General features: G+C 39.9%; 1 protein-coding gene across 10 annotated transcripts; it reads right to left on the bottom strand.

The window, feature by feature from the left end:
• Positions 1 to 33,805: 33,805 nt before the first annotated feature.
• On the bottom strand, positions 33,806 to 130,512 carry NIN (ninein). 10 transcript variants are annotated; one of them, XM_045567430.1, is made up of 32 exons: positions 130,474 to 130,511; positions 129,987 to 130,039; positions 121,492 to 121,692; positions 109,727 to 109,808; positions 99,928 to 100,017; positions 98,223 to 98,392; positions 85,813 to 85,852; positions 84,299 to 84,489; positions 80,073 to 80,219; positions 79,407 to 79,574; positions 78,754 to 78,890; positions 78,256 to 78,396; positions 77,798 to 77,972; positions 75,101 to 75,211; positions 74,642 to 74,731; positions 71,849 to 71,987; positions 69,866 to 69,987; positions 68,253 to 68,758; positions 65,182 to 67,326; positions 63,802 to 63,927; positions 63,624 to 63,693; positions 61,253 to 61,468; positions 58,478 to 58,591; positions 54,957 to 55,079; positions 53,824 to 53,937; positions 52,915 to 53,061; positions 51,220 to 51,399; positions 50,036 to 50,182; positions 47,722 to 47,823; positions 42,549 to 42,749; positions 39,126 to 39,239; positions 33,806 to 36,296 (listed from the first exon to the last, which is right to left on the bottom strand). In XM_045567430.1, the coding sequence occupies exons 3-32, from the start codon at positions 121,669 to 121,671 to the stop codon at positions 36,087 to 36,089; spliced, it is 6,498 nt and encodes a 2,165-aa protein (XP_045423386.1). In that variant the 5' UTR covers positions 121,672 to 121,692; positions 129,987 to 130,039; positions 130,474 to 130,511; the 3' UTR covers positions 33,806 to 36,086. The 10 variants fall into 10 exon arrangements, with proteins under 10 accessions (XP_045423386.1, XP_045423399.1, XP_045423436.1 ...); XM_045567443.1 differs by lacking the exon at positions 99,928 to 100,017 and having other exon boundaries at positions 130,474 to 130,510; XM_045567480.1 differs by lacking the exon at positions 65,182 to 67,326 and having other exon boundaries at positions 130,474 to 130,493.
• Positions 130,513 to 131,534: the final 1,022 nt, after the last annotated feature.

Here is a 131,534-nt window from a genome sequence, read left to right as displayed (position 1 = left end):
CATCATTCTACTCTCCGTCTCCACGAGATCAATTGTTTTTAACATTTAGCTCCCACAAAAAATCGTTTTTATTCAAAAACTATTAAAGAAAAAATTAAAATACCAGGATTATACAAAATCATCCTGAGCATAAAAATAAAATTTCATGCCAGATTTTTACTTTCAAAGACAGTCCAAGGTCCTTATTCTAACTTCCTCTTGCTAGAGGCATATAAAATTTAAAAGGGTGAACTATTCAGTAAAGGCTTGTCCAAGAAAGAACCAAAATTGAAATAAGCCCTATACATGGAGGATGTGTTAGGAACCACGCCACACAGCAGGAGGTGAGTGGCAGAAAGCAAGCAAAGCTTCATCTATATTTACAGCCGCTTCCCATCACTGGCATCACTGCGTAAGCTCTCCCTCCTGTCAGATCAGTGGTGGCGTTAGAGTCTCACACAAGTGAAAAAACCTACTGTAAACTGTGCATACGAGGGATCTGGGTTGTGCGCTCCTTATAAGCATCTAATGCCTGATGATCTGAGATGGAGCTGAGGTGGTGATTCTAGCACTGGGGAGTGGCTGCAAACACAGATTATCATTAGCAGAGAAGTTGACTGCACAATAAACGTAATGTGCTAGAATCATCCCCAATCCATCCCCCTCTCCTCCTCTCTCCCATCCGTGGAAAATGGTCTTCTGTAAAACTGGTCAGTGGTGCCAAAAAGTTTGGGGACCACTGCTTTAGACCTTTATGCCATTTTCTTGGTTTGCTGGCTCTCCGAATATAAGTGACTTTCCTTGCTCCAACACCTTGTCTCTATTGGCTGTCCTGCAGCAAGTGGTACAAGCTTGGACTCAGTTACAAAACTCTTGACAGGTAGCCAAAATGAGTTTTTTTGTTCTTGGCAACCCTGGTCTTTGACTTCAGTTGTCTGATGCTTCTGGGTCTTTCTGTATCTTGGCTTCTCTGGCCCCAGAAACTTTTATCTTCTTTCCAAACTTGGGCCTTATCTTCAGCCATCTTCAACTTTATTTTTAACTATTCTTTGCAATTATCAATTTTTACTTAGCGTTGTGATATTGTGAAATATGTATTTGGTCTTTATATCTGTTACAGCTCCTAAAACCCTTGGAATCTCCAGAAGAATGCCTTTTGTATACTAATGAGATGACTGGTGGCTGGAGGCCTCTAAGTAGCTTCAGGATAGGGGGTCACCAGACTACGGGAGGCATGATTAGAGGGGTGGAGCTGACCCCACCGAACAAGCTCCTGGGAGGGGAAAGGAGCTGAAGTTTAAGTTGATCATCAGTGGACAATGATGTTATCAATCCTGGCTCTGTAATGAAGCTTTCATAAAAACCCATGAGGACTGGGTTGGGAGAGTTTCCAGATAGCTGAATACGAGGAGGCTCCTGGAGAGTGGCCCCTTCTCTCGTACCTTACCCTATGCATCTTTTCCATCTGGCTGTTCATCTGTATCCTTTATTATCCTTTATTAATAAACTGGTAAATGTTAGTAAAGTGTTTTCCCGAGTTCTATATGCTGCTCTACCAAGTTTATCAAAGCCAAGGAGGAAGTTGTGGGTACCCTGATTTAGAGCTGGTCAGTCAGAAACACAGGTCACAACCTGGGGCTTGCAACTGGCACCTGAAGGTGGTGGTAGTGGGGGGCAGTAATTCTTGTGGGACTGAGCCCTCAACCTGTGGGATCCTACCCGGTGGGTAGTGTCAGAATTGAATTGGAGGACACCTAGCTTGTGTCTGCTGTAGAACTGATTGCTTGGTGTGTGGGGAAATACCCCCACACTTCAGGTGTCAGAAGTATTGTGTTGGTCCGGTGCAATGGCTCATACCTGTAATCCTAGCACTTTGGGAGGCCAAGGCAGGAGGATCACTTGAGGCCAGGAGTTTGACCAGCCTCAAGTGAGACCTCATCTCTATAAAAAATTTAAAAAAATAGCCGGGCATGGTGGCTTACACTTGTACTTTGGAGGCTGAGGCAGGAGGATTGCTTGACCTCAGGAGTTTGAGATCCTAGTGAGCTACGATGATGCCACTGCACTCTAGTCTGGGCAACAGAGTGAGACCCTGTCTCAAAGAAAAAAAAAGGTATTGTGTTAAGTGGTGTGTGGAAGTAGGAAAAAGCACTTTTTTCACTATATTTAACATAGATATTTTTTGCAAACTCTATAAAAATGTACCCAGGGCTCTCATTATAGATGTCTACTGTGGAAACACCTGCATGCCTTCCATACAACGTGGGAGCCAAACTATATCAAAAGCCTTAAGTGAGACACACTACTTTTTTCATGGGTTGTGGCCACTCCATGCTGATGCAGAGGCTCCCTGCATCTCCAAGAATCCCAAATGGAAAAAGAATCAAAATAGTCCTGTGTCTTCAACAGCTGTTGAGGATTTCACTGGCCTTTTTTTTTTTTTTTAAGAGATGAGGTCTTGCTCTGTTGCCCAGGCTGGCCTCAAACTCCTGGTCTCAAGTGATCCTCCCACTTCAGCATCCCCAGCATCTGGGACTACAGGTGCATGCTACTGTGTCTGGCTTTAACTAGCCTTTTAGCACATCCATCTCTTACTTTAGCCTGCCACCTACTCTGTTTTCTCAGGGTCTTTTTCCTCCCTGCCAAGAATGCTCTACTTCCACTTCATGTCTAGTGAGAACTTCCTCTCTATCATCTCCCCCCATCTTGTGGACTGCTTTGTTGGAGGGTCTACCGACCTTTCTCTGGGCAATAAGTTCAACAATAATAAGTTGCAAGGCAAACACGATTTATGAGGAAGGAGGGAGTGAAAAATACATCTGTCTGAAATATTTTCAAGAAAGAAGTTTAAGTAGAATTTCTTCAGTAGAGCCAGAATGCAAAGGATTAAGGAAAAAAATGGGAAGTGCCATTCCATGTGGAGACTGGCCACATAAATATATCCATTCTCCCTCCTGGAACCCCACTTAATTGACAATGAAAGAATATAGAGGGAATAAACTCATTAAGAGACATTAAGATAGGCAATCAGTAGGCATGACATTAATAAATGTCTAGAAAATGAAGGGTGATGGGGTGAGGTGAGGTGGGGAGAAAGTAAAGGGACAATGAAGCAGGGCAGAGGAAGCCACAGCCTGAAATACTTGTGAATGTGGTCAAAGGCCTCAGAGAGTCTTGGGACCCACATGTACCTGGTTTAATTAAGGAAGATGGGCATTAATTGAAAGTCAAACCTCAACATCCTAATGCACAGAATTTCAGGCAGCTGGGCATCTAGTCCCTATAAAAGGGATCTTCATCTTGTTTTTTTGAGAAATCCAGTGGCCCTATAGCAAAGGTCTTGGCATTGTGACATTTGTACATCCTGTAACAAAACAACCAACCCATCTCAGAGAGCAGTCTTCCTGGCAATAGGCCCTGATCCCTCAGATAGCATTCTCAAATGTTTATTTTTTTAACGTGTCATTCTTAAATATAAATATGCAACCAAGGATCACTAGAAATTTTAGGAAAATTTGCAACATGAGTGATAGTAAGATAAACAAACAGAAAAATAGACCCAAAAGAAAACAGATAATTCAGAGTATAGATGAGTACTTTAAGCAATAATGCTTGTTACCATCAACAGAGATTTAAGAGAAGATATTTCATCCATAAAACAACAGCAGGAAGCTATGAAAAAGAAACAATCAGAAAACCATAAAGGGCTCTTGGAAATGAACGATAGGGGTTGCCAAAATAAAATATTCAGAATAAAGTTATGAAGATAAAGTTAAGCAAATCTCCCAGAAATACAGAACAAAAAGATGGAGATGGGAAATACGAGGAAAAAGATAAGAGAAATAGGCTTTATACAAGAGGCCCAATATTCTGAAAAGGTGAGTTCCAGAAAGAGATAACAGAGAAAATGGAGAGGACATCATCAAAAATGAATACAAGACTTTTTTCCAGAGATGAAGGAAAGGAATTTCCCAATTGAAAGGGTATCCCAAGTGCCTCTCAAAGTTGATGAAAAAAGATCCATGTCTCAATATGTCATTGTGAAATTTCAGAACATCAAGGATAAAGGGAAGATCCTAAAAGGTTCCAGTGAAAACAAAGGTCAATTATAAAGGAATGAGATTAGTGTCAGATTTTCATCAGCAAAAGTTTTGCTATAAGACTATGGAACAATGCCTTCAAATAAATGAGGGAAAATCAGTTTCAATTTACAATTTTATATCCATCCAAAATGTCAATCAAAATCCAAATGTTAATCAAAAGCAAGGAGAGAATGGAGACATTTTCTGGCATAAAGGGACTCAGAAAATGCACTTTTCATATGTCCTATCCTAGTAAATTACCAGAAGATAAATTCTAACAATAAAAGAAAAAACTCTCTCACACACAAAGAACAAAACAAAAACTGAGAAATAGGGATTCAAGAAATAGAGAATTAACTCAGGAAAGTAATGTATTTAAGTTCCAGTGTTATGACTGTGCAGCAAAACTGGAACCCAATCAATCTAGAATGAAGCTGGACTTCAGAGGACTCTAGGTGGAGGTACCTGGGAAAAAATGGATTTAATAAATCTGTACAATTTGGAACACATTAAGAAGGTAATAAATGCAGAATATTAAAGGAAAAAAGAAAGGCAACAAAACACAAAAACTTGGAGGGAATACATTTTGGGCCTTTCTAAAATGACCTACTCAAGGGTGCAATCCAACAAACCAAGAGATTAGTCAAAATTTAAAGCTAAAGATAGAAGTAGTTGAGAACAGACAGGTAGTAGGCATTGAATATATTTAAATGTAGAAAAGCCTAAACAATAGTGGAAAATAGGGTTTAATTTTAAGTAGCCATATTGTGTCCTGTATTTTCCTACGTCAATGCATCTTTAAAATTTTTACTGTAAAGAGCTTAGTATCTTTAAAAACTTAAAACAAAATTATGCCTTTAGTCAAGACAGGTCTGAACAGGACACTAAATATCAAGATCCTGTGCCTTTGGCTGGTGAAGCTGTTTACCTCTCTTCCTAACTGGGATTGAGGATCTAGAAATAACAATGTAGACAAAGAGCAGATTCATTGGCGTGAGGAAATGGGACGGTATGAACAGGAGGTTGTGGTCAGAGGGGAATTTCAGAATTTTAAATGGTAAGTTATCAGGTGTGACCAAATTAGCCAGTAGTTGCAATAGAGGTGGAAGTAATGAAATCGAGAAAGTTAAGGAATGTGAAGGTAGCATGTTAGAAGACATGGAATATGGTAAAAAACAAACCGTGAGCCATTGAAACAGGATGAAGGGAACGTCCTGGAAAATAGCAGGGAAGGAAGAGGAAAGAACAGTATAAATAAAAGGCTTGAAAATAGATTTCTTCCTTATGATTCATATTTTACTCAGAGGCCTCTGAATTCCTAGAACTTCTGAGAATTCCAAATCACTTAGTAGTAACATTCAAATATGTATTTCACTCATGTGTTTTACTATTAAATTCACAAGGCTATTATAGGCCTAAATGCCTCTAGACAAATTGACGTTCAGAGCTTCCGCAACAGTCTCCCGTGAATTTTAAGCATGTATAGACACAGGCCTGATTATCTCAGTCATGATTAGTTAGTAGAACTGTGAATGATCAGAAGTTAAGGATCTTGAGATGGAGATAATTAGCTTGAATTACCCAGGTGGGCTCAGTGTAATCACAAGCGTCCTTGTAAAAGGGAGTCAGGCTCGTGGTAGGCGTGATTGATGGAAGCAAGGGGTTAAAATGACGTGAGGAAGGAGCCATCAGGCAAAGAATGCAGGCAGCTTCCAGAAACTGAGAAAGTCAAAGAAACAGATTCTCCCCTTGGAGCTTCCAGAAGAAACCAGTGCTTCCAACGCCCAGACTAGTTAAGACTGATTTTGGACTTCTTACCTCCAGAACTGTAAGATAATGAATTTGTATTGTTTTATGCTACTAAGCATTAGGTTCGTTCCAGGTGGGAACCCAAAAAGTATGTATAGGACTGAATGCGGTTAATGGAAAACTTAGGCTTGTAAAACAATAGCTGCAGGAGTCTGGAGAGTCCCCGAAGGATGTTGTAAATCTAAAAGACAGCTGTAATCAGCATTCCTACCCCCACTGTTAAGGACGAAGCTACCCACCTCCCTTATCTCTACAGAATGAGACTGACCCAGGGGCCCCAGAAATTAGTTGTTTAAAAAAATTTATTGCAGCAGTTGTTCTGGCCCAGGTATTCACTCCCCCCACTGGAGAAACCCTCTATAAAACCCAAGGTTTTCCCCTCCCTCAACGTGGACACTTTTTGGCCTCCACCCATCTGCACCCAGATGCTCAAAATAAACAGCATTTTGCTACACATGAGGCTTTGTGTGCCCCTTTCTCTCCACTCTGGACCTAACACTAAGTTTGTGCTAATTTGTTGCAGTAGCAATAAGAAACTAATACAAAGAGTTTACAAATAGCTTTAAGGTTTTGATTGCCAAATTTTCCATCAGCAGTATGTGAGAATGTTTCTCTCTTTTAAAATTTTTAATTGACACATAATAATTGTACATATTACACGGTACAGAATGATGTGTTTTGATGTATATATACAATGTATAATGATTATATCAGAGTAACTAGCATATCCATCATCTTAAACAGTTATCACTTGTGTTTGGAACATTTAAAATCCTCTCCTCTAGCTTTTTGAAACTACACAATGTTATTAACTATAAAATGAAAATACATTATGAATAAATTATTAACTTCATTATTAACTACAATAAATTAGTCACCCTACAGTGCTATAGAACACTAGAACTTATTCCCCCTATTTAGCTGTGACTTTGTATTCAATAACCAACCTCTCCCTATCCTCCTCTATTCTCTGCCTTTCTCAGCCTCTAGTACCCACTATTACACTCTCTACTTCCATGATGTGAACCTTTTTAGCTTCCACAGATGAGTGAGAACATGTGGTATTTATCTTTCTGTGCTTGACTTATTTCACTTAATGTCCTCACTAAGCTCATACGTGTTGCCACTAATGACAAGACTATTGTCTTTTATGCTGAGTAGTATTCCATTGTATGTATCTATACACCACATTTTCTTTACCCAGTCACCTGTTGATGGACATTTAGGTTAATTCCATATCTTGGCTATTGTGTTTATTGGCTACTGTAATAAACATGGGGGTGCAGATATCTCTTTGACATACTGATTTCCTTCTCTTTGGAAATCTACCCAATATTGGGATTTCTGGATCACACGGTAGTTCTATTTTTAGTTTTTTGATGAAACTTGAGATTGTTTCCCATAATGGTTGTACTAAATACATTGCCACCAGCAGTGTGTAGAGGTCCCTTCTCTCCACATCCTCACCAGCATTTGTTATTTTTTGCCTTTTTGATAAAAGCCATTCTAAGTGGGCTGAGATATCTCATTGTGGTTTTAATTTGCATTTCCCTTATGACTAAGAGTATCTGTCTTTAATCATTTTTATGTACATGTCCTTTCTCATATAAATAGCCTATAAATTTTTCTGGGGTATGAAACATGCCCAATACTTCTTTTTCATCTCATACACGTAGCCTGAACTTGAGAGATTCACAAAAGTATATATTAATAATGTTGGTAAGTTTCAACAGAGAAAGAAGGCACTGGGGAAAAAAAATTGGATCTGAGCTTTAAGAAAAGAATTGCGTAAGTTCTACCTTAAGTATTATATCATGTGTTTTTGGAGTTCAAAAAGAAAATAAGGCCGGGTGCGGTGGCTCACGCCTGTAATCCTAGCACTCTGGGAGGCCGAAGCGGGTGGATCGCTCAAGGTCAGGAGTTCGAGACCAGCCTGAGCAAGAGTGAGACCCTGTCTCTACTAAAAAAAAAAAAAAAATAGAAAGAAATTATCTGGCCAACTAAAAATATGTATAGAAAAAAATTAGCTGGGCATGGTGGCGCATGCCTGTAGTCCCAGCTACTCGGGAGGCTGAGGCAGTAGGATCGCTTAAGCCCAGGAGTTTGAGGTTGCTGTGAGCTAGGCTGACGCCACGGCACTCACTCTAGCCCAGGCAACAAAGCGAGACACTGTCTCAAAAAAAAATAAAAAATAAAAAAAATAAGCTTAGCAGATTTACTATGCCATTTTGTTACCAAAATGAGAGAAACAATCTGAAAAAAAAGGAGAGACATAGAAATATCATACAGAGTAATATGTAGAAATCTGAATGTAGATAATTATTAATCTCCTATAATTGTACATTCTTCCTCTACCTATGTTCTAACATAAGTTTCTCTCTATCAAATTTCCCCCTTTTGTTTCTTAATGGTTTTATTGAGATACAATATACAATAAAACATGTTTAAAGTATACAATGTGGTAAATTTTGACATTTATATATAACCTGTGGTGGCTCGTGCTTATAATCCCAGCACTTTGGTATTACATAGTGAGGCTCTGTCTCTACAAAAACTTTTTAAAAAATTAGCTGGATGTGGTAGCTTAAGCCTGTAATCCCAGCTACTGGGGAAGCTAAGGCGGGAGGATCCCTTGAGCCCAGGAGTTCCAGGCTGGGCCTATCCTTATATAAATAAATAAATATGTGAGAAACCTCCCCCGCTTCCTTGTTCCTCTTTGTATTCCTCCATTCCTCCTTGCCACAGCCCCCACTCCTGTCTGGTTTATGTCGCTATGAATCAGTTTGCAGGTGCTTGGAGTTTATATACAGTAAATCAAATTATACAATATGTACTTTTTAATTCTCTGGTATCTTTCACTCAGAATAATTTTGAGATTCATCCATGTTTTTGTGTGTAGCATAGCTCATTCCTTTTCATTGGAATAGTAGTTCATTGTATGAATATACCACAACTTACCCATTTACCAATTGACATTTATGTTGTTTTGGGCCATTATAAATTAAGCTGCTATGCACATTCATGTACACATCTTTATATGGAAAGGTGTTTTTTTATTTCTCTTGGTTAAATAACTAGAAATTAGGTTAAATATCTAAAAATTGCTGAATTGTTTCCCAAAGTGGTTGTACCATTTTGCAGTCTCACCATCAGTGTCTGGGAGAGCTCCAGTTACTCTGTCTTTGCCCACGCTTGTTTGGGTCAGTCATTTTTTGTTAGCCATTTCTCTAATAACTAATGATGCTAAGTTTTTTTTTAAATGTGCTATTTGCCATCATTCTTAAAGTTTATTTGGTGCCTGTTCAAATCTTAGCCCATTTTTGTTGAGTTTATTTATTATTGAGTATTAAAAATTCATTATACTTGGCAAAAGTTCATCATACCCTATTCTTTTAATATATAGAGAGTCTGTAGTCTTGTTACCTCTCTCATTGCTGATACTAATAATTTGTCTTTTTGTTCTTCTGATCAGTCTGATTAGACGCTTATTAATGCTATTGATCTTGAAGAAAGAGCTTTTGGTTTCACTGAGGTTTTTTTTTTTTTCCCTTCATATTTTTCTGTTTTCTATTTCAACGATTTCTGCTCTGTTCTTTAGGTCTTTATTTTTTTCTGTTTGCTCTTTTTCTAGTTTCTTTTTTAATTGATACATCATAATTGTACATGTTTATGGGGTACATGTGATACTTTGTCACATACATAGAATGTGTAATGATCAAGTCAGGGTATTTGGGGTACCCATCACCTTGAGTATCTTTTCTATGTGTTGGAAACATTTCAAGACCTCTTTGGTTGTTAACTATAGTCACCCTACTCTATCCAACAGTGGAATTTACTCCTATCTAACTGTATGTTTGACATTTGAGTGCAGGTGTCTTTTTGATAAAATGACTTCTTTTTCCTTTGGGAAGATCCCCAGTAGTGGGATTGCTGGATCAAATGGTAGGTCTGCTTTTAGTTCTTTGTGGACTCTCAATACTATTTTCCATATAGGTTGTACTAATATACATTCCCACCAACAGTGTATAAGCATTCCCATTTCACTGCATCCATGCCAACATCTATGTTTTCTGACTTTAATAATGGCAATTCTGACAGGGGTAAGGTAGTATCTCTTTGTAGTTTTAATTTGCCTTTCCCTGATTAGTGATGTTGAGCTTTTTTTTTGCCCCCCATGTTTGGCCATTTGTTTCTCTTCTTTTGAAAAATGTCTGTTTGTGTCTTGCCCACTTTTTAATGGAGTTGTTTATTTTCTTGATGATTTGATTTCCTTGTATATTCTGGGTAGTAGTTCTTTGGATGTATAGTTTGTGAATATTTTCTTCCATTTTGTAGGTTGTCTATTTACTCTGATTATTTCCTTTGTGAAGAAGCTTTTTAATAATCAAGTCCCATTTATTTTTGTTGTTGCTATATTTGCATTTGGGGTCTTAGTCATAAATTCTTTGCCTGGGCCGAAATCTAGGAGAGTTTTACCTACCTTCTAGAATTTTATGGTTTCATGCCTTACATTTAAGTCTTTTATCCATCTTGAATTAATTTTTGTATGGCAAAAGATATGTGTCCTGTTTCATTCTTCATGTGGTTATCCAGTTTTCCCAGCACCATTCATGGAATAGGGCTTCCTTTTTCCAGGGTATGTTGTTGTCTGCTTTGTTGAAGATCAGTTGGTTGTAGGTAAATGGTTTTATATCTGAATTCTGTACCATTGGTCTATATCTCTACTTTTATGCCAGTACCATACTGTGTTGGTTATTATAGCCTTGTAGTATAATTTGAATTCTGGTAAGGTGATGCCTCCAGATTTGTTCTTTTTGCTTAAGATTGCTTTAGCTATTTTGGCTCCTTTTTGGTTCCAAATGGAGCATAAAATTTTTTCCAGATCTGTATAATATGACATTGGTATTTTGATGGGGATTGCATTGACTCTGTAAATCACTTTGGGCAGTATGGACGTTTTAACAGAGTTGACTCTACCAATCCATGAGCATGAGATATTTTTCCATTTGTTTGTGTCATCTGCAGTTTCTTTCTTCAGTGTTTTGCAGTTCTCCTTGTACAGATCTTTCACCTCCTTGGTTAAGTATATTCTTAAGTATTTTATGTTCTTTGTTGCTATTGTGATTGATACTGAGTCCTTGATTTGATTCTCAGCTTAACTGTTATGAGTATATACAAATGCTATTGATTTGTGTACACTGATTTTTGTAACCTGATATTTTGCTGAATTTATCAATTCATGGAGTATTTGGGATTGTCTGGATACAAGATCATATTGTCAGTGAAAAGCAATGGTTTGGCCTCCTCTTTCATGATTTGGATACCCTTTATTTCTTTTTCTTGCCTGATTGTTCTGACTAGGACTTCCAGTACTAAGTTGAATAGAAGTGGTGACAGTGGGCACCCTTGTCTTGTCCCAGATCTTAGGAGGAATGCTTTTAACTTTTCTTTAGTATGATGTTGGCTGTGCATTTGTCATATATGGCTTTTATTATTTTGAGGTATTTTCCTTCCATGCCTAGTTTGTTGAGGTTTTTTTTTTTTTTTTCAATGAAAGCATGCTGGATTTTATTGAACATTCTTTCTGCATCTATTGAGATGCTCATATGGCCTTTTGTTTTTGCTTTTGTTTATGTGGTGAATCACGTTTATTGATTTGCATATGTTCAACCATCCTTGCATCCCTGGGATGAAATCCACTTGATCATGGTGAATTATCTTTTTGATATGTTGTTGAATTCAGTTTACTAGTATTTTGTTGAGGATGTTTGTATCTATGTTCATAAGGGATATTTGTCTGTAGTTTTTTTATTGTGTCCCTGGCTCTGATATCAAGTTGATACTGGCTTCATAGAATGAGTTTGGGAGGATCCCCTCCTTCTTGATGTTATGGAATAATTTCTGCAGCATAGGTACCAGTTCTCTGTAGGTCTGGTAGAATTCGACTGTGAATCTGTCTGGTCTGGGGCTTTGTTTTTTTTTGTTGTTGTTGGGAAGTTTTTTTTTTATTACTGCTTCAATCTCACTAATTATTATTGGTCTGTTCCGGGTTTCTATTTCTTCTTGATTGAGTCTTGGGAGATTGTGAATTTCCAGAAATTTATCCATTTCCTCTACATTTGCTAGTTTATGTGAGTAGGGAATTTCATAGCACTCATGGATGATATTTTGTATTTCTGTAGTACCAGTTGTAATATCTCCTTTTCCATTTCTGTTGAGCTTATGTGAATGCTTTCTCTATTTCTGGTTCATCTGGCTAGTCGATTTTTGTTTCTTTGCAAAGAACCAATTTTTTTGTTTCATTGATCCTTTGTATTGTGTTTTTAGTTTCCATTTCATTTAGTTCTACTCTGAGCTTTATTTCCTTTCTTATGCTGGCTTTGGGTTTGGTTTTCTGTTGTTCCTTGAGCTGTGACATTAGGTCGTTAATTTGTGATCTTTCTATGTTTTTGATGTAGGCATTTGAGGCTATGAATTTTCTCCTTATTAAGACTTTTTTCTGTATCCCATAGATTTTGATAGCTTGTGTCCCCTTTGTCATTCAGTTTGAGGAATCTTTTGATTTCCATCTTAATTTCATTATTGTCCCAAGGATTTTTCAGGACCAGGTTGTTTAATTTACATGACTTTGTGTAGCTTTGAGTGTTTCTCTTGAAATTGATTTCTAGTTATTCCACTGTGGTCTGATGATTTCAATTTTTTTTTCCTTTGCTAAGACTTCTTTTGTGGCCTAAGATTTGACCAATCTTGGAAAATGTCCCATGTGCTAATGAGAAGAATGTATAATCAGTAGTTTGGGGATAGAATGTTCTGTAAATGTTTGTAAGATCCGTTTGTTCTAATCTAAGAGTTCTGTTTAAGGCCAGTAATTCTATATTTATTTTCTGCTTCACCAGTTTGTCCCGCTCTGGCAGTGGGGTGAAGTTACCAGCAGTTATGATGCTACTGTTTATCTCTTTGCTTAAATCTAGTAGAATTTGCTTTATGAACATGAGAGTTCCTGTGTTCAGTGCATATATATATTTAGTATTATTTTGTCTTATTTTTGAATTGTTGCCTTTACCATTATTTCATTATAGAATGAAAATCTTTGTCTCTTTTTTACCATGGTTGATTTAAAGTCTATTTTATCTGAGAATGGCTACACCTTCTCCCTTTTGGTTCTCATTTGCATGGAATATTTTTTCCATCCCTTCACCTCGAGTCTTTGTGAGTCCTTGTGGGTTAGAATTTCCTGGAGACAATAGATACTTGGGTTGTTTTTTCATCCACTCAGCCAGTCTCTTTTAAGTGGGGTATTCAGACTGTTCATGTTGAGTGTTAGTGTTGATATGTGGGTTGCTGTTCTGTTCATCCTGTTGGGTGATACCTTATTTTGTTTTTCCTCTTGTGCTATTGTTTTATAAGAGCTGTGTGCTTTAACTTTTGGGTGTTTTTAAAATACTGATGGGTATCTATTGTGCTGTTCTATGTATAATGTAGTTCTGAGTATTTCCTGTAGGGCAGGTCTAGTAGTGACAAATTCCCTAAGTGTTTGCTTGTCTGGAAAAGTCTTTATTTCTCCATCATTTATGAAACTTAGTTTTGTAGGATACAAAATTCTTGGATGGCAGTTCTTTTTAAGAAGAGTAAAAATGGAGCCCCAATCCCTTCTGCCTTGTAAGGTCTCATGCTGGGAAGTCTGCTTGTAAGCTCAATGGGTTTTCCTCTGTAGGTTAGTTGTTGCTTTCATCTTGCTGCTTAAAGAATTTTCTCCTTCATTTTGACTTTGGCCAAATTGTTGACTAAGTGTCTTGGAGATGTCCTATTTGCTATGAATCTTTTCAGCGTTTGACCATCTTATATCTGGATATCTGAACTTCTGGTGATACCAGGGACGTTTTCCTCAATTATTCCTTCCAGTAGATTTTTCATGCTTTATGCTTTTTCTTTTCACTCAGAGATTCCTGTAATTTGTATGTTAGTTCACTCACATAGTCCCATATTTCTGAGTGAGTGATCATTCTTCTTTATTCATTTTTTGGCGTATTTGACTGGGTTAGTTCAAGAGCCTTGTCTTTAAGCTCTGAGATTATTTCTTCTGCTTTGTTTAGCCTGTTGTTGAAGCTTTCTGCTGTATTTTGAAATTCCCTAAGTGACTCTTTCATTAAGTTCTATTATGTCCCTTCTTATGTTGTCTAGCTCTTCAGTGACTTTTTCATTTTCTTCATTGATTTCTTGAAATATTTTTTGCTTCTCTTTGTTGGTTTTCAACTTTCTCTTTAATTCTCTTTTCCTTATTTGCCATCCATATTCTGAATTCTATTTGACATTTTGACAATTTCATTTGGTTGGGGTTCATTGCAGCAGATCCGTTGTGATCCCTTGGTGATGTCTAATTGGTTTGCTTTTTAATGTTGCCAGAGTTCTTCTGCTGGGGTTTGATCATTTGAATCCTCTTCTCTCAGCTAAGGGCTGATATATTGGCAGTGCACCTGTTCTCCTTTGCTGGAAACTCTCTTTAGAAGAAGGAAAGGTCCCTAGATGGTGCTTTTGTGTCCTACTCTGGAAGATTGACCAGGCAGGGGAGGGGCAGGTGCACAGAAAGCCTTTAATGAAACTGTTCTGTTTTGTCTCATTTCCCTGTGATTGTCACAGTTCAAGCTGGTGCTGGATGATCTTTGGAGGGGTGGGTTGTTCCCCAGGCTGCTGTCGGAAGCGTGAGTTGGGGGTTGGGTGAGACCCTCTCCACAGAGGCTGGTGTTGTGTGGGATTATTCTGGTTGGGTCTCCCCACAGAAGTGACAGGGGCAGCTGGGTGAAGCTATCTAAGCAGTGGTTGTGGGTATCTGGACTGTGGGCGTTTGGTTGAACTAGGTCCAGGTGCAATGGCAGCTGAAGGCTGGCGAGTCCCTGGAGGAGTGTTAGATTTTTGGGGTAGCTCCTGCCAGGTAGCCAATGGGAGCCTTGGGGGTGGGACTGTGAGGCTTGATGTCAACAGGCAGCCTTGGAGCTGGAGCCAGGTGGCAGAGTTGGAGCCTCGGGGGTAGAGCCTCAGGCCCAGTGGCTGTGGTGGAGACTTGGGCCTCTTCTAGACTTTTTACAGTTTCAGGTCTTATGTTTAAGTCTTTAATCCATCTTGAGTTAATTTTTGTGTATGATGAGAGATAAGGACCTAGTTTCATTTTTCTACATGAGGCTATCCAATTTTTCCCAGCACCATTGATTGAATCAGGTGTCGTTTCCCCAATGTATGCTTTTGTCTGCTTTGTGAAAGATCCACCGGTTGTAGGTATTTGGCTTTATTTATGGGTTCTCTATTCTGTTCTATTGATCTATGTGTCTACTTTTATACCAGAACTATGCTGTTTTGGTTAGTATTGCCTTGTAATATAATTTGAAGTTGGGTAATGTGATGCCTCTCGGAGTTGTTCTTTTTGCTTAGGATTGCTTTGGCTATTTGGGCTCTTTTTTGTTTCCATATGAATTTTAGGATTATTTTTTCTATTTCTGTGGGAAAATGATGTTGGTATTTTGATGGGAATTGCATTGAATCTGTAGATTACTTTTGGCAGTATGGACATTTTAACAATATTCTTCTAATCCATGAAGATGGGATGATTTTCCATTTGTTTGTCATCTATGATGAAATCTTTCTATTTTGATGTATGCATTGATTGCTATTAATATAAACTTCCCTCTTAGTACTGCTTTTGCTATACTTGATAGGTTTTGGTATGCTGTGTTTCAATTTTCATTTGTTTCAAATTAAAAGAAAATTTCCTCAATTTCTTCCTTGACTCAGTTGTCATTCGAGAGCATGTTTAATTTCTGTGTATTTGAACAGCTTCTGAAGTTTGTCTTTATCAATTTCTTTTATTCCATTGTGGTCTAAAATAATTGATGTCATTTCCTTTTTTTGTTTTATTTTTTGTCAAGACTTATTTTGTGTCCTACCATATGGTCTATCCTAAGCATGTTCCGTGTGCTGAGGAGAAGAATGTGTATTCTGTAGCTGTTTGATGAAATGTTCTGTACTGCCTGTTAGGTCCATTTGGTCTGAAGTGCAGTATAAATCCAATGCTTCTCTGTTAATTTTCTGTCTAGATGACCTGTCTAATGCTGATAGTAGAGTATTGAAGTCTCAAACTATTTTATTGGAGTCTATCTCTTCCTTTATATCTAATGATATTTGTATTAAATATTGCATGTTCAAGTGTTGCATATATGTTTAGAATTGTTATATTTTCTTTCTGAATTGATCCTTTTATTATACAATGACCTTATTTGTCTTTTTTACTGTTTTTGACTTAAAGTCTGTTTTATAAGTATAGCTACTCCTGCACAATTTCTTTTCTGTTTGCATGGAATATCTTTTCCCATCCCTTTACTTGCTGTCTCTGTGTGTCTTTACAAGTGAGATGAGTTTCTTTTATGTAGCATATGGTTAAGTCATTTTTTAAAAACTCCATTCAGTTCATATTTTTTAAGAAGAAGGTTTGATCTGTTTACATTTAAGGTTGTAATTGATGTGAGGGCTTATTCCTATCATTATATTAATTTCTGTTGTTTTATATATTCTTTGTTCCTTTTTTTCTCTATTTATCATTGTGGTTTGATTTTCTGTAGTGATAACATTTGAATACTTACTCTTCCTTATTTGTGTGTTTGCTCAAACAGTGGGTTTTATACTTTTATGTGTTTTCATGATGGATATCATCCTTCTGCTTCTAGCTATAGGACACCTTTAAGAATTTCTTGTAGGGCCAGTCTAGTGGTGATGAATTCTGTCAGCTTTTGCTTGTTTGGGAAAGACTTTATTTCCCTTTCATTTATGAAGGATAACTTTACTGGTTATAGTATACTTTGCTGGCAGTTTCTTTTCTTTCAGCACTTTTGAATATCTTATCTCATTCTCCTCTGGCTTGTAAGGTTTCTTCTGAGAAATCTGCTGTTAGTCTGGGGATTTCCTTATAAGTTGACCAGACACTTTTCTCTTCCTGTATTTATTTATTTATTGATTGATTGAGATGGGGTCTCACTATGTTGTCTAGGCTGATGTTGACCTGCTGGCCTCAAGTGATCCTCCTGTCTCAGCCTCCCAGGTAGCTGTGTGCTACTGTGCCTGGCTCTCTTGCTGCTTTTAGAATTCTTTGACTTCTGACAGTTTGACTATCATGTGCCATGGAGGAACCCTTTTGAATTGTATCTATTTTGGGATCTGTGAGCTTCCTGTATGTGGATGTCTAAATCTCTCACTAGACTTGGAAAGTTTTTAGCTATTATCTTATTAAATAGATTTTCTATCCTTTTTATTTTCTCTTTGCCTTCTGGGACCCCCAAAAATTCAAATATTTGGTCACTTTATGGTGTTTCATGTGTACATAGGCTTTTTCATTCTTTTTGTCTGGCTGGGTTAATTCAAAAGACCTCTCTTCACTTTCTGAAATTGTTTCTTCTGTTTGATCTAATCTATTGTTGAAGTTTTCAAATGTATTTTTAATTTCATTCAATAAATTTTTCTGTTTCAGAATTTGTATTTATCTTTGGTAAATTTCTCATTTATGTCGTGAATTACTTTTCTGATGTCACTATATTTACCTGTGTTCTCCTATATCTCATTGAACTTCTTTAATATCATTATTTTGAATTTTTTTGAGAAAAGATCTTGCCCTGTTGCCTGGGCTAGAGTACAGTAACATCATCATAGCTCCCTGGAACCTCAAACTCCTGGGCTCAAGTGATCCTTCTGCCTCAGTCTCCCATATAGGTGGGGTTACAGGTATGTGCCACTGTGCCCAGCCAGCTTTTTTTTTTTTTTTGGTAGAGATGGTTTTGCTATGTTGCCCAGGCTGGTCTTGAATTCCTGCTCTCAAGTGATCCTCCCACTTTGGCCTCCCAAAGTGCTAGGATTATAGGTGTGAGCCACCATGTCCAGCCTATTTTGCATTCTTGATCTAGGATTTCATAAATTTCTTTTTTGATTGGAATCTGTTGCTGGAGACTTATTGTGTTCCTTTGGAGGTGTCATATTTCCCTTTTCATGTTTTTTGTGTCCTTACATTGTTGCACATATGGTGTAATAGTTGCTTCTTCCAATTTTTTGAATTTGCTTTTGTAGGGGAGGGCTCTTTCCTGAAGATGTATGTATAATGTTGGTTGGGTAGGGCACTTGGCTTTGATTCTGGGTGTGTGCAGTAGTATAGTTTCCATATGATTTCCTTGGCTATAAACAGCATTAGTGTCTGTGATTTCTTCAATGACTTGGGGTGCAGTTGTTAGTGGATGCTGTGGTTAAGTTTTGCTGGGAATAGGGATACCAGATGGGCTAGTCCTTGGGCCCAGTGGTGGCAGTACTTTCTAGATGTCATTCAAGTATCTTCTTCTCTTCTTTATGACGAAAACTCTGCTGTCATCTTGTTTCTCTGTAGATAATGTGTCTTTTTCTCCAGCTGCTGAAAAATGAGTGGGATTTATATTTTTAACCATGGTTTAAGATATCACAAAAAATCCATTTTTTGGTGGAAAATGGACCAAATAAAACCAGGATGACAAAAATTGGATTTGTAGGCTAACTATATGTAATATATAGAAATGATGCTCAAAATATTGGTTCCAGGACCACTTTGAACTCTTATGATTAGAGGACTTCAAAGAGATTTTTGTTTATGTGGATTACATCTATAAATATTTACTATACGTAGATTAGAATTTGAAACCAAGAACTTTTAAAGTATTTATTTTAAAATACCAATAATATTATTACTATTTTATGAAAAAATTCATATTTTATAAAACAAAATAGTAAGAAGGGCTATAAAAATCTCTTCAATGTCTGACTTAATAGAGAATAGCTAGATTATTCTATCATCATCTGTGTTCACTCTGTTATGTATTGTTTTGGTTGAAGCCTATGAAGAAAACCTGGCCTCACATAAACAGATAAGTACTGTAGTTGGAAAAGGGAGGAGTATTTTAGTATTTTTTTATATGGATATTCTTCATTGATACTAAACCAAATCCAACAAGTGTTAGTTTCTTAAAGGTAGGTTGAAATGTGGAATCTGAAATAATACCAATGAACTTTTTTGTACTCTTATATATTAGTATCTGTTGGTCTATCTTGGACTGTGAATGGATCTTCCATCCATAAATAATTTTTAGCATAATGCATTGGTCATTCAGAAAATACTGGGTACTGGATTATACAGATTTTCTAGTTGTTGATTATATACCATTATGCAATATTTTAAAATCACATTCATAAATATAATCACTTATTTAACCCCCAAAGTCTTTAAATATTGGGCAGCTGTCAAGTCACAGTGGCAGACACAGGTTTTCAAAACTCTAACTTTTTCTTGAAAGCTTTCATTTGGTCATTGATAACAAATATAGGCAGTTCTTGAAATTACAGGCTCACTTCATTTTCAAGAAAATGTCCAGATGTTAAAGTCTGAATAACTACATTTTGTCCATCATTCTTTCCAGTAAAAATTTTGTTCTATGAAGAAAGCAGCTAGTTTAGCACAGCCAAATTATATAAGTGCTTTTCCTTGAGGGAGCCATCATATTTTGGTAAGGAGCAAAAGTGGTTTATATGTACTTTCTATTTCATTGCATGGAATATTAAGATATGTATGGAAGGGTTAAGAGTGTATAACAATTTTTACTGCTTCATTAAGCATCAAGGAAATTCTTAAGTGAATACCCACCATTCCCCCCCACTGCCATTGAGATTGTGTAGTCGAGAAAAATACAATGACTATTAGTATAATTTGGTGCTATTGTTTTGATTCATACTAAGATAGCACCAGTTTTACCCACCATTACTTTTATGTAATAAATGCAAATGTGAACATAGTGAAAAAGGCAAATAACACATTCTAATGAAATTATATTATTTAACCTCATAGACGCACTGAAATGGGTCTTGGTGACTCTTAGGTTCCATGAACTATACTTTGAGAAATGCTAATATAGATGTACATTTATTGAGCCAGGTATTTTACTTTCCGTGGTGTATTTCTCAATTTGACCTCACGAGTCCCATAAGATTAGCATTCTTTTTCTTGCTTTATAAATGTAGTTAAATCAAGATCAGAGAGATTTATATTAACTTTTTCAAGTCTGTATAGCTAGTAGATGGTACAGCCATAATTTAAACTCGATCTTTTCTTTCTCCTAGAATTTTCTGACTTTACACTCTTAACCACTATGCTATGACTAATTTTACCTGTAAATCCTTTCATACTGAAAAACTGAATGTCTGACAAGTTCCTGACTTGGTCCTTACTGTGGTGAAGCTTTCTGTTCACTTTTTGGTGCTTTTATTCTGGTCACTGTTCCTCTCTCCAATGTGCCTTTACTTTATGCTCCTGATCAGTTTCAATCAAATTTATAGTAGACTTCTGTTATTTTGCCAGCTAGCATGAATTTGTCTGATAAATATATCCTAATATTATGGGAACCACCCACTCTGGTGAAGCTATCTTCTTCCAGTTTGTCTCTCCCATAGCACTGAGAAGTTATCGAAACAAGGACTTTGTCTTGTTCATTTGTGTATTTCCAACTTCTAGTATTGTATATTGTACATAATACAAGATGACCAAATAATGTTATTGATCATTATATCCTCTTTGAACCTTTATGTCTTCATATAATAAAAATATATAAATATTTGTGCCACAACATTCTCTGAAAATTTTAATGACCCTGATAATGCTTGGTCTATGTTAGATGATCAAAATAAATGTTCACCAAGTGTTAAAGTGTTTCTCTCATTGATAATTTTATCTCCCAGATGGCAGAAGCAACAAACAGGGGAATTGTTACTCTGTATTTAATTCTAACAAAGAGGAAATATTGAAAAAAGAGAGTGTGGGGAAACTTGGGAAACTAACCCAAGTCAGAGTTCTAATAGGGAGAGAAAAAATGGATATGGTCAAATGGATTACCAAGACTATAAGAAATATCTCACGAAATTCAAGGAAAAGTCATGATTATATGGCATGAGACCTTAGAGGGAAAGATTAGTGATATGGTTTTGATGTTTGTCCTCTCCAAATCTCATGTTGAAATTTGATCCCCGATGTTGGAGGTGGGGCCTAGCGGAAGGTGTTTAGGTCATGAGGGCAGATCCCTTATGAATGGCTTGGTGCTCTCCCCACGGTAATGAGTAAGTTCTCACTCTATTAGTTTATGTGTGAGCTGTTTGTTTAAAAAAGCACGGCCCCTCCCCATTCTCTCTGGCTCCTTCTCTTGCCATGTGACATGCCTGCTCTGTCTTTGCCTTCTGCCTTGATTGGAAGCTCCCTGAAACCCTCACAAGAAGCGGACACTGGCACCATGCTTGTACAGCCTGCAGAACAGAGAACCAAATAAACCTCTTTTCTTTATAAATTACCCAGCCTCAGGTATTCCTTTACAGCAATGCAAAAGGGACTAACAATGAGTCATAAGGAATCACATACTCTCAATCTGAAAGTATAAATGCAAATGCTCTCAAAACAAGTAAGAGAAGAATTATTTAAATCCTGTGTGGTCAGGCAGAGAGCTCTCCACTGAGCTTAGATATGAAAATAACTTGTACAAAAGATGAAAATATAGGAATATAACCAAGGAAGAACATACAAATGTGGCACAAGCCTGAAACAATAGTGCCAAGAAGAATACCAAAAATTAGCTCAGTCTTGCAAAAATACTAGGGACAACCAAAGGACTACTTAAAAATTTATGATCTCACAAATAGGCCACTTGAAGTAGAGAAATAGATCTACTGTAAATGGTGATATCATATTTACAGAGGAGAAAAAACTTCTTTATTCCTATTTTAATATTTTGCTGTCATCTTTGCCAAGAAAAGTCTTTGTACTGGGTGGGGAGGGGGAGTAGAATTATGTGGTATCCTAAAATAAATGAAGGCATTCTAATAGATGTTCCTTTCCTGTCCAAGACAAAATAAATTTCATGGCCATAGAATTTGTGAATGAAATTATTTAACTTCTGCTAAGGACTTTTGAAGAATCATGGAGAAAATGAGAGTACTGTTGGGAACGGTGGACAAAGGATAGCTAGTAATGTAAGAATAATTGCAAGAAAACATCTCTGAGAAGGGACAAGATTTAGTTCACAAAGGTGTTGGCCTAGGGAGCAAGGACAGTTCATTCATTATAAATTATTGTTGGTGATACATATCATTATAGATATTGATGTTGATAAGGGTGAGCAGAGTTGGTGGTAGTTAAATGAGGTAGTTCTCTTTAGGATTCCATCTAATTCCTCAGAGAATTAAGTTATTGAGAGTAAAGGAGATAAATAGAAGTATTGGGGATTTGAATAGAGAAAAAATGAGATCATTGTCTTAGATAATGAGAAATCAAATTTTTTAAAGAAATGTAATGGAATTGTTAAGCAAAGTTGAAAGCCCACTTAATATCAGTATTTATAAACTTAAAATGAGACCAGTCAGAGCAAATGATTGTTTTTCTTTAGCCAGTTGTACTGGCCTAATTGCAGAATAGGCAGAGGGTGGGTTTAACCAGGGCTGGGATTGTCCTAGGTGAATATAATGAAGGTAGATGGGGCAAGCAAACCAATGGTGTTTTCAAGGACGTTGTTACAGTGATAGATCATGAAGCATAAGCTATGTAAAGAGAGTAAAGAGATATGAGGACACGAGGAAGTTGTTAGGATTAGTGACAGACAGTGAAAAAGTGGTAGGACCAACGGATGGAAGAAGGGAACTTCAGAAGTGGAGAAGAGGAAAGATAGGAGACGCCCAAAGGCTTGGATGCTTGAAATAAAGACTTGGTGAAATTACTGATGACAAGATGGGATGGAAGAAAAGATGAGGCCATATGATTTGAATATATGAAATATGGGATATTGAAAGCACTGAGAATGGTGATTGAAGTAATAGTGAGGAGATGGCCAGGAAGTAGGCAGATTACTGCAACAAGGGGAGTGGTGGTTAGTCTGTTTTAATCAGCCTCCTGCTTGAGATTGGTCTCATGGACAATTAGTAGCGGTGAGACTGAGGTCTGTGGTGTCACAGCCAGGAGAGGCGTGGCCTAAGCAAAACACACAGAGCATTTTTTTTTTTTTTTTTTAAGACAGAGTCTTGCTCTGTTGTCCAGGCTAGAGTGCCGTGGCATCAGCCTAGCTCACAACAACTTCAAACTCCTGGGCTCAAGGGATCCTCATGCTTCAGCCTCCCATGTAGCTGGGACTACAGGTAGGTGCCACCATGCCTGGCTAATTTTTTCTATTTTTAGTAGAGACAGGGTCTCACTCTTGCTCAGGCTGGTCTCGAACTCCTGAGCTCAAGCCATCCTCCCGCCTCAGCCATCCAGAGTGCTAGGATTTCAGGCATGAGCCACCATGGCCCATACCGAACATTCTTGGCTGATTTACAGATTTCAGGGGACAATTTCTCAGCCAATGAAGTAGTCATCCTGGGGGGTAGGATGGGAAAGATATGTTGATCTAGGAAAAGGGAGCAGAATGAAAATGCACTAGTTATTTTTGAAAGACTTTGTACTCTTAGAAAGTCTGAAGAAGATTAATCTTTTCAAAGGAAATCTTCAAAAATGCCCTGTTAACGTAGTCTAGCACGTGTCTGGGGTGCATCTTGGTTACAGGTCCCATGTGAATGACTGTTGCCAAGTAGGTGAGGACATCTGTAGAAAATGGCCTGCTGCCTGTGTCCTCATTATACTGCTCCTTGTAGGCAAAAACCTCATGGCTTCTCTTCTAACCACCCTATTTTCAGACATCTATGGCAATTCTTAGGAGCAATAATGGCAGAAGGTCATCTCTCCAATGTCACACCTCTGCTTATCCAGTCTTCGTTGTTCAGTGACAGTAAAACAGTCTTACCTTAGGGTCAAAGTGTAGCAAATTTAGTACTACTTGAAAAGTGGAATCTGAGGGCTGTCACATTGGATGTCAATGTGGAAATAAAACTGCTGCATTGAAATAGGTTTCGACACTGCAAGCCACTGCCTCTCTCCCTCTCAAGATTCTACCACTTTTTTCTTCTACGAGGTGCACGTATCACTTTTAAATACAAAAAGTTGCCCTGTTCTCTCAGGAAACCAACCATAGAACTAAACTCTTTCTTGGTCTTCCCAGTTTTTTCCAGAGTTGCACCCATCTTGCATCTTCTCTAGGTTCAAGTTGGAAGATTAAGAGCACTCCATCCTTCCCCAATATCCAGGTTGAGTTAGTTTACCCAACCAACCAATGGACTAGGACCCTGAGCCTTAGTTTCAATTAGGGTTAGGTTCAGCTGCATATAACAAGAAAATCCAAAGTAACAGTGGCTTAAACAACTAAACATTTATTTCTTTCATGTAAACAAGTCCAGAAGTTAACTCAGGCCTCATGTGATAGCTACATGAACTTGTCAAAGATACAGGCTCTTTCCAGCTTTCTACTCTTGTCATCTGTGGGATAAGGCCCTTGCCCTCATGGTCCAAGTTAGCTCTAGATCTCCAATAATTTTCTTCACTCCAGGCAGAAAGAACAAAGTAGCTCAAACCTAGTCTCATGGCCACATCTAGCTGCAAAAAAGGCTAGAGAATGTAGTCTTATAGCTGGGTAATAATATGCATGCTTAAATTTCAGCTTGCTTATTTTAAGGAAGAAGGGGAGAATGGTTAATGGAGGCAACTACTTATCTTATTAATACCTTTCTCTGCCTACTCAATACACAGATACAACATAGCAAAAGACACCAATGCCCTTTGAGAAGTCGAACATAGTTTAGTATGGCTAAATTATTGTGGGAAGGGGATGGTGGTGAGCAGGAGTGGGGGGCTTAGGTTCTGAGCATAAAGGACCCATAAGCCACGGTAAAGAGTGAAGACTTGAGCTTGAGGATACCAGGGATGGAGGATTGGGGAGATATTAGTCAAAGGATACAATATTTCAGTTAGAAGGAATAAATTTGAGAGATTTATTGTATAACATGGTGACTATAGTTAGTCTCTGAGTATTCTTAAAAATTCAAGAATTTAAAAGTTTGTGTTCCTTCCACAAAAAGTGATGAATATGGGAAGTAATGCATAGGTTAACTAGCTCAATTTAGCTATTTCATAATACGTATGTATTTCAGAACATCATGTTGTATACAATAAATATGCATAATTTTTATCTGTCAACTAAAAGAATGGAGACATGACCTTGAAGATATGGGGAGCCACTGAAAGTTTTTGAACAGGAGTGTGACACACAGTTTTGTTTCAGAATCATTTTCGGAGAACAGGTTGGAGTGGGGCAACTTCAAGAAGTTCATGGTAGGCCGGGCGCGGTGGCTCTCGCCTGTAATCCTAGCACTCTGGGAGGCTCACTCGAGGTCAGGAGTTCGAGACCAGCCTGAGCAAGAGCGAGAACCCCGTCTCTACTAAAAAATACAAAGAAATGATCTGGACAGCTAAACATACATAGAAAAAATTAGCCGGGCATGGTGGCGGATGCCTGTAGTCCCAGCTACTTGGGAGGCTGAAGCAGAAGGATTGCTTGAGTTCAGGAGTTTGAGGTTGCTGTGAGCAAGGCTGACGCCATGGCACTCTAGCCTGGGCAACAGAGCGAGACACTGTCTTAAAAAATAAAAAAATAGAAGAAGAAGAAGAAGTTCATGGTGACCTCAGCAAGTGCAGATTTGGTGAAAGGATGGGGACAAGGAGTCAGACAGGAAGCTACTCCTCATCTCATGATCTTTTTCCTCTACCCATTTTAACCACCACTTTGTGGACAGAAATCCTTATTTTAAACATATTACTACTTGACCATCATATTTTTTTCTTTCCAGCTAACCTACTTTACTCCCAAATGCTGACCCTACTACTTTTCAGGATACATCAACACCTGTCCACACCCAACTCATGTTCTCATTGCCTTCTTTACCAAGCTCAGAGTCTAGGCTCCTTCCCTAAACCTCTACCCTGACATACCTTCAATTCTCTTGCCATTTGCCGCCTTTATCCTGAATGTTGTATCTGTTATTCCCCTTGTCCACAGGCATCCTCTCACAGCATTTAAAGTCACGTCTCTGCTATCCTAAAAACAACAGTCTTCTCTCTCGGCCATATTCCCCCCTCCCTCCCACTCTACTCACCCTCTCCTCTCCTCCTTTTCACAGCCCAGCTTCTCAAAAGAACTATTGACATTTGCTGCTACAACTCTTTAACTGGACTCTTGTCATTTATGTGGGAGTTGAAATCACCAAGAATAGTGACAGATAACTGTTAAAGGTAATGATCCAGGTGTTAAACTCTTCAATAAATGGCGGTAAATGGGGACAGTAGCCAAAGGGTCAGTAGACGGGACTCTTGTACAATCTTAAAGAGGAGAAGGACTGTCCAAGCATGACCAATATTGGACAGTTCACTGATACCAGAGTGAGGAGCTTGAAGCTAGATTTCTAGTGATTAAGAAAAATGTGACATTTCTTACATACAAGAGTTGTGAAGCAAACCATATATGTATGTATATATGTGTATACTGTCATTTACATAAAATTGTGTGAATGTGTACATGTACCCATATGTAAGATTAAAATTATGTCTGGAAGAGAGTTTACCAAAATGTTAATAGTGATTAACACTGGGTGATAGGATTTTGGGTAATCTTTACTTTCTTTTCAGAAATAAGCTTGACTATTCTTTTAAAATATGTATCATCTTTGAATTCAAGAAGATGCAAAGTTATTTTTCTTTTGGGAGGAAATTTTAATGGATTGTTCTGAAATAGCCCTGGTTCCTATCTTGTATCCATTTTAAACTGCATGTTTAGTAAACAGGAGCATAGAAATAGAATGATGGGAAGTGACTTAGTCTTGTATCATGGGATCATTAGTTTCAAGCAGGTTGGTGAAAATTTCTTGCAGGAAGACATTTAAATCATCTCCAGGCACAAACTCGGTGGCAGAAGTCCACCCTACTGTAAGCAATCAGAATGTGAGCTTGCGTTTAAGTTTTTACTTTCACCAGAAAACTAAGAATATTGTAATTTGTTGAAAAGCAAACATTAAACAACTATACATTTGTCAGATAACTTAAACTTCTCCACCAAAAAATATCCACTAGAATTTTGTACTTCTCTACAGAAAAATTGACGTTTAACTTGTTACATTATCTGTACGAGCCATTTATTTGAGTCAATGTCATGAGCTTGTATTGCTTATTGTCAGTTATTAGATTGTGATTTATGAGCTGGAAAGGGAAATGTACTTTTTTTTTTTTTAAACAGTCTCACTCTGTTGCCTGGGCTAGAGTGAGTGCCGTGGCATCAGCCCAGCTCACAGCAACCTCAAACTCCTGGGCTTAAGCGATCCTACTGCCTCAGCCTCCCAAGTAGCTGGGACTACAGGCATGCGCCACCATGCCTGGCTAATTTTTTCTATCTATATTTATTTTTTAGATGTCCAGGTAATTTTTTTTATTTCTATTTTTAGTAGAGACGGGGGTCTCGCTCAGGCTGGTCTCAAACTCCTGACCTCAAGCGATCCACCCGCCTCAGCCTCCCAGAGGGCTAGGATTACAGGCGTGAGCCACCGCGCCTGGCAGGAAATGTACTCTTTAACTGCTGGAATATAGCACTTGGTTTTGATCATGCTAAAAGATGATTTTTTTCTTCAATTTAGAAAATTTCCTCAATTCTTTGCTAAAATATTTTAAAAACTTTGATCTTTTAATAAAGAATAGACTGAGAATAACATCATTTATTCATATACATAAAACAAATAGCATACATATTCGTCTATGAGTGCAATTGTAGAATGACAAACTCAAAATGGAAATGTACAGTCTTCCATCCATATAACAAATATTAATTGAACACAAATTTTATTTCGGGCATTGATTTGGGAACTGGGAATAATACCGTTGTGAATAAGACACCAGTGCTTGTCCTGAAGGATCTTAGAGTCTAATGGAGATCATTCAAGTCAGTAGGCAGTTCTGTACACAGCATGGTATCCGCTTCAACTGGCAACGCACAGTGTGCGTGCTCACGTGAGCACAAAGGCAGGGCTCTACAGCAGACTTCGAGGGTAAGGGAAGATATCTTGAGGAAGCTCAATATAATTTCTTTGATTTATGTACGTCCTTAAGACAAAATTGAAACCTCCTTTATATTGTTTTAAAAAGACCTTTAACTCTTGCCTTCACTGGCAATATTGTGAATAAGCTACTACTGGATTATACTGCTTGAGTAGGCTATGGTGGGTGGCATTTATTATACCCATTGTGACTTGGTTACCCTGATGAAGCTTTATATCTGGAGAATATTTGTAATCAAGACAAAGGGCTTAGCAGGGAGAGCAAGGACAGAAGGAATAGCATAAGAAATTGTACTAAAACAAGTGACATTTGTTGGTAGATGGCATTGAAAATGGTGCTTATTTTTGAATAGGCATTACACTTTTGTGAAAATGTGAGGAAAATGTCTTGGAAAATCCCACCTTTAAAGACATTTTAATCCACTGCCTACACACCTTTAGAGGTTTAAGCCCAGATCTCCCTCACTAACTGCTCTAACCCCTTACCTGTGAGGGTCCTCTCTCCTGCACCGTGGCCTCCTGCAGCCTGTACCCTGAAACCCTGACCCTCGCTGGTCAAGCTGACTGGGTTAGGGAAAGACCCTGCCCAGTCAGATTCTTTTAGAATTTGGAAATGGGGCTTGTGAATAATTGTTGTACTGAATACAACACTTGAACAGGACAGTGATAAAAAGCACGAAAAAATCAAGCAAAATCGCCTAAGAAACAGGTGCAGAGAGACAAGTGGAAACAGTTGATCGTGGAGGTGTAGGGATAGAGAGATGGAGAGAGCACCAAAAGTCCTAGTTTTAATTTCTTGTGAAGTCTATCTGTATTTCCTGCCCTTTGGTTCCATGGAATAAATATATCTTACAGTAAATTCCCTTTTATTTAAACTAGCCAGGGCAGATTTCTGCTTCTTTCAGCCACATTCTTCATAAGGGTAGTAGGAGAGTAAAAAAAAAAAAAAATTGCAGACATGAATAAAGTGTGTTTTTTTATCTCAGGAAATATAATACTTGTATGTTATCACATGTACTAGAAACATCCTGAGCCCTCAGTGAACCTTTGTGTTGCTTTGTCTGTCATCTTTGCATGTGTGATTCACTTCTTCAATAGCCCCCTTACCTCATGGACCCCTCAATTCTTCCTTTTGCCTTTTATGTCTCCCGCCAACTCATGTCAATCTCTCCATGTTTTCACAATTTGCATATCCCCAGGGAAATGTGAAAGTCTAACTGTGCTGAATTTTTCATAATAAACCACAGGCATGTGGATAGGCTGCCACGAATGTTTCTAGTCAGTTTTCTCTACCATGGGAATGCTACCCTCTCTTCAGAGTGGCTATGAGAATCAGGAAGGTCAAAGTGCTCAGCACCACACACTAAATTTTTATCTATGACATTTTAAATATTTTATTTGAAAATAATTTCAAACTTATAGAAAGGTTGCAAGAATAATACAATTAATTCTTGCATACCCTTTACTTAGATTGACCTATTTTTTTAAACTTTGTTCCATTGCTTTATTCCACAACCCCCCACCCCCCGTATCTGGGTAATTTTGTTGTTTCTGACTCATTTGAGAATAATTTGCACACATCATGGTCTTTTACTTCTAAATATTTCAGGGTATATTTCCTTAGAATATACTTTGCCATAAACACAGTAGTTACCGACTTCAGTAAATTTAACCTTGATACAATACTGTTCTCTAATCTACCATCCACTTTCCAGTTTTTTCAATTAACCCAATAATGTCCTTTATAGCATAATTTCTGCTATATAGAATCCAGCCTAAGATTAGGTATTGCATTTACTTTTTACACCTACTTAGTCTCCTTAATTTAGAACATTTCTGCAGCCTTGTAAAAACTTTTTATGACATTGACACCTTTGAATAGTTCTTTTTATTGTTCATAGCATTTTAATACTAGATAACCCCTTAGTGCCTGGCCCAGGTGTTTATTATTGCTTGAGAGCTTGAAGACTGATGCGACAGGAAAGAAAAATGATGGGTAAATGCTCATCTGGGCTGTGAGGACTGTTAAGAGTTAGCGACATCGCCTTAAATAGTGGAGCATATCCCATTTCTCAGAATTAAATATAATATTTATTTTACTTTGTTGCCTACTCTTTAATTTACAGTATTTCACAGATTCACTTTTATAGTTTTCTGTAGAGTTTTTAAAAAATTTTTTAAAGATGTCCATTTATCAAAACTAGCCATGTCTCCTGATTTGCAAATGAGGCAAGTAAACAATGAATAAAAAGCACTTTTGTGACTTGTGACATGTTTTATCTGGATGAAATTTAATTTCCCAATCAATGGATTATAGCTACTTTCCATAATTTAGTTTTTTGTTTTTTTTTTTGAGACAGAGTCTAGCTCTGTTGCCCAGACTAGAGTGCCGTGGCATCAGCCCTAGCTCACAGCAACCTCAAACTCCTGGGTTCAAGCAATCCTTCTGCCTCAGCCTCCCGAGTAGCTGGGACTACAGGCATGTGCCACTATGCCCGGCTAATTTTTTCTATATAGATTTTTAGCTGTCCAAATCATTTTTCTATTTTTAGTAGAGATGGGGTCTCACTCTTGCTCAGGCTGGTAATTTAGAATTCTTATGGCCAAAATATAACCATTGGAAAATGGACATCAGGTATGTATTATATTAGAAAAATATTACTTTTCATATGTAGAATGAATAAAAGACTACAAAACAAATAGGTTACACTACTCTGAATGAAGTGAAGAATTACATTGAGTGCTAGATTAAGGACCATGCCTATTTGACACTAAATTTTCGTTATCTCAGTGCTCATAGCACTGAGTCCATTGACAAAACTTGATTGCCTTCTGTATGGATGTTTTTTTCCTAATAATTTTTTGTGCATAAATCTTACCACTCTACTCCAATCAGATGACAGAATGTTTTATCAGTATTTTTCTTTAGAGTGTACAAGGTAGCTATTCAATCAACACGGATTAACGTTGTTCTAACAGAAACAGGTATTGATACAAGTATTGCAACTATTGACACAGGCAAACCTGGTCCTCAATCCTGAGTCCTCTACTTAGCTGTCAGTGTGGTCTTGAGTAAGTCACAACTTTGCTAAACTTCAGTTTTCTCATCTGTAAAATGAGGATGTAGTTCCTGCCTTGGAAAGGCAGTGTGAAGTTGGTATAAAAGCTTTGAAAATAAATAAAACAGGGTTTGTGAGATGGATCTAGTTTGGCCAACATTTCCAATTCTACATTTCAGTATTCAACATATTAACATGTTTTTAGTTAACTTTTTGTGTCTCTAATTGTATATATCATCATTCATGAGCTGCTCAATTAAAGTCTGAGCCACCCATAAAGATGGCAAAGTGAAATACAGCCTAAAATCCCAAGTAGGGTCTTGCCTGAGGTTAAATCAGAATTCTACAGATAAATAAATCATGCACTGCCCCAGTGTACAGAGTCCCCAGACTGGCTGGTGTGTAAGCCATAGACTCACTCTTTCACAGGAATGAAGTCTCAGTGCTCTAAATCACATACAATCACTTGGATCTTCTTAAAACAGCGGGCCCAACCTTTTTGACATCAGGCCAAGTCAGGTGTTGGATTCTTATGAGGAATGCGCAACCTCAAGCCCTCGAGTGGTTTACACGCCTGTGAGGGTCTGATGCTGTTGCTGATCTGACGGCGGGGAGGCGGGGGGTGGGGGGGCTCAGTGGGGCTCAGGTGGTGATTTAAGTGATGGGGAGTGGCTGTGGGTGCAGGTGGGGCCCGCTGTTCACCTCCTGCTGTGTGGCCCCGTTCCTGGCAGGCACTGCTGGTGCCAGTCCGTGGCCTGCAGGTTGGGGACCACAGTTTTAAAATAAAAATTCTGATTTAGTAAGTCTGACGTGGGGACTGAGATTCTGCATTTGTAGAAAATGTTCAGTGCAATATTTTGATCCTTTCATTCTAAAGACCAATGGTAAACACACTGAAACTTTATAAAAGTTCAGGTTACACAGAAAACAGAAGGCATGTTTGCAAAATTATTTATTTACATTTTAAGCTTACATTAAAATCTTTCTAGAATAGCATGGCTAAGATGAAATATACAAAACCAATATAAACACATACACATTATTCTTTATTTGAACAGAAACCTAGCGATGGCTTTAGATAAACTCAAATTTTCCTTTACAAAACCAATATTCCCTTAAATCATGCCATGATATCATCTCCTCAATTAATTTATTTTAGAGACAGGGTCTTGCTCTGTCATAGCTCACTACAGCCTCCAACTCCTGGGCTCAAGTGGTCCTCATGCCTCAGCCTCTGGAGCAGCTAGGACTACAGGCACTTGACATCAAGCCTGGCTAAGTTTCTTTTTATTATTTTTTGTAGAGATAGGGTCTTGCTCTGTTGCCCAGGCTGGTCTGGAACTCCTGGCCTCAAGTAATCCTTGTGCCTTGGCCTCTCAAAGTGCTGGGATTACAGGAGTGAGCCACCACACTCAGCCCCCAATAAAAATTTAACTTGTATGATTCAAAAAAGCTGAGAAACAAAAAAGTTAACTTTGATTTGTTAAATAGCTAGCCATATGCCATAAAACCAAAACTGTTTTACAGTGCTGAGATGTTCAAATAGGTCCAAACATGATATAATGAATAAGTTTTAAATATAAGTGCTTTGGTTTTTAGGCTTTGAATTGGTTTTGGCATTACTTGGATAATTATATAATTCCAATGAGTCGTTACAGGTAATCCACTCAAAACACGTTTGTCTTAATACTATCACAAAGCACTTAGCCTTGCCTCGATTGGAAATACCTTTAAGATGCTGACAATAGCAGCACATTTTTCCTTCACTCGGCAAAAAAGAAATCACATAAATAACAAAATAAAAAATTCATTTCCCACATTAAAAAAAAATAGTCTGCCATAAAGCCTTATTCTTAAGAAAAAAGTTTCTCATAATACCTGCGCTGGGATCTGGTGCATTATTGAAATCTTTAGACCTCTAAGCTCTCTTCCCATGCCTTGAAAGCCTACGACTTCATGATGCATTTATGTAAAAAATGTGGGAGGTTAAATATATAAGCAATACATTGAAGTTTCTGGGAAGGATTCACATTTAAAACAGATTTGTTTTTAAAGATCTAATTGGCTTTTGGGGGGTGGTTCATGAACTAAAACAGTTTTTAAAATCTGGATTTAGTAAGAATTTTAGAAAAATAAATACTGTCATCGATTCTATCCCTTCCCTTCTGCTCTCCCTTCACAAATCTGAGCTTATTAGTTCAGGCTTCTAAAAAGCAGAAAAAAAGCAATAGGATAATGTGAGTTTTACTATCCATATTTTCCTTTTCTTTGTGTAATATATTATCACAAAGGCAAACTTGACTTCCTTTCCTTGAAATGAAGAGCCTGCCTTCTAGACTATATTAAATGTTCTTAAATCAAAAGAAAGTATAAAAATCAGTGCAATTAATAAACAAGCAGCCTAAATGCCTATAAAATTCATAACTTGCGTTTTGAAGAGTGCTATTATAAAGTCTGAAAGCAAAATCCAAACATATAATTATAACGGTTTACATTTAATCTTTTAAAGGTCTTTTAAAAGCTGTAAGATATATTATAAATTGCCAGTTAAATTCCCGCTCTAAACTGTTTTCTCAAAAATAACAATTCCTCATATTGATCTTTTTCCCAATTTCATAAGTGGGGTAAATAAGAAATAAGCACCTAGATGTGGTCAACACATTAACTGCCCTATGAGTTCTTAACTATTTTTCAAGTTTTTATACTATTTTTTTTTAAATGATGCATGTTTTAGGATCGTTTTGCTTTCAAAGTTTTTATTCTATTTTTGTAATAAAATACCATGGCTCCAAGGAAAAATTTTCTTTCTTTCTTTTTTTTTTTTTTTTTTTGTGGCAGTCAGTGTGTTAAATTAGTTTTCATTTGAGCAGTGTTTTTTTGTTTTTGTTGTTTGTTTGTTTTGGGAAAAGGGATTCTAAATATAGTCTAAAACTTTCCAGAAAGTCATATTGTACAGCATTTTATATACACATAAATACCAATTTACAGGAAATAAACAAATTAAGCTACGTTTTTCATAATGTAAAAAATAAAAATACAAAATACAACAAATGTGATTACAAGTTGAGCCAGCTGAAAAAAATGCTTGCTGTTCTGCTCCAATGGCAAAGATTGTAACTTGAAGCGTATCATGTATGTTCATTCCAGATGCTTAATTTATCTTTGACCTTAGCCTACCCACAGTCTTAAGTAGAAAAAAATGTCCTGTTAAAGCTAATGTTGTACAAGTAGTTGAGTTTATTAGGAACATTTGCAGTAGAGAAGAAAGATTTCGGGAAGGCGTGATAGCAGACTTCAAATATTTTGAAGTGTAATTACAGGGAACGATCAAAATTCTTTTCCCAGAAGACATCAGGACTTTCTGATAAGAGCTGTGCAAAAATTAAAAGGTCTGCTTCTTCAGTGAAAACTCCCAGTCCTGCCTTGTCAGGGCTTTTTTGGTGAGGACTTCTGAGTTGGCAGGGGAGACTGATAGCGGATGGTTAGGCCTCAAAGAGCTCTAAAGTTTCTTGATGGAAATTATTTTGTTGAGATTGAGTTCCTAACATGAATGCGTAGGCAGTTTGCTTTATCTTGTGTTTCTGCCTGTAAAGCAGTATTTGATTTTGCTGTTATACCTCTTGTAGGTAGATGGGCTTAGCCCTCCAGGAATACATCGAAGTAATTTTTCTGATCTAAGTACTCTCCCATGAAAACAAGCAGGCGGCTGAGAGGAGCCTTGGTAGTGCCCTGCTCCTAGTAAGTCCTCCTCCAACTGCTGGCGGAAGTAGACTAGAGGCAGAGATTTTAACTGGAGGAAAAAAAGTTACCCAATCTAAAATGTTTACCATTCTATAAAGTTCTGATCTTGAGAACGAATGGAAAGTCCTATTTGGCAGTCCTTCACCTCAGAGGGCATGCCAGTGCTTGTCACAGTAAGAAATTCTTACAATCAGATCTGAGGTACAGAAGAAGTAAGAAGCATGACAATTTTGACCTATATTAAACTCATCCATAAGTTAGAAGAGATTTTTAACTCTAAAATCAAGGCCTTTTTATCCTCAGAAGATTAAATTTACTAAAAATGTAGAAATAAAAAGTCTATTAATACTATGGCTGTAAATATATAAGACAAATGAGGTCACATGGTTTATACATTTCAAATTCTTAGGTCCTACAGTAGTTTCAGGAAGACAGTTTAATGTATTGTTCCCTGAGTTCTTGAGGCAATTGGAAAGATAAATTCATGAACTCCAAGACTTAGAGACTGAAAATGCAGATGGTCTGCTCATCCCTCTTCTAGGAGGAGCTGTTTACTCCAAAGTGGTTTGTTCAGTGCTTTCCCTGTAGTTCCAATGCTTTAATAGTGTGGCTTTATCCATTTCTTAGACGCCAAGCTCCCAAATGAAACTTCTAAGGGTGGGAAGAAAAGGCTGTTTAAAGAAAGTAAAGCTTTGACATTAGTTGAGTGCAGTTGAGTAAATCAGTTCGAAATCTATGATACAAAGAGTGGTAATACTGTCACAGGTGTTAGAAAGTAGAGTTCTACAGATGGGCTCTTCTGACCCCAATGATTATTGAGCCCAGCCAGCCTCCTCATCAAATAGAATTATAATCTACCAGTTAATCCAGTCTACCAATTAATTCAAAGAACCAAAATATTACAAACAGAATGACTTATCAGTATTTAAATGTGTGAGAACACCTAAATTCAGTTTTAAAATAAAGTTCATTAATAACCATTCTAATCATATCTCAAATTATCTGGACTTTATACACAGATTTGTGATAGTGATTTAAAAAAACTCACTCAAAACTGGGATATTAAGGTTCTTGAATTGTATTCATATATCCACCATCTTGGTGGCTATTAGAACACTTAAAAAAAATAAAGTTAAATCTTAGGAATAATTTAAACAGTGATATATGTAAATATGTATTTGACTCTCATAAAGGTCTATTTAGAAAAACTAATTACAATGAATGGAGACTCCAATTCTGTTGCTGGCAGTTTTAGGTTAGGCTTAATTTTAAGCCATTAAAGGTTTAAAAAAAAAAAGCATTGAGAGAGCCTACTGAAATGTTCCATCTATTTCAGTAAAGTGCACAAATATGAGTATATCCTTTGGTTTGGCTATGACCTCAAAGGAGGTGTAGAAGTCAGTGGCGCTGGTGTCAGATTCCTGACTATATTACTGAGGCTGGCAATCTTCTCTTCCAAGAGGTAATTTTTCTTCTCTGCTGTTTTCTGTCGCTGTTCAGTCATTTCCAGAGCTTTCAATAACTGTGCGTTTTCAACATACAAATCCTTCACCATTGCATCTGCTTTAGTATTCTTGCAGAGCTAGAAACAGAACCAAAAACATCTTGACTCCATTTCTGTAATTCTTTTAGTTTTGAGTTCTGACATAAGGATAGTTTTATAAAAGCAAATCACTTCTAGCAATCATATTCTTTTATTTTACAATACAGCTTTAACATTAAACTTGGCATCAGGGATATGTGGAACAAATCTACTTTTTCCAAGATATTTCTTTGCAAAAATGTTTGTAGAAGTTACTAATAAAAAGAACAGATTGATATTTGAGGGCTACAAAATGAAAGGTTTTTTTTTCTACTTAAGTTAGATATCATTCCTTTATTCATTCTCTAAAAATATAAAATACTTTTATAACTTCTGAGGTATAAGGTGTGAACTGCTTAACTCCGCTCTTAACAACAGCTGCTTGAACTTTCCATTCATAACTACAGCCTACTGATTATTTTAAAATTTGGCTCATTTATTAGGACAAAGATAGGATTTGGGCAGTTACTTTTCTTGAACTCTTCCATTTTTGTATAGGGCCTTGTCTAAAAGGTATATTCTAATCTTTATGGTTAGAATATATAGTCTAGGTTGGGGTGGTGGGAGAACTTGTTAGCAGCCTTGGGATACATTTACTGTTGCTCCTGTTAATATTTTCCAAGCCCCTTTCCCATATTACACACTTAACTCATTATTTTACACCCAGTTTGAAGCAGGGCATCTAAAAGTATAAAGGTTTAAGGGAACAAAGAACAACTAAAGAGTGGCCAAATAACTTACTAGCATTTCAAAGGGTAATGATAAGGATTATAACACCATAAAGCCCAGATCCTAGGTAACTGGCAGGAGTAATATACTAACTTTTCAGAACCTGTGCTCTACTGAACTGTCCTAGTACAACTTTTCTTTCCTTCCTCCCTCTCTGCCTTTCAGTGGTTCATCATCACCTACAGAATAATTCAAACTCCCTGGCTCCTCCCTCCAGGTCCCCTGCTTCCCTGCTCCTCCCCTCCTGTCCAGTCTCTTCTCCTGCTTCTCCCAGGACAGCATGAACTGGTGATGCCTAAGCGTCTGTGCACATCCACACCCCATGTGTTGTCAGAACTCCATGATGTTCCCACAGCCTCCCCACATTTCTTCACCTGTTCAACTCTTAACTTTCAAGATTTGGTGTCGGAGGCTTCCAGGAAGCTTTCTTTAAATTCCTGGGTTTGATCAAGTATCTCTTCCCTTGTGTTCCCCTCTATTGAAAATGAAAATAGGACAAACCCTATTTATTTTATTTATTTTGGAACCCACCACCTGGCCAAATGCTTGGCACATTGTAGGTGTACTAGACTTTGCATTTCCTACGGGCAGGGACTCTGTTGTTCACTACTGCATTTCTAGTGCCTAGAACAGAACCTGGCACATTCAACGCATGCAACGCATAGTTACAATAGTAACTACAATAGTAACTATGCGTTGTATGCATGAATAAAGGAATGAAAATGAATGAATGTTGAATGCATGTGAATAAAGGAATGAATGCATGAATATAGGACTTTCTTTTCTGTATTAAAATACAGGGCAATGGAAAGTTCCTGTCTACATCTGAATTTAGACCTTCTCTCCAAATAATTATTCTTAGGTTTTATGTATCTAGAGAACTAGGCTGGGCAGTTTCTGCCCCCCACCCCACCAGCTTGTCTCAATCTCAGTTTTCAGAGAAGCTGTAACACTCTCCTGGGGATAGTACTCTCTGCATGCCTCTTGACCCTTTAGTGGATGCACAACTAACTTCCTTTTTTATTTTTAGAGTTTTATTCTGTTGACCCAGGTAGAGTACAGTGGCATCATGGTAGCTCACTGCAACCTCCAACTCCTGGGCTCCAGCAATCCCCTGCCTCAGCCTCCCGAGTAATTGGGACTATAGACATGTGTGGTGATGCCTGCCTAAGTTTTCTACTTTTAGTAGAGATGGAGTCTCACTCTTGCTCAGGCTGGTCTTGAATTCCTGAGCTCAAGTGATCCTCCTGCCTCGGCCTCCCAGAGTGCTTGGATTATAGGCATGAGCTACTGTGCACAGCCCCATCCCCCATCCTTTTTTAAAAGAGACAAGAGTCTTATTGCTCTGTCACTCAGGCTGGAGTGCCGTGGCACAATCATAACTCACTGCAGCCTTGAACTCCTAGGCTTAAGCAATCCTCCTGCCTCAGCCTCTAGAGTAGCTGGGACTGCAGACATCTGCCACCAGGCCCAGCTGATTTTTTCTTTTTCTTTCTTTCTTTCTTTTCTTTTCTTTTCTTTTTTTTTTTGAGATGGAGTCTTGCTATGTTGCCTAGGCTACACAACTAATTTCTAAACAATGAGGCCACATCTGTCATCAGCAGGTGAAATCGATCAGGCTGCTTAGTGGTCCTGGAATTTGGGGTCCAGACTCTAATTCAAAGCACATCCTTTTGGGGTCTGGCTATAACAATAATGTACTTTTCCACGTTGTCATAAGTTATTGGGAACAGGAAAGCTAAAGTTCTATTTATTACCCTCTGTTTGTTTAAATAGGAACATTTCTTGGGCAGAAAAAAATCTATTCAATTTGAGCTGCTGAACCTGATTAGAAATGCTTTATGTCCATATGCATCACTGTTAGCAAATATACATTTTTCAATTGTGGACAAACATATGCCTTAAAAGAGCTTTGGAAAAAATAGCGTACGATACAGAATTCATACTTTTGGGGTGATGTAAGGAGAGCGAATCCTAAGTTCTTTCAGACATAATAGAATTTGCCTTTATTACACAGCACAAGTTCACAAGTCAATGGCAATAAAGGGGTGTAAAACTGCAGTGTGAGGTGGGTGGATAGAGATCACCAGAGAGGCTCACTTGTTCTTTGAGTTGATTCACTTTTTCCTGAAGAAGCCTTTTCACCAGTTTCAGTTTCTGTTCAACTTCGATCATTCGTTCTTCCATGACAGTTACCAGTTGTTCCTGGTCTCCCTGAAAGGAAGTTTTAAATTAAAAAAGTATATTTGAAAATCATGCCACAGTTAGTTTCCCCACAAGATGCTGAGAGACAGGGACAGCAAATGTTTTGCCTTTGTAATAGGAAGGATGAATTTCTGATGAAATGGGAGTTTTGAGCCCTGCATGGGTTGCACGTGTTACAAAAGTAACCCTATCAGAGAATCAAAGATAAAAAAAAAAAAAAAAAAGAATCTTACCTGTGTTACCATTGTCCCCCGAGATAAAGCAAAATTCTTAAAACCCATAATTTAATACCTGTGTGTACTTCTAGTAAACCAGGTACCCGAAGTAAATTAAGATAGTTATCAACCTTTCATCTGTGATTTAGGTCTTTGCAATACTGTGGGCCTCTCAGCAACAAAATAAACACTGAGTTTAGTCAGGGTTGCCTAACGTTTCCAGTCAGCTTGCTGCAATGTGCATGTCTGTTTTTCCTTTGAAATGGATGATTACTCTGAGGGTGTTAGTGTTTGTAGTTAATCAGCCTCTTCTTGCCAGTTATTCTAGTCATCTGTTTTCTCATTTGACTTGTCAATGTGAAGCAAACATCTGGATTGGACGATGGGTTTATCAACAGAGCAGACTGCAAATTAAGAATCTTCTCCCCACAAACAACTGGGTAAAACGATAGGGCATTCTTCCTTTTCTCACACAATGGTGATGGGTTAAGAAGTAAGTGGGTTTTGTAGAGCAGAGAGACCCAGGGAGAGATTAGAGTGCAACTGACTGCCCCATCCTTCCCCTACACTGTCTACGTAAGGAATTTCAGATTTCAAAAGGTGCTTAAAATGTTTAAGCAAAGCTCAGGTGTTAATGGCACTTAAAATAGTCTTTAAAGGCTGGCTTGAAAAAGAACACGCAGAATGTCCAAACATTACTTGAAAACCAACAACTGTTTGGATATTAAATATCATAAAACCAACCCTGTGACTACTTTGAAGATAAAACTTGTAGTAGGCAAAAGTCTAATGCAGAAAATGAGAACATCTAGGTTTTAAAAGGGCTATATTTTAAAAGACAGAATAGCTTTTTAAAGTTTAAACATAAATGAAAAATGTGTGATTTTCAGTTGCCTAAAAAAAAAAAACAAAAAAACCCAAAAACCTTAACAGATAATTCAAAGAACATGGAATACGGCAAAAGAGTGGAAAAAGAGGAAAAACAAAGGCAGTCATATATTTAAATTTTATTTTATTGCTTCATCAAAATTTTCCCTTTTCCTGTCAAAAACTTTTATACATCTTATACAAAACAGTATAAATAACCCTGATTTTCTTCAAATTCCATATATAAAAGTAGGAGTACCTTTTGTTAAAAATAGTTACAACATATGGAATGAGAAAATATATAGAATACATCCTTTCATGAATCTTAAATGCACGTTCTTTAAATGGTATAAATAAAATCATTTGTAACAAGCTGAAATCTGTGAATTTGATTCACAAGATCTGTCATTTCTACATAAATAAGAGACATAATACTGCAAAGGCTTAACAATAAAAATAATAAATAATTTAAAGGAGCACTTGATTCCAACATTTCTCAGGTTATGTCTCTGTTTGTGTGGTGAGGGTGCGTGTGTGGGTGTGTGCATTTGCATGTCTGCCAGGGTAAGAAATGCCATCAATAGCAGCCCAGTTTTCACAGGTGCCCAATCCTTCTGTAGGAATCTGCATGCACTGCTCGCTGCTCCGGTAGCAAGGCCTAGAGAAAGAAGGCAAGTGGTACACTTCACCCTGATGTCAAGATTGTTTTTTGGGGGGGAGTCTAAATTCACACATTTATAATGCAAACAACTTTTTAAAGCACACGCATTAACACTACAGATGCAAGCAAAGCAACACAAAGGCAGAAGAGATCACATCACTCCACACACAGAGACAACATGCAGATTCTAAGAACATTCTGTATTAATTGGTGTCAGCTTGGAGTGCCTGCAGTGGCATTCTAGTGAGAGTAATAAGTAGTCTGTCCTGTCATCTGGCTGTACTATTTTTTGGGGGTACAAAAATCTTAAGGTTTTATCCATCTAACCCAGAAGTAATTGGAATCAAAAGATATTTTTTAACATTGGTGGGTTGGAAAGAGCATCCTTTGAAAAGAGGGTGTATGAGAGAGCAATGAGTAGAATCTTGGGCAGATCGTTTGGTTTAGAAGGTCCAGAAAAAACTGAGGTCAAGGTTTTGTAGTTCAATTATTTTATGAAGAGATGAAGCATCCCTCTAACACCCTACCATCACGATCTTAATTCAAGAATTTATAATTTTAACATGGGGAAGGTGAAGTGGTATGTAGAAATCTTCTACAAACAGATTTTAAAGCACATAAGACAAACTTTTAAAAATTGTTAGAAATAATAGGTGACAGAAGTACTTCATAACAAAGCATAGATATATACTAGGAAGAGAAGAAAACTGTTTTAGCATATAGTTACAGTGCTAATGTGAGTTTTTACAAAGTCATTTTGAGGGGATTAAAAAAAACGTTGGGAAATTCCTTATTAAATATTAACCAAGAGTCAACATATCTAAAAACAGCAGTACATCCAAACCAGAAATACTTCCACAAAGTATTATACTTTGATTCTTTATTCCTAGTTCTGAATTACATAAATGGGCAAGCCCCAAGAGTTAATCGTGCTTGTTTTTTAAAGAAGTTTTTATGAATGAAGCACTAAAGAGAAATAACTATTTGAAAGCTAGGTAACATAAGATTGTATCTGGTAGTCAGCTAAGAGAATGCTAATTCAAACAGAATGGGAAGAACTTCATTTTCTTAAAAATAGTTTTTCCAACTTAAAAACTTGAACTGTTAACTGAAGTCACTGACTACGCATTCTACTTTATTTTTGTGAAAAGTCTCCACTTTTGAATTCCATGGAACTTGGCAGGCTACACCCCTCTATTACAGGAAAACTCAGGATGCTTTGTTAGTAGTGTATACCCTAAACTTACAAAATTCAAGTGTAACATTTTTGGCATGAGGTGGGAACATTAGGCCAATTGAGCACTATGCTTAAGTGATCCTGATACTTCATCGTCTATTACAAACATGCAAAGGAGACTGAGAACACTTAATCACCCAGCTTAGAAGCTGAGAGCTCAAAAGTAGCACTTCAAGAAAAACAAGGCACTGCAGTTCTATGGATTTATAATAAACTATAACTCTTGTACAGAGGATTTAGGTTCTTTGCCCCCACATTTGAATTGGTATAAATTTCAAGTAGGTAAAATCAATTAGGTGAGCTGAGTTTACTATAAGAGGCAAAAAAGAGCTTCATACCTGTGGTGTGTTGCTTTCGGAGGTCCTGTTTTCAAGTTCCTCCTGCAGGTGTTGGTTTATCCTTTCTGCCTGCAGCAGCTGGTGTTGAAGCTGCAGAAACTGCTCCCTGGGCACCATTGGGCAGGCCTGCTGCTGGAGCAGCTGCAGATCCCAAGTGTGAGGGGATGGGCTAAGCATCACAGTGGACCTCAGGTGCTGCATCTGCAGGACAAGAGCAAAGCCCTGGTCAGTCGCGGTGCCTTCAGTCCCAGAGCTTCCCCCGAAGGGGTCAAGCAGAGAGTAACGAAGCCTAGGGATTCATTAAGGGCCTCACATCCACTGACAACTTAGAAACAGACAAGACAGCATATGAACCCGAGAAAGATGTAAATTGGAAGAGCCATTTTGCTTAGGAGATGATATAATTAATGAATAAGCAGGCTTTCTTAAAAGATATAGACTTAAAAAGTAGAACTTCCTCACTCTTGAGTGACTATAAGGCCTTGAAATACATGATATATATAATATATCTGAATTCTATCTCTGTTTTACACTGAAACAATTACCACTCACCTCTTTTAAAAACTGGGATCAGAGTAGGGAAATCAGGTGAGAAAGTGGTTATGCTTTAGGGTTTTGCCACTTGATTTACCATTCATAAGGATTCTTAAAGGTAAATGTTCAATGACTACATATTTTCCAACCCTACGTTAGTAATTTGTTTGAAGAACCTGCTTTACATCTTAAATTATTTTAATCTATCTTAATTGGTCAATGTGTACTTATACCCTTCAATTGAAAATAGCATAAGACAGGCAATTCTGGGGCACAAGGCCATGATATCCTAGAACATCTAGGAATTGGTACACAGAATGGAAAGATTTGTTCAAGACAATGAGGAAATGTTACGTGTATCAACATGCCAATCAAAGTAGAGGTGAGGAAAGTGGAGGGGGGAGTGCACTGTATTCTGGCCAGGGAAGCATGCCACCTCACAGCTCACTTTCAGGGCTCAAGCGAAGGCATGCAGCAAACATGACCAAGTACTAAACTCAACAAGAAGCACCTCCAGGCTTGTGAGATGGGGAAAAAGGACTTCTAAGACTCAACTATAATTAAATGCTTATCATGAAGCTTCAGAGCCACTATCCATTTCCTTACATCTAAATTTCTTGAGGCGGACCACTGCCCATTTTGAAATACTTCTAGTGGTAGATTCAGAAAATCCACCACTTTATTTTTCATGAATCAAGAATATAGAGAATTATGATCCCATGATTCTATGTCAGTGGGATAATTCTCTTCATAAATAATGCTTTAAATATGGAGGAAAATCCTGATGTAACTGTATTATGCAGTTAAAGCAAAATGAAAATGAATACTGGCTCTTACCTTAAGTACTTACTGACAGTCAACAGAAATGATTGCATGAACAGTGAGTGTAATGGGATGTCTCCATGCTATGAAAGTTTATTGAAAGAGAAAGTTCTACCTTCACACACTATCTCAGGCAGAGAACTGCACCCTTCTCTGCTACTTCCAACCACTGAGTTCTAGGTACACGTTAGCCACAGACAGACAAAAACAGAAGAAAATTACAGGAGTTATAAAAAGAGGAAGAAAAGTATAAGTTATAAAAAGAGAAAGAACAGTGCCAAGTAGGTATATTACATATGTGAATCAGAGCATATGAAAGACCAACATTTATATTTTTCTGGTTATAAATTTTACAGACATTAAAATATCTTACAGCTTTAATTCTGCAACTGCATCCTCACCTTGCCACCTTTACCTGTATCCATCCCAATACAATTATTTAGACGATTCCAGGTCCAGTACGGAATGGATCTGACGTTAAATCCCTTGCCACTAGGAGATGTAGAACACATTTTTGTTGTTCAAGTGAACTGTTCGCTATCATAGAGGTATTCAAGCAGACTTGAGAATTGCTAATATAGTTTGTAATTCTTTTTTTTGAATGTTCCAAATGAATTATTAAATATTGCCTCATATAGTTGAAAAAGCCCTGGAGTGAGAGTCAAATTCTAACCCTAATTCTTCCATTTCCTAGCCTTAGTGATTTGCTGTCTTTAATAACATTGCGGTAGAGTATGTGTTGCATTGGAGCAGTGACTTCTAAACCAGTATACAGAGAACATGAGAAACTCCTTCCTTTAAGGTAGTGCATACATCAGATTAGAATCACCTAGAAAGCTTTTCTCAAATTCCCTGATCCCAAAGATTCTGACACAGGAACTTCTCCCTGCCTGCCTACCACCTGTGCCTCAACCAGGTAGGAATCCCTGCCAGAGTAAGGAGGAATGGAACCTATCCCTCAGGTGAGCTGGGCACAAAAGATGGTGTGAAAATCACTGTACATCCTTCAAAGTGGCCTAATCTATAGATATCATAATATAAATAAAAATCCAGTTTGTAAGGGGGCCGTGGTTAATGGTTAACAGTTTCTGTTTGGAGTGTTGAAAAGGTGTTAGAAGTAGTGGTAATGATTGTACAACACTGTGAATGTAATTAATGCCACTGAATTGTACACTTAAAATGGTTAAAATGGCAAATTTTATGGTATGTATATATTTACCAGCTTAAAAAATTAATGTAATATACCAAAAAAGACTGAATTGTACACTTTATTTTTATTTATTTATTTATTTTGAGACAGTCTCACTTTGTTGCCCGGGCTAGAGTGAGTGCCATGGCATCAGCCTAGCTCACAGCAACCTCAAATTCCTGGGCTTAAGCAATCCTACTGCCTCAGCCTCCCGAGTAGCTGGGACTACAGGCATGCACCACCACGCCCGGCTAATTTTTTTCTCTATATATTTTTAGTTGTCCAGATAATTTATTTCTATTTTTAGTAGAGACGGGTCTCGCTCAGGTTGGTCTCGAACTCCTGACCTCGAGCGATCCACCCGCCTTGACCTCCCAGAGAGCTAGGATTACAGGCGTGAGCCACCGCGCCCGGCCTGAATTGTACACTTTAAATGTGTGAACTGTATAGTATGTGAATTATATCTCAACAAAGCTGTTAGACAATCCAATCTGTAGAGTTAATAGTTCAGTCTTATTTCCTAAGGAAAGTTTTTAGTGTATGAGATGTTCTTTTCAGTGTTCAAATGGAAAGTTCAGCTCCAGTGCCAAGAACACTCAATTTCCCTCACCTTTTAGCAAATATTTACTATTAGATCAGGGAAAAAATAATGGGAGGAAGTTGTATACAATGGCTAATAATGGAAAATGGGGCTGGGAGAGCAGGGGGCTTCCAAGGCCAGGGAGAACAGGTGGGGGAAGACTTAGCCTGTTGGCAGAGCCTCTGTCAAGGCTCCAACGGTGATCAAGTATACCCTGTTACTTTTCAATTTGTTGCTAGACATATTGGGCTTAGCTTCAGATATCTTATTCATTAGAGTATGTAATTATTTCATCAGAAAAGCAACTCTACATCTAAGTACAACCCGCAGCTCAAGGTTTTGAATACATTTATTATATGCTGTCAGAAAGAGAAAAAATGGTTTGATTTCACTATTTATAGTTTCACAAATTTTCCCATTGGTGGATAAATCAGAGAATATAAAATTGACAGAAGCCTTGGTAGTTATTTAAATGTAGTGTGACATGTTTGTCCATATTCACATTTAAAAACCAAGCACTGGCCGGGCGTGGTGGCTCACGGCTGTAATCCCAGCACTCTGGGAGGCTGAGGCGGGTGGATCACTCGAGGTCAGGAGTTCAAGAACAGCCTGAGCAAGAGCGAGACCCCGTCTCTACTAAAAATAGAAACAAATTAGCTGGCCAACTAAAATCTATATAGAAAAAATTAGCCGGGTGTGGTGGCGCATGCCTGTAGTCCCAGCTACTCGGGAGGCTGAGGCAGTAGGATCGCTTAAGCCCAGGAGTTTGAGGTTGCTGTGAGCTAGGCTGACGCTACAGCACTCACTCTAGCCAGGGCAAAAAAGTGACACTCTGTCTCAAAAAAAAAAAAAAACTAAAAAAACAAAAAAAAAGCAAGCACTGATTTTTAAAGTTACCTTTGCATGTGTCCAGCTTCATAAAAGAAAATATTTAAATATCTCTATTCCTTCCTATAATTCTGGCTTTAAAAATAATAGCACTTTTTAAGAACAGACATTGTCTACCCTATATAAATTTTATAGTTCACTAAACATTGGATTAATTGACTGATATTTCCATCTAGCCAAAGCAAAGCATCTCAATGAAATTTCACTTATTAGGGAGCATTTGTACATAAATTGTTTTATATCCTATAATTGAACTCAGTATTCACAAGGCAATCTAGCAGACTGGAATGAACATACAAGCTGACAAGTTTTTTTTTTTTTTTTTTTAGACAGGGACTTGCTCTGTTGCTCCTGGGTAGAGTGCACTGGCATCATCATGGCTCACTCATTACAATCTCAAACTCCTAGGCTCAAGCAATCCTCCCACATCAGTCTCCCAAGTAGGAGGAGCTCGGACTACAGGCATATGCCACCAGGTCCAGCTAATTTTTCTACATTTTGTAGAGATGGGGTCTCACTCTGTTGCTCAGGCTGGTCTCCAACTCTTGGCCTCAAGCAATCCTGCCGCCTTGGCCTTCCAAAGTGCGAGGATTACAGGTGTGAGTCACTGCCCAGCCCAAGCTGACCAGTTTCACAAATCTATTTTTATAATTATCAGACCTCTCACAAGGCAGTGCTGAGTTATATGTATATAGTATTGAACAATGGCAGCACTTGAAAATAAAACTTCTAAACACTCATGCTCTCAAATTCCCTGCATGCATTTCCTAATGGAAGAGGTTGTTAGAAAGCAATCATGTCTTTAAACACTGAAATATAAAAGGTATCAGGAAACACAAATACTGTGACAGTAAGAGAACTCTGGGCCCCTTGGCCAGTATCAGACAGAGTCCCTGCCACCTGAATTTGTTGAAGTACAGATCTTTGCATTTTAGGTCAACATTATTCCTTCCTCTGCAAAGCAGTATAGATTTCTATGACAGTGTAATTAAGCAAAAATGCCTGCTAAACTTGGTAAGACAGACCAAAAACTTCAGCTTGGCAATGTACTTGGATTTTCACAACAGGAATTTGATGCCATGTCTAGTCTCTCCCAACAAATGGCTCATTCATGGATTAAAATATTCTTCATAGCTAAGGCCATCTGCTTAAAAACTTACCTCCATGAGCTGCTCATCCAGTTTTACTTGTTTCTTTTTCAGGCCTTCATTTTCCAAATGAATTGTTTCTAATTCTCGTTCAAGGGAATTCATCTGACTGACCTGTTAAAAAACAGAAAATTCCCTTAAGAAAAAAAAAACATGAAAAAACCCAAGTTGCTTTACTTTACTTTGACAAATTTGCACTAGTCAGAAATCTCAACCCTGGGAAGAAAGCCAAAGTTAATTCAGCCATGGAAAACAACAAACAATGCAATTCAGTGCATTGCTTTTATTAAGTAAGGTAGTTTTAATCACCAGTCCTCACACAGAACCGATTCCTTAAGGCAGCAGCTGGCTTTTAAACTTGGATGCCACCTACTAGAAGAAATACATTTTATCTTACAACACAGTCCACACCCCCACATGTACATGTATATGCACAGTCATAAGTACATATCTCTGAAATATTTATCCTTACCGTGCATGTACTGTCATATTTTCTAGCGTATTTTATTAGTAAAAAATGCTGGTTTTCACTAAATCAATTTATGATCCTCTACTATGAATCTGCAGTGGGAAAAACACTACCTTAAGGCAAAGTTAATGGTTTAAAATTGAGAATACATAAAACCCGATTTATACAACTCCTTTCTCTATTTTTTTAGAGACAAGGTTTTGCTCTGTCACCCAGGCTGGACTACAGTGGCATGACAATAGCTCACTGTAGCCTCCAACTCCTGGGCTCAGGCGATTCACCCACCTCAGCCTCCTGTGTACCCAGGGCTACAGGCACACACAATTACAGGCTAATTTATTTTTATTTTTGTAGAGATGGGATCTAGCTATGTTGCCCAGGCTGGTCTTGAACGATTGGTCTCAAGGAATCCTCCTGTCTTAGCCTCCCAAATTTCTGGGATTACAGGTGTGAGCCATAGTGCCCAGCCCATTCTCAATTTTAAAGATGAAATTTGAGGATTTTATAAGTATCCATTTCTGGAATTCTCTTTACTATAGGAAGAATCTAAGGAGCTAGAGGACACTGGGAGTCAGAATACTGCTAAGCAGAAAACATATGACACTGTTCTAGAAATACTGATTTTTGCCTCTATCAAAAAGACCTCAAGAGAGCAGCAAGAATTGTTAAAACAGGAGTGTAATCTTCCCAGGTTCACTTAAAATGCATTATTATTTAGAGACCTATCACAAGACTTTTCCCCTGACGAACAGCTAGACAAAACCCACTCTCTTTGTAAAAAGTTTACTTGAACATACCTGAAACTAAATGGCATTTCAGCTTTAGAGCACAACCCTCCTTCTTGTTGCAAGTGTTGTGATAATGAAATTTTAAACAATTGTTATGAATATTTTATAACAAAAGCAACACTGTTCATTCTTCCCAGATTTTTAAACAAACTATATTTTTAGGAAGAGGAAGGTAATAATGAAAATTCTGACTTTCACTTTAGAACGTGAAAGAGAGAAAAAAATAGGAAGAACAACAACCCCAGAATAACACTGGTCCAGAACTCTAACTTTTGGGACAAAGCATAGAAATCACACTAAGCTGCACTACAGAGGTCTGGCCATGTGGTAGCCAGCCTCTGAGAAGACCCCCACCTCCTGGCATTCATCCTCTTGAATAGTTCCTTCCCACACTAGACCAGGGCTAGTCTGTGTGACAAACAGAATACAGCAGAAATGCTGGCATGTCCCTTCTGAGGTTTGCTATTAAAGGCACCACAGCTCTGTCTTGGTCTTTTGGTCTCAGTGTCTGTCATCTCATCACTCCCTCTGGGGGAAGCTCGCTGCCACATACTGAGAAAAGGCCCAGGTGATGAGGAGCTGAGGTCTCAGGCAATCAGCCAGCAAGTGCCAGAATCCTCTCGCTAACAAGTTGCATGAGTGGGCTTGGAAAGTGGATCCTCTTGTCCCAGTGAAGCCTTCAGATCACCGCAGCCCTGGCCAACATCTGGACTGCAACCTCACGAGAGCGCTGCGTCAGACCACCCAGCTAAGAGGCTTCTGAATTCCTGACCCACGGATGAGATGACAAATGTTTGTTGTTTGAATTTGTTAAACAGCAATAAATAATACAGATGGTATTAAGATGTTTCTAATATTTAGGCTATATATATTTTGGTAACTTACAAAGGCTTGTAATACTAACGGAGATGCTTAACTGTCTTCTTTATGAAAGCTTAAAGTAAATTGTTCTTTTTTCAACAATTGTTCGATCAGAAAGAACTATGATAATGCTTAGAGAAGAGTACAAAAGCATAAAGAGATATAAAGAAGAACCACAGAAACATAGCATGTACTCTCAAAAACTCACCTTTCTATTAGTAGGAGATCGTTCCTTTTGAAACTGTTCACATTCTCTCTTTAAGTTCAGCTTTTCTTGCTCCGTGGGTTTCACAGTACCTGATGAGTTTAGATGTTTTTGGTGCTTGGGAAGAAGGTTGGATTCCAGCTGACGGACCTAACAAGAACAAACAAAGGAGGAAGAGATGCTAATACAATCGGCCACCCAAGAAAAATAAATAAGGAATATAAGGAAAGTTTTAATTCGGCACTTGGGTCCTGCTGTAACTTTTTCAGTCAAGCCTGCCAATTCTTGAAGCCTCCTTTTTCGGATTTCAAAAGACCCTTTCTAGGTAAATCTGGCTGGGTCTACAAACCCAGTGCTGTAAGAACAAGATGGGGAAGAGGGGAATTCTGGGTCTACTAAATCTCCAGGGGTCAACGGGGTGTGTGATGTGGGTGCCAAGAAAACAGACATAGCAGTTCTAGGCACTTTTCTTCTGACATGAGCATTACTTTTAGGAGTGAATGAGGTGACAGTCCCATCTATTCTGTGGACTGTAAACGCCTGAAATGATGCTTTTACATCAACTATGTTCCGTGAGGACAGGGACCATATCTGTCTTGTTCACCACTGCAGCTTCAGTGATAGTTTCTGGCAAAGAGTAGTTGTCCTAAAGGAACACCTGGGACTCTTCGGAGAGCACCTAATCAAAGGAGGTGCTGAAGCATAGCTAAACTATCATTGATCGAATACATAGCAGAGGTAAGGAATTCAAGCATCAGTTTGGTGGTTGGAAAAGGAAATGCTGAGTCTTTTAAAAGGGGAACCCTTTTCTCTTATAAGGAATTAGATCCGCAAGCTCTGAGTCTAAGTTTTGCCATTTTTGTACTACTAGTCTTGGTGGCCAGCCAATTTGAATGAAGACTATATGGTTAGCATAATTTCCATGAATCTATATATTAGATATGAGGATTAAAATCACAAATATATTTTAATATAGAACTGCTCCTATAAAGTGAAAAATATTTTATAAACATCAGTATAAAATTACATGCAAGTAAATGATAAATTATACATTCCTAAAATAAGTCTGCCATAGCAGGATATTCAAATTCATACCCTAGAACAGTTTCAATCATATCAAGCATTGATTTTCATATCAAACTAGTCGTTTTCAAACATATGCCACTATATGCAACATCTCAAGTTACCTTCTCCCGGGAGTGTGTGAGTTCTGCTTTGGTGTTCTGTACCACGGTTTGGAGTCTCTCATTCTCTTTGCAAAGCAGCTGTTGTTCTTCATTCATCAGATGATCCAACTTGTCCCAAGAAAGCCTTTTCTGCTGGTTATGGAACCCTGATGGATGGGTAGCTATTTCTGGGGCCCAGTTCTTAAGAGAAAATTGCGGAGTTAAGTAAACCTAACGACAAGCTGACAGGTAATTTTTGTTTTGAGAAAGGTATCATGGTTACCTAATGACAATTCTCAGTAAGCACCTTTAAACCTTCACCTTTGTCTTCTAATGAAAGTGAGTGTATGTATATACAAATATGAATAAAACAATATTCTTTGAGTTTGATTTAAAAAAAGGTTTCAAAATTCTGTTTGAAATGGTCTTTGGCAAAATAGCCTCATCAAGTCTGGTAACAAATACGATTGCAGGGCAAGTGCATGGAGATTGGTGGCTTAAAAATTGCCTGGGCAACATGGTAAGACCTTGGTCTCAAAAACCACAAAATTCCACTCTTTGTTTCTGGTTGCAAAAAAAACGCTATCGCTGAGCCCAGAAAATTCTCTTTTGATGAACAGAGAACACGAAGGGAACTCTGAGATGCATGCCAACATGAAAGCTTTCCCAAGTTAAACTCTACTTCCATTTGGGCATATGCAATCATATCCATTTTTAGAATCCAAAGCACATATTGTCTGCACAAATAAGGCCTGAATTCGGGAATATGCTTTAAGCTATCAAAGTGGTTTTTTGGATCTTGATAATGACTTAAAAAATTAAAAGGTAACAGCTAGATAGGCCTCCTGCCTTTCAAGCTAAATATGAAAAATAAAAAAAGGTAATCTCTTTTTGAAAAAAATGTCAGTCCAAAAGTAATTTTTAAAATGGAAACTATCTTATTTTAAAAAAAAGTGTCACCAAGAGATAAAATAATTCAATTAGTGCCTACTTTTATTGTAGGACAAAATCTTAACCTCTAGCCTAAGACTAACATCCATAACATTGTTCTTAATTTATTTGCACACAGATTAAGCAGCATTGTGATAAAAGGAGACACTTTCTACAGCACCACCATAACGTCTCAGCCAGCTAACACTTTAACCAGCTCTTCCTGGACTTTCCGGCTTCCCAGTAGCAACCCATTTGGTAGCAATGAATTATCTCCTGAAATTCAGTACTATTGTTTTAAGCCATAGTTTTCCTTTTCTGCAGAAGTTTTACTTTTTTGCAGCCTGTGTATGTTCCTAGATAAATTTCTTGCAATATTTTTCTTGACTTAATTTTTTTAGGGGCACATGAATGCTTTTATTACTACAAAACTCAACTTAGCCATAGTCTTCTGACTTGCTCAATATAAAAAAAATTACCTGTTTTGTATCATTATGGTTCCATTTATATGAAGTCCAGAAACAAGCATCCCTAACCTATAGTGACAGAGGGTACTAAAGTGGTTCCCTTGGGGATACCAACTGGAGGGAACACAAGAGAGCCAGCTGGGTGCTGGAGATATTCTATATTTTGGTCTAAGTGATGGCTACATAAATGTACACACAGATATATAAACTGTATATATTTATGTATACATACATGTACACATAAAAGTAATCAAGTTATAGACTTAAAATTTGTGTACTTTATTGTAAATACTTATACCTTAATAAAGAAAGAAATTACCTTGTCACCAGCATTCTGAAGTTTCTTATGTAAAGACATCACTTCTTGTTTTAAAGCCTCCTTTTCCTGCTGAGTCACTCGTAGGTCTGATTTAATCTGGGACATTTGCAGGTTTACCTTCTGCAGAGTATCTTCTAAATTCTGAACCTGCATCATGAGAACAATCTTACACCTCTACACAAACCCTCGTGGTCTCACCTCTAGCATGTCCAAGAATGAATGAATAAGGACAGAAGAACTCCAAGGTCCCTTCTGTTTCTATTTCTACACCCAACTTTCTTTTCGGTAGCTCTGTGGAAACCCAGGATATTATGTACATTTATACGGTGCTAAATTTTATTTAGGACAATGACAAACTATGCCTGGAGCAAGGTATTACTGATATTGTCAGCTGGTAGATTTACCAAGTGATCTCTTAGAGAACCAGTGAGTGCCAACTGGCATCACCAAAGATGGTGCTACTGAATTTTGTAGAAATTATGTTTTAGCCTGTGGTGGTGGATTATAAAAGGGCTTTTAGTTAAACAAAAATATATACTTATAGAATCCTACTGTACACTAATATCTCATAAATGTCAATTAAAAAAATTTAAATTTATAAAAGGAACAATGATTGGGATCTTTAACCATAGTAGGGCTTGAAACCTGCCTTAGAAGCCCTATTTCTAAATTAGGAATAAGTAATCATTTTTATATACTATTCTCAAGCTTTCCTAAGTAATCTCATTAATGAATGAGAAATAGTATTTATTTTACCATACTATAAATATATGTCAAATGTTGGTCAAATTGTATCATTCTGAGCCCTCTCAGGCCACTTCCACCTGAAACATTCTTTCCACTGAGATTTCTGTTAGAAGATATAGGAGAATACTAACTGTGAGGATGAAACAAGAATTGTCCACATACCTTTTCCTGTGAAGCCACCAGCTGTGACTTTAAGCTCTCACTTTGGTGCTCCCAAGACTTCTGTTCCTGCTTCATTGTAGCAATTCTGTGCTCTAAAAGACTTGATTTTGCCAACTGTTTCAGGAAGAGAAAAGAGGTGAAAGGGCATTTTTGCAAACAATTCTAGCTTTAATTTATATGCCTCCACTTATATTGTCAAGAACAAGTACCATCTAATTATGTGGTAGAACAGGACAAGGTGAAAAAAAAAAAAAGGAAGTACTTTTATGGACTCCCTGTTCTACCTCTATTTTTCTTTTTCGGGATTTGCCATTTTTCTTTCTCACTGCCTCATATTTTGAGGGTAGGAGATGGCAGGCTGGAAGGCAGTTAGAAATCTCAAGAGCGTACCATAGTAGGAAAATATGGAATACCCATTAAGGCAGTGTTTTTGGATCTGCTAGAGAAAATACAATAGAAGAAAGAATGTCTATGAACTAGACCTCAGATTATTAAAATCAATATTTATCCATATTTCCAAACAGGTGAGTTTATGTTGTTATCTCATGAGTGTAATTCAGAGGTAAAAACTATTAGATCTTTGTGTTTATGTATATGTACATGTGTTTAAATGTGTTAATGTGTATGTACATACATGTATTATGTGTTGTGTCCACATGATACCAAATTGACTTACAAAGGCAGGCGCACAAATTAAATAAACAAGTCTAAATACATTTCAGGTTCTTATGAATGTAGTAAATCTTTAATAAACAAACTGGGTTTAAAAAATTATTGGTAAAATAAAAACATCTCCAAAATTGTCAAAAAAATAAAAATAAAATAAAATCAATATTTATATTACTTATATACAACAAACCATTGATATATGTAAATAATTATATTAAGTAGCATTGTGATATATTAAAATGAGACAAATTTTATATTAGTGTATTTAATAATAATTATTAAACAACTAATTTAGACGCTGTCACAGTCATGGCTTCAGGATATCTAGGATCACATAATGCTTGTGGAAATGCTGTTCGAGGAGACTTTGCAATAACAGGGGAGGCCCATGAGCCACTGTCTAGAGAGAAATGCTCATTATATGTGCACTATACGATGATGGTAAAGTCTTTTATTTTTATTACCTTATCCACACAGCTATTTAATTCTTCACTTAGAGCTTCCTTTTCTTTCAGCAATTTTTCATTGTAGCTTAGAATACTAGAAATTTTTTGCTGGAAGTCAGAGAGATCAGGACCTCTGTGCAGCTGTAAGAGATAAACGAATGAGCCCCCCCATCACATCTTATGGCTGTAAGTATACAGCGGTATTTATAAACAGGGCATTTTCATGACAGCTGATATTTGTTTATCTGTAGATATTTCAGAGTACATACAAACTCTAGCAGACTATAATAAACTTTAACAAAATGTTCACTGCTGGTTTCTCTCTGCTCCCCAACTGACTGCTGAAATATCTGCTCAGACTCAATCAGTCATTATTAAATAATGATCCTAGCTCCTGAAGGTAAAATGACATAATGCCATTCTGTCACCAATTTAACTTGTAGCTAATGACATTTAGCTAATGACATGTAGCTTATGACATTTTTCTCATGCTTTTTTAACCAGAAAAGTATTTTAGTCTCAGTTAAGACTTCCGAGTTGGCATGAGCCACATACAAGGTAACAACACAAGGGCAAGTTTAAAGATAAAACTATTAGTTTTTCAGCTTGTTCCATGTGCTCTTCCCTTGGGAAGAGGCCTAAGTTGACTTCCAGTAAGATGTTGCTGGTGTGGACACACACTGGCTGTTCCCTCTCTACTTTTATGAAATCAAGACAAACCAAAGACTATTTTTGTCCCTTTTCAGCATCTATATTGGTATTATTGACATTTTGGCCCAGATACTTTGTTGTAGGGGGCTTTCCTATACACTGGAGGATGTTTCACAGTGTCTCTGGCTTTACCCACAAGACATCAGTAACACCATTCCCCCAGTTGTGAAAATCAAAAATGTGCCCAGATGCTGCTAAATGACCCAGGGTAGGGGAGCAATCCTCACCCTCAACCCTGCTGAGGACAACTGATTTAAAGACACTGATTGTTGGCCGGGCGTGGTGGCTCACGCCTGTAATCCTAGCACTCTGGGAGGCCGAGACGGGTGGATGGCTCTAAGTCAGGAGTTCGAGACCAGCCTGAGTAAGAGTGAGACCCCGTCTCTACCAAAAATAGAAAGAAATGATTTAGACAGCTAAAAATCTATATAGAAAAAATTAGCTGGGCATGGTGGCGCATGCCTGTAGTCCCACCTACTTGGGAGGCTGAGGCAGTAGGATCGCTTAAGCCTAGGAGTTTGAGGTTGCTGTGAGCTAGGCTGATGCCATGGCACTCACTCTAGCCCGGGCAACAAAGCAAGACTGTCTCAAAAAAAAAAAAAAAAAAAGACACTGATTGTTTCTTATACTTCTTAAATCCTTTCCCATGGTTTATAAGTTTTTAACTTTCTTCCATTTCATTATGATCTTATGGCCATCTTTCTACTTCCCACCTGAAGTTCTCTTACATTTAGCTTTGGGAATAATATGACAAAATAGACTTTAAGGGTTGAATCTTGTCTTCAGCTGGCAACAAATCTAGCATATCTTAAAGATCTGAACAAGTCAGAAGGATGTAAGAAAATGTGTTTTAAAGTACCTGAGCATTGGTTTAATAAAGAACTTTCTCCTTTACCCATTGCCTTGCCTCCCCACTTCCAAATACTCATAAAACTCAATACCATTTTTGGTGTCTACAGACTGTTGTGTAACTTCTGTTGATGCTATTTCTTTCTTTTTTAGTGCAAAAGATAATACATGTTAAAATGCTTTGTGAACTATGAATCACAATATCATACGGAGTGGCACGTGCTTTCTCAGTCCGAGCTATATGGCAGCAATTATGGGCTGACACTAACCTATTCTTGGGATCCAAAAGAGTCCAGCTGCTGATGAAACAACTTCCTACCAAGGCAGACAGGACTCAGTGTTTTTCCATCTCACTATTTATACCAACTCCTTTGGAAAAAAAATATGTAATAAAAATGTGCTGAATGATGTCCTCATCATGTTATTTTTCTCCTAATTCTGCTCTTTTTCTTCTGTTCTCTGGTTTAGCAAAGTCACAAAGCACACATTTTCCATGCTACGGATTTGGAACCAATCATTAACATCTTAAAGGTTGAACAACAGACAGGCTTTCAAAAAGTAAAGGGAAAAAGGATGCCCATGTAATTAGGATAAACTTGGTAACAACAGCCTTAGAATACTTATACACCACAGAAAGGTGCTTTGAGTTTTAACTTCTGGTATGTTTATACAGGACAAACAGCGTCTCCAGTTATAGCAGAACAGATATATTAATACTTTGCATAGCAGTATTTGACTTGAAAAGGTTCTTTTAAAGCACCCATTGGGTACCAGTACTATACTAGGCATTATGAAAAGACACAAATACCCTGAAAGAGTTTTATAATCCTATTAGGAAAGCAAGATTTATATGAGTCAATTAGAGATCAACACAAACATAATACTAGATGGTACAGACTCAATGTTTCAGCATTCAGGGAAGGACGGCTTTATGCTTATAGGCTGAACAGATAAATGCAAGAAAGAGAATTTTGTAACAGGTACCATAATATTAACCTGATAGTGAAGCAAATAAAATAAAATGGAACTAAATTCTCTTACTATAAAAATTAGGATTTAGTTGAAATCTTCCTGGAAATATTGAAAATTAATTAAGAATAAAATAGAACAATGTTTAGGACATAATGTTTAAGGTGAGCTCTTTTTCATACTTAAAACTAAGCCCTTGTTTGAAACTTTGAAATAGGCTTCTCAAAGCCAAATTCATAAGTGAGACTGCATCCCATAAGGCAGAATTTACTCTTCTGCCTTAGATAGACGTCTCATTCTTGATATGAGAAAAAGGCATAAAGGCAGGGTGCAGTGGCTCACACCTGTAATTCCTAGCACTTTGGGAGGCCAAGGCAGGAGGACTGCTTGAGGTCTGGAGTTCAAGACCACCCTGAGCAACAGTGAGAACCCCGTCTCTACAAAAAAATTAGAAAAATCAGCTGGGTGTGGTGGCACGTGCCTGTAGTGCCGGCTACTCAGGAGGCTGAGGCAGGAGGATCACTTGAGCCCAGGAGCTTGAGGTTGCAGTGAGCTATGATGACATCACTGCACTCCAGCAAGGGCAACAGAATGAGACCCTATCTCAAAAAAAGAAAAGAAAAAGGCTTAAGAGGGACCAGCTTTACCTACGTCTCACCAATCAAGAGTGAACAGAATTATGAAAGTTATGAGCAAGAAAGTCACCCTCTTTTTAGAGAAACTTATGTTACTTTATCACCTGGATGGGAGAAAGTAAAACAATAATTTTTTTTAAATTAAAGTGGTTGGGATTCATTTGTAGCAATAGAATTTTAAAGTCTATAACATATATAAGCTACACATCTAGAAGAATCAGCAATAGGACCTTACAAACAGATGTTAAGTGCTCAACTTGACCGAGCAATAAGCTAGCTGATGGGACTCAGTACAGAGGACAGCTGGTGGCTGCAAACACTAGGCCATCAGGTACATACTGTTCTGTGAATCACCCAAGCTGCACACAGCCTTACTTGTTTCATTTTCTCCAGTTCATCTTTGAGAAGGAGGTTTTCCTGTTCCACAATATGGGTTTGTATTTTAACTTCGGAAAGTTCCGCCTCCAGAGAAGACACTAAAGCAGAAGACTAAGAGAAAAATTAAAAAGTCAAATAACAGACACATTCATTTAGGCTGGGGAACTTTACAAGGTCCACAAAAGGCAATATTAAGGAAACAATAATGTAAATTCAATGGCGCACTGTTTTGTGACCATTTTTCCTTACACTCAACAGAACTCACCAAAGCAATCTTTTAAAAGATTTTCTGCTTAAATGGCATGAATACGATTTCTAAGGTAGTTTTTGCATGTTTCTCCAATGTAAAGTTATTATCTTTCTCTTGAGGAAGATACTTTGGAACTATGCAAATCCTGTTCTCCTCAGACTTCTGCTTATTAATTTTAGTATCTATCAATGCATTCTGTTTACAACTTATTACTAGGGTGTTTCCCTAACGATGATTTTTTTTAAATTTCCATATTTCTTTCTACCTTAATTGGAATTCTGTAAGAAAGAGCCATTGTTTCTCAATTTAATCATTTATATCAACATGGACTCACAGATATTTATTACATGTGTTTTATAATTACACTTATTTTATTCTATACCGTCATTATTTATTTTGTTGATCAAATTGTTTGGGGGCTTGTATCCTTTTGACATGGTCCATCTTTTTTCTTTGAGCACATTTTTCCTTTTGGCACCATGAGATGTTCCAGGCTCACCTTGTATTTTCTCTGCTCCAGCCCTGGAATTAATCATTTTTCCAAGGAACTCTAGTTCCTTTTATACAAAAATGGTGTTTAGAAACGAAGATCAGGACATTCCATGCATATACACACATCTGTATTTCTGTGTCTATCTAGCTGTGTGTGTGTGTGTGTGTGTGTGTATATACCATAAGTTTAAACTAATATTTCAGATCCCAATCCAATCAGAGGGTTCATCTTAGCATTCCCTACTCCCCACTTACAACTTCCTTCTCCACTGATGAGAAATGCCAATTCTTATTGTCTAGCCTATATCTACTTATTTGTTCTATTATACACAATGTAGTTTCAGAATTACCTATACTCCTATGAGAATCACATTTACTGATTAGATTATTAAAGCATTTATACACAGTTCGTTTTCTCTTCAGCCTGGACAGTATCCAGTCAAGATACTAATTTTCAAATTACTTCTTTCTTTCTTCCCCAGTGTGGTTATATTATCCATTTATAATATAGTTAGGTTCGTTTGTTTGTGTTTGTGTTCCCTATTTGTATCCCCCTCTTCCCACCATATTGATTGGTTTTACTTGTGTACTTATTTTGGGAGTATAGGAAGAATATGTGAAACATGACTATGGTTCTAAGAGTCAGAGCTATACAAAAGATAAACTCGGAAAAGCGTCATTGCCTCCCTCATCCCTTTTACTACGTTCCTCTGTTTCATATTTTTCACTCTTGCCCTCATTAGTTCTGGTTTTTATCATTCTTGCGTTTCTTTTGCACAAATGGATAGACACGTGTACTTTCTAATGTTCCCTTCTTTCTTACATGCAAAGAGGTGTACTACAGCTACTCTTTTGAGCTTTCTTTTTTCACTTAAAAAGTATACCCTGGAAAAAAAAAGTATATCCTGGAGATCATTTCATATAAGTAGGGATCTTTTTTTTTCTTTTTTTAAAACAGCTGCATAGTATTACTTCACAGTGTGAACGTAGCTACCACATTTATTCACAAACTCTCCTATGTATGAGCACTAGGTTGTTTCCACTATTTCGCAACTACAAAGAATGCTTCAGTGACTAACCCTGTGCATATGAATTTCCATGCTGTTGGAGGCATATCTTTAGGGTAGATTCTTACAAGTGAAATTGCTGGCACAAAAGGTAAGTACATATGGAATTTTGTTAGGTATTGTCAAATTTACCTCCACAAAGATAATATCAGTTTGTATCTCCCCAGCAATGTATGAAAGTGTTTCCCCAAAGCCTTGCCAAGAGAATAAGTTCATATTTTTAAACTGTTACCAGTTTTACAGGTAACAAATTATATATCAGTGTTGTTTTAATTTGTGTTTTTCTAATTATGAGTGATTCTGAACATTTTTTTCATAGGTTTGAAGGCCATTTTTATTTTTTCTTTGATGAATTATTTGTTCATATGTTTTTCCCATTTTGCTATAGTAGGGATATTAGCCCTTCTCTCTGTGGTACATGTTGTAAATATTTTCTCCTAGTTTGTCCATTGTCTTTTGACTTTGTTTATGGCATCTTTTTGACATATAAAGTTCTTTCAAAATCTAATCATTTTTTTCTTTTATTGCCTCTGGTTTTTGAGTCATAGTTAGACAGCCTTTCTTTTATACAACAGTTAAAGACAAATTAACCCAGGTTTTCTTCTAGTACTTCTATGGTTTCATTTTTTATATTTAGACTCCTAATCCAATTGAAGCTTATCTTTGTATATAGTAGGAAATGTGGATCTAATGTTATCTATTTTCAAATGTCTACCTAGTTATCCAGGCACCATTTATTAAAAGGTCCATCTTTACCCTAGTGGTTTTTATGTACTAAGTTTCCATTTGTATTTAGGTCTAATTCTAGACTTTCTATTCCACTTACCTATTTGTCTATTCATGTGCCATTGCCACACTGTTTTAATTATTAAGGCTTTATGTATAAGAAATTTAACACAAGCATTTCTTCTATTTCTTGGGATTTCCCCCCAAAAAAAGCTACGGGGTGGCTACAGACCATACCTGCACTTTACAGTGTTCCAGTTCTTCTTTCAGATGAGACTTTTCTTGTTCCCATTCCTTGAATGTACTACTTCCTGGCCCCTCTTCCTTCTGGCATAGCATTTCTGTCAGACGTTGATTAAGTTCTTGCAATTCTTCCTGATTCTGAGAATTCTTTTGGCTAAGTTCTGTATTTTCTAAATCCAAATGTTGGTTTTTGATTTTTAATTCTGAAATCTAATTAAAATTGAAATAAGTTTGAAAAACTTGTTACCCTACTTGTGATAAAAAACAGATTTAGAGATGTAATTGTTTTTTCCTTCTCTATATAGATAGTAAGTTTTAAAAATGTATTTTCATAACAAATACTATGTACTCATTACTACAAATTGAGGAAATTCAGAAGTGGATGAAGAAGTGAGACACTCAGTTTAACCCCACTCCACAGAGGGCCCACTGTCCACAGCTGGATACGTATCCCTCCAGGTCATTTTCTGTGCATGTACAAAACCCATATACACAGAGATTCTTTCTTTCCTTTTAGCAATAAAATTGGATCATTTCATTTTTGAACAGCCTGCTTTTTTTCACTTATAACATCTTACTCTTATCTTTCCAAGTCAGTGTGTTCAGAAACCACCATATGCTCTATTTTTTTAGTGGCTGTAGGATATTCTATAATGCATTTATCCATTCCCACATTGATAGACATATAGGTTAATTTTTTAAAATCATTTTATCTTTTAATTAGGAAGAAACAAAATGATCTTCTGGAAAATCCATTTACATATGGTAGCATTTTGTATTTGGGATTTTTTTTTTTAGAAATAGGGTTGCTGGGTTAGAAGGTCTGCGCATACATTACCATTTTGATAGATATCCCCCAAATGTCTTCCTTGCAGTGCTACCATCTTACAATCCTATCAATAATGTATGAGTACACTCATTTCCTCACACCCTTTTTAACACTTGATGATATCAATCTTTACTTTTTGCTAATTCAATAGGTTAAAAAAAAAAAGAAACTCATTTAATTTGCACTTCCCTATTCACTGATGAGGCTAACCATCTTGTATATGTTGTATTTTTTTTTTTCCTGTGACTTGAACATTCATATCAATTGCCTACTTTTCAATTGGGTTTTGCCATTTATTTCTAAGAGTCTGAAATATATTTTGGATGTTAACGCCTTGTCTATTCCAAGTACCAAAAATACTCTCTCTCAATAGTATGTCCTTGTCTTTGGATTGTTTCAGATAGATTCTAAAATGGCCTTCCCTTTTTACAACTGCATGTTGTAAGACTATGCAAATTGAGCACTGAATGGTACAAGCTATCTGAATAAATCATACTTCTGTGAAATGATATGCTGATTAACTGACATTCTATATCTGTGAAATTCTGTCCTTAACTTTCTCCTTTCAATAATGGTGAGGAAAATGGGTGGGCTAACATTAACTAAAACTACACAAGGGCTAGAGCTAGTATTTTATAGGTATGGTTTTACAGGTATCACCTCATTATCCCCACAGATTATAAAGCTTGTATGAAAAAGTTAGGGTCTAAATGTTTATGGCAGCACCATTCACAATTGCAAAGATGTGGAAACAACCCGAGTGCCCATCAATACATGAGTGGATTAATAAAATATGGTATATGTATACGATGGAATACTACTCAACCATAAAAAACAATGGTGATCTAACACCTCTTATATTATCCTGGGCAGAGCTAGAGCCCACCCTTTGAAGTGAAGTATCACAAGAATGGAAAAACAAGTACCACATGTACTCGCCATCAAACTGGTACTAACTGGTGAACACTTAGGTGCTCACATGGGAGTAATATTCATCAGGTGCTGGGTGGGTGGGAATGGGAAAATTCACAACAAATGGATGCAGAGCATACTGTAAGGGGGATGGGCATGCTTGTAGCTATGGCTTGGTGATGCAAGGGCATGATATGTAACCAAAATGCTTGTACCTCCATAATATTCTGAAATTAAAAAAGAAAAAAGAAACTAAATAAATTGGAAAAAAAAAAAGGAAAGCCAGTCATTTTAACAACACTTATCGAATGACTCATCTTTCTGTAATGATTAAAATGTTCCTTCAGCATAAGAAAATAAATAAAAAATAAAAATAAATCCTAATTACTAAAGCCCTGAGGGGTCGAAACTTAGCATCTAGAATAATATATCATTTCACAAAAACAGGAACCTCCTTTAGAGTCAGAATGAGGTGAGTTTCCATTTTCAAGCTCAAAATTTACAACCTTATCATCATTAGCTACACGTTATTCTAGTAGCATATGCTGTAAATTTATAAATTTCAAATAAAAAAAGAAAATTTCATACTAAAGAAATATTGGGAAATATTAATTATTTCTTTACCTGTTTCTTTAAATTTTCAACCATCTTCTGAACTGCAGCTTTTTCCTGTTTTACAGTTTCTATTTTTTGCCTAAAGAAATGATGAAAATAAAATTGAAGAGTTAGGCTTTAAAAGTTGAAGTAAAATAGTTTTAGTCCTTGCAAAAATGTCTTAAGAAAATTTAAGTACGTGTCTTACCACATTTCTTCCTGAGATCCATTTAATTTCCCTAATTTCAGGTTAGAAATGCTATCTTCTTCATTTAAAGTAGTAATTTCATTTCTCAAAATAGAATTTTCCTCTTGAAGCTTTTCAGATTCATATCTGAAGCACAGAGATTTTTAAAAAATAGTTACAACAAGGCAGTCATCTGGCATTTTTGGAAAATATTTTCTAGTAACTTCCAATAAGACGAGTATTCCATGCCAGTTAAAAACAGAAGTCTAAATTAGTAGTCTCTTAGTACTTGGAAATCAAATTATGACATATTGACGAATTTCTTTGGGGAAGTAAGAATTTCACTAAAAGACGTTAGGGAAATGTAGCTAACAAACTTGAGCATGGCGACAGGAGTCGAGACTCAACACCCACTCTGGTTGTTGATTCCCCAATGGCAAGTACACTGCTTTGAGAAACGACTTCATTTAATCTCAGTCTCAAGTCCTGCCTGCTCTGCATGGACACAAACCACATCACTAAGCTATATTAGCTTTAGTTTTAGGGCCCTGGGTACCTGGAGAAAGAAAATTCACTACATAAATCAAAGGGCCCACTGAAATATGTACACTAATGTTTACTTTGTGATTTTATTCATCTCATTATATCCTGATTTTTAGAACTAAAAATGGTCTGAATGAGAAGAGGAAAAACTTGTTTCGTAGCATAAATATATTTCAGACACAATATATTTTACAAGTTTTTTTTTTTTAAAAACCAAATTTGCTAGAAGACTATGCAATCATATTTTACAAAGTGAAGGAAGGAGTGGTTCAAATTAGTTCCACTTTTGTCTTTATTCTCCAACATATTTATTAGAATCTGGTAGCTTCTCAATAAACTTATATGTTCCAAGATAAATTTCCATTGTCTATAGGCTATCAGCATGTACTTCAAGTGGTAATAAGTGTAAAACTATAAGCCACAAAACAACATTTTTTGTATGTTAGTATAAGAAGGTATTTCTTATCTACCAAGTGAGTTAATAATATACAAAAGGCACTCATTCTCATACAACATGTTTCATTAAAATGAGAAAAGTAACATTAAGCAAAAAAAAAAAAATTCTATCCATCCAAATGAAGTGCTAGAAAAAAGTGTACATTAATGATGCAAATACTCGCCATTGTGAACTTTCACACCCCATATGAACAACATTTATTTGCTACAGAGGAAGGGAATGTTTCCTATGCAAGGTTATTTCATTTGTTAATATGACACAGAAGCAGAAGGAAGTCTAGAGTACTGCTCTCTTCTGGAAGACTAATAGGTTAGTTTCTCTAGGCATAGCAAGCAGCGGAAGTTAGCTTTGGTGAGGTGTTCTGTGTGGGATTCGTGAAGTCTAGAAGGTACATACATTACCTCAGAAGTTCAACTTTTTGCTGCATCTCACTGCATGTGATTTGCAAGTCATGCATCATTGCCTTCAGCTCTTCCTCCTTCTCTCCTTGAGAAGGTATATCTTTTTGCTTAACTAAAGTAGTGACTCTCTCCCTCAACTTTCTAGTTAGCTCCTGTAGCTTTTTTTTCTCCAGTTCTAACTCTGCTATTGTGGCCTGGCGCTGAAAATGTTTCTCTTGAATGCCTCGGAGAGTAGTGTTTTCCTCCAGGATGACTTGATTCTGTACTCTTGGCTTTTCTTGATGTGTTTGAATTGTTCCGTGTAACCAGGCAATTTCATGTGCTTTTCCATTTTCCAAGAGCCCTGTATTCCCCTGCTCAAGGTACTGCTTTTCTTGTTTACAGTCTTCTATAATATGGTGTACACTCACAACCTTGGGCACACGCTCTTCCAGTGTCTGATTGAGTTCGAGTATCTTTTCATGAGGTTCGACTCCCAGATTATCTAAACGAGCTTCCCACAAGGAGAAACAGTCACATTGTCGGGCTGCTCTTTTCTGCAGCTTCTCAATCTTTCTCTGCAGTCTCAAAACTAGAACATTCAGCTCCTCATTTTCTGTTTTGACCTCATCGTAATTCTTTTCTAGGCTAAGGAATGTTTCTGTCACTTCCTCCACTTTCTTGAGCTCATCCTGCAGCCTGAAAACTTCTGCGGTAAGCTCTTTGTTATTTTCCAGTGCCTCATCGTAGCGTGTCTCCATCATTCTCAGCTCTTCCTGGAGGCAGTCATTTTCCCTACTAGCATCTTCATATAACAACTTATACTTGGGAGAAGCCTCAGGGATTCTCTCAAGCATCTTTAGCTTCTTTTTTAGCACAGAAACATCAAAAAGCAGGTCCTGTTTCTTTTCAGAAGCTCGATCGCAGTCTTTGCGTAAGATCATCAGTTGTTCCTGGAGCTGACTGATCTGATTCTTCAGGTCCCAGCTTTCGGTCCTGGTCTCTTCACTATTTTCAAGCTCAGAAAAACTCTCTATTGAAGCCTCTGATTCCTCTATTTTGACCTCCTGTCTCTGAGCATAGCTCTTCCCCGTACTTCTTATGTCCCGGACCTCACTGTCTTGCAGGTCACTTAGGATGTGCCTTGTGGTTGCACCTTCTACTTGCTTCATTTGGTTTTGCAGTAACAACAGCTCTGTTTGTTCTGCACAATTCCCAAAAAACTCAGTAGTTGGCTCGTCTAAACAAGAAGACATCACTGACCCTGGCTCTAATATTTGCAGCCTTTGTCGCAATCTAGAAATTTCTGTAGCCATTTTCACATTTTCCTTCACTGCTCGTTCATGAGCTCTCTGCAGGCTTAAGAGGACATCTCCATTTTCTTCCAATAGCTGCTCCCCTTGCTGAAGCAGGGACATGGCTCCGTTGCCTTCCATGTCCTCCCCTCCCACTGCCTGGCAGCCACTCTGAAGTCTGGAGAGAGGAGATGCCACCTGCTGCATTTCCTTGATTATATTCTGAAGCCTGGAGATTTCTGTGTTCATCTCAGCCCTCTCTCGATCTGCCTTCTCACAGGTCACTTTGTGGACGCTCTCCACGGCCAGAAGCTGGGACATCATTTCCTGCCTTTCCTGGTCACGTTCCATTTCAAGCCTTTCAAGCCGCTGGCTGGCCAGCTGCTCTGAGGCCCCAGCCTGGCAGAGGACCTGCTCACAGTCCCTCAATTCTCTCTCGTGACTGCTCTTCAGCTCAAGTATCTGGCCAGACAGCAGGCTTTGCTGGCTTTCGGACACATTTCTTAGATCTTCCAGGTCTTGGAGCAGCTGCTCTCTCTCGACGACCATGCTGTTCAAATGTTCTTTGTATGTTTTCTCTAACATCTCTCTCTCCTGGGTCAGGACCAGAGAAGTTGCTTTCTCTCTCTGAAGGGTCTCTTTAAGCTGCTCCTGAGCCTCTGCACACTCCTGGGTGAGCTCGTCCTTCTCAAATTCCCACTGGGATTTCTCCTCGTGTTGTTGTTCCATAAGGTCCTCCAGCTCCTGGCGGTAGCGCCCCTCCAGGCTTTGCAGGGCACTTTCACATCTCTCCGTGACTTTCTGACAGTCAGCCTGAAACTGGGCTTCTATTTGAGAGGTTCTTCTATTACACTCTGTTTCCATTTTTTCCCTAAATGTAGTCAACATACAGCATTACTGAAACTGCCGCCAACTTTGTAAGCAAACAAAAAACATTTTTCTGTGCATAGAGGAGGCTGCTAAGCAAACAACTGAAATACTTTCTCAAAGTGGTCATAACTTATTCCTACGTGATTCATTTATACTGGAAACGAATCTCATTTCTGAGTGCTAAGACTAGCAGCCATAATTGATTTAAAGGATTTACCTTTCTCTATAGTCGGAGGGAAATTTTAGAAACCAAACTCTTTCACATATTCCTGGATGTCTTTGTTTATGGATTTTAAACCAAAGATTTAAACTGGTATTTCACAATAAATGATCAAATGCATATTAACCTAACCCGCAACTTGGGGAATACATAACATCCCTTCATTTTACTGAAGCATGCTTTACAGGATATTAGGCACATAAACCACACATATTGACAAATGCATTCTGCTGTTGCTTCTTATTTAATAAAGTAGCACCAAGTTGATCGGGGTGTGAAGTACCAAGGCCTTCAAATGCACCTGGGATTTCACATGAGGAAGGTGAGCACAAGGTGCTGTTTTATAACTCTGGGAGGAAAGGTAACTTTGCTCAGAATCCATCTTATAAATAGCTTTTCTCAGAAAGCAACAGGGTTGAACCAGGAAGGAACCACATTTGGGATCATCTTATCTTGATCTGGAGCTTTATGAGGTACAATCAATCACAAGGAATACTTCCCTCTTTTAAAAACAAAAACAGTTTCAATAACCCTAAGGTAGGCTTATATTAAAACAATGGCAAAACCGGTCAAAAATTTTTAAAAGATCTAATAAATCAATGGGCTACTATTCTATCTGATTTTTCCAAGTCTCCTTAACTGACTGGGACTTCTGATGCCCTGAGAGACAGTGTCCCAGGCTGTTCCATTTCCCCCAACTTTCTTACCTTCCCTCTTGAAGCTCCCTTTGGTGCTTTTCCAAGAGCTCTTTTCTCAACTCCTCTTTCTCAAGAGAGTGCTTCTCCACCAGGCTTGCCAGCTGCTCCTGGTGAAATCGCTCTAATTCCTGAGTCAAGCCTTGCACCTTCTCATCTGTCCAGGTGCTACTCTGAAGGAGTCCCTCCCTCTCCCGCTCAAAGCCTTCCTCCGCCTGCGCAAGTCTAACCTCGAGCTCCTCCTCATGTTCTAGCCTCAGCTTCTCCTGCAGGTGAGTCTTTTCTTCCTCAAACTTCATCTGCAGCTGTTTTTTCTCCTCCTCGAGCCTGCGGGTGGTCTCGTGCTGTGCCTCCTGGAGTACTACTGCCTGCCCCTGCAGTTCTGCAATTTCATTTTTAAGGTCACTTATTTGTTTTTCCAAGGTGTGCATTTCATTCTCATGCCTTTGATTCATGCGCTCCCGCTCCTTTTCACAGGTGACCACAGTTTCATCCAGCTGCTTTTCGTAATGGCGCACCTGAAGTCAGAGAGGGACCCAGCACAAGGTCATTCAACTCAAGGCCATGGAAAGGGAAGTAACAGGGGCAGCAAGTACTTTTTCTTTCCTATAAGACATTCCTTGGTTTCCTCATTGTGTTTTAAAGCAACAATTCAAAAACATTTTAAGCAAGATATTTAAGGCAGGCATGGTTTGCTTTTCTTTTTTAACTGGTTGAATTTTATTAGTTTCTGAAGGACTCTACTAAGAACTGAGCAGACTTCCACACATCCTTTCTAACTGCAAAGTTAGAGTCTTATAATATTTAATTAGATTCAAATATTTACTGAACACCTATCAGGTACTTGCAGGCCTCATGGGAACATAAAGCTGTATAGACATAGTCCCTGCCATCAAGTAGAAACCAGGCCAGAAGTGGACACGACAACTCTAAGTACACTACAAGGCACAACATACAAGAGAAAAGGTACAGAAAAAGGAGCTACAATGTAACCCAGGGATTCAAAGGATGGAACAATCACATTTGGTTGGGGAAATTCAGGAATGGCTTCATGCACCAGGTAGCGGTTGATACAAACTCTGAAGGGTAAGTAGACTTTCAAGAGGCAGAAAGAAATAATAATAGCATAGTCTGTAATAGTATGAGCAAAAGATGGACAACGAGGAACTACCCAGTGTAGCTGGAGGATACGATAACTCAAATGAATGGGGAAAGAGAAGATTGGAAATGTGAGTTGAAGCCCCATGGTGAAGAGTTTGGAGGCCAAGGTTCAGGACTTGTACTTAATTTACTAGGTAATATAACATCAAAGGCCTTTTTTGGTTTTATTAAGATTTTTTTAAAAACAAGTTGGAAATAATATAATGGACTTAAAGCTTCAAGTTCCATGCTTGCCAGGGCTGAAGGTAGTAAATTTTGGAGAAACTCTCTCTCAGGAGGTAAAGGCCTTACCCTCAGCCTACAAAATCATCCTGAGGAAGTGGGTTCCTGGAAGCCACCAGACACGAGAGGAAATGCATAGAAAGTGCTGCTCTACGAGAAAAAAGAATTGGGAATGGCCTACACGCAAAAGGCTGTCAAGAGTTCCAAGTAGTTTGAGAACTGGATCGGCAGCAAGGACTTACTTTATCTTCCAGCTCCAGTCTGAGGCAACATAAGTCCCTGTGATGCTGTTCTTTCATCTGTTCAATGACGAGCTCTGCCTCGATGCTCATGTTTGATGGATTGCATTCTTCAGAACCAAGCCCTGAAACACACAAGACCCACTGATCTTGCAGCAGGTTCTTTCAATAACATAATCTGGCAACTAAGGAGATACATCCAGTTCAACTAAGGAATAATCTTTAGCCTGAATTGCTACAGATGTGATCTACTAGGAAATAACAGAAGTCAAGGGAAGGAAATGGAGGTGAACAGATTCTTTCATGTACAGGCAGTACACCAAACCTCAGCAGAATCCATCTTTTTGAACAGATCTGGGTAGGTATGAAAATAGTTGCTTAAATGTGACCTCATCTTAATGAAAATGCTGCAAGTTGAGGTAATACCATGAGGTAGTTTAGTCAAACCAAGCAGACTTCTATCCACCCAAAAAAGACAAATGGCAAATTAGCAGAGGGGCAATGTGACAGGGGAATGAATGGCCAGCACACTTGCCACTACGCCTTGAGGAGTTAATTTCATGGGTCAAGACAACCAACCCATCATTAAACATTTCAGAAGACTGGCATCCTGTGAATTTCCTGGAGTCTGGGTGGATCCCCATTTGAAATTATCAGGTGAAATTAAAAAAATAGGGCATAATTTAGGAACCTGGATAATAGGCAGTTTGTGTGTTTGGGGGGGTGAAATTCTCAACTTATCCATGAGTTCAACTCTGCAACTGCCATGATGACTGAGGAGGACACTGAAGTGTGAAGCATAGGTTGGGGGCTGAGCCAGTACACAGACAAGAAGATGATGTCCAATACTATGCAGAAATCTCTTAAGGCAGGTGGACCCAAAATAGCTTTTCATGTGTGGATACACAGGCAGATGGGACAAAGAGACTCTTCTTGGGTATAGGTCTAGCAGCTGGGATAGACAGTCTTGCTCTGGGCTTTCTCTTCATACATTATGGCATATTCCCAGCTGAGAAGTAACACCCGGGGTGTAAGCCACCCCACGATAGTGCAGCTTCATGTCCCCATGAGGAACACCCTCAACACTTGGTCATCTATGTAAAAGCCCAGAAAAGCTGCTGAGATATATATTTTCAAATCCTTAGACTAAAGTGACCCAGGAATCAGAGGAGAGGGCTTGAGTCTCTTCCTCTCCCCTCCCCCATCCCTTACTCATTCTACGGCAAGTAGGTTGGGGGGAGCAGGGGGGCAGAATAAACAACCTTTGTAAGAACCATACTCCCGTCCCAAGTAGCAGTGGGGAAAGCTATTTATAACGGAAGAATCGACTAGGAGCTCTTTCTGAAATTCAAACTCAACACACCCAGGAAAAGAGGCCGGCTACGAGGAGGGAGGGAAAGAGCGGACAGAGAATGTGGGAGGGTTCCTGACAACTCTGCTGCCCAACTCTGCCACTCAAATTTTTCCTCAAAGACACGGGCCACCAATGCTTATTTATCCTATTTGTTGTTTTGCAGAGACAATGCAGACATTCGGCGCAGCCAGCAGAAGCCAGCCAGCTATGGCTTCTGAGGGTGCTGGCCGGCCCGTTCTCCAAAACCAACCTCATACCAGCGAGGAGCTCTCAGAAAGGGAGGACTCGGCAACAGCTCAGCGTCTGAATTCTAACACTCCGAAGGCCTGGATTCCCAGATTTGCGGCCAGATTTTTGTTTATTTTTTAAACAAAGCAAATACCCTTGTGGTTTGATTTTTCCATTCCTTTGTTGATACATATCAAAATCAGATGGAAATATTCTCATAAAGACTTCAAGGACAAATGAAAAACCAGACCACAAATGAAATAACTCAAGAAAAAGAGTATTGCCAAAGTCTTTTTTTTTTACGGTTGCCAAATTTTTGCAAATTTATATTCAACCAAGGTTCTAAAAACAAAGGTCGAAGGCTTTAACTAAAGCCTTTTCAGATGGTGTGTGAATGTGTTTACCCTGGTCGGCCTCAATGCCACCACTGTTAACATCAAGTTCTTCTGACAGCGAGTTCTTCAGAGGAAGCCTGAACACTTTGCCTTGTGCACGATATTCTTCCAGCTCAGACTGGAGTTCATCCACTTGGTCCTGTAATACCTGGGGTTTAAAAACCAACACAGGTCTTAGATGTGACGCCAAAAGCACAAGCAACAACAACAACAACAAAATACATTGGACATGATAAAAAACAAAACAAAACAACTTTTGTGCTTCAAAGGACACCATCAAGAAAGCAAAAAGACAACCCATAGAATGGAAGAAAAGTTTTGCAAATTATGTATCTGATGCACTTGTAACTAGGATATATAAAGACTATTACGGCTGGGCACGGTGGCTCATGCCTGTAATCCTAGCACTCTAGGAGGCTGAGGCGGGAGGATCACTCGGGGTCAGGAGTTCGAGAGCAGCCTGAGCAAGAGCGAGACCCTGTCTCTACTAAAAATAGAAAGAAATAATTTGGACAGCTAAAAATATATATATATAAAAAATTAGCCGGGCATGGTGGCACATGCCTGTGGTCCCAGCTACTCGGGAAGCTGAGGCAGTAGGATTGCTAAAGCCCAGGAGTTTGAGGTTGCTGTGAGCTAGGCAGACGCCACGGCACTCACTCTAGCCCAGGCAACAGAGCGAGACTCTGTCTCAAAAAAAAAAAAAGACTATTACAACTTAATAATAAAAAGACAAAGAACTGAATTAAAAAATGGGCAAATGATCGGAGTAGGTATTTCTGTAAAAAAGATATACAAATGACTAATAAGCACATAAAAAGATACTCAACATCATTAGCTATCAGGGACATGCAAATCGAAACCATAATGAGATACCACTTCCCAGCCACAAGGATGGCTAGAATAAAAATGACATACAATAACTACTATTGGTGAAGATGTGGAGAAATTGGAACTCTCATACCAGTAGGAATGTATATAAAATGGTACAAACCACTTTGGAAGAAGTTTGGCAGTTCCTCAAAAGATTACACATAGAGTTACTATATAACCCAGCAATTCTACTCCTAGGTATTTATCCAAGAGAAATGAAAACACATGTCCACACAAAAACTTGCACACGGGCCAGGCATGGTGCTCATGCCTGTAATCCTAGCACTCTGGGAGGCCGAGGCGGGAAGATTGTTTGAGGCCAGGAATTTGAGAACAGCCTGAGCAAAAATGAGACCCGTTTCTACCCAGAAATAGGAAAAATTAGCCAGGTGTGGTGGTATGCACCTGTAGTCCCAGCTACTCAGGAAGTTAAGGCAGGAGGATTGCGTGAGCCCCGGAGTTTGGGGTTGCTGTGAGCTATGATGACACCACTGCACTCTAGCCGGGGTGATAGAGTGAGACTCTGTCTCAAACAAAACAAAAAAAACTTGCACACAAATTTTCATAGCAGCATTATTGATAATAACCTCCAACCCCAAATGTCCATTAACTGATGACTAGATAACCAAAATGTAGCATATTACTCAGCCATAAAAAGGAATGAAGTACTGATTAATGCTATAGCATGGATGAACTTAAAAAACATTATGCTAAGTGAAGGAAGCCAGTCACAAAGGACCACATATATAATTCCATGTATACAAAATGCAAAGAATAGACAAATATGTAGAGACAGAAAGTAGATTAGTAGTTGCCTAGGGCTGGGGAGCATAGGACAGATTATGGCTAAGTGGAACAAGGGTTTCTTTTGGGGGTGATGAAAATGTTCTAAAATCGAATGTGGTGATGGTTGCACAATTCTGTGAATAATAAAAGATTGAATTGTACACTTTAAATGGGTAAAATATATGGTATATACAGCTGTTAACAGAAGTGGATGGAATTGGGAATCTTTGGAGGTAGAGTTGACAGATTTTACTGATGAATTCATTAAATGTAAAGACATTTAAAGAAAACAACTCTACTTAATTAGAACCAAGAGCTAAAACTTAATTATAAAAGCAGTAGAAATGTTTTATTTTTTTCTCAGGTGTGCACATATATTTCCTGAGAAGGCAACTTCATGATTGTTTTCCTCATCTCTGCACAATTAAAATTTTTATCTAAAGTAGTTAGAACTCAGTTATACTTAACCATGTTAAAATAAACAAGTATTTTTGGTTTAAGAAAAAAAAAAAAACCCAAATTCTTAAGCTTAGGGGAGTTAATTTTTTTTCTAAATCAGATTCCTCTTATAATATTTATATGAAAGTTTGTGTCTCTCCTGGTAACAATTCGCAATGGTTTACTAGCTAAAGATTTGAGTGGTTCCTGCTTCATTTGCATTTTGTAAATAAACAGTATAAGAAATGTATTCAGAAAAAGGAAAAAACAGGACAAAACCAAATCACATCAGATTAGGTCTGCAATGATCAATCAGGAAAAGCTAATTTTGGAATAAACACATCAACATGACCACATATTCCCCCACTCAGAATAAAAGCATACTTTCCTGTAAATACTAGCAATTTCCGGCCTAGAGGAAGCAGACTTAAATGCAGACTGCTTGATTCCCTATAGGTCAGGATATTGAATAATAACATTAACAGCTAACATTTGTGTAAGTGCTGACTATATCCCTAGCTCTGCTCTAAGAACTTCACCTATATTCACTCACTGGATCTTCACAACCCTGTGCAGTGGGCACTCTTACTGTTGCCATTTTGTAGATGAGGAATTGAGGCACCCACGGATTAAGTGATTTGCTTATGGGTCACAAGGCTCTGAATCAGGGCTCCTGCACTTACTCCGTTCTCTGCGTCCACTCACCCTGCACTGCTGCTCGTACTCATTTCTCATCTGTGTCAGCCTCTCTTCTTGCAGAAAGAATTCAGCACTGCTGGGATCGAGGTCACCAAACTGGAAGGGGAAAAGGGTAAAGCTGTCATTTTTCCCGAGTGCCCTTCTTTGACCTAAAACATAGCAAAGGCCCCAGTTTCTGGTGTTCACCCAGTCTCTGGAGAATGAAAGGAATGTGACATTTAAGCAGAAACACCACCAACTGGATGACAGGGAGAACATTCTGAAGTGATGTGCTCAACCAAGGCAGGGATCGTTCCTCAGTGCCACGCAATGTTTTCCATCATAACTGACCTACTAAATTATATCCCTGCAAAAGTTGCCCAAACAATTCCCCAATAAAAATGTTCTTCGTGGCATTGTTTCTGCTCTTTAGTATAAATTACGCTTTGGGCTACCTATCAGGACATCAGAGTCAAACAGATTTACCTTTTCTGCTAACATATTTTCCAAATTTTTCTGAAGTTTGTTTGTCAGATTCTCATACTCTGCCAACTTCTCTGCATTTTCCAGAAGCTCATTTTCCAGACGACTGTTTTCCTGAAGAAATTTGGGGAAATTAAATGTGGCACAGGTTAAGAAATAAGCAAATTGTACCATTTTACATATGGTGTAAATCAGTGCTCTGGATTAAGAAAAGTTGTCCACCTTGAAATCTGTAATAGACTAGAGGAGAAAAAAGTTCTATCTTATAACAAAAACAAAGTTTGCCTTCTTTTTGATCCTTAGAACTGTGCTGTCCAATATGGTAGCCACTCGCAGCCACATGTGGATACTAAGCACTTGAAATATGTCTAGAACAACTGAAATGTGATGTAAGTGTAAAATACACACCAGATTTCAAATAGCACAAAAATGTGAAATAGCTCAGTAATAATTTTTGTACACTGATTACATGTCAAAATGATAATGTCTTGGAGATATTGGATTAAATAAAATGATTTGAAATTAATTTCACTTATTTCTTTTTACCTTATAATGTGGCTATTTGCAAATTTGAAATTGCATATGTGGCTTGCATTATATATTAGACAGCATTGTATAGAATATTTAATAACATGAAAATATTCTCAATATACAGTATTGTCAAATAAAACTGGTTACAAAATACCTTGTTCAGCTGCCTCCAGAAGAGAAGTCAGAGAGAGTACAAAAAGTAGAGCAACTGTAAAATCAATGTACTGATATTATAGTTTGGTTTATATTTAATCTATAAATTTATTTTGGTTTAAAGATATAAAAGCTACACATGTAAGTTGCTCATAATTTGTATATGTTTAAGTTATTATCATGAAATAACCCATCAAATGAAACCCACAGAAGATTTTTTTCCATTTAAAAGGATCTGTATATGTAGTACTTTTTAGAAAGATTTCCACCCACATTTGTTGAAACATACACAAAGAGACATGCCATTTGACATATTTTCTTCTCCACCGTTAAAGGCTGATTGGAAGAACATTATTTTCAAAGTACACTTTGCCAAAAGAACACAGAGCCAGTATATTTTTAATATATTCTAGTTCACACTCCCATACGACCACATAGAATAAAAAAGAATATACATGAAGTATTTAAAAAAAATACAACCTTCCCCTAAAATGCCAATTCTATAACTCTAACCTTTCAGAGTATATCTAAATTTAGATGCTAAAATAATATGGAGTGATCTCTGTGTATCAGGCACTGTGCTGGTTGCTTTGGAAACTGACCAATCGGATACTGTTACTGACCTCCAGGAGGGGGACAGATGTGGATACAACAATCTATGACCCAACAGGAAATGCGCCATCCTCTGGCAAGAAAAAAGTAAATGTAATGGGAATGAAAAAGTAATTTGGCCTGCAGTGCTGGGGAAAGCAGTGAAGGAGCATAAAAGCGCTCTGCGCCCCCCACCCCAAGGAACTGAGAGAAGTGAGGGGGGTGGTGACAGGACTACAAATACTGGGCGTTGCTGTAGGAGCTAAGGTTTGAAAGGTATGGGGACAAACCCCCTTTTTAAGGGCATCGACTACTAACACACTGGGGCTTGTTTTTTTTGCAAAGAGTAACAGCTTGATTGTAACTGGTCTTTAGTACAGTAGCTCTGATAGCCATATCGGGGTAGGAGAGAGGGAGGAAAGGACCGCTCGGGATGCACATTAACCAGCTGAGAAATCCTGATGAATTCTGAACCTAATCAGAGGCTGGGGAGACGGAGAGAGGAAGGGGATAAATCTGAGCGGCGCCTTGGAGCATCAATGCCACTTAGAGACTGACAAGCGATGACAACTGAGGATTTTAGCTTCTGGGACTTATAGCATATGGTGATGATGCTGATTAGGGAGAACATTCCGGAGATGAAGCAGTTGGATGGTTAGGGAGTGATAATTAGTTTTTGATATGTGGCGGCATTTCAGGAACCTTTCATGATAGCAACAGTAGCGAGCATTTTATATGTACTCATTACTTTCCAGACACCATGGATGTAGGCACTGTGGCATTTGGTCCCCACATCGACGCTATAGGGTAGATATTATTATGGTGCCAATTTTGCACATTAGGAACCAGGCTGAGTGACCTGCTCAAGGTTTCCCAGGAAGTGGCGGTACCCAGATCCGAAGCAGGGAGCCTGACTCCAGAGCCCCTGGACACTAGATGGTGTCAGAGTCCAGTAAAGAGAAGGACCACTTCCTCCACGGAGGCACAAGAAAAAAGGAGGATATAAGAGAGAAAAGGCACATTTGGAGGCCACAAGAAACACACAGGGCTCTGTGTGGCAAGAGGCAAGGCCATCTGCTGAGAATGATGGGGGCGGCAGGCAAGAAGGAGGTTTCAAGGCGAGGGGCAGGTTTGGAAGAGCAGCTGAGAACTAGGGTGTCAGCCAGGTACCAAACAGCTTTGAGGACTCAGTGTGCCTGCAGGGACAAGATATCCTCATCAACATGGTTGGCACACAGAAGCCTGGGTCCCCCTGAAATCCAGACACTAGCAGGGCCCTGCCACGTCTGGGTCATGACCCAGCTGGGCAAACTTACAGGAATTCTTGGACTGAGCCCGGTGCAGACTTGCCCTCTTACAAAGCTGTAGTTTTCCATATGGGGTTGCCAGCAGGGACACAGACCACAGAACTAATAAGATGATTACCTTTAAAGAGAGGGCAAGGCGGTCTCGGATGTAGTTCTCTTCTGTTTTTGCCTTTTCAATTTCCTGCTCAAGTTCTAACCGCTGCTTGCCCATCTGTTGCATGATCTGCTCTCTCTCTTTTCGGAGTTCATTCTTCAAGGCTGCTGTTCGCTCCTTGTACTCTTCGTCCAGTTTCCTGTGAGCAAGAAAAACCGACAAACTGCCACCAAGTCCCGCAGAGGTCTCTGTATTGCACCACCAGAAATGGAAGCACAGAGTCACAGAGACGGTAACCACCCTGCAACAATATCTGGTGTGTCCTGCTTTCCCTTAGGGCATGGCCACACCTAAATCATTCCAACCAGGTGTGGCCAAATGGGCAGGCCGGCAGCGTCCCCCATGCTCTGTTCCGGCCCTGACGCTGCAGGTGCCACTGCCCTGGGCCAGGGTGGTGGTGGTGGGGGGGGGGGGGTCCGCACCTGAGGTTGTACTCATTCCGCCGCTCTATGGCCGCATGGTGATCGTCCACCTCTGAGGCCATTAAGGACTTGAGCTTCTCAGCCTTGTCCAGATCTGATCGTAGCTTCTCTTTTTCTCTGACCACTTGATCAACTCGTTCCCTAGAATCAGAAAAACTGAGTCAATGGGAAACTGTTTCTAAGCAACAAGTAGACCCAAGAAAGCTCTCATTTGACTTGCTTCAATACAAAAACAAAACCAAGACAACTCAAACCCTCCCAAAACATAAAGGCATTCCACAGTTCCCTTCAAAAGTCTACATGCCAATCTAAGCTCTACTTCATTTTCCAACAATTTAAGGAAGATTTTGCAGTCGTTAGATGAAGGAAGATTTTGCAGTCATTATATGATGGAAGATTAGCCACATTTGAATACAGAATGTTTCTCGAAGGCCTCGGAATGACTTGCTGGACAAGGAGGGAACAGAATGGAGCAGGCGAACCTTCTGCTCAACTCACAACAAATGCCGGATCTCAGCCTTAAAGCTGGCCAGAGCCGCCTGGTGAATGCTGTTCTTGGTGACCAAAAGTTCATTTTCAAGAGCCAGCGTCAGTTCAGTCAAGTTGATGTTTCCATCAAGGCTGAAATCCAAGGCCTAGAAATCAGAACAAGGCAAAGTTCAAGGCAAATCACTAGTTCTAGACTCTGAAAGCAGAAAATATGAAGTTTGTACAAACTCAGAGAACTGAAGATAGTCTAGAAATTGGACGAACACATTTATTTAGTGATTGCTTAGGAACAATCTCCAATCTAGAACATAACTAAGTTCTCTCTAAGAAAAGCATAACATGGTTATTTGTGGGTTTTTTTTGTTTTTAAATACTATCCGGTACTATAAATTAACACAATGGTATAGCTCCAATCCTTACCAACTAAAGAACATTTCTCATGTCAATGATTTGAGGGTTAAAAACATGGAAGGTATTTAGCAAAAAGCTCCTGGTTAAAGGGGGTAAGTAAGGGTACCTCATACTTCTGAGATCTTGTGAAGAGAAGAACCATTAAGGAGAAATCAAATCAAATCAAATGACAGTGTTCAAAAAAAATGGAAAATTTTCAACCCTTCCATGGTTTGTCATTTTTTTCTCACATTTTATTATAGCTCCCTCACCTTCAGGATCTCCTGGCTGTTCTCGATGCCCTCTTCTTGCCAGCTGTCAAGTATTCTCTCCACAGATGCGTGGCCCATCCCATCGTCCAGGCAGGAGAAGACCCGAAAGCCGGTGGTACTCGTCATTGCCAACGGGGTGGTGGTGCGTCGCCCGCTCTCGTCAAAAGACTGGAAGAAGAAGGAGACTTGAGCAAGCTTAGCCTGACTCCAGGCATTTCAACAAGATGTCGGTCAACACGGAAGCTGGTTAGTCCTGACCACAATGGGCAGAAGACATGTTTCTCTAATTTACACAGCCAGGGAAAAAAGTCATGCAGCCTCTTTGATCTCTGTTCCCAAGTGCGTCAAGCCTACAAAGCTTATCAAAAACAATTGTCTGGCAGAGAGCTCTTCGACATAGACGAGATATGTCTCTACTTAACACTGGGTTTCTTTTGACCCAGAGCTGACATTAAGGGCATAATTAGTGGCCTTCCCACTCTGTAATTTATGGTCATTTCTCAAACCCAACCTTTCCTTTCTAATGGTTTAGTCATTCTTATTCTTCCTTTGCTTTGCTTGCTCTCCTTAGTATTTTGCTTCAGACATCAGATCAATTCATTAGAAATTATTCAAATGAGTTCTAACATTTACTCACAAAGGAAGCATTTCCTGTTAGTTTCTCACCTGCATGGAGAGATGTCTCTTCAGTTGTCTGTACGGAGTAGATGCCGATGGTGTAAGGGATTTTCCATTTTTAAACAAACCATAGAAAAAATCTTCCACACTCATTGTACCATCGGGATCAAGATTATGGAATACTTCCTCAAGCATCTAGAACACAGTAGCCACATTATTTTAAATACTTCACTCAAAATAACACAAGGCCCAAAGTATGTTCCCCGCCAATAGAAATCAGCACCACTGTTGATCCCAGGAATCCAGAAATATAATTATGTCCCTTTATTTGCATTTCACTGAATTTATTTCCCTTTCCAGTAATGACATGTGCTCCCCCTTCATACAATATCCATTTTCAACATCTTCATAATCCTATGTAATTCAGCAATTAACTGTTTTCTCTTTTACTCATGCTTCTACAACAGATAATCCCAATATTGCTACACATTATTCTTACAAATAAAAAAACTGGCTGGGTGCAGTGGTTCACGTCTGTAATCCTAGCACTCTGGGAGGCAGAGGCAGGAGGATCACTTAAAGCTAGTTCAAGACCAGCCTGAGCAACACAGTGAGACCCTGTCTCTACAAAAAACAGAAAACTTAGCTGGGCATGGTGGTGCATGCTTGTAGTCTTAGCTACTGGGGAGGCTAAGGCAGGAGGATTGCTTAAGCCCAGGAATTTGAAGTTGCAGTGAGCTATGACGGCACCACTCCACCATAGCCCAGGCAACAGAGGGAGATCCTGTCTCAAAAGGAAAAAATTAAAAAATATATAGCTTCCTAGTATCATAACCATAGAAATTAGTTGGAAGTTCATAATGGCTCTATACTGTGGTGACTCTAAGTGATATTTTGCTAAGTTGGTATGATAGCACAGCAGAATTTGGTCTTGGACAGATTGTAATGATCTAAGAGTTTGGGTCTGAAACCCATAACTTGGGGTTTAGAACCTTACTTAGAACAACACTGCATGTATTAGGTTTTTGTTTTAATGCACAAGAGAAACAAAGATTGGGTGAGAAGGATCTTATGTGAGTGTAACAGAGGGTTCTGAGAGATGTAAAGACAAGGCAGTTTTGACTGGCTATTTTGCACCCCCTGACAATAATCAAGTGGTCCCCAACATATAACAGGGGAAGGGGAGACCAGGCCCTGCCCCATCTAGAGGCTTGCCTGGAAACAGGTTGTTCCTTAGCTCCAGAGAGGAGTGGGCAGGGGAATGGTGCAATGAGAATCACACAACAGGGAGGAAAGACAAACACCTCTCACTGGCAGTTGGATTCCTCTTTATTTAGGGGGATTAAATTTTTCTATAGAATCATGCTTCCAATGCACAAAACAGAAATCACCTGGATATCTTGTTAGAATGCAGACTTGGACATAGTAAGTCTGGTGGTGGGACCTGAGACTCCGCATTTATAACAAGCTCCAGGGTGACGCCCATACCATTGAGTAGCAAGGAGACAGAATAAGCAACAAATTCACTCTTGTGGCATTAGAGCCCACGATTGGGCCCATTCTAACAGAGGCCTCAATTCTCTTAACACAGTCTCAAATTTTTAATATTTATTCCATAAATCTGGACTATTGCTAGGATCTATGTCATCTCATAATTGTTGATTTTATTCATATAAGTGTCTGAGGCAGCTGTTTCATCTCAAATGCGTTTTTCCAATTACACTCAATAGGAAAGGTCTGTTTCCATTCTTGCTTTTATACTACTTCGTCTAGAGAGAACTCTGAAACAAGAAAACCATTCCAAAGAGTAGAAATCTTTGGAAGAAGCAATAGTTCTTAATAGAGAATGTTGTGGTCAAATCAATGGAAAGGTATTTGGGGCAAGATTCTGAGGTTGCCAAGATACCTTTGCTTTTCTTTCTTGTTCTTATCAACCAATACGACACTCCCCTAGAGGACAAGGCTTTCAGGACCATCAAACTAGAAGTTACGGTAAAATCCAGGTGTGCTGATTGAAGTTAAATAAGCTAACAGTTTGGCCCTAACATTAGAGCCACACTGCCTGACCTTATGACCTCGGCCAAATCAGTGCACAGCTGCCGGATGGCCTCAACACCCATCACCTGGCCCATTGGGAGCAGGTGGGCCCTGCCAGTTATTTCAGATGGGGGAGTGGGCATGCGGTGAATAAGGGGGTGTAGATTCAGATAAGGGTGCATGGGCAGGGTAAGGCAGAAAGGAATGTAGGCAAAATGGGCAACCGGGAGACCCCTACCCTCCGAGCAAAAGCTGCCTCTAGAACAGGGAGGACATTCTCACTCCCCGTGACACATGGGCCAGGTCTGTGGTTGGCTGGTTTCTGATGTGTAAGGTGGGAAATAATGCTCTAGATTAGGGATCACAAACCCAAATACCCAGAGAGGCTGGAAAGTGATGTAAATGAATGAGGCAGGATGGTTTTAACACAGTAGAAAGTAGTGCCTGTTGGCAAACTAAACACAGGCCTGCATGCCCTTCCCAATGGAGCCAGCTGTGTCTCACTGCCTGCAAAATGGAGCCAAATCTTAGATTTTTAAAAAGAAAAACTCCTAATTTTAAAAAGTGTAGCAGTAAGTTCAATTTTTAAAACATTAGGCAAGCCAAATAAAATAGGCTTTGGGCCAGATTTGGCATCAAGGAGGCTAGTTCGCCATCCCTGACCTATTGTCATTCTTGTTTCCGGGAAGCAGAGTTCCAGTTACAGGCAAAAGATAGTAAATCTATTTCCCCTTCATGAAAACATGCAGAAGCTGTGATCTCACTTTCCTTATCTATAAAATGAGGGGGTGACTAAATCTAAAATTGCTTTTGGTTGCAAAATTTTAGGATTCCAAGTTTATGTTAATGAGATCATCTTGAACTTCCAGCTCCTCTGTGGTTTAGAGCTGGTAATAGTAAGTACTATAGTATTTCACGATTGTTCTTTAGGAGGAAAAACGCTCAGCGGAAGCTATATTCAGTAAACAATCCTTTATTCATCCTCAGGCCAGAGAAAAATAACTAAATGCACTACTTCTTTTCCTGGGTTTTGGAAACTCCACCAGAGTAGAAAACGTAGCTCTCCACAAATGGATGTAGTTTAACAGCTTATTCCAAGAATTGGTTTTAAATAAATAATCCAAGTTTGTGCAATGTTTCTTGGCAAAAACAACCTGGGGTTCTACATTTTGCACTAGTTTATAATTTAGGAGGATGAATTTAATTTGATGACTCAACAGCCACCACTGAAAAATAAGTTACCCCTGAGCCATTAAAAAGGTAGTTAAAGGGTATGTAACGGTCACATATACAAGAGAGAAGGGGGGGGATCTTTTCTGTAAGTCAGGCTACTTGGAAGCTTTTGATGATAAAACTTTGTTTAGGAAAATAATACCACTTATCCCCTGAGCAAGCAGACAGCATAGTTTCAAATATCATTATAATCAAAGATTCCCAAAGCTACAACTATAGCTCTAATCTCTCTCCAATTCTCATTTTCAGCTCTTTGAAAGACGTATCTTGGAATTATTTATATTCTCACATTTCACAGCTATTCAGGTACTGAGCCCTGCCAGTTCCCCTCTTAATGTTTCAGAAGTTCTGAAGTTCAGAGTTTTACCAAGGAAGAGTCTTTTGGGGGCTCCTTCAAAACTCTTCTTTGTGCTTTCAAAACAACCGAACTACCCTTTTTCCATTTCCTCATGACCAGAATATTGTAATGGCTCCTGGCTGATCTATCTAACCCAAGGTTCTCTTCATGCTAATATGTAAAAGCAGCTTGGACCATCCTCAACAAGTAAGTTTCTCCTACACATGGCTCAATCTGCTTGTGAACCCAGGGACAATATTGAGATCTTCTTTCCAGAAACCTAAGTTTTTCAGACTGGCCTTCAAAATATTCACCCAACTCAAATCTACTGAACTCCTTGCTCAATTCTTCCTCCATACTTTTCCCATGTTTTATTCTGTGAGTGACACTAATGTCTGACAGTTTCACATGGGGTAACATGCTTACTAAACTGAGGGGCACATAGTATGGGCTCAGTGTCAGTTATTGTCAGTTTTTCTTTTCCACAGCACAGCAAGAGCTCCTCAATGACAAAATGTTCATGAATGACGTCCCAGGGGGAAAAATGACGTTTAACAAGCTACAGGAAGCTATGATATGGTTGTTCCTAGTTTGTGGCCGGGGAAGCTTTTATTATCATTATTATATCAATAATATTATATCAATAAAATAATAATGCAAGACTTACCTCTCCATCAATATTCTGCAAACCATACTGCTCACAGATGGAGACGAGCTTCTTTCGGTTCAGGTGACCATCACGGGTGATCCCCAAATCCTCACAAACTTCTTGCAGTTTCTCTTCTATCCAGTCTTGGGGAGGGGAAGACCCACTCTGTGAGGCATTCAAATCATCTGGGTTCCAAAACCTTAACTGGCCTGAGATCAAAGCATATATTGTGTTGTCTCCAAAAGAATTGCAAAGAGAAAATGCCTATTCTCAAAGAAAAATGTGCTTTTTGAAAATAAATATTATAAGAAAAAGACAATAAATGTTGTTTCCATTTTGATTTGGCCCTGAGGTCTAATGAAATGGAACCATTGGTTCTTAGGCTGCAACTAGAGCAAAAAGGCACCTATGCCTCTCTGGCAGTCATACCTAGGGAAGAAATACTATCTCCTGTGCAATACTGCAAAGTTCTAGGATTTTTTTATTTCAACTGAGAACATCACAACCTTAGGCTGTAGTGTGATCATAAGAGAAGGCTGGTTGAGAGCCATTCCAAAGAGCTCTATGATCTCGGCGTCAACTGTAGCTGCCAGACTGAATTATCTCCACTTTCTTTCTAGTCTAAGTACTAGAGCATCTTTTACTGAGAAAAAAATAATTTCATGATAAAAGTCTCAAGATTAGCCTGTTCCCAAATCTTTACATATAGATACTCTGACATACAGAAACCAAACAGTCCAACTTGAAAGAATAAATGGTTACCAACTGCAAGTTCCCAATTATATATTAAAGATAAATTCTATTTGAAGACTTAAAGACCAAACTACTTATTTAAAAATCAAAACTGCTTACTTATTCTCTATTAAAACTCCCAGCTTCTAAATTTTCTACTTACATATTAGAGATTCTGTAAAGTCATCACTTAACCATGAAATAAAGACTGGCACAATTTTGTGTGCCTGGAAGAACCCTGGAGAGTTGAAAGGAGTTTCAGTGCTACTCGTACTATTTACTGACAGAAATTAAGCCCATTACTGCTGTGTCTTTCCGGCTGGAGACCTAAGAACGCATTGTATTATAATTACGCCTAAGTGCAGTTGACCCAGAGCAGGCTGTGAACGGGACTGAGGCTCTGTCAGCTGATCCACAGCGCCATCTGGTGGCCAGAGCATCAAAATGTTCGGAGGCATCTTAAATACATTTGAAACTTGTCAAGGGATTCATTTTATTAGTAATAGGTCACTATTTAGTTTAGGACTGTTTGCAAATAAATTTGAAAGTCTGGATAAGAGAGTAATTAGCCTATAAGTGGGATTATACATCTTAATTGTCATTTCCTGCATGATGTTAAATCCTAGGACTTTAAAACTAAGAGTTATCAACTGGGAATGAAATTTTTGTTGCCGTTGTTCTCAACGTTAATTCCCAGCTGGCCTCCAACACCAGAAATGCAGGCAGCCGGGGTGTGAAGAGTGGCCTCTGAATGCATCCCTTCCCTTCCAGGCAGGTCCTGACACACACTCAGCTCTTACCTTCTGCTTCATACTCCTCACTGTGTTGCGTCTTCCAGTGCTAGAGAAGGCAAGAGAAGATGAGTGTGCTTTAGAACTTACTCATAAAGAACTGTCCTAGCTTTTCCTCGACCAGATCACTCTCTGCCTTGGAAATGATCATTTGAGACGGTCGCAAGATTTCAGGACCCTCTAGTGTTTTATTTAAATGGTTTCCCTTCAGTTAACTGCCAATCAAAAGAAGACTCCTAAGAAATACACACAGCCTTCCACAGTACTTCGCCAAGGATTTGTCTTTCTCATTTGCAAAGTCACATATTCCACAGCAAAACCTATCACAACCAATTAAACCAAGCCAAAGCAAATATTCAGAGTCCATCAGCCAACAAGGATTATGCATGCATTTATGAATTTGCTCTTTAATAAATGTGTATTGAGTACTCACTTTTGTGCTAGGTACTGTACATGTTTCCAGATTTGAGAAGTTTATATGCTAATGAAGACGTGCAGATAAATAATCAGGAAGCACAACAAGGCAGTGTTTTAAGTGCTATGACGAAGTTCAGGATGGTATATGGGTACCTAAATGGGATACTTCAGACATGGTAGATCAGGGTAGACTTCCTGGAAGAAGCAACGTCTAAACTGAAGGATAAATTGCAGAGAGCCAAAAGAAAAAAAGAAAGCAGTTGTAATTTGCTGAAGCAAGGAGGCAAGAATGATCCTGGTGTGTTTGTGGTATACTGAGGAGAGAGATCCAACCCAAAACAAGTGGGCTAGAAGCATGAGTTAAATAAAACACACATTACCAGCAAATTACATTAAAAGTAGTGAAATTTATCTGAAATGGACCATTTTGTCCCCTTATCATGCTTCATTACTACTGGGTCTTCTCCAGGGTCACAACATAGAGTTATGGGCAAAAGTGCCCAGCCAAGGGCACAAGTCAGGACCAAAAATCCGGCCCTTGCTCCACTGGCCAAGCATGGTACAGGTCAGCTTCCAGCCAGTTGCAGTGATAGGTCCACAGTGGCTTTGGCCTCTCCAGTGAGCTGCCTAATCACCGCTCTTAGGAGGTGCTGCAACCACTGAAGGAAACCACACTGAGAAAAGGTGAATCCTCCTTTCAAAACAGGGCTGCCGTCTTAGCAAAGATCCAATTTTGTGAATGAAGCTGCCTTTGATAAATAACCAGCCCATTCTCTGAGATGCCTGAACTGTACAAGACTAGTTAATATCTAGTTATATGAGCTGAAGTCTTCTTTTAGGCAACCTAAGCTCATCTACTTTATTCTCCACACTCACCTGTGGTAGTTCTCTCCTCTTAAATGAGGGACAACCATCTACCACAATTTCACAGCTCTACATTTTACTTAGAAAGATACTGAAGATAGCACCAACCGAGAAAGTTCACCTAATTTGGCCACACTAATAAATTTTCACAATTTTGGATGCCAAAGTAGCATGAGCATTTAAATCATCTGCTCTGATAGAGAAATAAATGTGGAGGGGCAGACAGACAAGATGCTTTTATTAGTGAAGCTTTATTAATTTAAACTTTCTTATATAAAACTGGTGAAATTCTGCCCAGAAATGATAATGTAACAAAATTTATGGAGGGCTGTGTATGCCAGCACTTTCTTCCTGATCCACCATGCCTCATACACCTACCAGTTTCAAGATATGTCTTTATGTAGAAACACGGGCTGAGTGATCTGATATTCATTCTTCAGGACAGTACTTCCTGCTGCCTTCTTTCCCGGATTTTTACACCTAATTAACAAGAGATGGAGTGTGGAGGCTCCCGCACAGACTCAGGAGTCAGAGTACCTGCGATGAATGCTGCCCTCCCTACCAGGCTGGCCTTTGCCAAGTTTCTGGACCTCTTTTGCCTATAAAATGGGAATAAAGTTGTGCATATTTCATAGAGTTGTGGTAAAGTGCTTAGAATTGTGCCTGGCACATCATAAATTCTATAAAATTTTGTTATTTTTATTGGACATGTGTTTATGTAATATATATTAAATTTATATTTGCACAATTTTTTTCATTACCACGTTTAAACTTAAAGCGTTCATTTGAGTAGGCCTGGGGAGGTATCCATTATGCATACAAATCTGTAAGAAAAATGCCAAGTCTCCAGCACATAAGCAAAGAACACAGACAATTCACATAAGAGGCAACACAATTAAACAAATAGGGGGGAAAGTTCCTCTCAACAGCAATCAAAGAAGTATAAAATGAAACCAAAGAGTCATTTTGTTCCTATCAAATTAGCAAAGTATTTAAGATATAATTCCTACTCTCATCAAGGTTATGATTTAAAATAGGCCTGTGTATATGTTACTAGTAACAATGTAAATGGATATTATTCTTTTAGTAAAGAAAATGGCTTTATGTATCAAAAACAAAAAATGTTCACACTCTTTGACCCAATTTCACTTGATATCCAAATCCAATAAAATCAAAGAAAAATGCCATATGTATAAATATGTGTATTTTAGCACTTTTTGTAACAATAAAGTATTGAAAACAATCTAAATGTTCTACAATGGAGCATAAAGTATAATGAATGGTACATCATAATGTAGTCATTAAAAGTATAATTAAAAAACCATGTAGGAACATGGAAAAACATCTCATGAAATGTTAAATGAGAGACCACAACACAAATGTTCTCTCAACCATGATTACCACTGGCAAAAATATTTATACAATTAGACACAGACTGTAAGGAAATAGAAATAATAAAAATAGATACATTTTGGTTGATGGACTATGAGAGACAATTTTATTTCCTTTACTGTTATACATGTTGTTTATACAATATAAATAGGTACGATTTTCACTATTTCCTTTGCCCACCTGCCCTCAAATTCTCACTAATCTCCTGTAACTGGTGTGCGGATAAAGGTACTTCAGTAAGTACCTCTCTGCAATGTCAGCATCATCCTCCTGCACTGTGACAGTCGCAGACGGTTTGGTGGGAAGACCTGGTGCTGCTCAGGTGAGCGAATGTTCCTGACGCCAACGCCTCCTGAGCTTGGCAGAGTGTGGCAAGATCAGAGACACGTGTCTGAGACCCGCCTTCTTGAGACAGTCCAACCCAACAGCGTCAGGTAGGGCACAGCCTCCTAAACCCCAGGCAGCACCTGTACCTGCACCTTAAGTGATCTCACACAAATCCTTAAGGCAAGTGGGGGTGGCAGGGTGAGGGATAACTTAAGCATGTTTCAAACCGTCCTGCGGTGCTGGTTTCCCAAGCATTCCTCCCATGACCCTTTGTATGAAACACAGACCCAGCTAGGGACCGCCCTGCTGAAAGGAGAAGCGAGCTTATGCTAATGGCTACATTTTCAGTCCCAGGCTACCTCGATTGGAGACGGAGTTTACCACCCAGATAGGGTGGTATATATGCTATGCTGCTTCCTTGTCTCCACCAAGGGTCTGTTCCTTTAGTAAGAGGGAGGTAAGCACATGAGGGCTGAACATTTGTTATTAAATTGCAATTTCGGGAGGTGGGTGGGGGAAGATTCAATTCATTCACAGCTCGTTTATTTTCCTTCTCACTGCCTGGAGCCAGCAGTTCCAATTAAAAAGCAGGGGAGAAGGAGGGGAAAGGCAGGTTAGAAGGTTGGGGGGATTAGATCATTCAGTTACTGGAACACCACCAATGAAAGGAGGCATCTTTCTGCAAGAGGGTCCTGTCACTGCAGAGGGCTTCCCCAGCACAGTGAAAGCCTGGCAGGGGGCCTCCAGACCAGATCTGCCATGAGCACTGGAAGGGACAGAATCACAACATCTTTGGGAAAGTAGGGGAGCAAGGGAGGGACGACTGTTGGGATGTGTTCACAACACTAAATTCATGAGAAAGGATTTTTCATTTTTCCCTTGAAATGTACGTAGCCTATCACTGGAGAAAGAATGGATATTAACACCTATAAAAACCATCCTGTGGAACTTCAGCTCCTCCCTACTCAGGAGGCACAGTTGTAGAGCGGGTAAGCACAGGGTTTGGCAGACAGACTGTCTGGGTTAGGTTTGGCTCTTCCACGTTCTGTGACCCCTCAATGCCTTACTTTATCTGCAAAGTGAGGATGACACTGCTACCCACCTTACGGGACACGGAGGCATATGTTTGGCACTTAGGAAACCTTAGCTGTTGTTACTATTTCAGCCAGAACAATGATGTGGTTAGGGGTCTGGGCTCCACAGCCATAGTCCTTGAGTTCAATTTCAGTTCCACCACTCACTGGCAGTGTGACCCTGGGCAGGTTACTTAACCTCTGTGTACCTCGGTTTCCTCATGGGTAAGTAAATAATAATACCTACCTTCGAGGGTGTGGTTCATATTTGGAAAGCACTTAGAATAGTGCCTAAGTGCTAAGTATTTGTTAAGTAAATATTACAATTACTGTCTTACTACTTGGATGTTCAAAACTAGGACAAGGCTAGAAGAAAGAGCAGACAGGCCAGTGTCAGCTTTAAGAACAAACCCAGAAGAGACTCTCTTTAAAAACTACAGCTTTGGGCCGGGCGCGGTGGCTCACGCCTGTAATCCTAGCACTCTGGGAGGCCGAGGTGGGTGGATCGCTCGAGGTCAGGAGTTCGAGACCAGCCTGAGCAAGAGTGAGACCCCGTCTCTACTAAAGATAGAAAGAAATTATCTGGCCAACTAAAAAAATATATATACAAAAAAAAATTAGCCGGGCATGGTGGCTCATGCCTGTAGTCCCAGCTACTCGGGAGGCTGAGGCAGGAGGATCGCTTAAGCCCAGGAGTCTGAGGTTGCTATGAGCCAGGCTGATGCCACGGCACTCACTCTAGCCCGGGCAACAGAGCGAGACTCTGTCTCAAAAAAAAAAAAAAAAAGAAATTAGCTGGCCAAATAAAATATATATAGAAAAAATTAGCCGGGCATGGTGGTGCATGCCTGTAGTCCCAGCTACTCGGGAGGCTGAGGCAGTAGGATCGCTCAAGCCCAGGAGTTTGAGGTTGCTGTGAGCTAGGCTGATGCTATGGCACTCACTCTAGCCAGGGCAACAAAGTGACACTCTGTCTCAAAAAAAAAAAAAAAAAACTACAGCTTTGATATGTTAATTAGCTTGATTTAATCATCTGACAATACATACATACACCAAAATGTACCGTAACATAGACATATACAATTTTTGTCAATTACATCTTCATAAAGCTGGGGAAAAATTTAAAATGACAGCTTTCAGCATGGTGATTATGATGAAGCAGTCAACTTTTGATTCAGCTTAGGATCAGGGCTTCCCCTGGAGTCCCTTCCCCTGCAGACAGTGTCCCCTGGGCAGCCATAGCTGGCAGGGCATGCCCAGTGCCAAGTGTCCTGGCCAACAACCCCATCGAGAGCAGACGGGGAGAGGGCGGAGGTTGCCTGCTACAGAAGGCAGTCCCCACCCGCCTCTGGCAGACAAAGGGAGCCCCACACCCGCCCTGTGGGTCATGCATCTCAGTGTCATCTGACCATTGTGGCTGGCTCTTGGGTTGTCCTACAGCTGGACGAGGGTACCCCACACCGTCAGCCGCACAAGCGGCACCAATTTCAGGAATGCTTTCTTTGGAGGGACACCTGCTTTGCTGGACTGCAGAGCAGATGGCCTGAGCCTCTCGGATCCCCAGCTTCCAGCCCCGGGTAGAGCCAGCATCTGCAGCCTGTGGACCTGGCGCGGCCCCTGCCCACAATAGCCCAGCCGCCGCCCCCACCAGCCATCTGCTCCAGCACAGACCTTTGTGCCCCACAGAATGTACGGCTAATTAAAACAATTATGGGGGCACACACGGGGCTATTCTTTCCCAGCAGAGGTTGCTGAGCTGATCTCAGCAGCCTCAGAGCCTGAAGCAGATTTTTTTTTTCTTTTTTGAAAGGAGAAAGCCTCGCAAAGCCAGAGAGAAGAGGAAGGAAATTTACTGGAATAACACAGTTCCCCAGACAAACTGAGCTGTAGTGTCCATTTAAAAGGGCACCACACTTAGCTAAGCACAGGAAGTCTCTAAAGAAAAACAGAAATCAGTTTAAGGAGAATGCTTACGATAAAAACTTGTTAAGCTTTTAAAAATACATCATCCATGGCATATTTTATTCATGGTCCTAAATATTTATAAAGTCCAGGTTCTGAGCTGGGTATTGGAAGCTAAGCAAGCCCAGCAGAGCTGGCTATTGTTTCTGCAGGGACACACTTCCCAGCACTGTGGTGCATTTTCCACTATGCCGCCCTTGAAGGCAAAGGCAATGACAGCCCTGCTCCCAATCTCTCTGTTCTGAACTCAGGGACAAGCTACTCAGCCAGAGCTGTCACCACTAGAATGCAAATCAGTGCCTTTATTTTTAAAAGCAATTAAATGCTACAAGTAAGTGCTGGGGATAACAGGAATTATTAATACATGATTTTTTAAATGCACATACATTGAGATGAGTCCTGCTACATTGCCAAAAAGCCTTCAATACTGCCAGGGTGAGGATGTGCTGAATTTAAGTTTGATCCTTAAGTCTCTTCTCCTATCAAGGTTAGGGACTGGTTTTGGTTCACTAGATTTTATGGTCTTTAAAGGAAAGGGATTTTGTTTTAAAAAAAATACCTCTCCTGTTCCTCAGAGTTTCTCAATGGGTACTAAATAATACTTTTCTATGTGGAAGACATCTAATGGCATATAGCTAGAAAATGTTCCTATCATCATTAAAATTACCTTGTTAATTTTTGATTTGTTGTCTGTTTCAGTTTCTAGTTAGAAAATAAATATGAGAAATTGTTGATCTGGAAGGTGGTGGGGAGGGGGCTGGACTCCAAGGGATTCCCTCTGGGATTTAGTCAGGAAGACTTGCCAGGTCACCAAAGCCTGAAAGTACATGTTAGAACAGGAGACATCTTATCCATGAGCTTTGAAGGGCTCCTTTATATCACTTTCAGGTGATCTACACTTGCATCTTGAGTGAGTGTTTCATCTCTGGGAATAGCCACATGATCTCATAAGACTTAAGAAATATAAAGAGGAAGGCTGAAATTCCATTAATAAAAAATCTATCCTGATGACATCATATTTGCTAAGAATAGATGACATCAGTAATGAAACTGCTTGCTTTGTCAAAGACTGAGAAAAAAAATTTAACAAGGCAGTAATGAAAATAGCTACGTTTCAACTACAAAAGATCTGAGCAGAACTTCTCTCAGTTATTAAGAAGTTTACTCCAGAATTAAATATTGACTCTGCACAATGTAAATGAATAATTCATCAAGTTTTACTGCAAAGTTATGCATATATGGAAATGAACATAAGGGAAAAGATAAGTCTGTTTCACACTTCTTGAAGAAGTTTGGTTTTATGTAGGATAGTAAAATCAGTTTCTTTTCTTTTCTTTTTTTTTTTTTAAGCTTTAAAAAAACCACTACCTCCCATCCTCCTACGCCCAGGGTCCCAGCACAAGGACTGGATTTGCTTGTAATACAGCAATCAGCTTTAACTATTCTCTCAGGTTCTAACTTAAACTGCAATGTGCAAGCCAATGGTTTTGGCTTACACTACTATTGTCTACTGTTGAAGAAATAATTGTTTAAAGCCCCTTGCTGTTGATAAGAATCTTCCTAGACCCAATTTATTGCCTGTGGGGGGAAAACAGTTAACAAGGTGTGCCTTGTTTTCAACCAGGGCAGAAGGCAAAGTGGCCCTGCCCCAGTTGTATTAATTGCACAGCCTTTCCTACCAGGTCTGAGTAACAGAGAACAGAATTGAGAATTAGCTTAGCTTTGTTTTTTTCCTCTTGCACCTACCCTTGGAAGAAACATGAGCATGACATTCAAGGTCATTTCAGTAGCTATTCATGTAAAAGGGAGAAAATTTTACTCCTCTGAATCTAATATCTCACTGCTGTGTCTTAAAGAAGTAAAGAAAAAACAGTGACAACCAAAACCTTCTCATTAATCACACCTTAGGCAGGAATCAAGAAAGTGCCCTTTGTTAGCCTGGATTAATCCGGAATAGAATGTCCATCTGAATTGACTTGGGTGAAGATGATCCCATGGAAAAAGAAAAATCACTACTTTCCTTTCAATACCACCCGAGACGAGTGGTCAGACTCCCAAGGGATCCGTTTGCCAGATAAACACACTAAATTGGAAGTTGGACACACACTGCAGCCCGATGGTGGGACCCACCTGTCACTTGTGAATTAAAACATTCTGCTTCAGGGTTTCCAAGTGAAATTCTGAAATACACATTTTAGTGCTGAAAATTTAGCAAGATCACAGTAGTCCTTCCCTACAGAATGGCTTTCTTGCCTTGCAAACTAAACTTAGTGGGGGAGACATGCTTGATTAGCTAGATTATATATTTTCTGTTCCAGCAGGAAAGAATCAAATTGCCTGACAAAAGCATGGGGATGGGGAGGCAGGAATGGGATAAAGACTATTAAAATGTTTATCATTTACTTTGGGGTTTTAATATGTATGAATGGAAATAAAAGTCAAACATGGGCAAAAACACTTCATGACAAGCTGTATCTTCATACATCCTATTCAGGGGACGAGGCCACAGTGGTGGGACATTCGCTGCCTCATATCCTTGAGGTGGGCCGACCACCTGTGGCAGCACATCACAGGGGTGCACTGAGAGTAGGCACCTGCACCCAGTCACTTGTAACCAATGAAGCCTGAAGCTTCACGTAGGAATTACCTTAAATATAAATGTAGTTGCTTCAAAGCCATCTCTGTTAAAGCCTCACCCTCACTCGCCTGCATTTCTAGATGTTTTCTTGAGTGGGAGAGAGAGGGTGGAGTTATGGATAGACTGCAGAGAGTTATTCTCAGTAGTCACTGAGAATTACCTATAATTTTGGTTATGCTTATGGGAGAAAGGCTCCCAAATAAGGATGCAGAAAAAATGAGGTGAACCTCTAACCCAGACTGGGAATGAATTCTTGTCGACCCGTAGCAGCCTCCCCTATTCTATTGAATAACCCTAGAGGGAAAGAGGGGAGATATTATTATTTTATCTTTTCAGATTGACTGTTCGCTCACTTATCCCCTCATAGGATGAATTCCTAGAAGGAAGTGAGTACCCCTCCCCCCTCCCCCCCCCCCCCGACAGCTTTTATAGGTCCTTGTGACACTGGTCCATTCCACTGCCCTCCCCCCTTCACAAGTCTTCAGAAAAATAAAATTATTCTTTGTTTCAACCTAGAGCTAAAATTAGTCTCTTGTTGGGTAGGAACAGACTTTCCCTTTGTTTAACTTATGACAGGTTCAGGCCCTTTTATTGTCTTCATTAAAAAATTCTAAAGTCACTTTAGGAAAAATCAGGCATGTCTGAGAGCAGGAGAAACTGCAGGCCAAAGGCAAGCCAAGAATTTCACCTTCCTTGAAGCCACGATTCAGGAGTCAAAGGAAATGCAGAATCGGAACTAAGGCCAGTCTCCAGCTTCCCACCCGACTACTCCTTACGAAATATTCACATCAGGGGAGGCCCAGCCCCACACCCTCCTTCGATATGGCCTGGTGGCATCGAGATGAAGTATGAACCCAACGATAAATTCTTACCACCCCTAGCGAAAGGAGACTAAAGAGCCCCAGGCAACCAAAAGGGAGAAAAAAGAAGCCAACGATCCAATAAAGAACTCCTTACAGATTCAGAACTCCTTATAAGAGTAAATAAATCCCACAGGTCATTGAGAAATGTTTTCACCCCTCCGCTCCCCAGCTGGAGGCCACCCTAGAAGAGGGGAGATCACGTGGGTCTCCTGGGAGACGTAGACAGCTTTGCAGAAGGGACAGGGGGCTCTGGAGCAAGCCCACGCTGCCCGTTGGCCAACAGAGTGGCCCTCAGTCGCTGAGGTGGATACGGAAACTGGCCAGGAAATGGGATGCCATCTTGACACCACAGTACGTAGCGAGACTGGCAGGCCGACCAAACCACACCACAGGGCCACGGTACACGCACCAGTGAAGGCAGCGAGTACGATCCTCAGCCACGGCTGCTGCACAAAGCTGGGCTTTGCCCTTTTAAGGATCATCGGGAACATTAAAAACATCACATGTGAAGCTATTAATTTTTTTAAAAAGATAGAAATTATCTGAAAACTGACAGACTCAATGCAGCTTACAAAACACTTCATTTTTAGGCAAAAAAGCAGTTGGATGGGCTTTGGTTTCAGTCCACTTTTGGCAAGTAAAAAAAAAGCAGGGTGAAAAGGTGTCACCTGGTGCTCCTGTAGGCGTTGTTCTGGTGTAAGTACAACAATACCAAAGTTGCGTCAGGAGTCCTTGCTGAGGACGGAAGTCCAGAGACACGACCCTCTCCGAGCCTCCATCTGCAGTTGTGCTGACGGGGGGTGGTGCACACTAAGGCTTCCACATACAGCATCAAGAGGTCACATCTAAGGGGTTTCTGGAGGAGCTAAGGAAGTGGTAGCACATCACGGGGGAAATGATTCTCCCAATATATTCTTTCACTGAGACACAGGCTGTAAGATTTTCGCTGGGCCCAGGCCTCAGTTCTTATCTTTTTTTATACATGAAACCAAAGTCTCACTTTTTAAACAGGAAACTTTACTGGACAACAGCAGATTAAGATATACGAAGGACATAAGAAAATATGTTGTCTGTCACAAGTCAGCCCTGCCTAAGAACTTTCTGGGTATTTCCAGGTGGGGACTAGAAACTATCATATCAAAAAATAAGTAATCATTTAATTTGTTAGCACCAAATAATAATACCTTTGGGACTGAAAATAGTTGGAGAAATGAGATATCAGACATTAAAGTGTTTTCCAAATAACAAAAACTTACCCCCTAAAGTGTTGAGATACTTTAACCATTTTTTTTCACAGAGAAGTAAAATACATTCCATACTACTCAGGGTTATAAAACAGGCTTTATGTAATAAAATGATACCCTTACTGACCAGCAAGATAAATATTATGAACACTGTACTAACTGAATTATGCAAATTAATTGCCTTTCTGAAATTGTACATGTAAAATTTTTGTGCTTGTGAGTATATGTGTTTTATTGGGGAAAGATCCCTATCTAAATTCTCAAAGGGACCCAAGAAAGGGAAGGGACTGCTGAAACTGTACCTAAGATGGGAAGTAGCCTCTGGCCCAGACTGACCAGCCTCCTGGTACTGTGATGTTCTAGGAAGTGTTTTCCTTTTCCCTTTTCATGGCTTTTTCTGTTTTCGGCCATCACTTCTTAACCCACATACTCTTATGCTACCTTTGTGGGTTTTCTCTCTTCTAGCTTTTCCTCTTTCTCTTCTCAATAACATTTGTGCTACTGCTCCTTCACTTATGGTGTGAGGACAAGTATCACTCCTTTTAAAGAAATGATGCAGACCTCTGATTAACAGACTAGTCGTATGTTCTTGTAAATTTCACTACTTATTGCCAGATGCATTTCTGCTCCACACCTGGGCTCTTTCCAGTTACCTTTGAGTTTGTGGGTATTCTGGAAAGTTGAGGATGCTAGATGACTGACTGCAGAGGATATTATTGGGAGTAAGCTTTCGGTAGATTATAGTAAGCTGAACATAGATGTTAGACAGCAATGAACACATACGTGCACATATACACACATCCAAATCAACCTATAATCTACAGATCACTTTCAGAAAGTTGAAATGCTTTGTCTCCTTTCCCGTTTATATTAGTATCTGAAATATCTGCAGTCCCAGTCTGAGCTGGGATTTGCAAGAAATATTTAGAGCTTGCTCAGCATGGCATTTTTAATCATGTTCTATAAATGGGATGCTGGTAAATGAGCCGTAAAGAAAGAATAAAGAAAATGTTAATGCTCCCCCTTTATTGGTAGATTACGGCAATGTGCACAATGAAAAGAAGGGAGATGAGGGAGGCAGGCGAATCTCCCGAAACGCTGGAGAGCGAGACATGCCCGGGTGCAACAGAACCAGTAAGAAGAGCCGTGGCAGCTGCTCAGCACTGTGCAGGCGCCCCTGCTCGGTGTCTTGAGTGTTTCAGCTGCTTTACCACAAAAGATAAGATGCAGGCTCTCAAAATGCCTCGACACATCGCTTTCATTTCCTACCTATCACGGATGCTGTTTTATAGTTTGGGACGGCGGGGAGAGGTGGGGTTGGTTAGCTCTGTAAATAACTAAACATTACCGTGCCATGGAGGAGAGAGATATTCCCAAGAAGAGCTACAGGTAGCAGACCCCAGATAATATAAAAATACTTGAATTCTAAATGTGTACAACTGAAGCATGCACAGAAAAGTCAGCTCTACAAAAGCTGAACCAGAGGTGAAAGCCACATATGTCCAAAAGGCCAGTAATAAGATCAGCAGGGAGCTGGCAATGGAGAAAAGCCCACATCACGCCATGAACTCCCGTCAGTTCTCCTGACGTTAGCACTCACACTCGGGATCCAGGTGACTGTGCCTGTCCAGCTTCTTACCTCGTTGCGCTCACTGGCTGGGATGTGCGAAGGCCGCGCTTCTTCATCCAGTGGCTCAATCACCGTCACCTCTGCAAACTCCTCCACCGACTCTTGAAACTCGGGCAAGGACCTCCGTCCATAACGCTTCCCACCTCTAACATATTTGGGCTGAGCTTCTAGTGAGCAGTCTGGGCAAGGAGACAAGAGGTGAGGCCACATTACATGAGAATCTCAGCCCCAGGCTGACACGCACAGCCGTCAGACACGGGCTCTTATACCAGCCCCCAAATAAACCACCACTGTCTGCCAGCTGTGGTGGCCGTGGGTGTGTATGAACCATCAGGTCACATAGGGAGCACGACTTCTAATTCTGAATGACTTACAGCACCCTGAGAATACATCTGCCTCTGATGGGAGAGATCCAACGATGGCAGCAAGGGATTTAAGTTAGCAGTTCAGAATTAAGATCAGGAAAAGGTCAGAGGTCATATCTGTTCTTCTGTCTATTAAGCTGGTGTTTTGCAGGGGTTGGAGGACAAGAGAGAGTGGGGAGACCCTACTAACAAAGAGATACCTTGGAGGAAGTCTTGGAATATGGTAAGAAAATGGACACTGTATCAGCACCGAAAAGTTAGCATCCACACCAATTAGTCTGAAACACCTTCCCTTACCTCAATGACTCCTTTGTTAACCGTTCCACTTTCTGATCTCTCAGACAAGCAGGATGACAGAACAAAGAAACTGACACAGTAGATTCTAATCAATGACAGCTAGTCACTTATAGGAAACCTGGCATCAAGACCTCATTATAAAATTAAAAGCTGTGGAATAAAATCGCAAATGTAAAACCACAGTAAGAAAAATGGTGTATTATGTTTTTTCTCTTCATGAGCATCAGTGTTATACAAAATAAAAAGGAATGTGCATGAGGAAAGAGTCATCTCTTGACCTTAAAGAGGGACTTCAGCATTTTGACATAACAGGTCTCAGGTTCAACATTCACCACCTTCACCACCACCACCACCACCACCACCATTACAAACTAATCTTTTTCTACAATGGATAGCTTTAAAGCAATAAAATAAATACTTCACTCTATTCAAATGTCATCTCAGACATAGTTTTTTTTTTTAGCACCTTACACAGTATTAGAATAAAATATTCTATTAAAATACGAAAGACTGGCAATGGTTTGATTTCTGTTGTCTTATTGTCCATACAGACATATTGTCTCTCTGGAGAAAATATGTGTTTTGATTGAACATAAGTCTTAGCATGATATGTCTGAACTCAGACATGTAGATGTTTAAATGAGATGTGTCCACATATCATCAAAATGAGGATGGCTGATTAGATAAGAACTAAAAGAGCAGAACCCTTCCCTTATCACCATTGGAGCCATGTTAGGGGCTAGCCACTACTTTCCAGTGTCCCTGGGAGGACTGGTGACCCTGTTCAACTCACCACCTCCCCCACCCCATGCCTTTCCTCTGCAAGCTCAGATTTCAACTATATTCACAAATGTGGCCCAGAAGCATTCTGAAAATGCTCGGCGAAGCTCAGAGTGAAGTATTTATGCTCGCTATATAATTTCTAGCAATATTTACATCCAGCTTTTTAAAAGTCCCAGCCAAGTCATTTTATTAGGTCGAGCGATTCTCTTGCGGAAAGTCTTTAAGCATACAAAATCTGTATTGAAAATCGCATGCATATTTGAAGGTACCTTTTATCAGAAGAGAGTGTGTCAGCTTGTGAGTATTCAGGAGCGGCCCAGACACCCGAGCTACTTGTTGGCAGCTGACACCCACAGATGCTAGTCAGATAAGAGGCAATGCAGAACCATCCTTAATTTATTACATATCCTTAAACGTCAGTAGCAGACAACAGGATATACCATTTAGTGATGATGGGGGTTTAGAAAAAATTAAATGAAAAATTTGTAACCTCAGAAAACGGAGCGTGGGGATTTTCCCATTGTGGGAACAGAGTCGAGTGCTGGGGATGGAAGTAGCAAAGGAGCTACTGCAGCCCCACGTCTTCAGAGAAGTAGCGGGAGAAAGCAAACGTCTTAAAAAAACCCACTGTGATCTAATCCCACACCTACCTGTGGATGAAACGATTCCCTAGCTATTTACGACTAACTATCCCACATCCCATGTGGCACAGGAAGCAGCGGTGGATCCAAAAGGGCTCTTTCTCTAAGCAGTGAGAGGTAACAGACTGTGAGCCAACAGGGACCCTGCTGGTTTATTTATTTACTTATTTATGCTTTGCCAGGAACTTTAAAAAAAATTTATCTCATTATAATAGCCAAACTTTAACTTAATAATAAGCAAACTTTAACTTAATATCTTTCACAGAATACACATACGTGACCAAGTCAATTTCTACATAACTCTATTAAACTGTATCATCTTTTCAGAAAGAAGATACCAGCACACACAAAGGAAAAATGGGTTATTAAGGTTTCCTCATCACTGAATTTTCTAAACCATCCATGTGACCAAGAAAGAATTAGACTAATCACACCATTTAAAAATAGTTATCTCTTAGAATTACACACACACATTCATACATTCCCCTCCTACTTAGAGCATCCGGCTCATTGCTCTTACATAATAAGAGGGGAAGAGAGATGGGAAGAGGAAGAACATCCACAGAGAACATTCCTGGTCGGCAGCCACCGCTGTGTCACGCGTGAGAACTCGGATTCTTCTTACCAACCTCCTCCGCCAGGGCTCTAGAACTCAGCAGCAGTCCACCAAACAGCGGGGGTTTCAGGACACTCACACACTCAAGTTAAAGAAGGCCTTGCCCCTTTCTTACCCAGGCCCAGGGGAAGAAATGCAAAACTGCAGGCCTGGGGCAAAGTTTATTTCCTTTACAAGCGCATCCAGATGGAACTTATATATTTTCAGGGTTTCCTTCTGGAACAATTTTATCTATGTTAGATAATAAGGGGTTATTTGGCTAACTAAGAAATGAAATTGCTGATGTCACATAGCTTCCTTTAACACAGGTGTAAGTAACGGCTCCTAGGAGGGATGGGAAATGGCAGTGAGACAAGTATAAAGGTCGGCTGTGCCTTCAGTCATTGAGTTCCTTGAAAGTGTATTTACAATTCTGCCTGGATAGTCAAGCATCTGAGTCATTTTCCCGTCTTTCCCATTTGCTATTTCTCCTATTGGCATCACTACATAAAAACAGAAATGGGCTTTGGAGGAAAGCAGACCAGCCCGGGGTCTGGAGCACCCCAGCCCCAGAGAGCCTATTATGAGATACACCACTCAGAGGAAGGTGGCTTTGAGGCATTCCTACCTGCCCTTGTTTAGACGGTCTAGGTTTTATAAAACAAATGCTTGGTTATGAGCAGGGGGCAACAGAGAAAGCATGCTCCAATCCCCTAACGACTGCTGGAGGAACGTGGAAGTGAGTGACAGTCTCTGCAGAGCAGGTGGGGAAAAGTCTCATGAAAAGATGAGGAAAATACTATCCCTTCTGGCCTGAGAATTTAACAAAGCCTGCATGCTCAGACACCACATTTTCTACTCCACATCTCATCTTTCCCAAGAAGAGAAACTCCACAGCCGTGATAATGTTCACCTTCCAAATCTGGATGAACCACCATGCACACGTCTTGAGTTTTGGCCAGAGGTCTTGCACATATAATAAAAAGAAAATTAAAATATAATGTCAGGCGGGACAAACAAACAAAACCTGCCCACCTCACTCCTTTCCCAATTCCCTTCTCGGCAGCAGTGTGGAGGGCGAAACACATCTTCCTCAGCTCCACACTAAGGAATACAGGGTGTACTTTTCACTCTCTCCTAAAACTGACACAGCCACCACCTATGTGATGCAGATTGGAACTCTCAGCTCTCCTAAAACACTGCAGGGACAGCCAAAGGCAAAGCAATAAAGATGTAAGGGAAGCAGAAATAGTTACTTAAAAGCCTAAGTACTATTTATTCAATCAAATGCTTTCTTTGCAAAAGCACAAGCTTAGAACCTGGAATGAAGTAGCACTCACAGCACATACATGGGAAGTTAAAAGAGATTTTCAAAGATGCCCTCCAGTGTTAAGCAGATTCATTTAACCTGCATTTCCTGAACACCTGCCAGGTGCACAGCATTATGCTGTACATGTTGAGGGATAAGATGGATATTATATAATCTTTTTAATCAAACTCCCCTGTTCCCCAAAATGACCTGAGGCTATTTCAAAGATGAGGAAGAAAGGCCTGCCCTTGTGGTGCTGATATTCTCATTCCGGAATTGCTAATATAGAACTTTGCTTTCTACTTCTCTTCCTGACCCATTTAGTGAGCCTGAGAAATCATTCCCAGAGACACCGCCCTATCCAGAGAACCTCAGCACAGGCGGTAAGGCCAGCAGGAGGGCTTTCATAGCACATTTCTGCCAAGCTCACAGGATTGCTGAAATCCATTTGAAAATAAAAAGTGGCCAGAAATGAAGCATGTGCAAACCTCAAGACAAGCCCCTCCCCCAAGAAGCTTTCTTGGGAAAAGGCAGTCAGGCAGCAAATGAGCACCACCCGGCCCCACTGCACATCCACCTCCTCAACTATTCTGAATGCACCATTACACAGGGATCATGCAATCAAAGTGCAAACCCACACCTGATTCCAAAGGAAAGAAAAGGGAGGAGAAAGAATAAAAGGGGAGGCCAAGATCAAGAGAGAGAGACCTAGAGATACAGACAGAGGCTGATGGAGACAGACAGAGACCAAGAGAGGGAGAGAAGCGGGAGGGGGCAGGAGATGGTAGAGACCTAGCAGCCTATGGAGGGAGGGGAAGGGGAGCAAGAGAAACAGATGGGGGAGGGGTGAAGAGCCAGGGGAAGAGTGAAATGGGGAGGGAGGAGGGGGGAAGGGGGCAGGAGGAGGGGAGTAGTAGAGGCAAGTCAGGGTGGTGGAGCAAAGAAAGGAGTGGGGAGGAGGATATCCCAAGGAAGGGAGGGGAGAAGAGAGGTCAAGAGAGAATGAACAACATAAAAAAGACATCAGCAAAAGCCTTCTGACATTATTTGCCGTTCCTTTTGCTTCCCAGACACCCCCAGCATCATCAACACATGCTTCTGTGTGCAAAGCCCTTTCCAAGGCAGCAGCTTGACTGGGTGGGGGGCATTAGCACCTTGCTCCCCAACTCCTCCCCTCTCCTGGAATCTCAATGCAAAATGCAGATTTCAGTTAGGTCTTTCAGGTGCTCCCTGGATGCAGTGACAGAATTTTAGGGGTGATCTCCATATTCTCACCTGTCTGAATGATGCCTCTTGCAGGTACGCCGGGGCTTCTGGACACAAAGGTAATGCGGTGGCTTTGAGTAGCCCGGGCTGGGAGCAAGGCTTCTAGGGGAAGGTCAGCACCCAGCAAAGGTGCCAAAGATGGTGGGTGAGTGTGGCCTGGCAACCCCAGGGCTGACCGGGCTGACTAGATGGTCTCTCTAAGCCCTAATGCAGTTGAAGATCAATCAACAGGAAAGAGTTTGAGTTGATAATAATCATACGGTTGCTTCCCCAGCCTTTTCATAGGATGGTCAACCAGCTGACCCCCGTGAGGCGGCTCTGCATCCTGAGCCATTTTGGGGAAGAAGGAAGAGATTCACAGTTAACTCATGTCTTCCAAGTAACTTCTTGGCACAACTTTCTTATTTCTTTTTTTAAAATGGCACTTGGGGAACACAGAATATCAGATCTTTTATTCGCACAACTTCCACAGAACCCTTTCTCCTACGCATTTAGTGCAACTCATACTGTCTATAGCTCCCAACTTAATGATAACTATGATCGTATTTTTCTAAGAGCACTTGACATGTTAGAATTATCTACTCATCTAGACAGTAACACTTTCCCGGGCAGCAGGGCTTCATGGACAGAGTCCAGGCTTTGGAATCAAATGGATCCAGACCTGGATCCTCAGTTCATACCCAGGTTCGGAATACTTAACCTCATGAACACTTAGTTTCCTCATCTGGAGGGAAGGAAAACAACAGGAGATTCATGGAGCAAGGCCACTGTCCCCACCTAGCAGCTCCTGTCCCAGGAGCTCCTGCAGCCCAAAGCCCTCTGGCCAAGAGCAGGTACCCAGCACTGGGCACCTCTTGGAGCAAAGTCAGGAAGAGTCCAGCAGCCTCAGTCCCACAGCAGATCTCCTCCAGTTCACTGTTGGAACAGGTAAGATTTGTGGCAAATGTGTAATGACGTTACCCAGTTCGTCATCTCTGAAACCGGAGCTGTCCTGATCCCAATCTTGTTCTTGCCCCAATTTTCTCGTTAGTCTCCTTTCCCTGCGTCAATGGGCTGATGTGAGGGACATGCCAATTCTCTAATTCTAAATAACATCAGTATTTCTTGCACATGTACATATAGTTTTTAAAAGATTGCTCTTCTACCCTTAGTAAAATTATAACAATAAGTATTCTTCTACAGCACAGTTTAATAGCTGTGTAGTCTTTGATTACACAGTTACAGCATAATTTGTCCACTAATAATACACTGTCAAATTATTTTGCTTGTTTAGATAGGTTGAATATCCCTTATCTGAAATGCTCAGGAGCAGAAGTGTTTCAGATTTTGGATTCTGTTTTTGATTTTGGAATATTTGAGCTATACCAGTTGAGCATCCCAAATCCGAAAATCCAGAATTTTTGCTTTGTGCATCACGTTGGTGCCAAAAAAGTTTCAGATTTTGGAGCATTTTGGACTTTGAATTTTTGGATTAGGGATGCTCAATTTGTGTGTGTGTGTGTGTGTGTGTATACATATATATGTATTTCACTATTTCAAAAGACTACCCTATATACACATCTTTGTGTATATCCATAATTATTCACATGGCATAAAATCTGAGAGTGGGATTGGTAAGCACATTATTATAGTTCTTGGTGCTTATTATCTTACATAATTCCAGAAAGGTTCCATCATTTTACATGACCACTGGTAGGTGTGTTTCCAATTTCTCATGACCTCATAAACACACTCCTAACACCCTCTTTGTTGTTGTTGTTATCGGTGCTAATGATGGTGGTAGTGGTTTGTTTTGCTTTGAAGAAAACTTCTGATCCTCACTGTTAGCATCCCATTGACACCAAGAGAATAGAGACTAAGTTCTGACATAAGCAAAGAGAGGACAGACAACAAAATAAGCCTCTTGGGCCACCTGTGTGTGATACTGCCTAAAAACAGGGACCTCAGTCAGACTTCAGCACCTGGTCCAAGGCCTCTGAAAATAGTTGCAAACACAAATCTTCAATCACTGCAAATCACGATCTAGCCCAATGCTGGGCCATAGGACCTGTTCCAGTGCACATTTGCTGAGTAAATGAAAAGATATCTGTTAATTATATTTATGGTTTCGTCAAAATATGAGGAAAATAATTACAATTAAGGCAGTTCCTGGAATTAGGAAGGTCTGTTACAAAAAAACCAATCATCCATACTCAAACAATGCCTGATCCTATTTTTCTAATGAGTAGCTTTTGCAAACCTGAGTTTTTCCCCACCGATAAACAAAGGAATGACATTTTCAATGAATTACATCAGGGAAAGAAGGGGCTTTCTGCATTATGCTAACATCTACTATAGGACAGAAATCTAATGCAAGATGCATCAAACGAGGACGAGATCTCTGGAGAGCCGATCCAGCTGGCATGTTGATGCCATGCAGCGTAGAGCCCATGCCAGCATTTCCATTACAAAAATCTTATAATTCAAAGCTGTGGCAAATTGAATAAATAGATAATAATCAAGTTGTTGCCCCTCTCTTATTCCAGAAAAATAATTTAAAAATTAAATTGTACACGTAGATGTGACAGAGTTATGCCACTGGCAATGTTAATCAGTTTGGAATTTACAAAAGACTCCCTACTCCCAAATCCATTTTTCTGCACTTATCTGAATTTCAGTATTTTTTATTGTGTTGTTGTTCTTATTATTATTAATATTATTGCTTTTTAGGGGGAAAATTCCACATCTTAGAATCATAAATATCAGAGTTAACAAGATGCTGAATATAATCTAGTCCATACCCCCCAATCTAAAAATAAACTGTGCCTAGAGAAGTTATAAATGGCAGAGCTCAAGATGATGGAAATAAGGACTTAATTTCATCTGCTCTCAAATCCCATCAGAGCTTTGTTTCTGTTTAATTTATACACAACTGCCTTTTATTAGAAGAATATAAAAGCATGAAATATACTAGGCATTTGTCTTTAGGAAGAACTTTATAGTGTCAATTTATATTAAGTAAAATCTTACAGAAACACAAAGCTAGCTTTTTTTGTAGACATAGACAATGTCATTTAGATATCAGGAGATAATACAATTGAATCTTGAAACTGAAAGGAATTTTAAGTATTTTCCGGTGCAACCACTTTTACATACAAGTGACTAAAGACTACAGAGGTTGTGATGTATATGGTCACCCGATTAGAGGGGCAGAGCCAGTATTTCCCAGCCTCTAGCTCAAGGGTCTTCCCATTGTATCAAGCTGACTTTTGTAGATTACAGTCTGATACAGTATCTGCTATTTTAACTTACAGCAATCTTCAGTGTGATAAAATATCAATTCATGACCCTTGCAGTTTCTAAGGCTGTGCACTATGGTGCACCTATTTTTTTCAGTCTCCTGGCATAGTTAAAAGTAACCTTTTTTTCTCAAAGTCTACCAGGTCTACTGATTTGAAAAGGCAAGACAAAAATACCACAAATCTGGCCCCTTATGATAAAAGACGAACTAAGTACTGAGCAGTGAAATAATGCTGAGGACACAGGCACCCCTGTCACCAACGACCAGGTGAAACTTGCTTTTATTCATGCCTCCTTGCTGCTTCCGGCCACTTGTCAGACCCTTTGGCTTATCCATGTGAAGGCTAAATCCTTTAACTGAAGCCTCCTTGAATCACATCCCATGGTGCATCCTTCTCTTAGCACCCTCCTCTGCCATGGTCTGTAAGACTTCAGTTAAGCTACAGCCCTCTCGGGGCCTCAGTTTGCTCCTCAGTAAAATGGCAGTGTTCTCTCCAGCCCTAAAATGCTGTGGTCTGAGATTTAAGGGACAGCTACTGTCATAGAGGCAGAGGGAGAGATGAACTCGGGTGGCCTCCTGACATACCACATTGGAATCCTGCCCCTGCTCTCTTTTTCTCTACCCAAACCCAGCCAGCCTGTGGGGGTAGAGTCACATTTTAGAGTGGGTGGAAGAATGTTTGAGTGGAAAGAATTGCATGATCCCCACAAACAACTGGAGGGACCAGGGAGAGACGGGCAAAAGACAGAAAAAGCAGAGATGCCCAGGAACAAAGGGAATGTGGGTGGAAGGGCTGACTCATGCCTCATGTTAGTTAAAACATTCTTAAGGCACAGGCTCAACCCTGCCAGGACAAATGTTAGGGAAGTCATATAAACGCTTGATGAAATGCTATCAATAAATACTTTGCTGCTGCATTACGGTGATTTGGGGCAGTTCCGTAAAAAAGATTTGCTGCAGCCTACCCAAAGGATGGAACACAAAGCAAAACTATAAAAAATCCCTTCTGTGTGTTGTCCTGGAAGACCTGTACAAATTATGATCTCTGCTTGCACAGCAGTGAGGCACACACATAACTATGAAATCACCATCTGGAGCTAGACTTATAAACTTCACTTCCTGGCTATGCCCAAGCTCAACCAGCTATTGTCTAGCTTATCCTATTGCTTAGGGCACGACACCATACTACTCTAGGGGGCACCCGTCAACTTTGCAGTCACCATAAATCTGTAAATTTGTTTTGACAATTTTAGACAGTCCAGGTTTTGAAGAAATGGCAGCAGAAGGATGACATGGATTAGATGCAGGACTGCCCATTCCAAATCCTCATAAAAGCACATTATTGGTATCAGTACACAGAAGAGCATTGAATTTATGCTTATATTACCTATGCTCATATTAACTAAAATCTACCCCAGCAGTGATAACACCATTGCTCTATTCAGGGTCCCTAGAACTCCCACCATTGTTATCAAGATGACAGATAGCCTTAAAAAAGCAAAAATACCAATTAACTGTAAGACCTCATAAGTAACTAAAGTCCATATTCCAGCAGTGATAACCTATAGAAATTTTATTGTTTGTCTGGAAAATCTCAAGAATGCAATAACCTCCCTTCCAGAGGCTTCTAGAGAGCTCTGGCAAGCTTCAGAATTGAGAATAACCTGCCTAGGGGTGTCACCATTGGCAGAAAGGGGGAGACACAATCCAGAATCCAAAACACTGCTGAAGGCAGTATTCACACACACAACACAAATCTGGAGCATTTCAGGAGGTAGGATGAAGAACTGGATCACCCAGCAAGGGTAAGAAATGAGGTCCCATCTGTGCCTCATCTAAATAGGTCACATTGAATGACTTCCCATAGCCACAAAATGTTAATGATTCCGTCTCAGTCTCAAAACTGGACTATGTTTTTGATATTCTTTTTTAAAGTCGGGTTTATTGAGGTATAATTTATATAGAGTAAATTTCACTCCATTAGTGCCAAATTCTATGGGTTGGAAAAACTCACAGTCAGGTAACTGCCAGCACAATCAAGATATAAGTTTCATCATCCCCAAAATTCCTTCATTCCCCTTTATAGTCAACTCCTACCCAGCCCCTGAAAGCCCTTGCCTTAATAAAGCCAGACTGTACTGTAACACAGATTTCCACACTATTTAGACGTCTCCTTAAACATTTACCATATTTCATTGATTCTAAGACACACACGCCCCCATAACAGATTTGAACACGCTGAAATTAGAATGTATTTTATAATCAATAGCATTTTACATTATAATTGGAAACAATTTTTGCTTTTAGAGATGCATAAAATAACAATGTATCTTATAATCTATGGTACTTTTTAAAAAGCCAATGAAGTGTTAATATGATATTAAGTCTTTTATTTCATAATATTCATTGAATACTTACTATATGCTAAGCATTCTTCTAGGCATTGGAAATACAAAAAAGGAAAAAAAAAAAAACATGTCCTCAAGGAACTATCACTTGAGGGGAGGAGACAGATAAACAAGTATAATATAATGTGACAATGTCTATAGTAGAGGTTATCCATTCACTAGGACTAAGCAAAATTATCTCTAGAATGGCCTCTGTTCTACTTTTAGGAGAAATTTCCCCCAAATCATATCCTTCCATGTACACAGGAAATAAGGATGAAGGCAGTTACCATTCAGCTTCACTCTGCTCATTCCAAGAATGAGTTATTGCCAAGCCATCTGACATATTGCCCAGGAATAATCCAATTATTTTTTTCCACACTAAGCTGCTGTAGTAGAGAAGTCTCATTTTAGTGTTCAACAGCTGCAAGGCTTTTATGATAATATTGAAGAGAAGTCACTGAAAATAACTGCTCGGTCTGTGAAAGGCAGATGTCCCAAATCCTTCACAGACATGTTTCAAGGTCCCCAAATTCCTCCCTGGACAACTTTCAATGGGCAATGCAGAGAAGAAAAGTTAGTGCCCTTACCTGGTTCTTGAAAGTGTTCTTCGTTTGATAGAGTTCTAGACAAGATAAGTATTAATGCTTCTTTAAATTGATCAAAGTGCACCTAAAAAGCAATTAGAAATAAATTTAAAATCATTTCCACAGCCCTAAGAATGCAAATCTATCTACAAGGTATCAGAACTGTTTGTTCCCACCCTGACAGCCTGACAGTGTGAGTCATAACCCATTTTGTTCCTTTTTTTCATTTCTTTAAACACAGAAGGGAAAATGGCTGATCATTTTTGACATAAAATGTCATAAACACTAATATCAGCATCGATATTTATTCAACTCCCAAGGGGAAAAGCCATATAGCAAAACCCTCTTTACAAACTCAGAGAAAATTATGTTTTAAACTCTTATCTCCTTTTATTTCTCTGAGCAAGACCAGAAGAGAAAGACATTAGGTTAGATGTAAGGAAAAACTTCCCTAGTAAATGATCCATTGTACCAGTGACCCACAGATGCTTTCATCTCTTAAGATATTCTAGAAGGGAGTAAGCTATCTTTTGAGGATGACTTGAATACAGTCTTGCCTAGGGCAGATATATAATATTTATTTCCCAAGGCCCCCATGATTCTATAAACAAGCAAAAATCAACAGCAAACACAAAGAATAAAAAGAACCTTGAGAAGCATTTGCCTGAATTCTTACAAATAGAATTATCTTGATGGAAGTGGGAAAGAACCTGAGTTTTATTTAAGTGAATAGATCTGGGCTATTATTATACTTCGGTTAAAAGAGTACGACAGTTTTCTTTATGGCCTAGTATATTCTTCTATAACTTAAATTTATGTGATCTCACCATGGAGTTGGAGGGAGAAATGATATTTCTTCTCACCATAATTCTAGTTTGAAAATGTGGCACCTATTTACACAGAACCCCATATGTAAATTTAATTTTGGTAAATTTGTAATTTGTGCTTCTGTGGGTCTTTTTTGATGTCATTACAAAATACTGCCTAAAGGTTTAAATACAGGCGACAGATAAAAATCACTTCCAAATTTAATTTGGAAAAGCAGCAAACATCATTATTTTATTTTATTTTATTTTTTTTGAGACAGAGTCTCACTTTGTTGCCCAGGCTAGAATGCCGTGGCGTCAGCCTAGCTCACAGCAACCTCAAACTCCTGGGCTCAAGCGATCCTCCTGCCTCAGCCTCCCAAGTAGCTGGGACTACAGGCATGCGCCACCATGCCCGGCTAATTTTTTCTGTATATATTTTTAGTTGTCCATATAATTTATTTCTATTTTTAGTAGAGACGGGGTCTTGCTCTTCCTCAGGCTGGTCTTGAACTCCTGAGCTCAAACGATCCACCCGCCTCAGCCTCCCAGAGTGCTAGGATTACAGGCGTGAGCCACCTCGTCTGGCCCAAACCTCATTATTGAAACAATGTTTTGAAACAATGGAGAAAAAATTGCATAATGTCTTCTCTGTGAAAATCAAAAGAGAGGAATCCACTGAGATTTACTTTCATAAAATTGTTATTTGCTTGCAATTGACTCTCTCCCAAAGTATGTGTAATTTCACTATCACATTAGTTTTGAGTAATTGAAATTACTTTCAATCATATTTCTTTTAAATTGTATGGACTTTATTTCTTAAAATGTTTAGTTGTATATATTTAAGGCATACATTTGATGATTTGATACACATTTAGAAAATGAAATAATCACAATCAAGCTAATTAATATATCCATTATCTCACATAGTTACAACTTTTTTTATTTAATTTGCTGCAGAGAACACTTAGGATTTACCCTCCTAGCAAATTTCAAGTTAGATCATACAGACTTTAAAAATCAACATAATCTAAAGAGCCCGAGTACAATTCTGTCAGGGAGGAGGCAGGCCAGGCATTTGCTAAAGAGCCAGGATGTACAATCAATGAAAGGGTTAAAAGACTGTAGAAATGTAAGCCGTGCTAATTAGCTTTCACAGCTGACAAATCACAGCAAAGCCTAGGGGAGGGAGGAGCCGCCAGGTCCTGCTATTGTTCCCAAGTCAGAGGTGGGCTCCACAGGGCAAGGCCATCTTCCCAACCAGCCAGTTCACAACATCACAAACCCAAGAGCTCTGCCACTCAGGGCCACACGACAGGCATCTACTAATCCCTAATTCCTTCTTCTCAGGACAGGCAGGAGAGGGCAATGCCCCTCACTTCTTGCTGTGAACTGGCTATATTACTAATCTTCTCCAAGTTTTCGTTTGCTCATCTATAAAAAATGGGGATATCTATAACAACTGATATTTATTATTCACTCAACAAATATTTACTGAGCAGCTGCTCAATATATGTGCCAGGCAGTGTACTAGGCCCTGGTGATACAGCAGTTAGTGAAAGTGATGAAAATCCCTGCTGCCACAAAGCTCAGACTCTCCTGAAATATCACAGAAAGTCAGGTACTGTGCTAAGAGCATTATGTGCATCTTAGGTTATTTATGATACCACCTCTCTCTGTGTTAGGGAGACAGAATGAGGATCTAAAGTGTCTAGAATGTCCTGGGACTTATCAGGTATCCAGCAAGTGGTAGTTAGTACCATTAACAGGTATACTAGCAGGGGTGACTGTTTCTACCACTTTTTCAGAGAAACAAGGCCATATTTTCAAGCAAAGCAACTGGCTATGGAGTGACTGGGATAGCCCAGTGGGAGTGGTGGTGGGTAGCAGGAGGTGGTCCCGGGGGCTGCCTGCTCCCCCAGGACCTGTGGCATTGCACAACATCAGAGAAACCGATCCAGTTTGCTGTGTTTAGGGACCACAACTCTGGGTTTCTCTTCTCTCTTAGTATATTAATGGAGGGACATGAATGAAACCTGTCTCCCGTTGCTACAGTCACAGGTTAAACATAAAGACACCTATTACCTGGTATTAATTCTTGTCAACTTCTGAGGCTTTATATGAGGCCTCAGGATCCCTTGAACATGGTATAACACACACACACTGTTGTGACAGTATAAACCTCATTTATATGGAGGTTGTTAATATCACAGCCTCAACTATCTAGAGTCCAGCAGACAATCAGGAAACAAACAAATGGGGTCAAAAGCTGAGGCAGGTATCATAAAAACCATGGGCTCTTCTCATAGAAAATGCCACACAACCAACTCAAAATATACATATATATATACACATATATATTCTTTTTTTGTTTTAAAGAGACAGGGTCTTGGCCGGGCGCGGTGGCTCACGCCTGTAATCCTAGCTCTGGGAGGCCGAGGCGGGTGGATCGCTCGAGGTCAGGAGTTCGAGACCAGCCTGAGCAAGAGTGAGACCCCGTCTCTACTAAAAATAGAAAGAAATTATCTGGCCAACTAAAAATATATATACAAAAAAAAAAATTAGCCGGGCATGGTGGCTCATGCCTGGAGTCCCAGCTACTCGGGAGGCTGAGGCAGTAGGATCGCTTAAGCCCAGGAGTCTGAGGTTGCTGTGAGCTAGGCTGATGCCACGGCACTCACTCTAGCCCGGGTAACAAAGTGAGACTCTGTCTCAAAAAAAAAAAAAAAAAAAAAAAGAGAGACAGGGTCTTGCTCTGTTGTCCAGGCCAGAGTGCAGTGGCCTGATCCTAGCTCCCTTACACTCCTGCCTGGGCTCAAGCAATCCTCCCATGCCTCAGCCTCCCCTGAGTAGCTAGGACTACAAGTGCATGCCTCCATACTCAGCTGATTTTTTAAAAAATTTTTTTGTAGAGATGTGATCTCACTATATTGCCCAGGCTGGTCTTGAACTCCTGGGCTCAGCAATCCTCCTGTTTTGGCCTCTCAAAGTGCCAGATGGTTCTCTAATGGTGGTCGTGAGCCACCATGCTCAGCCTAGGATCTATATATTCTTACTCTACCTCATTTATCATAAACTTCATGATCTTGCTTCACAACTCATTACAGATTAGAAACAGCAAATAAAAGATAGGGGCACACCAAGGTAAGTACAAGGAATAACTATCAACCTATGAGATTGAGAAAAGACATTAACCACCCTCCTTCAAACAAAAATAAAGTAGAATATTTTTATACTTTAAAAAGCTATTTTAATAACCCCACTTAAAAAACTATGTGAATTATTAAAAAAAGATGACACACACACTCAAAAACCTAATAGGCTAGGGCTATTTAATGTTGGGGTACAGATCCATATGCTGCTAAATGAACCCTGAGGGCATTGCTATCATTACAAAGAAGAAAAACTGATGGATCAAAAAGATTGTAAATGATCAAGGACAATTTAATTATGTTTAATATAGTCTTTCACAGGATAAAACTTTAAAAAATGTTTTTAATCCCCAGTAGTCAACTTTTTTTTCTTTTTTGGGGTCTGCCACTAAATGGGGTAAAATATCCAGTTATTAGAAAACTTTATCAATGTGGGTCCTGGATAATGCCACATGAATGGGGGCATTATTGCAGGTTCATTCTTTCCTGGACATTTTGTCATGTAAATCTCACAACGTGCATGTGAGATGATCAAGGCAGAGGCCCCACCTCAAACCTGAGGGGAGAGAGGCCAGAGAAGGCATATGCCTCGCCCAAGGCCACATGTCTTGGAAGTGATGGGATCACTCAGAGAGCCAGGCCTTGGACTGGACGCATCAGAGCCCGGCAGCCCTTCGGGGCCCAGACCTGCTTCACTCTTGGTCTGACCTCCCAGGGAAACCCCTGCTGCTGCAAGTCAAAGCCTCATAAAGCCACCAGGTGTGAGGCACAAGGCAGTACCAGGGGATACAAAATCAAGAAGATACATAACCTCTCCCCTCAAAGACTTTATCAGCTACATTCCAGATTCTAGAAAGTGGGAGGGTGGAAAGGGGAAAGACAGGAAAGTTTATCAGTAACTACAAGGTAGAACCTGGTAAGTGCCTTGAGAGAGACAGAAACAAACTGGTAGGGGCTTCGGATGAATTAGCAAATCCTACTTGGCCAGTGGGGAGGAAAATAGGAACAGTTTTGTGACTCTTGACTTCTCTAAGATGTTCACAGGGATAGGTTAAAGGTTTCCAAAATGGACTTATGATATAGTAAACCAGCCTCATGTCAGACTAAAAAGGGCTCTTTAAAAGACTAAACATGATTATTAACTCCAAGGTTCTTCGTAATCCAATAATGTCTATCTAGTTGACCCCCTCTTTCCCTAACAAAAAAATCCAAAAATCCAGACACCACTCAGCAGTTGAGTGGTGATCAAAACCATTGGAGCAGCTTTAAGTCCCACTTTGGTCTTTATTTTCCTTCATGCAAGGGCACAAGGACGCTGGGCCCTTGGATTTAAATAGCAGTAAATGCCACATCTTTCAAAGAGATGGTTCTCTAATGGAGGCAGGTGACTGCTATTTTCCATCAATGCTCATGAATATTGATGTGGTGGAAAAGCCCCTTAGGGCACAACTCAGAACCAAAATGTTGACAAACATCCTCTATTGTGAAGAATTGAGCATCAGTGGACCCACTGTGCTCAGTAACTGGAATTCTTAAATACCATTTTTCTCCTCCAAGGGAGCTTGTATTATGTTAAAATTTATAAATTTTATGTATTGTATTATGTTAAAATTTATAAATCTTCACAAATATACAATATAATTAAATCTCACAAGGTAACAAGCTTCCAAGTTGTGCATACCCTGGTTGGTACCTCATTTGAATAATAATTGCTGTCTTTCATTTTACAAGCATTCCTATATCTTATATGCCTCAAAGGGCAGTTTTCAGCAATGGGAAAATTACATGACTGACTAAAAGCACACATGACATTTAAACTAAATTAATAGGATGACTAGTCAAGTTTGATGTTTTTTGTCATGTGTCACCACCATTTAGTAGAAATTTATCTCATCACTTTTCCTCTCCACATTTCATATGAATTCTTTTTTAGAGATACAATTTGACTTTCTGAAGAGTTTAAGCACCACACAAAAAACAAAATCGATTTCAAACCACAAAAAAACTGCAACAGGAAGTAGAATAAGGAACCTAGCATTGCATAAAATCATCTCCTGCAATCGTAGAGATCAAATGTACAGTTTCCACATGTACACAGGCAGTACCTCAAACAGACCCAAGATGGGAAAACTCAACCCAGCACTTAACAAGGTGAGCTTAACGCTTAAAGAACATTCAACACATTCCATGTTAGTTGAAATGGGTATAGAAATATGGATTCATCAGAAGGTCAATGTACAGGAAAATAACGTTTATAGCATTATGCAAAGAGAAATGACAGACTAACAAAGAAACATATTTTCATGAAGAAAGACATATGCATGAAATGTTTTCTTCTAAATAAAGTATTCGGCTTATTGTAGCTTAGTAGTCGTTTACTGTAGAGAATGTAGGAAGAGGAAAAGCAATTTTAACAAGCAGGTTTTAAAACCTAAAACCACCATTTGAGGTTGTACTCCAAGACTGATCCAAGAAGCCCTCCCTACAGATGAAAATGGATTCAAACCACCACCACACAAGAGGGCTTCTAGTAAACCCATTCTCCAGTCTAACAACCTTCCTTAGAAAATCATTACTAGGAAGTCATTATTTATCAAAACCTGTTCTGGGTATGTAGCGGGTAGAGGAGAGCATACAGCCAGATAAAATGGGTTCACTGTGTCCCTGGCTCCATAAGTCTTTGACATACACAATCTCAGTCAACACTTATCACAATCTTATAAGGAGGATATCACTTTTCCCATTAAGCAGATGAAGAAACTGAGGCTCAAAGTACTTAAGATAACATGCCCATATGGCTAAGAAGTGGCAAGAGACAGTACTTGAATCCAGGTCTGACTTCAAAGATTGCTCTTATACAATTTTGACACAGTAATGGCGGCGGTGGTGGTGTTTGGAGGGGGATGGAGAATGAGATTCAGTTTTGCATATTTGGAGTTTGAGGAAACTGTGAAGATATGCATTCAAATGCAGGGAATGGGAAGTCTGGGATCCCATCCTGGCACTGTCTCAAATGAGTTGTCTGACCTTGGACAAGCCTTTCCAGGTTCTATGTTTCCCTGACATACCGATAAACTCTGAAGTCTGAAATCTGTGATGGATGCTGTAGAACTTTAAGTCTCTGCATCCAGACAGAAAGCGACTCATAAAAGTATCAGTGGAATATTGGTGAAATCTAATGAGGTTTCTGACTGCATCTTCTCTGGCAAAGGAGATGGGTATTATGAAATAAAGTAGGTAGAAGACAATAGCTGTTTAGCACTTGTTCCTACTTGCTGTTCAGAGTTTAAGGCCAATAGCTCTCCCCTCTGCCCAAGGGGCACACTAAATACCTTGTAAGAGACTCAAGGATTTACAGGGTACAAAACCAAACCTAATTTTGCAATGAGTTTGATGAGAAAGTATTAATACAGAATAGAAGCAAGTCTAACTGCCTCCTAATATGAAGATCTTCTTATCTACAAATGGGGAAACACAGACCCTTAGGATTTCAAATCAACCCCAAATGAGATTCCTGCGAAGGAAAGGAATGGTGGTTTACCCTGAGTCACAAGACCAACATGGGAATAAAAAAAAATTAACCTTCATCATTTCAGGTTAAACTATGATGGTTAAACACTAAGATAAAGCAAATGTTCAGACATTGGAGACATGCAATGAGGAATGATTTCACCATCCCTTCCAATAGGTACAAAGGCCTCAGATCAACAATATGAAACAGAAGCATGGTCATGGGGGTAGTTATAAATAAATAGTGCCTATTATGGGGTAGGCACTATTTGATGATTGAGCACAATTTTGCACACAAAGAACAAATCCAAATAATCACCAACAGAAAGAACTTCTTTATTTACAGTTTACTCTTCAAATGATTAAAATGTGTATAAGAGAAAGAAACCTTTAAAAGCTTTTAATGAATTGAAAACAAATAAGCAAACCTACCATATGAAATTAATCATGACATATATTAAAAAACCCCAAGCACTTTAAAATGAAAGGTGGGAAACCTGAGCCAAAGTATCTATTTGTACGGCTATAAAATTTTAATACTAATTAGCTGGGTGCTAAGGCATGTGCCTGTATTCTCAGCTACTTGAGAGGCTGAGACAGGCTGAGATCACTTGAGCCCAGGAGTTTGAGTCCAGCTTGGGCAACACAGTGAGACCCCATCTCCAAAAATTAAAGAAATAAAAATTAATTCTAAAAAGTGCCTTTGACAACCAAAGTCCATATATCTATGGGACTCTCTGGAAGCCAATGGGGAATTCTACTGCCAGGTGGCTCATTCTCATTCTAAAGAATGCCAGGGACATGGAGTATTTCAGCATCCAAATTCATATTAAAGACTATGGCAATAAAACTCTTCAGGACTTTAGAGGTTGTTTTGTCTCAAAGTTGCTATACTGCACAAAGAAAGGAAAATATATTTTGAAAACTGAATATAACTAAAGGTTTCAACAAAACCAAGCCAAATTGTCTCTTTTATGTCCTGATTTCTAATAAAGGAGATACAGAGGCATGTGGAAACACTTCATTTAAAAGACAGAAGGAGGCTGGGCTCAGTGGCTCACGCCTGTAATCCTAGCACTCTGGGAGGCCGAGGTGGGTGGATCGCTCGAGGTCAGGAGTTCGAGACCAGCAAGAGCGAGACCCTGTCTCTACTAAAAATAGAAAGAAATTATATGGACAACTAAAATATATATAGAAAAAAAATTAGCCGGGCATGGTGGCACATGCCTGTAGTCCCAGCTACTCGGGAGGCTGAGGCAGTAGGATCGCTTAAGCCCAGGAGTTTGAGGTTGCTGTGAGCTAGGCTGACACCACGGCACTCACTCTAGCCCGGGCAACAAAGCGAGACTCTGTCTCAAAAAATAAAAATAAAAAATAAAAAGACAGAAGAAACAGAAGTACCTACGATTGGTATCAATTGCTGGGATAAAACTTAGTTCACGGTTCCCTTTCTTAGATTTTTATAGTATCTGCTCTCCGTACCATTCACCAGCCAGGTATATTACCTGACTAGCTTATAAGTTCCTCGGTGTTGGGACCTCACCCAGCTGACAAGCGCTTAACAGATGACAAAGATGGATGGAGCCCTTTTGATAACCTGGTAGGAAACACCCCTTTTCCTTCAAATCAGGGATCTACAAGCTTTAGGCTTTTCAAACATTTGTGTAAGTAACCACAGCACTCAAGGGAATAGGGCTTCAACTTACAAAGCAAGACAGATGAATTGAAATATAATTTTGGGGGAAATGACCTTATAGTAAAATGCATGAAAATGTCAAATTACTTTCCTTAACAACTGTTAAAAGAAACACTAGGCTTTGAAAAAAAAAAAAAAACAACACAAGCTACTGAAGATGAATTATAAAACTAAAACATCTACAGACAATATTAATATTCTTGGTTGAGAGGGACAATGCTTTTTATTTTATTCATTTTTCAAGAAAAAATGATTAATGCAGTCCAATTCCAATACAGGTAACTTGGAAGTTTTATTTAAAAATTATACTGATGAAGATTTAAAAGACAAAAGTAAAGCCACAAACATCCAGGAAGCTGATGGATACTAATGCATCCAAAAACCAATTTAATGGAAAACTGTAATTTACGATAAACATAACTATAAATAAGTTGTACCCATACCATAAGATTAAAGGAATGCCTGACATGCAGAACACATACAATACATATTTGTTGAATTAATGAATAGATGAATATATTCAGATTTGTCATGCTACCCTTTTTTTATTAAACCAAGCTGCTAACCCTTATAAGTTTTTCTATAAATACCTCCTAAAGAGAAAAAAAAGGCATTAAAACCTCATAATTTTATAACTTATGATCCCTACTCAATATACCATGAAAGTGATAGCACTTGGATTGCTTCAGTGAATCCTAAGGAATTTTTTCCTTAACAATTTAAAAGTATAGACTATATAGAGTATCTTAACAGCATATGGCCAAGTTTGTGTGATCATCTGAGAATTCAGTTTCATAAAAAATGCAAATTTCACAGCCGTGCATTAATTCATGCCAACCCTGTTCTCAAGACAATCACCAGGGACCTCCCACACAAAATCAATATGCATACATCTATTTAAATTTTATCACTGGCTCACTAAGTAAATATCACACTATAGATTACTTAGGTATTCATTATTCAGGCAAATAGCAACTGTAAAACCAAGGCTGGTAGTGTCAAGTCATTAACAAATCAATCGATAACTGTTCCCTGTTTTAGTCTACCAAATGAGGGCAAAAATGTGCAACATCTGGAGAGCAAACTGTTAATCTGCCGCCAAGGTGCAATCTGTTTACGGCAGAGGATCCCATATTTACGCTAACTCTAAGAAAACATCTCAAGGAAACCTTAGGTTGTATTATGTCTTCTCAGGCTTCAATAAGCACTAAAACAGATTCATCCTTTGATATTATTCCTTAGACACCAAAAGGCCTGAGATCCCCAGGGACTACACTAGGAGACACCATTGTTTTGTTCTGGTGTCTAAGACTGAAGCAGAACTCAAAAACGTTTGAGTGCATTACATGATGAGGAGCAAATGTTTCAATCTTCAAAACTCCCAGTTCAAGATATTTTAAGCAAGATTTTTAGCATTTTATAGGTACCACATGTATTCACAAGCAGCTAATCCCTTCAAAAGTGGCCAAGAATGGCCCCAGTTTTTGCAAAGAACGCTTGTTTTTTAAGTGTGAGCCCTGTTTAACACCACATTCATGTTGCCAAGCCCTGAGAACATTATCTTTTGTACATTAATTTCAGGATGATCGCTACTCCTGTCTGTCTCAGGTTACAGAAAGCCAATACATGGTACTGTATCTGAGGTCACTTACCCATCTTGTCAGCTAAACGACAGTGAAAATAGAACAAATAAAAGGAAGTTTCCTATGCTGGCATAAAGTTAAGCTTCATGACTGCTTCCTCAATTTACACCATGTGGTAAAAACCACTGTCTACAGTGTCAGCAATGAGAGCAACAGAACTCAAAAAGTATTGTTCATTTTTTTCCTCTCAACCATTCCAACAACCAACAGCAAGAAACTCAACTCAAAGCCATATAAGTGATGCCATTAATTATGAGAATTGAAGGCGATCTCAGGTCATGACAGATCTAATGTCCTTCCCACTATCAACAAGAAAAAGACCCCTTCTCTCCTCTTACTCATGTCTGTGGCTTGATCTATGGGACAAACACGACTATTCGTGGTCACACACAGAAGCTAACATTGGCACACACATATATGCACCCCTGTTGGAAGCAATGAACCTGCACTGTATTTACTTACCCTCCTGTCTTATTTCCCGGGTGGAAGGTTTAATTAATACTTCACCCAGAAACAATCCACACAAGAAATAGCTTTATCGGGAGTAAAAGTCAAAACAGAAATCTGCTCTTCCTGTGAATGGCAGTTTTCTTACTGCGGTTTCCTTCTCTTTAATGGAAACCTCGCCCTCCTCCTTTCTGTCCAAATGATGAATGTGGAATGAATAAAATAATCCACAAAGAACAGGACAAAAGTTGGAAAACATCTTCTCATTACCTCCTTTTCTCTCTTTATCTAAGATGCTCAGTGAACACCTGAATTCCAGAGCACAAATTAAAGCAGGCCCTCATCCCCTGAGCAAACTGTACTGTTATGTCACACCTGCTGCATCCTTCTTTTTATCAGGTTAACAGCCAGAACGCTAGAAAGAAGTTGCAACATGCATGGTCTGCCCCACCTCCAGCACCCCGACAGAAACCGCACCCCACTTCCCCCAGACCGTGTTCTCCCCAGACCTTACCCTGCCCAGGTGGTCCTGAAGTAGCGTCTGTTGCAGCACTGGGGCCACCTCCTCCAGGCTCAACACGTGGCAAAGCTCAGTGAGTTCCTCCTGCCCCAGAGACCCGGTGCCCGTCGTGTCAAAACTGTCAAACAGCTCCTTGAGTCGGGCCTCATGCTGGTCCTGCTCCACCTCATCCATCCCATAGCCCACAGCGCTCACCTGTGCAGGACAGAGACAAGGACAGGTTGTGGCAGCCCCTTAAAGCCTACCGTGGTCACCCCCAGCACCCTCAGCTCCCTAGCACCCCACTGGCCCCTTGAGAATGGTCTATATTTAACACTCTGTTTCTGGCACACCCACGGCAAGACCATGGGTCTCCACCCAGCCCAGCCCTGGCCAGCGGAGCTCCCACACGCACCCACACGGTCGACTACACTGTGGGTGACGTTACCAGAACGAGGGGGTCTCGAAGGCAGGAAGATACCCTCCTCTCCTGCCTGGTCCCCCGGTGGATGGCCAGATTGTCACACTCAAAGCTGACAGTAGTTCTCTATTGGCTCTTCTGGCCCAGGACGTAAAGAAGGTGAAAAGCCACTTCTGACAGCAAGACCATTCAAATGAACTAATCGTTAGTGCCAAAGACGCAGGCAAGTCAGCAAGCTCTAGACCTCCTGTCCAGATGTTGCAGTCTGCCGGTGTGGCCAAGCTGGTCAGTTCTACCTTGTCCAGCCTAGATGCCTCCCACAGTAGTTAGACCAGAAACTACAGCAAGAAGCAGTGGACGAACTCATCTGCTACAAAACCACCTCCTTGTTTACAAGAGACCAAATGCCTTTTACGCAGAGTTCCTCAAAAAGCAACTCAATTAACTCAGTTGGTGCAATTAGATGAAGCGTGACAGGAAGAGTATTCCCTGAAGCTCACTTTAGTCCCAGGGAGTTTTAGATAATGCTTAGTTGCCTAGACAAAGGGGAAAACACTACTCCAACTTTTCAGACGGTGAGGTTTCAAAGAGCCACAGACTGGCTTATATGAATCATACAGCATCTCAGGGAGCCTCCACTGCCTATAGCATCTTATCTCTTTATGCCTGGTTGACCTGTCTCCCATCTCTCTGACCTACCCATACCCCAGGCTTTCCATTTTGCCACATTCCTTAGGATCAGGCAAAACTTGGAGTCATCAATAACTCTGAGTCATTTTTGCTAAAAATATACATCATAAAATTCCAGATACCTTGAACTTTAACAACAAAATCTAGGTTTTTTTTTCCTTGCATGATAATTCATCTTTATTGTGCTGGATCTTCCAATGAAAGCCTGAAGCCTGCACATCTGAACGTACTTTCACCATGACGCAATGGAGGCCAAATGCAACATATACCCTTGAGACCATGACCTCAGCCATCTGGAACAAAGCTCTCAGAACCAGCCCCTTGGCTATAAAAAGCAGCACCTTTCACTAACCAAGCACCTTTAACTAACAAGGCAAGTTAGGGAAAACTCTCTAACTTAGAGATGATATTCCACAAAGCAGAACGCTACAACATGGGAAACATGCAAGCTAAGATGTTGAACACGGCCAGAACTGAAAATAAAAGGCTTTCTAGAACAAATCAGTGCTGCTCTACAGTGTAATCGCCTCCTTTCCGTAGACAGCTGTTCAATATATGACAAGCTAGAACACAGCCACAATCTTCCCAAAGGTTTCAGCAGAACTAAGTGGACTCAGAAGTTCATGTGAACAGCTCTGCCACACAGCTCAATTTTTACCGGGGCACAGTTTTGGTCCAGGCTCCTGGTCTTGGACAGGTCTCCTAATTATCAGTTTTTCTATTACTAAGGTACTGCTTGCTGGCTCTGGCTGTCTTCCCAGGGTTGGTCTGTTGGGTTAACTAATCACTATGTAAATGTTGTCAAAATAAGTCGAAAGTGCTATATAAACATCAAAGCATCAATGAAAAAACACCAAGGTGTTATGCAAAGCCACAAGAGCTAAGAATTTAGACAAGGCTAAGGGTTGGCTAATGAGATTCACTTAGAGCTGACCAGTTAATTGTCAACTAAGATCTGCTGAGAATCCCCAAGGTGCTCTGGGATTTTCAGTGTCGCCACAGCTCTCAGTCTCACTCTGACTTTTATGGTCCCCTGGATTATACTCTGACCAACTTCATAAATGCCAGACTACTCTGCTTTTGCTCAGTTTTGCATATATGTTTAAAAATGCAAAAGCAAAAGCATTCTAAGACTTCCCTTTTTTAAAGATTAGTTGTTGTTTTTTTTTTTTGAGACAGAGTCTCACTTTGTTGCCCGAGCTAGAGTGAGTGCCGTGGCCTACCTCACAGCAACCTCAAACTCCTGGGCTTAAGTGATCCTCCTGCCTCAGCCTCCCGAGTAGCTGGGACTACAGGCATGCGCCACCATGCCCGGCTAATTTTTTCTATATATATTTTTAGTTGTTCAGATAATTTTTATTTCTATTTTTAGTAGAGACAGGGTCTCGCTCAGGCTGGTCTCCAACTCCTGACCTCGAGCGATCCACCGGCCTCAGCCTCCCAGAGTGCTAGGATTACAGGCGTGAGCCACCTCGCCTGGCCTAAAGATTAGTTTTAATGGAAGGGGATTTGCCCATCTAAACCAACAGAAGAGAGCAATAAAACAATGTACTGAGAATTCCTGATCTTATCTGCTGCTTTGAATTTGGTAAACTCTTATGCCTCACCCTTTGAGAGGTCACTGGATTTTCACTAAATCAAATCTCTTTCATTTTATAGCAGTTTTCCTTTTTAAAATTCTCTTTATCTCCCTCCTTCTCCAGACACTGTGCTTAGAAAAACATTCTTTTGACTGTAGGGTGGGGAGGGAGGAAGCCCCAGCCCTGTGGAGCAAATGCTCATACTGAAACATGCAGGAGATGTTACACATGGTGACAAGTTGTCAGTACTCATCTGGCACAGAATGCATTTTTACTGGTTAATATTATTCCCCAAATGTTCATCAGTAATTTCATGTGCAGGAATTTTTTTTCTCCCTACTTGGCAGAAATTTCTTTAAGGGTAAGATCCACCATGCCTTCCTTTTTTTATATATGTATATATATCTTCCCCCAAATGCATAGTACAGTCAGTCTGTTCTTTACATTGGGACTCAGTAAATACCATGGACTTAGTATGTGGACATTTTTGAGAGGAAACTTACCCCAAGTGAGGGCTATAGAAAAGAGCATATGAAAATCATGAAGTGCCTCTTTCTTCCACATACACACTGCTACTTCTCCCATCCTGCCCTTTCTCAAAGGCATCTTCAGTCTCAGAAATAATCAACAGAAGTAGAAAACCAACACCAACTGCCAAACTGCACTGTGTAGAGCTATCTGAAGCTTACTTCAATGGGCTAGGAATTAAGTCAATGGATTCACAAACTTCAGCTGCATGTTTTTGTTATAGGATGAAACTTTGGAAGAGAATGTGTACGAAAACACTTTCTCAGTGCCCTTGATTATAGAATGAGAAAAACAATGCCCATCTGGAAGGCTGGCTCTGAGGGTTAAATGTGACAAGCAAGTGAGATTGGCTAATCCCAGAGAAAGTTAATACAAGAGGGGAATTGAGAAAACCACCAAGAGAATACTTGCAGTTTACAAAGGAGGGGTGAACTGGAGAGGGGGTAGCTTAAACAAGCTGATCAGCCATAGATCTACCTTCAAAGAAGTAAAGCAAGAGAATGCCACAGAACAGCGAGCAAGAATGGGCAGGGAATGTACTATGTACATAAACATCATTACTAAATGACAATGGCAGCAAGTAATATCAGAGCTTCCTTGACCTTTAGAGGCAGACGATAGATAAATTTAATGTCAAATAAAAGCAAAAAGGATGAAGGGTAGCTGGGAATTCAGAAGAAATGATTTTTTTTTTAACTTCTGAGCATTTAACTGAGTCCAGCCTATATTAAACATGTTATGCATATCATCTCATTTAGTGTTCCCAATTATTTGAAGTAGATATTATCATTTTCCCATTTGAGATGTAGAAATTTGGGCGTGGAAAAATTAAGCATTTTTAATATGGGGGTGGAGCCAAGATTTGAACGCTAGTGTGACTCTAAATTATACTGTCTCAATCCTACACATGCACACAGAACAGATGAATGGGACCACTGAGATGCCACCATTGGCAAACCACTTGGCTCCACCTTTATGTGTTAGTCAGCCAAACAGTACTGAGTATCAGAAGCTACGAAAGGAATACTCCATGGACACAAACTTTTCCAAATTGGAATTGGGAGAGGTGGGGTTCCTTTCCCCCTATCTCCCTTGATCCATTTATTGAATAATTATAGCCTACAAGGCACTAGGGATACACAGATAGAATAAACATTCTCATTTTTTCTAAAGCACCTTTGGGAATTAGGGAATGGAAGAAATAATTTTTTATATAAAAATGATCATGAAGGGTCCCATATCTTCAAAAACAGGTGTTGCCCAGGGATTGATAATTGTTAAATTAATTCTCTGAAATAAATACATGTCTAATCTGTGCAATCCAATGCTTTCCAGGGTTAAACCCTAACTGGTACCCACGAGTGGTAGGAATCTTACTCAGAGATTTAAAAAGTTGGGTTTTGAGTCATAAATCCTCCTTCAAACTAGAAAGAACAATTCTAGTTTTATGAAGGCTGCCATAAGCCTGGGCCTCACCATCTCCCTTCCCAAATTGTTAGAAGGCTTTACGACTCCATTGGAATGAAAAGGCCAGTGTGGGCAATATTTTGGAGTTCTAACCAGGGATGGTTAAATAAGGGGCAGATGCACAGAGCCATTAATCAAAACATTTACCACCCAGTAACCACCCATAATGAGAATTACTCGGAGCATTTTCCTTCCAAATTACTCAAAACAAGGCTGCCAAAATGCTGCAGACCCTGATAGAGATGTCCATTACCCCAGCTGATAAAATCACAGTGCCAAATGAGACTGTAAAAGAAATGATGGAGGTGCGGCTGGAATAATGAAAAGGATATGTGAATTTATGTACTTTCCAGTGCCCAACCAAGGAACAGAAAGGAACTTGTAAGAATGGCACCCCAGCCAAAGGGGATGTCTGTTCTGGCTTGGAGGGAGTGAAAAGGGGACAAAGTCTGGCAAATGAAAACCAAATAACAAATAAACACAATGCCAGAGCCTCTAGCCCAGGCCTTTTATTTCTCTTCCAGATGGTCCAGCAGCTGAACAGCTCCTCAGAATGTCTGATGCCCCTCTCACCACACTGCTTTCCTCGAGAGGGCATTGTAATAGATACTTTCAGACCTGTGTTCAGACATAGCTGCTGGGGGTTCACAGACCAGGCAGTGACCACCAACTGACTCATTTAGTTACTCTGGAGCCGAAGGGATGAAGACCAACAAACCCTGCTTTGGCAAAGCTTTCCATTCAATGCCTTTAGCTTTCCACATCTGGCAACTCAGAGCCTAATAATGTCAATGATCAAGTGAAAGTGTTTCTTTTTCTTTTCTGCAAATACTTTAATCTGCTGCAAAAATTTCCAGGCTTACCATTTTGGACTAATTTCAGTACAAAAAGAAAGAGTGACAAGAATAAATTCAAGTTTAGCAAAAGCTCAACAGAAAAAGCAGTTGCTGCCATTTAGGAGTTTATATGAAGAATACTCCTGCCAAAAACCATCACTGCTCAGCAGCAAACTGATTATTGTCAGATACCTCCTCTCTGCTCAGATAGCACCTCACTCTGGCTGCATACCAAAAGCACAACAGTATCGCTGTAAATAAAACTGTGGATCAAAAATATAACATAAAATCTTAGATGCCATTGCACAGGAAAAAAAGTCATATTAAATAAATTTGAAAGAAAATATCAACCTTTGCTGACTACACTATAAAATTTAATTTACCTAAGGGTAACCTACTAATATTTATTCTAAAATGTAAACAAGCTTTAGTATTTTACTATCCTGGGATACAGCAAACCCAAGCTTTTGTTACACCTAATAACAGGTGGATTACCCAATCAAGTAGTTAACTCAGGGTAGCTGGAGGGGGGAAAAACCCATTAGTCTAGCACAATGCACATTCAATAGCCTGTAATCAATTACTAAGTAAAATTATAGAAGCAGAAAACAGAGCTGCATGTTTGTTACTTTGTCTTAAAAGAGAAAGCTTGTAACAATGTTACTTTTTCTTAAAAGAGAAAGCTTACAACAGCTTTCACTTTTTGAGCCATATTTACTCAAATTAATTTAGGATGCCTGAAGATATGAACACAGTTCCCTGGGGTATAAGTAAAGAGCTGCTCTTCTCATATCTATAAACAATATTGTCTCAACTTTTTTTTAAGCAAGCATTAGGGTATTGATGCTTTGTAATTTTTCAATCCAAAAGCTTCAATAAATGGTTAATTGCTGATATAAATTGCAGTAGTGTCCTAATCCCATAATCTTTTCAAAATTCTATTTTATTTGTAAATAGGATAAAAATATCTTTTTGCAAGCTTCACTAAGTCTCTCCATAAGCCCCTCCCCAACAGATGCAAGTTGAATAGCCAGAATTCAAACCATGTTATTTATTGGCTTACAAATGAATTGGCATCTATAAAAATAAACCTCCTGAAAAGGCTTTCTGCTGTTTCAATCCCTCTAAAATGCTCTGGCTAAACTTGCCAACCCTTTATCAACGTAAAACTGACACAATGTATTTTCATTATCAACATAAAATGGAAGCATCAAGACTGGGGAAATGTTAGTTTAGAAAGTCATTTGCAGTGACATTTAAAACAATTTATTTGAACATTTGACTCAAGATAAGAATACTGCCTATTAAATTAAAACTGGCTGTTCAGAATTCATTGGAGCCCTATTCTTCCTCTCTGTGACAGTTAACATCTTTTGATATTAAGGGTCATTACATATCTAAAATGAAAAAGGAATAAGAAAAAAGAAACCCACACCATTCTGAGCAAGTGCCTATTAAAATGACTGATCCTTGACATTTTAATGCAAAAATTGTGCTATGATGGCTTCCTCTCTGTTGCCCCCTGTAAAGCCTTTCCCTATGTTGGCAATATCCTTGCTGAAGTCCAAACCCTTTGCAACGTTCGTAAGTCCTGCCCTTTATCTACACTGTGGGTCAAAATGCTTCCCTCTAAAGACTCAGGAGAGATCAGGTGAAAGTAAACAAATCTGCAAACTCCTTGGCAGTTCACATCACCTCCCTGAAGACACTGTCGACAGCTGGAGACCACAACACACAAACTCATTTTTTTCCAGCCAGCCTGTGATGTTACTCTTACACCACACTCTGGGAATTTTCACAGCTCCCTTCAACTCCAGAGCAAGATCTACCAATATTGCAGGTCAGCCACCTACATAATATGCTCATGTCCAGAGAAGACTCAAGGAAAAAGTAAGCTCCCGGAACAAATACATTTCCTTGTAGATTGCCAAGCCCTGGGAAGCATGTCAGCTGATATAAATCTGTGTTGCGGTATGTAAGGGACCTAGTTGAGAGGCCACTGATGGTCCCAGCTCAGCTCATGTGCCATGATGGACTTTATCAGGATTCTTATCCTCCAAAGCTACCACGGCTGTCACAAAAGACACCTATGAAATCTGTTTCGATTTCATAAATTCAGGAGTTGAGTTGCATGGCAAGCTCATCTCAGGAATCCCTCAACACCGGGAGAGGATCGGTCCCAGACAAGTGAAGAAAGCAGATCTCATAATATTCTAGGTGTCTAGAAACATGATATATGGTAGGACAGTCTTTCCAGCTCCCATTTTATTTGTACCTTAACCCTGGGTTGTCAGGGCTGGGGCTAGGAAAAACACCTCTTCCTGTCTATTTCTCCTGTAATTTCACAGAAAAAGCTTTACGCGGGGATTGTTTCCATCAACGGTGTCCTTTTGTCAGGGAGCAGTTTGGCAACTTTAGAAGCCCAGCCCCTGGAACCTTCCTTCCCCGACCCTCCACACCTCCATTCCGGTGGTCTGGAGATCAGGGCTTTTAGGCAATAGCCGACTGTCATTTTGCTCTTCCCTCATGCTCAGTAGTCGCACCGGGAAAGTCCGTCCACACGCGCTGATCCCACACACTTTACGGGCTTCAAACAGCTCTTGCTGCTCAGCCCACGCTAACACCTCGGGTTCCCCACGCAGCTTTCTCTTCCGCTGATCAATCACAAGGCTGTCTGGGTGGCACAAGCCAGCAGAACAACCACCTTTTCTGCTCGCTCTGCGACTCAAGTTCGCTCCTGGACCAACACACAGTAGCAGCTTTCAGCTCGGGGCCGCCGGCCGGGGCCCCCGAGTGGCGGAGGTGCCGGAGCCCGCGGCGCCGCGGGGCGGGGAGGCGGAGGTGCGGCCGGAGGGCGGGCGCGCCGCCCAGGTCCCTGCAACCTGCGACGCGTCCCCGACCGCCTGCCCATCGCCACCACCAGAAACCTCAGACACCCCATTGTGTCACCAGGCAGCAGCTCCCCGGGCCCCCGCCGCCCTCGCCTACCTTCTGTCGGCCTCTCGGAGCGCCAGCACAGCCGGCCGCCCGCCTCCGGTGCTCTGCGAAGCGAAGGAGGACGCTTTGTTAGGGCTGGAGAAGCGGGACAATACTTCGCAGCCGGCGCCGCGGTTCCGGGCGGGCGTCCTTCAAAAGGACGCGAATGGGGACCCGCGCGAGCGTCATTTCCATATGTAAGGGGCCAGCTCTTACAAAAGCGCAGCTCTCGGGGCCGCGGGCTGCAGCGCGCATCCTCCGCGCCCCCGGGGCCCGCCCCGCCTCGCCTCCCCGCCTCCACACCGCCCCCTCCCCGCCTCGTCCCCGGGAGCGGCCCGGCCCGCACTGGCCGCCGAGCCACCGCTTCCTCCCTGCCCGCGGGGATTGCACTCGCCCCGGCCCCGGCCCGGAAGGGGAAGCCCCGGCGCGTCCCGGTGCCTGGTCCTCCCCGGCCACCCCCAGGCCGCGGGTCGGGGGCCCCGCGCTTGGGCTCACTTACCGCGTCCCGGGGCTCAGGCGCCCGCCGCCGTCGCGGGAACCATGGCCGCTGGCGCACTCCCCGGCTCGGCGGCGGCGGCGGCGGGACGGCCGCGCCCAGCGCGCTCGGCTCCCGGCTCGGCCGCGGCCACCCGGAGCTTTGGACGCCGGGGAGGAAGCGCCGGGCCCGCGCGGGGAGGAGGAGTCAGGGCGACGCCGGCCCGGGCGCGGCTCCTCCTCTGCGGCCCGCGCGGCTCCGGTAGCGGAGGGAGGAGCGGGAGGCGCCGCCTGGGCCCTAGCGGATGCGCTCTCCCCGCCGAGCCCCTGCGCGGAGACTTGAACTTGGAAACGCAAGGGTTCGGGGTGTGGGCGTGGGAGATCTGCGCCCCGAGGTCGCTGCCGGGCGGGGGCTGGCGCGTCCACCCCTCGGCCCCCTGCCTGTCCGCCTCCCTTCCCTTGCAAATGCGACCGCACGAACCCCGCACCCGGGATCTCTCGTCCGCAAGGTCCCCGCGCAGAGGAGAGGCCCCCGCCTCCAGCCTGCGGGACCTTAAGATGGGGATTCAGGTGCCTCTTTTGCTCCCAGGCGGCCCCGGGGTTCCCAGCCGTCGGGTGCCCATTGGCGGTCATTGGAGGGGGAGTCCTGTAGGCGGGAGGGCTCTAGACTTGACTCTGAACCCTCTGGAGCTGGTGCGACCCTTCTACCAGGTCTAGACTGGCTTCCGCACCTGCCCACCACGTCTTCATAGGCTCCTGCCCCCTGCGCAGCCTTCCGAGGGTACAACCAACCCTCGGTCACAAGCCACACTGGACGGAAACTCCTTGGAGTTGGTGGTTCTTGGGCCAACGGTTGCTCGGTGTTTACTGCCTCCCCCTACCCTTACTCCACAGCTCCCCAAAGTCTCCGCTTTCTTACTCGCCATCCCTATACTTGTGATCTCAATGCAGTTAAACAGGATCCCAAGTCCAGGCCTAGAGGCGATGGTTGCCCCTGAAGAAGCATCCGCCTGATGTATTACAACTCACAAGTCTGGTTATTTTAGAAAGAAACTGGAGATAGGTCCCCTGCTACTGAGAGAACAA

Source organism: Lemur catta, chromosome 1, assembly GCF_020740605.2.
Source record: "Lemur catta isolate mLemCat1 chromosome 1, mLemCat1.pri, whole genome shotgun sequence".
Taxonomy (NCBI): domain Eukaryota; kingdom Metazoa; phylum Chordata; class Mammalia; order Primates; family Lemuridae; genus Lemur; species Lemur catta.
The sequence above is the reverse complement of the archived record's forward strand: the minus strand, read 5'-3'. Positions and strand labels throughout refer to the sequence as shown.

Excerpts from the sequence above, each read along its gene's own strand:
- NIN (XM_045567430.1), bottom strand. The coding sequence starts at position 121,671 with ATGGATGAGGTGGAGCAGGACCAGCATGAGGCCCGACTCAAGGAGCTG. Across the intron at positions 109,809-121,491 it reads TTCAGGACCACCTGGGCAGG|GTGCACTTTGATCAATTTAA; the intron begins GTAAGGTCTGGG and ends ATTGCTTTTTAG. Across the intron at positions 63,928-65,181 it reads CAAAAAGTTGAACTTCTGAG|ATATGAATCTGAAAAGCTTC; the intron begins GTAATGTATGTA and ends TCTGTGCTTCAG.